The sequence below is a fragment of the Micrasema longulum genome, unplaced genomic scaffold (assembly GCF_059751315.1).
Source record: "Micrasema longulum isolate JH-2025_06_02 unplaced genomic scaffold, ASM5975131v1 h1tg000732l, whole genome shotgun sequence".
In the NCBI taxonomy this organism is placed as follows: Eukaryota; Metazoa; Arthropoda; class Insecta; order Trichoptera; family Brachycentridae; genus Micrasema; species Micrasema longulum.
The window spans coordinates 40,504-184,682 of NW_028277927.1; the positions used below are offsets into that span (position 1 = coordinate 40,504).

The following is a 144,179-nucleotide window of genomic DNA, read 5'->3' on the forward strand; positions in this document are numbered from 1 at the left end:
TTAATTTAAATTATTACATAATAATAGCCAGCACTTTTGGCTTTAATTGCGATTAATTTACATTTTAAATCGTTTTGAGGTAGCTACTTTTTATCACAGAAATTTAAAATACGAAAGAAAAATATTTGGATTGAGCGCGGATTGAAAATTGTCAGTTAAATCAGCAGTCTAGCGGTTAAGGTTTTAAAATTCGAAGCAGTACAGCGCATGCGTCGGATCATTTGACTATTGGGATAGTAATACACATGCGCCGCAAAGTGCAATATAAATAATTAAGAAAAAAAACTGCCACTACGAATAATAAATATTCCCATTTTTTTATTTTCATCGATAGTCAAAACCTTCGAAAAACACCTATCTATATGTCGGTAGAGCCAGCATCGTATTACCGAGGTAAATAGAGATAGTAGAGAAGTTAACCAAACTTTATCAATATAAACGTTTGCAATCGCCCTCTTGGAAATGGACATTAATATAATGTATTTTCTGTGTCTTTGAAAACAACAAATTGATATTAGATAAGGCTTAAAACGAAAATTTGAATAATGAACGTTTATGATTTGAATTAAATCAATACATACTTACCTACGAACAATTTGTACCTTTAAGTATTAACAATCAACATAAAATACACAAAAAACAGGTTTTATAAATAGTACAGATTTGTTTTTTTGCATTTAGGTAGGTAGTAGCAGCTAAGTTATTTAGTAGTCTTTGTTTAATTTTGAAAAACTTGACGATTTACTAAAAAAAGTTTATATCAATATCGTAGACTTTTAAATGTGATCGATACCAAATTTATGTATTTCAAAAATTATAACTTATCAAAAGATAATATAATTAAATAATTATACAGTTAATACTATTTTTAATTCCAATGTTTTCCTGGTCTGTCTGTTTATTTCCCGACATGTTATGTAAAACTAAATACTATACTTTTTTGTCCGCCCGAGTAACGGGCAGACACTCGACCTACAATGATCGAAGATACGTATTCTGAAACGACGTTTAAATTACCACGCCTACGCTAAATCAGAAATCCCTGCTAGAAGCTTAGAAGAATAAACGACCACGCGCCAGGGCAGCGCAGTCGGAATAAGCCAGCAGAACCGGTATAACTCGTCCCCGTTTCACCGTTTTTATCGCGTCTACAAACCGCGTTATCAGGGCATAAAAGGGGAGAAAACAAATGGTATTTATGGTTTTGGCATTTTTTATACGAGTTTGGTCTTTTTTACTTTGTCCTTCATGTTATGTACCTCGCGTATTGGAGACTATGGGGCGCGACCCGGGCGACGCGGGACCATCCCCGCCTACGGACTGCGGTCGCTCAGACAATATCAGTCTGCACTCGAGAGATGGTGTCAAATGTACTGGGAGTGCTCACACAACCAATTAAAAATACTGAGTTAAATACAGGAGTGAGACAAATTTTAATATACTGAAAAACAAAAAGCCGTGGTTTTAAATTTGGTTTTAATTTAGTTTTTTGGCTCTCCTGGATTTTCTCATTTTTTGAGGTACGACTCAATTTCATCGAATATGAGATATGTAAATATATTGTCAGCCTGGTGTAATGATTCGCATATTTGCCTACCATGTAAGAGGTCTCAGGTTCGATTCCCGACGTGGTTGAGATGAAATATTTATTTTAATTTAAAAAAAAGAAGAATGTTTATCTATCTGCAAAATCGTTAATTTATGTGTATTAATTATGTTAACGTTGCAGTTAACTAGTTTTTTTCGGCATTTTAGGCTAAAACAAAAAAAAACTGATTTATTAATTCATTATTCTACTTAAGCATCTAATGGTGCATATGGCACTGCAATGGTAGTTACACCAACCGCATCGTATCTAAATCATTATTACATAAAGGAAGGATTATCAATCCTACGCTTCAAGTGACAGTCCAGGGATAATAATTACTATGGTGTAAAAACACCTTTTCAAATAAATATTTCGTATTGAAAATGTCAGGAATCAAATCCGAGACCATTTGCATGGTAGGCAAACACGCTGACCATTACACCACGAGGCGGACAATATATTTCAAATACATTTAACTAAAACATATATCAGAATTTTCAAATTAGCAAACTGCCTTTATAAAATGAGGAAGTTCAGTGGTTTTTTGTGACTATCTAAGCCAAAAAAAATAATTTATTTTTATTTATCGTTTCATCATCCCTGCGATTTTTTAAAATTTTAAAATTTTTAAATTCATGATGAGTTTTGAGTTGTCCTGATTGGTTGGTTGGTTTCTCGGAAACCGGAAATCTATTATAACAATCTATTATTGGATATTAGTTGATTTAGAAGAACTTGTGACATCTAAATTATTTTTTTCATGCATTTTCAAGAAACTTCGCCGTACAATTGAATGCTTTCAGTTTTAACGCATCCAATAAATAATTTTCATATCCGCTTTCCCTTAGCACTGAACTTCTTCATCCACAATACCTAAATGTAATAACATTTCGTATTGTTTATCTTCCTTTTAAAAAGCCGCACGGGATTCGAATCAAGCATTTGATAAAACCTCGATAAAGCCATTTAATGGCATAATGGTTTTAAAATAACAATTTCCAGAGTACGTTATGTCTGCTGCTGACAAGCCATTTTGTGTATGATTTGCTAAATAAATAATGGTCTCAAAATACTCCAACCTCTGCAAATAGAAATCTCTCAGATCTGCAATTTTTGAGTGGGTAGAGATGTTTTCCCAAAGCGTGGAAAGAAAAATACATTACACTCCAAAATAGGAAGTTAATCATTTTAATGCATTAGAGCCATATCCACTATGATAACATTAGATATTAACTAAAATTACCTAAATTTTTTTGTTTACACACCGGGAATATGAAAATTATTTTGATTATTAGTAGAATTGAGATTTGTTGATAGTTACAAATATTTCTTTCTTGATTCTTGAACGTAAAACAACAACAACAACAACAACAACAAACTATCACGCCGTTTCCCCGTAGGGGTAGGCAGATAGTATAGAACGCCATGACACTCTATCTTGGCATACCGACCTCGCTTCCTCTACATTCATACATCTTCTCATGCACGCACGCCGATTATTCCTACTTTTGACATGTTCATCTTCAAGTATTTGATGAAATTGATCGTGCCATGTCTTTTTCGGTCTTCCTCGTTTTCTGCATCCATCAACATTTGCATCGTAGATCCTTTTAGCCGTTCTTTCGCTGTCCATTCGCTCTACATGTCCAAACCAACGCAGCACCCCTTTCTTGATTCTGTCAATAATGCATGTCTCAGCCTTACACATTTCACGGATCTCGACATTTGTGCACCTATCATACATCGTTTTACCACACATTCGCCTGAGGGATCGCATTTCGACAGCATTCAACCTACTTTCATCATTATTTTTCCAATTCCTTACTTCGCTCCCATAGAACTAGAACTCCGCTGTGAACTGCTAGTTTAGCCTCCTGCGATAAACATTTGTTTGCCAAAGTAGATTTTAGTGCACTGTTCACCCTGTTCCCGGCACTCACCCTCCTTTCAATATCTTTCCGTCCCTAGTAAACATACTTCCCAGGTACACAAATTCTTCTACCTGAATCAGAATATCTCCTTTCGTAAAACACATTTATTTATTTATCATACAGGGTGTTCGTTAAACCATGCACATCTGAAACCACAATGATCGGTATGAGAAAGATGACATATTGGCATATTTAAACAAATAATTTGGAAGCGTTTCATAATTTCATCAAAATGAATTTAAAACCAAATGGTTCGCTACTTCTGCTTACCTACTGCTGTAGGTACTCCCTACGCATTTTTATTTTCTCCTCTGCAGAAGTAAGCAACCACTTGGTTTTAAATTTTATTTTTGAACTGGAGAGTAGCCAAACAAACAAACAAACCATCACGCCGTTTCCCCGTAAGGGTAGGCAGAGAGGATAGAACGCCACAACACTCTATCTTTGCATACAGATCTCGCTTCCTCTACATTCATACATCTTCTCATGCACGCGCGCCGATTATTCCGACTTTTGACATGTCCATCTTTAAGTATTTGTTGGATTTGGTCATGCCATGTCTTTCTCGGTCTTCCTCTATTTCTGCATCCATCGCCGAGTCGAAAATACTCTTTCGGGGTTCTGGTTATATTTCTCAAAAGGGACTGTATTTTTCATCCGCCTAGACACAGAAGTTTTTTAAAACTGTAAAAAATGCCATTATAATACAATGTAGAAAATAAATTATGGAATATTTTTTTAGGTTTTGTTGTAATGTATGGACGTAGGTTTATCATTAACCGCCTGCTTCGAGGCAGATAGTTTATAACGTTTGGCGATCGAACATTTTTGAGAAGGGATATGGAAGTCTAGGCATTTACATGTTTTCCCTCTCTGTTGAAATAATTTTAAATATGAATAACTCCCTAGGGAAGAAATCCAGCCAGCCTGCAAGCATTTGGACATACTCAAACATTGTTGAATTAACGACCTGGTGAAAGGAATAGTATATAAATTGTAAAATTGTTTTCAAGCGTTGCCTAGTAGGAGATTTGGTTCACCCGGATGAATCTCACCCGCGTGATAAAGGTTTCAGCTCTTTTACTTCACAAAAGAAAACAGATGGAACAGTTGAGGAAATGTGGATGTTCAAACATGGGCAGAATGGTGATTGTTACACAGTTTGTAAAGTGGCAACTTAAACCAGCCAATGACATGTCATAAGCCTTGTAAATACCTAGACTTCCATATTCCCTACTCAATTTTTTTTTCCCTCTCTGTTGAAATAAATAAAAAAATATTCAAATTATAACGTTTTAGTCCATGGACTGGAACATAAGGCGTAAGCTTGATCATTTTGATTTCGTGTGACACAGAACAAATATATGAATGCAGTGCTTTACGCACAAATGGATACGAAATAGATTAGAAATTATTAGTTTTTAAAAGGTTTGTTATATTTCAGTGAGGCTTTGACGGAAATATGGCGTTAATTTGATACAATACTACGTCATTTGTATTTAAATTGGGGAAAACTAATACAGGGTGAAAGTCACTCGATCTAATTGCCCCTTATTTCTTTGGCCGGTCAACATAATAACAAACAGTATCGTAACTAACCGGTAGTACCTATGTAACTTTATCTTCGTGATTTGGGTTCCTAAACACAGGCAGTAGGTTGGTTTAGACTTACACCACAAGCTTTGATATAACAAGCACCCTGTTTCGGACATGGCTCGATAATTTAAGTACGAAAAACTTTGGCGAGTCGGTGAATTACTTCTGGGTAAATGGGTTGTGCGGTTGTGTACGTAACACAGACTTTACTGTCTGAATCAGCCTTTAGCCTATCGATAGTTAGTGCATTATTTAAAGTTGGCGAATATTTTAACAGAGAGAAAACTTCATCGATAACTTTAAACTTTCACGTCGGGGTCACCATCATTAGTATAAAAAATAATTTTAAGAAACATTTTCTAATGCATCTTAAACAATTTTAATATTTTTAATTATATACAATTGAAATGATTTCATTTTATCAAATTTAATTTTAAATGTTTTGTTTACTTTTAGTAGCTTTTCCAATAGGGGAAGCGATGTTTCAGATAAAACCCCTCTAATAATTATTTTATCGTCTTTTTTTTTTTTTTCTTAATTATTATTAATTTGGAGGATGGATATTGCGGACAATGCATACCCTTCTCTTACCTACATTATGCACACCTGCTGTACACGCATAACTTCTGATGTCTGGAGTCACATTCGGTTCAGTCAATAAAAAAAACCTGTACTAAACACACGCGTTTACGTTTATCCCTTACTTATTATTTCTTTTTTTCACATCAGCTTCTAAGTGTTCCATGTTGGCATTATCAGACGTCTCCAGGAGACCCTATCTCCATCCAGCACTCCTCTCACGCCTATCTCACGTTCCTAAGTTCCCCAAATACAGTCGACGCTCCTCGGGACGGCGATTTAGATTAAGGCTCTACTGAGTCAACCGCTGCACGTGACTGCCATGGCCGTTACTTAGGAGGCTGCAGCGTCCGTTCAAGGGTATCAATGTTGGTAACAAATGAAAACCACCCTTGACCTTATACCTATTATACTAAGGATGTAGTCTGATTAAAATAAAGAAAACCATACGATTTTGCAATTTTAAAACCCAGGTCTTTTAAAATCACGCCATTAAAAATATAAAGTAAATAAACATACTTCAAATTTTATGTTACTAAAATATAACCATATAATATAGGTACTTTTTGAATGGCAGATTACTCCTTTTGAAATATAACCGTATTTTTGGCAATGCATTAGGATAAAACATATCGTCGTGATCTTAGAACAATAACAGATGTGTGAAAATTGAGAAATTGACTTTCTTTTATATTTGATTTTGAAAAAGAATCAAATGATCAAAGCTCTATGTCCCAGGTTTAAAAAATATATATTAAACTTACGCTACTATCAAAGAATATTTACTTATTTATTTACATACAAAAGTTTATTGTACATTATTTGAGACATAAGTCCCAACTCCATAGAACTGAAAGTCCTGTGTTGAGATAGGACGAGCAATTAGTTGACACAGACACATGAGTAACGAGTACCTATATCACCAAAAATATAGGATCAGTAACACAAAAAAAATAGTTTTAAAAAAGCATGTATATGGCACATCAATATGGTAAACAGTAAACACAAACATTCGGAAAATCATCACGGAGTTTCTTATTCAAATCGTTTCCACTAAGGAAAATCCAGTCCTTAACTCATTTCGTGAAAATAGTTTTTGTCCTTGAGAGCTTAATACGCTCTTTCAAAATATTGAACACTCTTGGTGCGATAAACGAGAGAGGTCTTTGAGCAAAAGTCGTACGGGTTTTGGGTATGACATAATTCGTGCTCTGGGAAAACCTCGCATACTTTTTAAATAGTCTCAAAAAAAAAATTTAAGCCGTTCTCATGTCAAGTTATAGAAAATCACATGTCTCGTTGTTCCACGATCATGACAACATGATCTCATTTTTTCTCATGGGATACAGAAGAATTGCCACATCTCATTTTATGAATCATATTATTTGAATATACTGCAGGTATACCATTATTTTAGTGTCCTTGTCTGTCTTTGTTAAATGAATTTACGTTCTGTTGTGCAGTTGATAAGCTTAAAACGTAAATATGTGTATTAAATAAATTTGTTCCATCCGGTTTTAATTCTAAAGCTAATTTCGATATTTTAGATAATAATATGTAAGTGTGATTTAATACGTGTGATTTACGAATGTAAAGGGTAAAACTATTAAAATGACTTCTTATGGCACCTCTTAATGAGCAAAGGATATTTTATTGAGAAATAACAATTGCTTTGAACGATGCATTTATATTTACGCAAAACAGTTGCAAACTCATGGAAGCATATCACATCGAGATAAAAATTGTCCTAAAAAAAAATATGGCTACAGAAAAATGTAATATTCATGTTTAATCCATTAAAAGAACGAATGCGACGTTGCATTTTACATTTTATTCACTTTTAAGGCATACATAAAGTTGATTCTGCGCATGCGCCTCCTTCTTTGGAATACGCGTTTTCTCTTGGCAAATGCGGGAGAGCAGGATGCCAAATGCTCACCGTATCGAGTTAGACAAAGAAGAGCGATACGAAATAAAGCGGTCCCATAACTTGTGCTCTGACAGACATGCACCTCCTTTCGGAAATCAAGATGTCGGCCATGTGCACTAATAGTGGTACTAAACAAAAAAATACGATTTTGAAATATTTAAAGGTTATTTTTATTCGATTTCCGCAATATTGGCATTGTTATCGTGTATAAATAAGACATACAAAGAAACAGAAAGGTTTTAACCTTTCTTGTCGATTTTCGAAATTTTTCACTTACTTACGCCAGTGTTATTTAATATTTTCACTAAACACCCCGGTAACTCTTTCTGAGTTATCATATCACTCGTTTTCAACTAGACGCATAGTAGCTGTTGTTGTCACGCCATACAATATTATGAATGTTTTGGATTGCCCATGCTTGGTAAATGAAATAAATTTTAGAATTCATTTTAAAACCACCAGGCTTATATGTACTTACCATACTAAATCATTTCAAACAAATTATGCTCAGTTCTCTCCGTTAGTTCGAAATCATCTAAATGCCAATAAATGTAACCATCTTTTTGATGTATTTAATACTTCGCCTGCTTTAATTAAAACAAAAATTATGTTAAATACAATGCAATAAGTTATCAGTTAAATTAATGTTTAAATTAGTCATTTCCTTACTACTAAATTATTAAAGTGATATGCTTTTGATTTTTATTTTGTTTACTCTTTCAAATATATTAAATTACACGTTGTAACAAATAAATTATGAACTTTTGAATAACTTCTACTTTAACTTCTTAAACATGTTTTTATTAACTTAATTTTTTAACCTCCGTACTCGTTTAACTGCTACCTATTTTTGTTTATAATCTTTATTATGTATAATGTTTTATATAAAAAAAATTGTATGGTAAAAGCCCTATGGACGTTTAATGTACATAAATTTAAAAAAAGACAGAAACAACACTACCACATTACAAATGCAGGACATTTAAAAATACTATGCATTTGACTTAAATACTACAACGACTTACCTGACTACCTATAAAATTATATTCGAGACATATTTAAAGTCAACATTAAAAAGCACACTAACCAGACGAGACATACATGACTTCACCTTTTAATATGTTTATATAATATGTAACGGGTTTTTAAAAATTATAAATAAATACGTTAACAATTTTAAATCTTTTTGGAAGCTATCTTATTTCAATTGTTGACATTTTTCACACCGGATATTCCAGATTTTGACCTTCCACGCCAGAAACTTTACCAATTAACATTCCAATACTAAATAAAGTTTATAATAATTATGTTAACTCACCAACGTTACCGTGTTTGTCCTTTTATTGTTTATTTTAATTTGCATAACACTAAGCCATTTCACTATTGTATTCAATTAATTAACATCTGTGTTACAGAGAACCGGTTCATTAAATATAGGTGAACGTTATAATTATTTATGGAAGTTGGTTCTAATCTGTAATGTCCTGAGTTAAATTAACACAGAAATGTCTTATCCGTAATATAAAGTCCAGTTTGAACAACATTTTACAGCGGATGGGATACTGTAAATGTTTGTTGTTTGATCTTAAAGGTTGAAATATATTGTACAAGTTTCATTTTTGGAGACTCAATTATGGCGATGTATTAAGAATGGCGGCCTAGATAATTTAGTCCTTAAGATGCTTGATTTACGCATGGAAAGCTCTGGGTTCGATTACGAAAATTAAAAAGGTGATTTTTATCAAACCTGGGTGTTCTGTGCTGTAATTCAACACTGAAATTGGGCCTTTTGGCTGGTTGTAGTGTAAAAAAAGGTATATGTTTTTCATTTACAGTAAAATAGTATCAATTTATGTTATAAATACCTAAATAATAATAAAAAGGTTGTCGTAGGTGACGCAATTGGCAGTTCACAATATAGTCCTGATTATTTTTAGAAATAAAGTATGAAATCCGAAAATCAAGGATGAAAGCTATCGGAATGCGATTTCTCAGCACACACGGGTGTACAAAGGTCGAGATCCGTGCAGTACGAAAGTTTGGAGAAGTATTATCAACAAAATTAAGAAAGGGGTGTTTGAATATGTTGAGCAAATAGGTGATGTAAAAACGAGAAAAAAAGTTTATGATACTCGTACTTATTTTATTTATTTATATATACGCCCAGTGGACATTTTTATGGACACATTTATACATAGAAAATTATTATAAAAAAAATAGAAAGACTCAATGGTTTATAGTAGACTTTGTGGGAGTGGAAACGGGAGAGAGGTGTTTATAATTGAATTTGATTCAGTGATCGTTTGAAAGAAGACAACTTTTTATCAAAAAAATCAAGACTGTTACGTTTGTTGGCAGACCTAAGAATTCTGGGCATAGGGGAATGAAAACCATAGTTAGTTCTATGGTAACCGGTATGAAAGAGTAAGTTTTGTCTGAGGTTTCTAGTTGGGATATTTAATTTTATTGAGCTCAGTAGTTCAGGTGCATCAAAGAGTGAGTAAAAAATTTCAAATAGGACTTTGATCTTGAAGAGAAGATACATTCAAGGTAGTTTCTAACTCATTATAGGTATATAGGTCTCTGGATAAGAGCCCGAATACTGAAGCTAGCTACGAATGTTAATAGATATCAAACGAGGGAGAGAGAGATCAAGAAAGATATAACGAGATAAAAAAACCAAGGAAAATTTGAAGATGGACATCTTAAAAGTTAAAATTATCGGAATGCCAGCATGAGGAGAAGTCTGAATGCAGAGGAAAATTAAGTTTGTATGCAAATACCGATTATGGAATACGGCTTAATTATTTGTTTGTATAAATAATCGAGACACTTTATCAACCGTTAAACTGCCTATTATCTGACATGGCGCTGAAAGGATCTACGTACTTACTGCGCATGCATTTGCGCAATTTTCAATCCCAGAAACTGTTCCGTGTAAAACAGCAATCAAAACGTCCTATTTGTTACAAGAATTATCGTGTAAGAAACTGCACAAGATCTTGCGCAAGACCTTGTACCATTTTTAGATCCACGTAATACAGTATTTACGTTTTTTCGTCAGTCATTCAGTACAACATTTTTCATTTAATACTGAGTTTAGTAATTTTCAACGCAATAATGGCATTCAATAACAACACAAAAAATGGCCTTCTTCGTGTTTTTATGTTGGGATAAACGATTTAGTGGTTTATGGAATATTTGTCTACATAACGAACCATAGATAAAGATCGATACAGGAATGTATATAGTCATTTAGTTTTTAATTACGACAATAAACAATACGATTTATGTGATATTAAGCCGATGTTTATTATTGCTCCTAAGTCGCTGGCATTTACAAAAAAATACTTAGAATTCACTGAATTGGTAGCAGTTAAAGCCATTCATGTACGTAATTAGGAGATAATTCAGAATTTATTCCATCGACGACATAAAACCTCTGCCTGTTTATTTGACTCTAATGTATGCTAATCTGTTATTTTATAGGCGGTTATATTCCTAGGTATAATAATGTATTACCTGATACTAAATTAGTTTAGTGGGTAGGAATGCCTTTGTTCGCTATTTCCAGTCAATATCAGAAAAACTAAAACCATAATCAATATTTTCTGGTGAAGAAAGATAGAAAAAAAAACGTTTCCAGACAAGAGTTCTTAAAAAGCCTAAAAAATAAATCTTGAACAGATAATCCTATATAAAATGACTATCAACGGAGGCGTAAGACTGATAATTTCAATTTCGTGTTACACAAACGATGAACATACGCAGCGATTGGTGTATCAATGCAGTGTCTTATGCACCATTTGGAGCGGAAATGACGAAATAGAATATATCAGAAGTGCTAAGCAAACACATAACAAAAATTACAAAAAAATACACAGTACACACATACTACCATGATAGTAAATTACTTTTCGATACCCATTTTGACAGCATCATAAAAAGGGCTTCACGTGCCCTTGGCTTTGTGATGCGTAGCTCTACGTCGTTCCTATGGCAAAGACACTCGAAATCCTTTACTGCACACTGGTTCGAAGCAATTTGGAATATGCATCACAAATCTGGAGCTCTACGTCCTATGTACAATGCGCAGATATCACACATTGAAAATATGATAAAACATGGCTTCAAATCCGACCAATACATTGAAATATGTCAAAAACATCACCTCTGCAAAAACGTCGCGAAATTGCTGATATAATAAATTTGACTGTCCTGGATTAGTATCTACACTCTCTATTAATGTTTATCGAAAAGTTCTTAGGAATAACCTTCTTATTCATACTTCTCTTGTCTCATCTAATTTTAGGCAAAATTCACATTAATGGCGAACTTTTAAAAAATTTAATGTAATAACAAAATCATTTAACATAGATTTATTTGCAAATAATCATAATGACGTGTGGCGTTTGCTTTCGAAATAGTTTTGAAGTGTTTGTATCATTTTTTTCTTCTGAATTTCGATCATTGTTTATTTTATGTTTGAGAATATATTCTAACTTACTGTGTTGCAATTTGTAAAAACCTGTTATTGAATAAAAATATTTTAGCTGTTGGCTATACGAATAAAGAATAATAATTAATTTTTAAAACGTGAAACCCCCATTACCGTAATTTTAAATTGAGTTTAGTTTAAATTTAAATGTAGAAAGATAAACTCCATCGTGATTGTAAGAATGTGCTCTAAAATAATAATAATTATTGTTGTAATTTAACACTATACGGGAAACGTGCAAACTTGAAGATATATTTAGTACACTAGAACAGATCCCGTAGAAGAAGATTCTGAAGAGACTACAAACAGTATGAACGGCGATATACTGGTGCCCACAGCAGTCAAAGATTTGCTTTCTGGGCGGCAGCAGCGCCCACCTGGAAGACCCCCTGAGCGACGGAAAGATAGTTAGGCCTTATCGCCGGAGACTGAGTAGTATGAGAAAAACAGAACGTCAGATCTACAAAAACGGAGAAGAAAGTAGAAGTTGTAATATTGTCGTTAAATCTTCGTAAACTAGTATTGGATTTTTAATCCTCTTTTTCATTTTATACGAGTTCATAAGCCTTGCGAATGCCTGGATCATAGAATTAAGAATAGTCCAGAAGGAGCGTAGAATCATATTTGAATACATAAGACTGTGTCCAATAATTCCCCCACTATGCCCTACTTTCGCCGCGTGCATTCGTGAGGTCGCAGCTTAATGTTGCTTGATGTTGGGGAAAAAAAATCATAGCACAAATGTGAGGTAAAAAAAAGCAATCTGTTAATTTCTCTAAAATGTTATTGTGCACGTGGAAATATTGATTGACACAACATAGTAAATAAGTAAAGGGTCATTTAATAAAAGTAATTGAATCAATGAACTTTACACTTAAAATATAAAACTAATTTTATTTCCATAAAACGGATATTTTTATATCATGTGAAATAATATTTGAAGTTTTGAAGATAATGTCGGTCAAATATCTACTACAGAAACGTTTAATCCGAGATGCAATTTCTATTAATTCTCTCATTAGATGAGCAAAGTAGGGTAAAAATAAATACTACCCTGGCAACACAACACGAAATGATCATTTTGTTTCTTCGAAAATCTAACAGATGGAAAAAATATTCAATTTTTAGGTAATGGATTTGTTATATACACATTCATTTGTTTATTACACTTGAAATGTAATTGCATCCTGTTTCTTTAAGATCCTAGCAGTATTTTTACACTTTAAAAGGACATAAAACGGTATGGTTGAATTCAAATCAGGAGTTGCGTACTGAGCGACGTCTACAAAGAAACTAATGGGTCAAAACGTAAACCTACTCATTTATGAGTAGTTGAGTCGCCTTCTGTTTGATGTGCGTATGCGGTTTCTGGACTATTCTTAATTCTATGGCCTGGACGTTAATATTCAATTCCCTGATTTCGTCTACGTCCATTACAAATTAATTTTGAATGAAAACGTATAGTTTTATGTTGGTATCTGTAATCTATTGTAGATCATTAGCTAACATGGACAACTTTACTCAATAACGATTTTCTAATTTTTAAACCTATGATAATGATGGTGAACATATGAAGTTCATTATGAAAACATTATCTTTTTATGTTAAGTTCGAGGGAACACCGAATCTGCTGGATTCCTTCCAGAACGAGAAGGAAACTTTGGCAAACGTCGCCGTAATAATAATACTGTCATTCCACGAACTGGAATCGAAGAATTCCAGAGTTTACGCAATAAGACATATAGCGGGAAAACTTTCCGCACTTTTGTCTAGCGTCATAGAAAGATCGCGTGTCAAAGGAGAAAGGATGGAATCTAATAGACTCTATTGAAAGATCCTGAATGCCACGATCTATATCAAAGGTCCAGTTTGAACGAGAGGATCGGACGATATCGTTTTCAAGGAGATTTGCCGCCATTTTAGACTCACCCCGAGTCAGACGAAGGCCCAAACAATAAGAACTGAGCGCTACTTGAACATTAAGTATAAGGCAAAAATGGATTACATACATACATGTACGATTAAATGTATTTAAATTTACTCAGATATATAATTGAATAACTAGCTTTAAATTTGAAAACAATATCTTTGTTTTATTTAAGAACCTTTACGATTAACAATAGCGTTGCAATTATTCTTAATGTAATGAACCTAAGTTATTTTATTTAAACACTTGGTTTGGCTTATTTTATAACTGTTTTAAAAAATATAAAAGCCAATTATCTTTCTAAAAAACTTTTTTTTTAAAGTTGTAAATGATTTTTTTTCGGGCTTCGTACGTTAAGGGTCAGATATTAGAAACATAATTTCGCATCATTCCAGCAGAAGCAATATTACTGATGATTGAACTGTTCATTCTATACGGATAGTAAGGTACGAGTATCTAAGGTTTGAAAACTCAAATTAAAATTCTTAAAATAAATATAAAAAAATTAAAAAAAACTTAGGTAAAGACTCGTAAAAACGCCTTTCTTGTCCGTTCGCCTGTTACGGACATTTTATTTAAAATCATTTCACAATCCGAGATCAAATAAGTTTAAAATACTATGAATGCATCGATTCAAAGTAACTCATTTGTCACCGTAATTCAATCTAACTTTGTTCACATTTCAAAACGCTGTAACCGCCTGTTTCGATACAAATTTATTGAAGAGTATTCACGCCTGGCGTCAATAATAAATAGAACCAATATATTCATTTATTTGCACGGTTCAGAGGCAAAAGTCGAGGTGAGAGCACTCGGTTTGAATTGTAATTTTTTTGAAAAATATGAGACGGAATGTGGGAAGGTGTAAGTACAGAGAAGACCAAACGTCGGCAACCGTCTAGTTTGCGTTTTTGGCCGTTAAAATAACGAGATTTTTGTTTTATTACATTGTAAATATTTTTAGTTACCTGGTAAAAAATGTACTTTCCTAACAGCTTTAACATTAACTTTGATTATTTAAATAAATGTTTTACATTGTTAAAAAAAAAATTGGCCTGGATAAGACATTATACTATAATGAATACGTAAATAACAAAAAATATTTAAAGCACTTTATATTGATTATCCTATAATGAACATACATAGATACGTTCAAATCAAGGGTTAAAAAAAAATGTTTCATCGTAGACTGAACACATGATTGTACTCGTATAATAAACCAGTTTTACCATACAGCTCTTGCAAAGTAACAAAATAATATTACACGTGTTTTTATTATTACATTTAAAAATAAATTCACAGTGACCGGTTTGAACATAGACTACACTAATGTAATTGTAGACGAACTTGTAAAAAATTGTAGTCAACATGGACATAATACGAGAATATCAGACAAATGCCATATGCAACTTTCTAAAACAAGACAAGGACAATCAAGACTAATGAACCAGGGACTGAAATTATACAATAAACTACCAGACAAAACTAAACAAAAGACTCAGACAAACTTTTCAAAAGATGTAAAAAATATTATTTTGAACAACAGAGTATAAATGAAAAATGTATATTTAAATTCATTTCAACAGAGAGAGAAAAATTTTTGAGAAGGGAATATGGAAGTCTAGGCATTTATAGGGCTTATGACCTGTCATTGGCTGGTTTAAGTGGCCACTTTACACACTGCGTAACATTCACCATTCTGCCCATGTTTGAACATCCACATTTCCTCAACTCTTCCATCTGTTGACTTTTTTGAAGTAAAAGAGCTGAAACCTTTATCACATGGGTGAGATTCATCCGGCTGAACCAAATCACCTACTAGGCAACGCCTGAAAACAATTTTTCAATTTTTATACTTCTTCTTTTACCAGGTAGTAATTAAACAATGTTTGATTATGTCCAAATGCTTGCAGACTGGCTGGATTTCCTCCCTAGGGAGTTGTTCATATTTAAATTCATTTCAACAGAGAGGGAAAAAAATTTGAGAAGGGAATATGGAAGTCTAGGCATTTACAGGGCTTATGACCTGTCATTGGCTGGTTTAAGTGGCCACTTTGCACACTGTATGTAAAATGAATGTAATAATCCGTAAGGGTTTATAAATAAATTTTCAAATAAAAAAAAAAAAAAAAAAAAAACAACTAAGCCAACATCTAAATAACATTATAAAGGCGGAAGCTTAAACACGTATAAGTTAAACATGAAACGCCTCATATCGAGGCGTCATTCTGGCCAACAATCGTGTCGTTTATAATATTATTTGTGCTAAGGTTTCGATTTAATCTCAGCCGAGCTTGATACAAACCATGCGTGTTAAGTCGCTGTATTCGAGCGGTGTAAAGTCTGTTATTGAAACGAGTTTTTCTCTAATGATCACCCGTTGTGAAGTTCCACATGTCCATATATCAACAGTATCAATAAAAATTTCCAAATAATCCAATCAAGAAAAACACTAGACGTAAAATCTGGTTTATTTCACCCAAGTATTATGTTATTTCATCTACGTCAGTCGTTTAGTAGACGCTCAGAATTATGTAGAACATAGTAAAAAAAATTAAAATGTGCATTACTTGTATTGGAATGATCAATTTATCGTGTAACATGTCACAGAAACTAATAAAACTGCTTTTTGAGACTTATTATAACAATGTTTTTATTGTATTATTTTTGGTATAAATTTAAGTTGCTAGAATTTCACTCGTCTATGCACTTTGTAGCTGCAAGACGATTAGTAATCTAACTTCAATAGGTAAATGTTATCAACTATCAAATTTCAAAATTTAGTAAATAGGGTCTAGAATTCCAACCGTCCATGCGCTCAGTAGCTGCGAGACGTGTTGTAATCTAACTTCTATTTATATAAATTTGTTATTTATTATTTTTATTAAATATTACTAAAACTCTAAGCTTCATTGTCAAATAAAAAAATAAAAAAATGTAAATAGGGGCTAGATTTTTTATTGTCTATGAGCTCTGCAGCTGCTAGGCGTGATGTAATCCAGCTCCTGTAGATCATAATTGGAGACGAAGAACAAGAATTCCAACCGTCCGTGCGCTCTGTAGCTGTAAGACGTGCCGGGATATTTATTTGTTGTACAGCGCCCCTGAGGTGATTTTCACCAAAACGGCGCTATATAAAATATCCAAATGAATATATATATTTAGATGTCGAGACTTCTATATTCCCTTCTCAAAAAATTTTTTCTCTCTCTGTTACAACAAGTTTAAATTAGATATTATGCTCCCAGGAGTTATAAAAACTCAGTTGGGACCGTATATAAAAAGAAAGCATTTTTGTGACAAAACATAATATTATCATACACAGTCAATATATCCAAAATAGTAAGGAAACATAATATAAGAAACAAAAAAATCAATACTTTACATCATTTATATAAATTACATTAATAACTACCACTATCAAAAAGGTTTGAGTAATATTTTTTTTTGCTGCACTTTGAATTTGCTATTCGACGGTTCATATTTTAGCTCATTTAGGGCTAGAAAATATATCAAATGGACTGTAGAAGACTGTAAGAAGGTGCTGTTTTCAAATGAGACCCACTTTCTCGTGCAGGGATATCGCAAAAAAATTGCTAGGAAAAGTTGGAATGAAAAACTTACTGTGGCTTATATTGACCAAACGGTGAAATATCTTGTGAAGAAGATGTTTTGGGGCTGCTTTTTTGTATTTGGGGACCGGATCTTTGATACCAATAGAATAAATTATGAATATCCTAAAGCATAAAGCTCTATTGGAGCAGCACATGAGTACAGAACTGAGTAAATGTTGTCATACTGGTGGGGCTGTATTTAAACAGGGCTTGGCTCCTTGTCACGCATCGAAGTTTATGCTTAATTTTTTCAATGATAAAAAGAAAACTCTTTTGAATAGGCCTAGAAATTCACCTGACCTTAACCCTATAGAAAATTTGTGGGTGATTTGTATATCTAAGATACAAAAATTAGACTGCGCCACCAAGATAAAGATGATAGAAGCTGTTATTCAGATGTGGTTTCGAGATGACAGAATAAAAGAAAATTGCCGAAGTTTGATTGATTCCATGCCAAAACATGTTCAGGCTGTTATAAAAGCAAAAGAAGGACATGCATCCAATTATATAAAAAATATTTGATGATTGTACGTCACCTGTAACTCAAAATATTAATAAAAAGCGTGTTTTATGATTATAGGGAATTTTATTTCATTAATTCGCACAATACTGTACACGTAACCCGTTTTTTCCACCAAAATATTTAATTGCAATAAACTCACTATAGGGACTAAAGGCAATTAGTTTAAAACCATTGCTATTACTTTTACTCTTATGTAATTAGTTTTTCTAATACTACAGCAGTATTTTTGGTCGATTGAACTATATTAACAAAGAGCTTTTTCGGTTCTCCTACCAAAAAAATCAATTGATAGTTACGAGGTATTGCAGTATCACCGACGATATTTACATTATACTAAAAGTATAAATTATTACTAATTTTAACCGGTGTTTTTTAGTTGGCTGGAAGACATTTACTTTAGCAATGAGTTGGCCAAAAAGCATATATTTTTGCATTCAAAGTTTTTAAAAAGTAAATAATAAATACAGCGTTTTGTTACCATACTGTGATGTCTTTTTTCTAAGCATCGTTATTTTTTGTTCTAATCTTTCAAAACGTGAAGCATATTATCAATTTATCATCCAGTTAAACAAATTACATTTCTAAAAAGAACAGGCTTCCAACCAAATTCAATACGTCAGGCTTTAGTCGCCCCCAGCGACACTGACCAATGCAGCAAGAAAGTTGCGTATCAAATTATAAATATAAATAGAGTTATATTATATCGATTATGTTTTTAATGGCCGCAGTTTCTTAGCCATCTGCGATCGTGGCCTCGAAAAGTATTATTATATCTTACATAGAAAGTTTTTCAAGCGACGCGACATCGCATCGCTTCGATACTAAAGCGATATGGATGTATTTAGAATGATACTCCAATACTAATCTGGGCTAGTGGTGGAATAATTAGCATTAGCATTGTGTAAATTGAAACTGACGTTGCTAAATTAATACGAAACGCCAATTCATTTAAATTTGAATATAACACAAATAGTAGTGTTATTAAAATAGCAATTAGAGGATTGAACAAATAACATCTAACAATTAACATATTTAGCATACCGCAGTTAGCACGTCCCACACGTTGGTATTGTATTTAGTTTGTTTTTTTATTTTTATTATTTATTTATCAAAAATATTTTTAAAAATTAAAAACAAATTATCAAGACCTGCTGAACTGCATAAAATGCAGTTTGTCAGCAGGTGCTTATAGTTAAGTTCTAATCTTATCTCTTAAATTGTATAACATATAAAAACTCTTATTACTGTGGAAAAAAATAAAATATGTGTTCCCATGCGCATAGAAAATATGTTACACGTGGGAAAATTAAAATTTGTCGAAAAAAAAAAAGAAAAACACAAAGAAAATCTATATAAAAACCACATTTTAAAAGCCAGATTTTCAGCATACGTCTTTCTCTGGAGGCTTTTGTATTGTAAAGTTTATTTGTTTAACGATAAATAAATGAAGTTTCAAATAAATAAAAAGCTACCATTCAGAAATTTAAAAAATCTGTGCGGACCGAGGTCTACAAAAAATCTTCCATAAAATAACAATTAGGGGTAAACAGGACTGAAAATCGCTGACTACTAAAAAAAATACCGTTTTTAGGAAGGAAACCTTCCAGAAATACTATTAGACTTATGAATGCCACCTCCGTGGTGTAATGGCTAAGACTCTTTACTCACACACGGAAGGTTCGGAGTTCGATTCCCGGTAGAACGAAAAAACTGAAATGTAATTTTTCGTAAGCCTGGGTGTTTTGTGCCGTAATTCAATTCGGTAGCGATGTAGCTTAACAGACGAGCAAACAGATGAATTTTGTTTTGTTTAAAAAGAAAAAGCTGTAAATTTTTAATTAAAATTATGTAGGAATCACGCCAATGCAATAAGTTTGTATTATAAGAGTTGTTTATCAATAAAATTTAAAAAAAATCTAATTGGCTCTTCTGAAAAGGTGCTACATGTCACTTAGGAATTTTGCCTTTTCACAGTCGATAAATCAAAATAATAAAAACATAATAACACTATTTATTTCCTTAGTTAATACGCGCTTCTAAGGTTTCTAAGTACATTCTAAAATTATTAATGCCAAACCAACATCCTCTCAACTTTATTTTCGTAAATATGTGTTGCAGCCGTCTAAGTGATTCTTCCCTTTGCTTGTTCGCTGTTCTGTAAGCAAACCGAAACTTTTTGGTTAAGTTGCTACGTATGGAGTTCCCACGCGATTCCAGTATTACGGGCCGTCAGTAAGGGCTTTATATTGGCGGTAGGGAAAAAAAACAAGCTTGGAAGATAGATAAGACCAAATTTGTAAGGAGTACTGTATTTCACTTGCTGCTCACTGGTAGTGGGTAGGATTTTTATCCTACTGAAAAATTTCAGCAGTATTTTTAAAATAAACCTTCAATAAAGCACAGCGCAAAAATAGCGTGTAAAAATGCGAGGTAAAACAATAATCTAGAACTTCCACAAATATACATTTGTATTTCACAGTAGTAGCCACTCGATTGTGAAATAATCTACCCCCTAATGTTAGAGACGCCCCTTTTTTATTTACATTTAAGTCAAGATTGAAATGTCACTATCTAAATATTCAAATCCTTCCTTTATCCCTTTCTTTCGTTCCCATCCCCTCTCCTCTCTTCATAGTATAGTGTTTTTTTTTATATTCGTTGTATAATGTATTTTTTTTTAATATTTTTTATTTTGTTAATCTTTGTTTTTAATTTTTGTATAAAGTTGTAAGATTCAATTAATTCAAGTAATTTTCTCAAACTGAAAGGTTTGGGTAGGTAGGAATTAAGGCAATATGCCCGCTCTTATATGTATATATATTGTAAATGTATATAAAGTGTTAAATAAATAAATATACAAAAATTTAAAAAAAAAATACTTTTCGTATAATTAATACATGATTTTTAACCGACTCCCGAGAATCTTAAAATCCAGTATACGCTTACTATTCTTTGGATATAATCAAATTTTAGATCGTTTTAATCTATCGTTCAGTATATCCATCGAGGTTAGAACAATTATTAGTATATATATATTTTTTTTAGTGATTCCGTGTGAGTAGAATTCATTCTGACGTTTCGAGCTACCATTGCAGGAGCCATTTTCAGGGTAAGCTGTGGGTAAACTGAAGATGGCTTCTGCGTCGGAACAAATCTAACTTACACAGGATCACCCAAAATGATACATATTGATAACAGTGATCTAGGAAATCTACTACGCATCTGTTTAGAACAATTATTGTTTTTATATCAGATAATCAAAAAATAGATGTCTCTTCTGGCTCTATTTCGCAAATTCATCATCATCAGGTCCTTATCAGCTCTGCATTGGTATTTAAAACGGAGAGCATATTGAGCATATGTTACATGGAGGGCAGGGTGATCAGTCATACGCTTCAGGTGCTAGTCCAGGGACAGTGAAGTATTGTAGTGTAAAACTACCTTTTAAATCAATATTTTATGACTAACTTTCCGGAAACGAAGCCTTGGCCACTATTATGAGGTGGAATTATCTCCACTCGAATTTTTTTCCGGATTTTTTACGTAAGAGCAGCCATCGAGTCAAAAACGCTCGTTTAGGATTCTCGTTTGGTTACAAATACATAATTATATTCTTTTCCATAATAACTGCGTCGTAATTTTTGCTTTCCATCGTTTTATTTGGTATTATTAAACAATCAGTCAGTTTTTATTGTCCTGAAACCACGATTATCACAAAGAAAAAGGTCTGTACGATATTGCGAATGTTCGTAAAAAGTTAAAAATTAATATCTATTTTTGTAAGTGTTTGTTTGTGCTCAAGGCAATCAATACCAAATTGTCGTAATCACAAAACGCTTTCTAAGAAATATCAGACTGGGTATCGTGATGATAGCATTCCCAAGTTTCTCAGCTTTGAATAAAAAAATACCTGCAAATCCCGAACAGTCGTGTGGAATTGAAAACGTCGAACGCACGTGAATAGAATGCTTGGGAGAGTCGGTTTCTTGGGCTGGATTGGGGGAGGATTTCATTGGGGTGGGTAAGGATGATCCTTTAAACCGTGACACTGAATTACTTGTGAAATGTCTTGTCTAAAAGGTTTAAGTAATTCGGTTAACGCGGTGGTGACACCCTTGATGTGAAAGTTATATTACTCTGTTACCCTAATTTGCTTACTCGTTGTTAGCTAATAACGTTGTGTTACATACAACCTTACCAAGCCTAAAAGTGAAAGAAAGCCGCAACTTTCTGATGGGGGGGGGGGATAACCAGGAATGCTCCGGCTAAATTGCTATAAATACGACTTTAAAAAATAAAAATAAACTGCCATGACAATCATAAATGTCGTTATGATTGTCATGGCAGTGTTTATAAAATTGTGTCAAAATATTTCAAATTTTCTGTGAAATTCATATATTTTTCAAAAAAATACTGTCGCGAGAGGATGCAGTATGACATCGCGCTGCTTTCATTGTGACCCGTTGAACAGCACTGAACTAATGTCACGCCACCGTTATCGTGGTGGTACAACGGGGAGTTAGTAAGGGGAATGCATGTAAAACGTAAAGCATGAAATCCGTTTATTGTGGTTATGGCTGGAAATATACGCACAAATAGAAAAAAGCACAAGTGCGAACTGACCAACACACCAAGATTATTAAACTGTTAAGCGATGAAATGTAATATTTGCTGTTTGCACGGGGAGAAAACGGAGGTAAATGTGAATGATTATTGAATAAATTAGACAAAAAAGTACCTAAATAATTTTGATACATTCTCAACATTATACTATATTTTTCGGTCCATAAGACGCATTTTTTTTCCGAATAATCAACCGAAAATTGGGGTACGTCTTATGGTCCGATGTGTCTTATCGTCCGAAAAATACGGTACTTAATATATTTTTGGATATAACTTGTTTTCAACAATATTTTGAGTTTGTCCAAAATTCTGTAGACAAGGACTGGATTCAGGTTTCAGCTCTTTGACTTCACAAACATCAACAGATGAAAGAATTGAAGGAATATAGATGTTCAAATATAGGCAGAATGGTGAATGTTACACAGTGTGTAAAGTGGCCACTTAAACCAGCCATTGACAGGTCATAAGCCCTGTAGATGCCTGGACTTCTTTATTACCTTCTCTTAAATGTTCTTCGTCTCTGTTGTAAAATGTTAAAATAACTTGTTTTGATTTAGATTTTTTTGCCAGTGACCGGAATTCTTCGAACGACGCGCGTCGTTTCGGTCACGGCAAAACCTCGTCACTAGTGAACAATTTTTATTTAGTTGTGGTCAAACCTAAAAGGCGAACTTGACTTGTTTCTTGGTTGGTTTGAAAATTACTAGTTCTCAGCATTTTTGTTTAAAATATTTATAAATATAATCTACACAAGGGGTTATATTTGACGTGCGGGAGGGGGATGGGGCTTGAACTAAATCAATTATTTATAGTCTGGCTTGCTTTCGAACCCACACGTGATGAATATAAATGAAAAACATTTTTCACTATTTTTCCCGTGGGGAGCTACGGACATCATAAGGAATGGACGGGTGTTTTGCTATTTGATTTACGACCCGGTAAATTAATTTTTTCTTCGAAATGGTAAAGTTGACATAAGTAGAACGAAAAAAAAATCTTACCCCTTACAGGAAAGAAAAAAGAATTATGGCCATCCAAAAAGTTATTTTTGTGGGTTAAGGTAAAAATAAAATAGAATAAACACTCCTGTAGGGTGTGGGTTTATCAATATATTATTTTTGTTTTCAACTTTTTAAATAAGTAAGCGAATATAAACTAAAAGCAATTGAAAAAATAAAAAAACAGTTCAATTTAAACAAGTTTTTTTTAAACGTTTTCAATGGATGATGTATCCAGAAATGTAGACATTTTGACTGCTGACAATGCTCTGATAAGAAATACTTTTTATTTGTTCTATTAAATTTGTAATTATTTACGATTGTATTATTTTTTTATTTAGTATTAGTTATTTTGGTTCATTTTTGGCAATTACTTAATATTTCTAATAAAAATATGTCAAACGAAGCTAGACTGGCAGTGCACAGCGGGGATTTAGTCCTAACACTGATGTATGGAAGTAAAATCAACATTGAACTGGCAGAGAAAGGATGGAAGCAGAGTAAATACCGAAATACGGTCGCTAAGACGAATGAGTAGGAAATTAATTTATGACCATATTACGAATGATGAAATCGGGCGAGAGTGCAAATCTGAGATAGGTGTAATTGATAAGATTAAGAAAGGGTCCCTATGGTGGTTTGGTCATGTAGAACAAATGGATGGTAAAATAATGGAAATGGTAACGCAGGACGTGGACGATAAAAAACGACATGGCATGATCAGATAAATTAAAATCTCAAGTCTGGTCATGTCAAAGCGGGCACAACCGAAGGGCGTAAATGACAAAATGAAAGAAGCTAAGAACGTATGTCAGAATAGACGTGTGTGGCGGTCTATCCTCTCTGCTTACTCTTATAGAGAAATAACGTGTTGGCAGTCTTAGTAGTTGATGCATTATAAAAATACGTTCTTGCATTTCTTAAAACAAAGTAAATAAATAAAAACACGCGAAACACATGTATTCAAAGTAAAAGAAAAATCATTACCTTAATATGGTAGGAGTTCAGTTTATGCTTTGGTAGAAGATTAAAGGATGAAAAGTCGAGGCGTCTTGAGAAAATCCCATTGGCTCCCGATCCAGCTCTGAAACAATAAAATAGCAATGTTAGTAATCAAATTAATTTATACGGTACTCAGCACTGCGTAGTTTTATCTGCTGACAGTTTAAAGGAAAATTACCCGTAGGCATTTTGAGTAAATTTCACAGAATATCGAATACACTCGAAATATAACGAGTCAGTAGCGCAGAGTTTTATCTCAGCCATGCTTCAAAAAATATGAGCGGCCATGTATGAAACCGGCGGAAAATGCTGTGGCAAGTAGAACTCCGAACAAAGGGGAGGAAACGTCAGAATTCTGGAACTTTCTGGACGTTGACAAACATTTTTGACGTAGCCGAAGCCAAAATCCGGTTAAGTGTCGGGAACGAGATTAGGCGGGAAAGCCGAAAAACAATTGAAAATACCTCGCGTTTGTTTTTCGGGCTTTCATTTGTTGTTTGAATATTTTACTTCGGCCATTTTGGCATCAATTGACAGCATGTGCCGAGGCAAACAAACGGTAATTGTGAACTTATTTATAATTGACTAATAAAAACCAGCGAGTTCATGATATTAACAATAAAAAACCAATAATAAATTACTGCCAGTACAAAACACAGAGCATTTAGTACCGCCAGTGTTTATCCTTTACCAGTTTTTTATGATGTTAGTCATAATTTTTTTTTTGTGTAATTAATAAATAAACCCTAAAACCGCATATTAATTTATAAAGTAAATCAAATAATGCGTATCGGACTGCCATACACGAGGTCCCTAGTTACCGACCCGGTTACTCTGTACTTCTGTAGCGCAAAACCGATCACATTATCTTGATATTTTTTGTTTTCCTTAGAACAGCTGGAGAAAGAATTGTTATTTAATTAAATTATTAATTAAAGGATCGCTATAATAATTAGATAAAAGCGAGTAATATGCAAGACACGGAACCGCTGAAAATATGAAGCGGTTTTATTTTTTTACTCGACAGTATATACTCGTAATTCAATCATCTGTCGATGGCCAAATTTTCAATTAATCTTTCAAAGTTCTAATAAGATTAAGTTCATTAAGGTACCTACGTTTGAGACGTATGTGTTCGGTTAAATAAATAATTACGTTACCATTTGATATGCATTATAAATCAATCAAACGGTGTGTTTTTATTCCGTATACGAGCGACATGATGATGTAAATATTTTTTAATATCGTCCCGTAAAGATGCGACGAAATACTTATCACATGAAGGCTAAAACATCTGGTGAACTCATGATAAAGAACGTACAAAAGATATTTAACTTATAAAATATATTATTTGAAATATCTTTTTATTGAAAACAAATATCATTATTTAGTGTAATAGGTATTGCGAGGCTTTTTTGAAGATCTTGAACAATGAGAAATTATGTGTAGCCACGTACATGTTCAATTAAGTGGTTCACGCTATCAATTTGAATATTCACTTAATTCATTGACTCTTCTCTTGAAATTGATTAACTTCCATTTTAACGCAGAATCCTACAATTCGAATTGCTAAAAAAGCTGGAAAATAGATAAACGCAAATACGAAGAATAGGTACGCGAGAAAAAATATGGTAACTAGCTTATGGACAATTAAACAGTACAAAAACAAATTAATGAATTTACTTATATACATGAAAATTATTATTTATTCATTTTTTGCATTACATACCATTTCAAATATTGAAATTGTAACCCGTGTCGAGGACACTTAAAAATATACTTTTTGTTTTTTTTTTTACATTTACACGTAAAATATATAGTATAAAAGTACGGAGAAAAAAATTGAAAAAATCAAAACAGTATCTACAGTTTGAAAAACTATACATGAATTATTTTGTAGTTTGAAAATAAAACATGTTTTTGTAGCTATTAGAAATTCAATTTATAAGATAAATAATATATCATAGCATACCTAAAACGTAGTGGGAAAATTCAGTTTTTTTGTTTATCTTTGGATTTAAATGATATTTCTCAACTTCTTTTTCTTTCGAAATACTTTTTCAGATTTAACCCCTGATCAATGATACCGGATAAAATATTTCAATTTTTCAGTATAAAACCCAGATTTTGGCCTCTTCCGGTTTCATTTTCCTTTTCAAATTTTCTGTCATGTTTTCCGTAACATAAATCTATTCCGAGAAGCCCTACGATATTATTCCTTCAAGTTGGAAATCCCCCTTAGTCAAACAAGGGAAAGAGGATGATACTACTTCTATATATTATTTCATAATATATACCCTACTCAAATATATGTTGCAGAGGATAAACTTTGGTGATATTCCATCGAGTTTCATCTATAAACCGTCTTTTTTAAACCTATTCTTACAGAAATATAAATAAAGGTGCGGTAAAGTGGTGACCTAACTTTAGACCTCTGATGCGTAGTTTGCAGCACTACCACGGTTACCTATTTTTATATATTGATTCTGTTATGGCATAATACTACTACAACCTGACACATGTTTTAGCGATCAAGAGATTAAAATCACTTAAGTAACATGATGGGGTATTAGATAGAATGATGAAGAGAACAATAGATCATGATACTCGAAACCATAGCAAATAACAGACGTGCCAGTGAAGGAATTCAGTGACTTTTAATATTTTTTTTGTTTGTTTATAGACCATAAAACAAAGCCTTTTGTTTTTAAATATACATTTTCATGTATTGTAGTATCAGCACTATGATTTTTTTAAGTTTTGTAATTTTAAAATTCGCGTTTGACTTCATTAGTTCAATTCGGTGAGTTCTGCTGTTTGGTGAATTGGCTTTCCGTAAAGCGGAAATCTCTTAAAACACTCTATGATTGGTTGATTCCGAAGAATTTGTGACGTTCAAAATATAATAGTTCGTTTTTATTAAAATCATTTTTACTATTTTTTTAATACATTTTCAAGAATCTTCGCGGTACAATTTAATGCTCTAATTTTTAACGCGCGTAAAACATTGTTAATATGAAATTTCTTGTAGCACTGAACTTCCTCATCGAAGCAGCCATGTTTTAGTAAATTAAAAACTACTTATACTTAAATTTTAGAAAATTCCATAAAAGATGCCTACATTATTTTTTTATGAACAAATCGAAAGAGATGTGAACTACGCATCATTATCAAACCATGTTGGTCCACTGCAGAACATACGCCTCTTCCCATCGTCTCTATTGTCTCAAATCTGCGTCCTCATCCATTATCTCAATACAATCACAATAGTGACGTCCTTGGGGCCTCATGTTCCTTGGTTACCACCATTCCAGAACATGCTTTGTTTGCCCAGTTAAAAAGTGTTCGGTAAACCCAAGGATTAAAATCACTTGTAGATGATAGTAAAAAAAAAAACAACACTCGCTGAGCTGCATTCAAATCGAATAGATAAGGACAATAAAACACATTGTTGTTACGGTGTCTATACAGCAATAATGTTGTAGCAAACATCCGATATAAAAATATTTTTTGTAAATACGCTTAAAAACAAAACATTACCAATACATAAGTGTTCCCCCAATATGTCGTGTACATATTACTTACACAACGAACGTTTGTGTGGCACGGTTTTAAATTAAAACACAGCCATTAAATATAATTCTTGTTCATTGTCAAGGTCAACCAGTAAGACAGAGACACCCTGAGTAAGTTGTATGCATTTGTATTCTCCGTCTCTTGCTACATTAAATTTATATTTAGAACCTGCCGGTAAACAGACTCACACATGTATGGTAATACTTTCGAGTGAAAATAAACACGTTATGTGTGTGTTAGTTTGTTTATTTGAGGGTGATAAAAATGTGTTCACTTGTGCAATATGATTATACGGGGTATTCTTTTAAATAGTTTTTTTTTTATTCGTACATAACATTTTTTTGTAAGCCATAAAGAAAATATTCGTTTTAATTTAGGTACTGTTTTGTAAAAAAACATCTATGATTTTTTTAAAGAAAAATAAAATATTTGCGTTCTTATGACTAACCCAAATATTTCATTTTTTCATTTCCCCAAGGGGCCATTTTCAACGAGTTGTAAATAACTCACTATTAGAAAATAGGAATGAAGTTGGGGTAGAGTTGGATTCGAACCACGGACCTTTGAACCATGAGTCCGAGACACTAGTCACGGGACCACAACCAGATTATACAATTACATAATTTGCTTTAATAATGAGTCCCTAATTTGAAGATATGGGATGCCAGATTATTTTTATCAATAGGTTTTTGAATACAGTTTTTTTCACTCTCTTACATACGCTGTGTGAAAAATATGACTGCACGTCGGACTCATTATGCCTAACTAAAATCGACAAAACCGAGGTTTCGCTGTCTCGTTTTCCGTCCTCCAAATCTGAATAGTTTGTTTTTTTTTTGAGAAAGAATAAAATTTTCAGTATTGGTACCATTTCCATTTTCCAATTTTTTTTTTATATACCGTACCTCCGAAGACGGCAGATAAATCTGTGTTTTTTTGGGTTTTTGGATGATCCCAGCTCCAATAAGAAACAATTTATCAAAAAATAAAAAAAATACAGAGATACGCCAATCGTAAATAGATACGGTGTAATGCCATAATCCAGGGAGAAAATACGGGAATACAGCTGTATGAAGAAAGGTCAGACAGCGTTACCTCTTACAAACTTTAGAAACTTTTTTAAACATTACAATTTTATCATTAACGGGCTCAGTGGTGTAGTGATTAAGATGCTTGATTTAAACACGGAATATTCCGGTTGAGTTATTCAAAATGTTGATGTGATGATAACATAAATATAATTTAAGATACGTAAACTTATTACACACTGGCAAATGTTTCATTTTAGAGTGTTTCAAAAAGTTATTTTTTAAGTCACTAAATTTTGTATTAAAAATAAAAAATGATTACATAATACCTCAAAATACCTTTGACCGATAGTGCTGTAAGTTGTCTTTGTGTCGAGGTTATTGTGATTACATAATTCGTATTTAGAATCGCGATATAAAAATTATTAAAATAAAAAAATATTAATCTAGTGAAATTATTCGTATATGTCGTAAAAACACTTGATCGTTCTCAAGGTCCAGGGTTCGATTCTGTGAGTGGACGTGACTGCAATATTTCATTGTTCCTGGAGCGTAGGACAGATCACCTTTGTGTAACATATAATTGAAATACGCTGCATTTGGTTTATAAATGCAGTGCCATATTACCATGAGAAAAAAAAGAATATTGACTTTATTTTGTAAATAAATTTACACTTATAATGTGGCCAAGATAAATTTCACGATAAGATATTTAAAAATAAATATTTCCGACAGATTGACAATGTAAAAAAAAGAAGGATTAACATAATTTACACTTAAAAATGTGGGTGTGATAAGTTTGCCGATTAGATATTTAAAAATAAATATTTTCGATAGATACTCATGTACGTACTTACTTCTTGAAATATATTGCACTCAAGGCGTGTTTACGATTCCATTTATTTTGGTTACCTACATACACACACAGTTTTACACTTCTACCAACAAACAGTCATATCTCAAGTACGAGTATATGTGTGTGTATTCGTTATAATATGTATTGACATTAGGTGCACGTACACCGATAGCGTAAACAACCAAAATGGCCGCTTCAAATTTACAAGTGACTGTTTATAATATTTGAGAAGCGTGAATTTTTTTCTCGACTGCATAAAATCAAGTCGAATGGATTAAAAAAAATATCCAAAAGTCGTACAGTACTAAACTCAAACAAAGTAACAACTCATATCAATACAATTATGGGTTTCGGAGATTTGCGTAAGGATAATAATATATAATCGGGTTGTGGTCCCGTGGCTAATGTTGCGGACTCACGGGCCAGAGGTCTGAGGTTCAAACCCCACTCTACCCAAACTAAATTTCCATTTTCTAATAGTGAGTCATTTACAACTCGTTGAAAATGGCCACTAAAATTCAAATATTTGGGTAAATTAAAAGAACACTAATATTTCTTTAAAAAAAAATAAAGATATCGAGGCTTTACTGACAGAATGCAATAAATCATTAAAACAAGTGATAATCAGAGATAATCGCATTTAAAGCTTTTTTATTCTTTCAACGCATTATTTCTCCCTCAATTTAAAGTTACTAGTAAGTTACTAGTTGATAAATCCACCCGGTCCATGAAGAAGTATAAAAATTGAAAAAATAACATTTTCAGGCGTTGTTTAGTACGTAGGTGAAATAATTCAATTAGATGAATCTCACGCGCATAAATAAAGGTTTCAGCTCTTTAGCTTCACAAAAATCAACATATGAAAGAATTAAAGGAATATAGATGTTCAAATATGGGCAGAATGGTGAATGTTACACAGTGTGTAAAGTGGCCACTTAAACCAGCCAATGACAGGTCATAAGCTTTGTAGATGCCTAGACTTGTATAGTTAAAAAAAGATAAGATGAGCAATGAGGAAAAAACCTGAATCTCAAAGAAATAAAGGAAATAGAAAAAATCGAAATATTTCAAATTAATTTGAAAAAATAAGTAATTGAGAAATTTTTATAAAAAAATTTTTATATTATTAAAAGTTTAGATAAGTTCTTAAGATGTTATGACCTAACTTAATAAAACATAAGTAAATCAAATAAAAAAAAACATCGAAGTTTTTTTTGTGTCCAGTGCAAATTTTATTGCGAAAACCTACCTTTTTTTGTAATTCTGTGACTCGATTTAATTTTAGCGAAATAAATATGATTAGGTTTATCGTATGACATTTCTAAAAATACCCCAAACTACCAACTGCAACTAGTAAACAATGTTTTTTGCTCATTTAAAGCAAAGCCAATGTTGGCTTGGCTGACCTTGCACGAAACAATGGTAGATTTTTGAAGGATTGAGAAAAAATACCAGGAGCATCTAGGCCCATTTCGGACGAGCGAAAAAATCCACAAGGCACGATATAATATCATGATGGATTGACTTTTAATTATTGTATTAAAATAAGCGGACTTGAAATATAAATTTTTGAAGGTTTTTTGAACACCAATATTTCATTGTTCCTAGACTGGCACTTGAAGTATAAGACCAATATCCTTACCTTTATGTAACAGATGATTGAACTACGTTGTATTTGGTTTACCAATGCAGTATCCTATGCACCACTGGGTGCGGAAAGGGAGCGAATGATTTTATTTATTATTTATTTAATAGTAGGTAAACGCACTAACCAGTACATCATCAGGCCGACTAATCTTCACTCGATTTCATTTTACCTAAGAGCAGGCACTGAATAAATTTTAAATAAATAAATGATAAGACGTATCGCGTTGTGGTCTCGTGGCTAGTGTTGGAGACTCGCAGATCAAAGGTCCTAAGTTTGAACCCTACTCAACCTCAATTTGGTTTCCATTTTCTTATAGTGAGTTATTTACAACTCGTTGAAAATAGCCACCAAAAAATTTAAAATTTGGGTTAATTACAACGCTTATATTTCTTATTAAAAAAATATAAAATACAAAAAAACATAATATAAGAACTTATATTTAAATACAAGTTATAAATTTAAAATACATCCAATTATTTATTTGACCAATTAACGCTTTCACCCTCTAATTGGTATTTACATGCTGGTAAATATTATACAGTGTCAGGATCATTTATACAAAACGAACATTTATCTTAAGTATAGGTTGAACATTAAAAAAAAAAACAAGCCGAAAGACATACTATAATACTTCAATGAAACAAAAGGGGGAAAAGTTTTTGGATACGTGGCTGAGTTGGCGGGGTACACTAAGGGAGGATTCTATTATGTTGTATTAAAGCAGGGTTATTTTTAAAATATAAAACCCATAATTAAGTTATTATATTTACCAGTCTGAAAATGCCCATCAAACGGTGAAAGCGCGAATCGGTGAAATAAATAAGTGTAATCGAACAAAGAATTATTAATTTTTAACTTGTATTTACATATAATTTATTATCTTAGAGTAATAAATAACCTGATAGAGTCGAGTCGCCCATGCGGATAAAAAAACATATTACGATTTTTGACCACGAAGTTAGCTACCTTTTACAGCAATAGAACTGGCCGTGGATACTTGGGTTGAAAATTGCGAGCGCATACCGAAACCGTCCATTACACGTTTGTTGTTAAACTAAAAACCAAACCAAAAACTTAGAACGCTTTTGTTCTATGCAATAGAGCTTAAGGGCTTCTCTAGAGCATTATTACTCTGAGGCAATCATATAATAAAAATGGAAATCCATCAACAATAGGGAAATATCACATACTGCAAATACAGATAAAAATATATAAATGGATTTAGAAAAATTAATTGTATTTTCAAAATCAATATGGATATTGTGGAGAAATGTTTTCATACATAACTTTTTTTTTTATATGCCCCTAGAAAAACGCTACATGTTTAGCATTGATCGTTGTGATGCTAAGATTCGTGACGATGTTCTATACAATTTAAACGGTTTAAAAAAAAGTTAAAATTAACATGAATCGTGACGTATTAGGGGCGTGGCCAATGCAATGACCGTGTTCGCGGGAATTCCAAATTTAAAAATATTTTTCATTGTAAGTATCTACTAATAAGTAGTAAAATATTTTTTTTTACTCGATAGTATTTTATAGACTCTGTTACTGTGAAATTGTAAAAAAAATGTGATATTTCCCTATGGTCAACAACTAACTTAAATAGAAGAAAATAATAATATTTAATTCATGTCGTGTGGATTTAGACGACACATATGAAACAGGCCTGATAATGTATATCAGTGGGTTCGTGGGCAAAGTGGGTTAGCTCAATTCACGCATCGCCGAGCTAAAATAATGCCAGGCCATCATACGATACCAGAGCAATATAATAATGAGGCGAGGGAATCGTGACGTACTTTTGACGAAGGTACTAACTTGACCTTGATCATATTGTTATAGAATTGTGTTGTGTCTACATTTAATTTATAACGCGGACGTCAAGCAAAATATTGTAGTATTAAATAATACTTAAATACCCATGGTAGTAATACTGCGCAGGTCATGAACAAGACGTAACTTAAGGCCTTGTTTTGATGACGCAATATTTGTCAAAATTCTAAAGACGAGTAATCTTCGCAACATAAGCTTTGAGGACGTTTTGTCTTTTTGACGTCATTGGAAGAAGTATAAAGCAAAAATGCAATTTAATTTTTTTAACGTGTGTACAGCATTTTGATAAATAATGTATCTGAGTTTGGAAAGCAACATAATCGAATGTCAAATTATCGATAAATATTATCTAAAAAAATAAAAAAATACAGAAAATAAATGTTTTCCACGCTCACAATAATTCTTTGAAAACTAAAGGTCGTTCCAAGAATTACAAATTACTTTGGAGAACTAACATTAAATTGCGTTATTCCAAGATTTTTATTATTTTTTATTGATTAATATAATTGGCACATATTTTTTTTCATTACAATCTAGTTTTATAATTCTTTAATGTAAAAGGTGTAACATAAAAAAAAGACTAGCTCTAGTGCTTGGAGAGTGACTAACACTACTATATTTATTTAGTTATTTTAAGTTATTTAATTGAGAATAAACATGAGAAAAAAAATGAAATAAAAATAAAAACAGAAAATAATAATTCAGAAAAGCTAATTAAAATAAATACTAAATGTCAAAAGTAGGAATAATCGGCGTGCGTGAATGAGAAGATGTATGAATTTTGACGAAGCGAGGTCTGTATGCAAAGATATAGTGATATGGCGATCTGTTCTCTCTGCCTACCCCTACGGAGAAACGGCGTGATGGTTTGTTTGTTTTAATTGTAATTTAAATTCAATCATATTCTTATCAATATCAATATGGAAGACCTTCAAACGAAAAAAAAAATACGGAAAAAATATCATTTGAGGGTGTTACTTGCAAACCCGGCAAAATCCAAAATCTTAAAAAAGTGAGATATGAATTAAAACTTATTCAGAACACGGTTGTTTTTGCAATATTCAAAACATCGTCGGTTCATAATACGGCGTTATTTGTAAAAATCTGAATTTAAAATTATTGGGTTTTTTGCAAACATGGCAACGTCTACTTGAGAATTGGAACGTTGGCAATCTCCAAAATTAAATTAAATATATTACTACTGTTTCTGGAGATAATTAGTATTATATCTTCGCTAGTTAAATATAAAATATCAACTGGTCATGATAAAAAATTTAAATATAAAAAACAATTAAAGATTTTACATTGTATCAGTTTGTTGTGATATACTAAAAAAACACTTTGCCGGGTTCGCAAATAGTACCTACTTAGAGTAAATGCTATTAAATGGTGGAATGTGCGTTAGATAAAATTGTTTTTTTTATGTATCGAACCAAAAAGTTCTGCAGCAACGAAAGTAACGTAAAATGAATAAAACACTTCTTTTAAAAAATAAATTTAAAGTTATATACATATACATACAGGAAAAGCTCTTGAAGGAGATCATGGAATACAAACATTCACCTAAGCTTAAGCGATGAAAATAAGAAAAAAACAACAAATGCTCCGCGTTATATTTAGATGGACCCGAGTTTCGTTTGAACACTAAAACCAAATACCAACATTGAGGAAACTAATCCATGAGTCATAAGAGCCATTGCCAACATGAAAAACCAATTCCTTTGTTTTTATACTGCGAAAAACGAGGCGGGCTTCCGAGAAATGGAGTCGATTTTCGAAGAATACAAAGTTATGGTGGTTTTACATTATGGTCGGAAAAAAATGGTGACTTCACAACAGTCAAAATACGGCGCGACTCACGAACAAATTATGACTATCTCGGTGACCTTCAATTTGCTAAGATTTTTTGCTGTTGATAATATAGGTTGAATAATAATGTTGATTATTGTCCGTAAGGATGATATTCAACCGGTTTTTTTATCCTTGTTCAAGGTTTATTGTTTTTTTAGGTAGGTAAGCAGTGTAAGCACGTGGCTTGGCTATAAAGCGTAACGCTAGAACCAGATTAAAACGAGGTATTTTTTGTTTTCATCAAATATAGAATGAAGTTATTCTAAGCTTTGAAAACAGAATTTAGTTTTTTTTACGAACACTTGGTTTATGACACAGTTTTCTAAGCTTATTACTCAATTTGTTATTATATGGTATTGTAGGGTGGGGTGGTTCATACGCTAATATATTAAACCCTCTTAAAATAGTACAAAGATTAATTATTAAAGTAATTCTAAGGAAACCCTCAACATTCAATACGGAAAGTCTGTTTAAAATATTTATGGTTCATACAGTGGACACTCTTTATAAAATAAATTCTAGTATACAAATTTATAAAAATGAAAAAATAAAAGAATTTGAGATGAATAAGTCACTCGGATACCAAAATAATATTAAAATTCTTAAATTCCACACAAGTCATGGTCAAAATAGCTTTGTCTTTAAAGGTGTAAAAGATTATAATAATCTTCCCAATGAACTAAAAACTATTAAAAATAATGTATCAATAAATAAATTTAAAGTAAATGTAAAGAAATTTTTTGAACACGTGTAAAAACTACAATAAATTTTAATTAGTCTGAATGTTTTATTGTTTTCTGTTTTATCTTTATATATCCTATGTTTTAATTATTTTCTCATGTACTCGTATTTAAAATTATATGAACTCTTATAATAAACAATTAACAACTACGACAGTGTAAGTCACTCTCCAAGCATAAGAGTTAGTCTCTTTTTCGGAGAGTTACAGTGATAAAATTTACTAGATGTGTAAAAGTACATATGTATAGAATTTTTACAAAACATGTACCTTCTATGAAATTTATTAATAAAAAAAATTACTCGATGATCATCACAAGTTCAAAAAATTGTTTAGTTATTTTTCAATCACCAATTTTAAAATAACATTAGATCTACGGTAAACCTAGACTTGCAAAATATTAAATTCCGCCATTACGGAGATTGAAACTCAAACAAATCATGCACCACAGTCATTAATTATTAGCCGCCGTGACCATTATATTTTGTAATTACCTACGTTTTCAAAGGAATCAAACTCAATTTTTAGGAATCCGTGAATAATTAAACGTTTTTAATCCAAATAATCCCAATTCATTTACCTTAAAAAAACTAATGTAACTTATTGAGTTGATGAGACACACGACTATATATAGAAACGCCTCGATCTTATACTCGTATAGCTCAGAGCCATAAGTATTTTTTGTCCTAGAGAATTATATCATCTAAGAAGACACTTGGTTTTTTTCCTATAAAGCTATAAGAAACCTTCTTGCCTTTACAATCAAATCCACGGTTTTATTTTATAATGGCTCAAATCTGAATAATAAACTCGTCCGATTGCTGTAAATCTTTAATTACCAGGAGATAATATAAAGTTTAAATATGCAAAGTAGCAACTATCTCTTCTGTTTCTCGACTATAGACTCTATGACTGACAGTAATGGTAGGTTGCTTCATGAAGATTCGTGGATTGATACTAGGAATCAAGAGTCGCGGTAGTGTGCGTTAGGCTGCGTGTATATAATACTCTATGTTGTGGAAGTGTGCCACGAATGTGAGGGCGTGCCCTACAGGAATAGTATTAAGTCACGTAGGCCGGCATAGGGACCACTTTTGACTTCGGTAAAGATTTATAAGGACTGTTTAACAGCCAGGGATGCGATGCGATCCTATGACCTTTGATTATGATTTAATACCAGCTGGAGTCCATTTAAACCCATGAGCATTAGCAATTAAACAAAATTGTTTAAATCACTGTAAAATATGACTTTTTCACGATTCGAAGACATCATGTATGTGTTTTGTGGTACTATTTGCTTATTTGACTATTAAAATATGAGAAGAAAAATGCTTCTATCCATACGAAGAGTGCAGTATCAAGCATTTTTGACGGCATTTTGTTAAATACAGATTCGGAGTCTTCCTCGCGTGTAAAAATTTCTTTAAAAATCATAAAATCCAGGAAGGAATACTGAAGTAGCCAGATTTTAAGTTTTTAATTATTTTTGTTTTATTTAAGTTTAATGTATCTTTCAAATTTAAATATTAATCCTAATAAGAATATTTGATTAATTTCTCTTTTTTTTTCTTTTGAGACATAAACATACAGTGATGACGTGCATAATATTGAAACTACAAAAAAAAAACACATTACTTTTTTTAACCACGTTTTTTTTCAGAAACATGTCTAACTAAGATATTGCATATTGATTTGAAAGAATACTAAAGTTTGTGATATATTTCGCTCAAAAAAATTGTAGAGATGCGTGATTGTTATTCTAAGAGAAAAATAATTTGGTTAAAAACAGAACTCAAAACAGCCAAATTTAGACTAACGACAGAGTACTTTTGGGGGTGCGATATATATCTATATTTGTTTTTGATGATCTACATTATTTGTTCGCTTAAGCAAAACAATGTGATATCATTTTTTTATCTGGGTTTCATTCTACGAATTGAATAAATATAAATAATTATGTACATGAGTTGATTAATTATACGACAAAATTAAAAATCATCTCGTGCATATGCAAAGTTGAAACACCGACATAAATACAACGTACGACATGTTTATTTCATTTAACAAATTATTATTTTCACATTTACGTCGATGTCTTCTGTAAACGAGTTTATAAATAAGTTTAAAGAAAATATAACCATAACTAGTTTTAAGTGAGCTAAAGAAAAAACAGAAAATAATGATTAACGACAAATATAAATTATCAAACACGTGTTACTGATGATTCGACAAACAAAGCTCAATATAAAAAAAAAAACAAACACTGTAAAAATTGTAAATATTGCACAATGCGTAAAATATATTTCTTAAATCTTAAACAAGTCGATGACAGACGATATGTCCGGTAAATTAAATATCCCAAATAGAAACCTGATACAAAACTTACTATTTTATACCGATAACCTTAGAACTAACTATGGTTTTCATTCCCCTATGCCCAGAATTCTTAGATCTGCCAACAAACATACCAGTCTTGATTTCTTTGAAAACAAGTTGTCTTCTTTCATACGCTCATATAATCTATTCCAATTATAAAGACCTCTCTCCTGCATCCACTTCCACCAAGTCTACTATATACCATTGTGTCTTTCTACTTACTTTTATAATATTTTTTCTATGTTAACATATGTCCTTAAAGATGCCCATTGGGCGTATATATAAATAAATAAATACCTAGATCTCTATATTACCTACTTTTTCGAAGGGGTTCTGCACCTCGTGTAAATATCGGACAGCCAAAATGTTAAAATCAATTTTCTAAATACCATAACTACATATTTGGTTTGTGTAATTTCACAATTATTTAACATGGAAATTCCCAACGTTACTGCTCTCAAAATTGATTTTTACTTATATTACATCTAAGCAAGTGATACTTGCTTCACGAATTTGGAAGATACAATGACGGGTTTCATCGTTTTCATTTATCGAGATGAAACAAAAATAAATATATTTATACGAAATCATTGAAAAAAGTTTAATTTTTTGGAGAAGTTAATTTTAATTCATTAACAAAATTTGTAAATTCAATAGCACCTAAATGACATACAATCAAATTTGTCCTAATAACAATAATTAAAATCAAAATGTTTCGTTATAAAAATATTATTTCTTAAAACACATATAGAAAAACATCTTCAAGTACTTTTACAAAGCACGCCTCCGTCACAAACCACACACATTTACCAAACCAGGCTGACGATGTCGGGAGAGCAAAAAACCATATATTGGTCTGTCAAACTAAGTAGATTAAACAGAACATTGAACGGTGTCACTCTGTCATTAAGTAGAAACTTTTATGTATTATTATATACAATCGAAGGTTAATGTAAAATGAAAAAATAATAAATAGACAATGAATTTTATTATTTCTGTAATAAATACCAATTAACTACCAAGAATAATTTTCCCTAACAAACTTGAATTTTCTATCTAGGTCTTGAGACCAGTTATTGGCTGGTTTTAATGATCACTTTACACGCTGTGTAATATTCATAATTCTGTACAGCTATGCTGTAGATAAAATGCATTCAGTGGAGAAACTTGAAAGGTTTTGACCCTTTCCCGAGTAAAATTGAATCGTTATCGATAACTAATGAGCGTCCATTAAAGACATCTTAAAATGAATAGTTTATTTACAGACGCTTCAAAATAAACATTTCCTGCCAGAGAAAAAAGAGAAAAAACGTTATGCCGTGTGATTTGGGTGAAAGGTTGTATATTTACATTTGCTGGCATCCACTCGAGAAGTTTGTTTTAATAATATAATGAATTAATAGTGAAAGCGTTTATAAAGAAGATTCTGGAATGCTTATTATCAAAGTAAATAAACAAATGGAAAACGGGTATAATAAAATTTAATTTAAATAGACTTTTCATATCATTTCTGTAAATCGGTATAATTTATAGCAAAATATACATTTTAACTAGCTTACTTGATGAATGATTCAAAGCCAATAAACAACTTTTATTATTTATATTTAAATCATTAACTTTGCGGTCAACTATTTTAACTAACGTTTCGAGATAAACCCACATGTCTCTTCGGCAGGACACTCACAACACTCACAGGAGTAGTAGGCCAATCCTCTTTGACCGAAGGTTAGATAATTTTATTTTTTTTGCAGCATCAGTGTGGAGTATCTAATAGATTTTACATGAAGATTTTCGAATATACCGAGGGAGCTAGTTCTGATTGGGACTCTTAAGATAATTTTTATTAAAGCTTTTTGTATAATTATTATTTGTTTGATCAGTGTGTCATTTGCACATCCCCATCCAATTATTCCATACTCCAAAACTGATTGACTTATTGCGTAATATATTTTTACAAGTTCTTATAGTTTTGAAAAAGTAAATTTTATGTTGTGGAAAAGTAATATGTATAACATAATAACGAACTAAAAAGCGATAAAAATAAACAAATTTACTAGGGCCTGAATTAGGGCCTTTTTTCATTCCGTATTTTATTTGACGCTTATTTTAATGAACTCGTAAGGTTTAATCACAAAAATGCCTAAGTTTTGGCATTTTGGAGTGCATTTAACTTATTAAAACATTATTGTAATTTGTTAATCTAATGACTCCCGAGGGGGTGAAATCCAGTCTTTTGTCTACAAATATTTGGACAAACTCAAATATTGTAATGAAACCAACTGGTCCAAGAAGAAGTTTAAAAATTCGAAAATTGTTTTCAGGCGTTGCCTAGTATGAAGAATAATTCAGTCAGATGAATCTCTTCACAACGATAAAGGTTTCGGCTCTTTGACTTCATTAAAATCAACAGATGGAGGAATTGAAGAAATATGGATGGTCAAACAAAGGCAAATGGTGATTGTTACGCAGTGTGTAAGGTGGCCATTTAAACCAGCCAATGACAGGTCATAAGCCTTGTAAATGCCTAGACTTCCATATTCCCTTCTTTAAGGTATTCTCATCACTGTTGTGATTTGTTATTTAAATAAATTTCGTTTTCGATTTCGGTCACTACTAAAATGTATTATAAACATTTAAAAATGTATTATAAACATTTAAAAATGTATTATTAACATTTAAAAATGTATTATAAACATTTAAAAAATGCGAAGTTTTACATTTATAATCCACGAATATAATGCATATATTTATATATAATGTGACTTTTAAAATAATTTTCGCGGGACTAATTTTATTGCCGGCAGATGTTTGAACAGCTGAATGTTTCGTAACTTAAGGATACTCGGCTGATAGAAAGAATCCTTTATGTTAGAACTGGTCACGTATGTGGATACTGTATACTGTATGCGTATACCCTTTGCCAATAATTCCCGTCAGACATTGAGTGGTTTGCCTAACGTGGTTTTGACACGCTGAATACCTGTCGCAGTGGAGTATAGAACGTGTCAGCTTACGCTCAAACCATATATAGGTAACAAGCAACATGCCTAACGAAGATAATATAATATTCAACTTGGTACGTTGCATCGCCAAAGAAAAACTCACACACGTCTGAGAAAAGTCGAATAAATCCATTGATTTCTATCTGACTGATTGAGAAACGACCTTTTCCATATGTCTCTTATAATAAAAACTACGATATTATGCGTCAACATGTGTGCCATTATAACAACATAAATATGTTAGAAGCTAACTTGTCGAGAGGTCGGATTGTGAAACTCAAGCCTAGTGTATTGTATTAAAATTAATTAAATTCTGAGCTTCAAAGCGTAACAAATTCGCAACAGACAAAGCTTGTTCGGATCATAAATATGATTATAATATAAACAATATCATATATCATGAAGTGAGGAAATAGTTATTAATAATATGGAAAATAAAATTCCGATTAATTTTACAGAAAGCGGAGGATTGCATTTGTAGGACTTAGATTTATGTAGCTTAATGTATGGCCGCGAAACATGGTGCCTACCTAAATGAGGTAATCGAGTGTTTTTTTGTATTTTTTTTATTTGTTAACAGACTATTAAAAATAAGCGTTTTTTTTTTGTTTTACTCCACCTGTGATGTCACAAGTTCTCTACGGCGAGTTCTGCTGATTGGTGAATTGGCTTCCGTAAACCGGAAATCTATCACAAAACTCTATCATTGATTAATTTAGAAAAACTTCTGACGTCATTTCAAGAAGTTAACTTACATTTGACCTTTTTTACACCACAGCAAAAAAAAAAGGATCGTGTTTTTTCTAAGGCAGGTAAACGCATAAACCACTACATCATGAGTTCGATATATCTCCACTTGATTTTCTTTGTCAAAACTTTCACATGCGAATAGAAACTGAAGAAATAAAACGAAAAAAGTAAATAATAAATGAGTATCCACCCAACTTCATTTTACTGGGCCGGGTGAATTGGCACGATACACGTGGAATGGGCATTTAAGTGCACATTGAATAAAAATACCACCCATCAGAAACGTACCATAAATTCAGTTTTTCTATTAAAATAAATTTGCTCGTATAACGTATGCATTTTGTAGTAAATCTCAAATCGCCACAATATTATAATAGAACAAACCTCACTTGCTTAAGTACAAAGTGGGTTTATTGGATTTGGTATGGATGTCGCCGCAAAATAGCCACTCAATTGAGTGGCACCGCTGTTCATTAAATGCCAGCATTTAACGTAATGGCTTGGCCGTTCGTTGAATGAATTAGGACAACTCATCGTTCGACGTGCTGGCTAGTTAAAAGTTAGCCCTTTGGAACCGGTCAAACCAAAAGTTTAATTAAGGATTAAGTTAAGTAAAAAACGTTTGATTTATTTTTATCAATCCTAACCCAACATCCTGACCTTACCTAACTTCAAAAAAAAAAATTAAAAAAAAAAAAAACATTTATATTTTATTTATTTAGTTTCATGTTCTATATTTAAAAAATATATCCAACCTAACCTAACCTAAAATTGTTTTGTTAAAATTAAAAACTCTTTCGTTAAACGTTTATTCAACGAACGACCGAGCCATTTAGTTGAAAGCCAGCATTTAATTAACAATAGGCGACACACACGAGGCGAGGTTGTCAATTTTTTAAGTTTAAGATTAGCAATTAGCAAAAATGGACAAATCTGCTTTCCTTCCACACTTTTGCTTATATTTGTTTTTTAAGTATCTTTTTATTTTGATTTTTTTTCATTACGTATTTTTGTATTATTTAATTTGGTACTGACTCTTATTTGGCATATTATTTTTTACTCCTATTTCTAACTATAGTATATATAGTGAGTTTCTAGAAACCATATTTCAATTATCATTTCCTTTATGTTTTAATATAAAGATTTTTTTTTACTCGATTTCAATGATGCTATTATTTTATTGATTTCAATGAAACTATTATTTTGTATATTTGACTATGTATGAATCGAATTTTGGATATTTAAATTTATTTCAACAGAGAGGGAAAGCATTTTTGAGGAGGGAATATGTAAGTCTAGGCATTTACAGGGCTTATGACCTGTTATTGTCTGGTTTAAGTGGCAACTTTACACACTGTTTAACATTCACCATTCTACCCATGTTTGCACATCCACATTTCCTCAACTCTTCCATCTGTTGACTTTTGTGAAGTAAAAGAGCGGAAACCTTTATCACGTGGGTGAGATTCATCCGGCTGAACCAAATCGCCTACTAGGCAACGCCTGAAAACAATTTTCCAATTTTTATATTTTTTCTTGTACCTGGTAGTCAATTCAACAATGTTTGAGTATGTCCAAATGCTTGCAGACTGGCAGGATTTTCTCCCTAGGGGGTTGTTCATATTTAAATTTATTTCAACGGAGAGGGAAAACATTTTTGAGCAGGTTTGATATAAATTTAAATATGAATAACTCCCTAGGGCGGAAATCCATTTTTTACATTATATTCTTTAGAATTTTATTATTTATTATTTATGCCTTGTTTTTCTGGATTATTATTATTTTGCATCACATGTCATTATAATTAAATTTTAGTATTTTTTATTGTTAATTATATTGGCTTGCCGCGGGCATAGCCAAAAAGCCTTAATAAGTTCAATAATATTTAAACGAACGTTATTTTGAATGAATAAATAAATACATAGACGTCATATTCGCTCTATGCTGCGTAACGTTCACATACCTAACAAAAATGTTATAAATATACAGTATCGTAATAAACTTCAAGCTATTTAAGCTTAAATGCGAGAACTCAATAAAAATAAAAATGAACGACGACGAATAATCTGATCCTCGCAACCCAATTGAAATTGCGTGTCTTTGTAAGTGTTGTAAAAAATGAATATAAACAAAACAAATCGTTGTATGGACAGAAATGTGTTTTGATGCGGTTATTTCCAGAAACTCGTACACGTTATTATTTCAGTTGAGGAAATAGACTGTCAATGATAGTCTTAAGAGCTCTCCAAGAAAAATAAACGGAAAACAAATATAATTATGGAAATAAAAATGTAAAGAACATTAAGTATGTCGAATCATAACAAAACGTATAGGTTGATCTCCTTACTATCAAAAATATATCAATGCGTCCTTGAAAATGACACGATCAGGTACTTCAATAAATAGAATTAAGAATAGTCCAGAAACTGCATACGCGTATTAAACAGAAGGCGACTAAACTCCTCTTAAACGAGTATTTTTACGTTTTGACCTATTAGTTTCTTTGTAGACGTCGCTCATCGATGGGATCACATTTCATGTGTAAGTAGCAAATGCATGTGTAAGTAGCAAATGCATTACTTGAAAATTTAATTATTTTTTCATTTGTCAGATTATTACATTTTGTTATTGTTGCCAGGGGAGTCAAGTTTTTTACGCTACTTTTCCAATCTAATGAAAGAACTAATGAAAAATGAACCTCTTGGATTAAACAACGCCATGGTGGACATTTGACCGACATTATCTTTAAAACATAAAATATTATTTATCATAACATAAAAGTATTCGTTTTAAAACTTGTTTGATTTTTTAAGTTTAAAGTTCATTTATTCAATTATTCATATTAAATGACTCTTCCTTCAATTATCTACTTTGTTGATTCAATCATTTTTTTCCGCGAGTACAGTAGAATTTTTTTCAAATTTTAGAGAAATTAACAAATTGCTTTTTACAAGGTTGTATTTATTTTTTTATTTTTTTGCAGCATCAGGGTGGAGTATTTAGTAACTCTTGTATTCGTTACGGAAGGTGGAGAATAATGTTTACGTGCGTATAGTAACAAAGTTTTTACATGAAGTTGTTTTATAGATTATAGATAATACAAAAAGTTAAATAAAATTTTAAAAAAATAAAAAAGCGTCTGTAGTGGCAGTGAAACTGCGGCAGTATTATGTATCTACTTCATCGGATTATTGCATGGAGTTAAGTAATTACATCTACATTTTTATCTATACTATTGAATTGTATTGACTTTTCTTATCTACGGTTTTATCTATTCATAAACACCTAAAAGCATTCTTTTAAAATTGAAACGAAGTGTTTGCTATTTGGATTATACTGTGTGCCAATCTTATTATTGTACTTGCACACACTCACACACACACCCACACTAGAGCCACATATACGTATTATACAGATACAGACAGGTACAATAAAAACCGCGCCATCTGACTGCTGCACAAAAACTGTAAACAATTCTCAAGGCTACGGGGGCTAGGGGCCACGCTATATAGATTGCCGGCTGATACATATTGTTGATTAACCTTTATTATCGCATACAGACGCTTTTTCGTTTTTGCACCACGCATATAGTGGTGGATAGGGCACTGCTTTAATAACACCATTGGGGTATTTTCACAAGTCAGGAATAACGCTCAAAATTACATACGTATTTAGAGCGGATTTTTACGATTCTAATCATATAATACTCAATGTAATCAAAACAGCATTTTTTTTTCTTTATTCGGATAACCAACAGATATATTTATTTTATGTATGAAATAAAAAAAATACAAATAAGCAAATTACGGGTTTTTACACGTAGCAACACAGTAAGTAAAAAAATAATCTCAAACATAAAATGAACAGCAATCTAATGTAAATCCAGAAGAAAATAATAAAACAGCGAATTATTTCGAAAGCAAACGCCGCACGTCATTATGATTATTCGCAAATCTATGTTTCATGATGTTGTTATGAATTTTGCCGAATTTTGACTAATATTTTTTTTAAACTTTTTTAAATATTTTTTTTTATTAACATATAAATTATCAAGTACTACTGAACTGCATAAAATGCAGCTCGTCCAGTAGGTGCTTATAGTTGAGTTCTATTATTTAAACATAATCTACAACAACAACAACAACAAACCATCACGCCGTTTCCCCGTAGGGATAGGCAGAGAGGATAGAACGCCATAACACTCTATCTTGGCATACCGACCTCGCTTCCTCTACATTCATACATCTTCTTATGCACGCACGCCGATTATTCCTACTTTTGACATGTCCATCTTCAAGTATTTGATGGACTTGATCGTGCCATGTCTTTCTCGGTCTTCCTCGTTTTCTGCATCCATCAACATTTGCATCGTAGATCCTTTTAGCCGTTCTTTCGCTGTCCATTCGCTCTACATGTCCAAACCAACGCAGCACCCCTTTCTTAATTCTGTCAATAATGCATGTCTCAGCCTTACACACTTCACGGATCTCGACATTTGTGCACCTATCATACATCGTTTTACCACACATTCGCCTGAGGGATCGCATTTCGACAGCATTCAACCTACTTTCATCATTATTTTTCCAATTCCATACTTCGCTCCCATACATTAGAGTTGGAACTAGAACTCCGTTGTGAACTGCTAGTTTAGCCTCCTGCGATAAACATTTGTTTGCCAAAGTAGATTTTAGTGCACCGTTCACCCTGTTCCCGGCACTCACCCTCCTTTCAATATCTTTATCGGCCTTTCCGTCCCTAGTAAACATACTTCCCAGGTACACAAATTCTTCTACCTGATTCAGAATATCTCCGTTCACGCTGATCTCACATTTAGTTATATTTTCATCCCTTTCAAAAACCATCACTTTCGATTTATCAACATTCATAAGCAAATCGCTTTTCTTGCATCTTCTTATCTCTTAAATTCTATAAACATATAAAAGCTCTTATTACTATGGAAAAAAAAGGAAAATATGTACATCGAAAATAAACAAAATAGAAAATTGAATGACTAGGCCGTTCGTTGAATGAACGTTTAACGAAAGGGTTGAGAGTCGCTTAAGCTAGAGTTTCCTAGGACAGCGGTGCCCGTATTTTAACGGCCGTAGTGAACGGTGATGCGGTGGATAACCGTCGTAACGGTGACTAGAGTGTGGTTTCCTAGGAAAAAGGTGTTTTCAACACCATTTAACACCGTTTCAATAGGAAACCACTCTCTAGTCGACGTTACGACGGCTGTCTACCGCACCACCGTTCACTACGGCCGTTAAAATACGGGCACCGCTGTCCTAGGAAACCTTAGCTTTAGCCTTTTTAATTTTAACACAACAGTTATAATTGTCGTATTTTTTAATTTATTTTATTATGCGGATTTAGGTAAGGTTAGACTAGGTTGAGTAACATATAATAATAAATAAAAAAAAGTTTTTTTATCAAACTGGACTAAATAATTAATCCATAACTTAACTTAATAACTTTCGTAAAAAAACTTTTTTTAAATAATTAAACGTAACCTAACCTAACCCAGCGGATTTTGGTTCAGCCGTATCCAAAGGGCTTTTAACGTTGGCCATACCATTTATTTGAATGCCTACATTTAATGGACAGCCTAGCCGCTCAGTTGAGTGACTGACGAACTATTTGTAGCGATATTTATGTACTTTGTAATCGTGGTACCTTGATAATATTGCTAATAAACATTAAATTTGACAATGTTCAGATTAAGTGGATGATTACTTACCATTAAAACAATTAAGAAAATAATAAAAAATCTCTTTTGTGGCTATTATGTCACACGAGTCTTATAAAATACTGCCATAACGTAACTCTAATTTTAAATTTAAAAATAAACAATTACGTTTTATTTTGCGATAACAGACCTAAATTATTAATTATTTTTTTAAATTATGTTTTTTTTATTTTATTTAATACAATTTCATTTTGAATCTTGAAGTATCAATAAACATATTCTTATGTGTGCCTTTATAGTAACAATGTGTGTTTTTATACACATAGTTTTTAACATTAAGTTTGATTTTTGAATTATCATTATTTTTCTTCATAAAAGTTTTTTCCTACATCATAATGTTTTTATACTACCGTATATGATTAATTGCCTGAATTTTGTGATTAAGCTTTTTCTAAATAGGAGTCTGATACCCGTATGCAGAGAAAAAACTTCAGGTGAGGAAAGTACATTCTAATTTCAAATGCAATGAATAATCCGAAGGTAAAGACAATAGAATGTACTCTCCTCACCTTAAGGGTTGTCTCTGCATACGGGTATGAGTTTTAGACAGTATATCGCACCCCCAGGAGTATACTAAATTTGGCCATATTGAGTTATGTTATTTATAGTTTTAAAACGATTACGTGTCTTTCTTGTTTTTATTTAAACTCTTTATAAAAAAAATACTGGTACAAATTTGTAGTCAGGAAAAAGGTTAATATCACATACTATGAATACTTATAAAAATGTATGAAATGGATTAAGAAAAATTCATCGTACTTTCAAGATGAATATGGATATTGTGGAGAAATGTTTCCAAGCATAACTTCTAAAATAAAATTGTTCAAAATATGTTTCTACCAAAATGCGACATATTTGGTCTTGGTACCGTGACGTCAAGATTCTTGATGATGTTCTATTTAAATTTAAGCGGTCACAAACAAAGTTGAAAATTTAACCGAATCGCGACGAATTAAAGACGTGGCCATTACAATGTACTGTTTTTGCGGGAATTCAAAATTACAAATTTAAGAAAAAAAAAAATGATACTAATTAGTTTTTTTTCCCCGACAGTATTTCAAAGACCCTTATTAATTTAAAATTGTAAAAAAAAAAATTGAGATATTTCCATATTGCAATTAAAAAAGACGCTATTTTTGTAATTCGATGTATTTACTAAAACAAATTAAATACTCCCTATTACCTATAATAAAACATCAAAAAAATTTCATTTGAAAAATAAATAGAACTTACTTGCTTTACACAGCTGAACGGTTCACAGATCTACGTAAAAAAAAACCGTAGAAGGCCTCCGTGGTGAAGTGGTCAAGACGCTTAACTCACGCACGTAATGTTCCGGGTTCGACTCCCGGTGAGAACACAAAAATATAAAAATGTGATTCTGAAATTGGGCTTCCTAGCCTGTTGTAGAGAAAAAATATTTTTTCAAAGTCATTTTTTCAGACAAATTACTTTGAAATGGCCAAAAGAACTAAAAAATGTGTTAATATATCCCGACAGTGATAAGTTACATCAAATGCATTCTCATATAACTGATATATGAGTTATTTTATAGCTGGATTAATTTGTTCCATCAAGGTGCAAAGGGTTAATTTACGAGCATTAATACATTTTTAAGTGTTTGTTTTTGCTCTTCTGTAAAATGGCTGATCTCGACAAACCTGATGTTGATATAAATTTAAACATCGTTTTCTTTTGTTTTAAATACTTGTGTTTTCAAAATATTACGTATTTTGCTTAATTTGACGCCACAGCCCCGTTTGAAAAGGGATTTTTTGACGTATTTTATTTGTTAAAATAAAATTTAAATAATTAATTGGAGAAAAAATATACACACGCAACAAAAAACCATTTTATTTAACACCAAAATATTCGTTTGAAGTAAAAATATGTGTGAAAACTGTTAAAAGTACGTAATACGCGTTATTGTGTTAAACAAAAGGTTTTTAGTATATCTCTGAAAGGTGATTTTGTTTATGCAAATTTTAAAATACTAGCATCACGCGACGCATACTAATCCGAATCTATTCAGGAAATGAGGGCAAAACATTATTTGTTTATTTAGTAGTCAAATGGATAAAGTAAGTGACGTCATTGTTCCGAAACAAAGATACAAACTCAAGTTATCGGATGGGGAGCGTCAATTTACTACTTTGAATAAAATTAATACAAAAATTCAGCATTAAGTCCTTTTTATATGGATCAGAAAGCGATTGAAGTTTATTTTTTACTTGCTTTCTGGTTTAAAAAATTAATAGTAAAGCTTAAGAAGAAATAAGTAAGTACGTATGAATGTGTTATCAGAAATGAGGTGGATTTTTTTGAGAATATATCAATATTTTTTTATTTTTTTTAAGTATTGTAGCATCAACCCTTTTCCAATGTTTTTTTTTACGTAAACATGCCTAGAATCTAAGTGAATATGGAAATATCGCATACTATGAACACCGATTATTGTATTTTCAAAATCATATTGATATTGTAGAGAAATGTTATCATACATCGATGTAAATTAAAAAAAAATAAAAATACGTTGCTAGAAAAACGCAAAGTGTTTGGCCTTGGTTATTGTGACGTCAAGATTTTTGATCATGTTCTGAACTATTTTCAATGGCAAGGAACAAATAAACATGGACCGTGACGTATTAGGGGCGTGGCCAATGGAATGACCGTTTTTGCGGGAATCGATAACTAGCAGAAAAATGTTTTTTTACTGGACAGTATTTCATAGACCTTCATTATTTTTAAAATGTCAAAAAAAAGATATTTCTGTATTAAGACGTGTTCTCAATGATAGCTTTAAACCTTTGCATTACCAAGAATTTACGGCTTTTTAAATGCTAGTGATGTTTATTTTTCGTGGTTGGAGTGTGTTGTTTTACAGTCATCCCGGGTGGTTATTTTTACATGTTGGACCCTGCAATGCTGACTAGAAGGACAAACAATATAACCCCAAAAAAATCAGATTTTTACCAATTTACGTATGATACCAGTCAAAATCTGATTGATTTCTTGCTCACTTTTTGGACTCGTATAAAACGGACTTGACACAATCAAATTTACACCGAATGTTGTATATACGATCGTACAGTGTATGTAACTCGTTATTCTGTTTTAGCTATTGTTTGACTGTATATAAGAAGATAAGCCGGTGTTAGTATGCTCTAACAATGTGAGTATATAGTGTCTGTAACATGCAATTAAAAAACATACCAGATAAACCAATTAGTACATTTACACTTTTTGTTGTATTTTTTGTGGTTTGTTTTTTCACAACATTTTACAGGACTTTTAGTATCCATTGAACGCATAAATACAATAAAACCACGTAGTTACATTTGTTATCTTCTAAAATATGAAATAAATATAATTAATCTGATTGAACGTCAGATTTTATCATTGTTTATAGACAAAAAGTTACTAGACTTCGCACTTTTATACAGAACCAAGAAAAAAAAGCAAGTAATATATTAGTAAGTCATAAAATATTTTAAATGAAAATTCTTTAAAGCATTTACGAAGGTATTCTTAAATTATTGTAGATACATCTTTTGTTAGCTGTATTTATCTTTCTTGGATAGTCACCAGTTGGTGGGTCAAACCAACGTTATATCTATTTAGAAAAATAAAATAGCAAAAGTAGTTATGTTTTGGATGTTTATAGCACTAATTTGTAGATCATTGTAATGTATACATAAACATATGATATTTCAATGAAATAAAATAACTTTGTTTTATGAATCCCTTTATTCATTTTCACAACCGACTAGTTTCGGCAACACGTTGCCTTCTTCCTGATTATTTAAAAACGAAGTGGATTCATAAAACAAAGTTATCGTATTCCTAAAAAACATTACAAAGAAGTGATGGTTTTTTTACATCTAATCAAACCAGATTGTTTTATAAGTACGGTGGATCGCAGACCTATTTAATTGGGTTCAATTAACGTTTTTTGACTCAATTTCTTAATATTCATTTAACTAAAGGATAAGTACTTTGTTTAAAACCTTTATCATTTCAAACGTAAATAATAATAAAAAAAAACATTTATAAACAAACAAAATGAAGAATCAAAGAGACATCTTTGAAAGGACTCAAGAACAACTTTCATTTAATTATTTGTTGATGTTATGTTCTGAGTTTGTTTACCGATAATTAACAAAACTTGTACACCATTTGACGTCTGTAACATCCTTCAAAGCTCGACCTTAAGTCGTCTTTAGGATTGAGGATAATAGCAAAGAGAAAAGTTGGGTCTGAGATTTTAAGATATTATTTGTTAAATCTCCAAAGATAGAACCTCAACCCAGCGAACTTTGTATGGAATGATATGATATGAAAATTCGTTCATTAATTTAACAAAATTATACTTTAACAAATTAAATAAACACATTTTTCAAACATGAACTGTTCTGATCCTGTGATGGAATAGTAAATAAAAATAACATCAAAATTCATATTTAAATTTATTTCAACAGAGAGGGAAAACATTTTTGAGAAGGGAATAAATTTAAATGTGAACAATTCTCTAGGGATGAAATCCAGCCAGTCTGCAAGCATTTGGACATAATCAAACATTGTCAAAATTAAAACATCTACTTAAAAATGACACGTTTGAAATGCCTGGTTTTTTTTATAATTGGGTCATTTTAATTATCTTTGTTAATAAACTTTGATTATTATTATTATTATTAATTAAATAATAGTAAATAAAAATAACATCAAAATTAATATTTAAATTTATTTCAACAGAGAGGGAAAACATTTTTGAGAAGGGAATAAATTTAAATGTGAACAATTCCCTAGGGAGGAAATCCAGCCAGTCTGCAAGCATTTGGACATAATCAAACATTGTCAAAATTAAAACATCTACTTAAAAATGACACGTTTGAAGTGTCTGGTTATTTTTATAATTGGGTCATTTTAATTATCTTTGTTAATAAACTTTGATTATTATTATTATTATTAATTAAATGGAACAAGGCAACTATTATGTTTTAAAAATCACTTTGATTTTGGTCACTTTAAAATACAACCCGAAGGAAAATTATCGTAATTATATCGCTTTTAAGCGTAAAAAGGAATGTTTTTTTAAAAATGTTTATGAGTATAAAAACATGTGGGTGATATTATATTCCTTAAATGAGTACTATGACATTGACTTAGCCATGAATCTCAACTTGTTGAAGGACAAAAAACACTATGCAAATATGGAGTTGATTTATTCTAGTAGAAATCTTACATAGGTAATAAGAATACTTATCAAATGATTAATGCCGTTTCTCACATAACTTATGTAACACAATACACAAGTTATGTTTCTTTAATAATTTATCTGTTTATAATACAACACCCAGTTGTTTTGAATGACACAACAATCTTTTTAAAGAAGGTAAATAAATTTATACAATAAAATGAATGCAATGATAATAACGACTCCCGGGGCCAGTTGCAACAATAAAATTACGTTAAAAAGGTTTAAAGTTGAATCATTGCATAGTTGCGTTTTCGTCTGAATATAATGAATAATGGGTGGTCTTATTTTATTTTTTTACATACGAGTACAGCTGATTTTGTCCATTTCGATGAAACGAAACATTTTAAACCCTTTTTGTGCAACTTTAAATGTTAAATTTTTTTTTAACCACAGAATTTATAATTTAAGAAAAAGGTTCTTAAAAAAAATTCAAAAAAGGATTCTTCTAAAATATAATTGAAGTTTGCATTTTTTTGCTAAATAAATAACGGTTTTTTTTTTACTCTTGCCTTTAATTTTTTTTTCGAATTTGCTGTTAAAAGTAACACGAAATACATTAAATAGTGGTCGTTTTTTTTAAACCAAATAAAATAAATATTTTAGGTTCTAAAAAAAAATTTTTTTTGTTACTTAATATTATAATAAGTAAGCATATACAGGCAACGGGAGAATAAAAAGAAATAATTAAACTAAAATAAGAAATCAATAGTTTAAAAAGCCCTGTAAATATTTAGACTTTCATATTACATTAAAAAAAATGTTGTGCTGAAAAGGGACATGCACAGAAAATGTATTTATGAAACTTAATTAAGGTTAATACAATATTTTTAATATTATTTAAAAATAATTGATTTGATTTTTACCTATAATAATTAAAAATCACTGGTTTTTAATCAATTATTATTTATTTAATTACCTAACGTTATCAAGGTAAGATTGACAAAGTTTTTATATTTATTTTAATTAAATAATGAATAACCACAAAGTTAGTGTTCGAAACATAAATTTTATTTTCTAAAAAATCACGAACTTAATAAATTTCCACAAAATTAAATAATCTGTTTTCTATTATTAGTTCGCAATAAAAGTATATACAAATTATAAACAATATTCACATCGAGGAGAGATTTGATAACATTTACGATGCATGTATATATTTGGATACGTTATCTTTAAAACAGAGTAAACAAAATTTCACGAAAGTAAACGAGACATTTGACACGTTTATGTTGTTGTCATTATCGTAAATACAAATATTAAAAAAAAAAAAAAATGTTTCGTTAAAAGTGCAATGATTTAGACGAAGCATTAAAAATGATGATCGAAAATATCATAATGATTTAAAATCTGAAATAAACAATAGTTCTACAAATAGCTAAGGTCGTCTTTAATAATATGTAAATTCATTCCGTCAGTAATTGGATTTTCGCTAGTGTTAGTTAGTGGTACGCCTCTGAGGTCGTAAATCCATTAAATTTTATTTCCCTAAGTGGTCTGTTACGTCATATTCAACTTACACTAAGACCCAAGAAGTGAGAAGAACTTGAATATATTATTTTGCACGGTAGTAAAAAATACGCAAATGTCAACAGTAATCAGATGATGTTAAAATTCTGATAATTTATATACGGAAACCATGTTTGCAAAAAGTGCATCGACATAATATGATACCTGCACAATGCACATTGCCAAATTTGGCAGATTTCGTCCGCAGTTCATATTTGTCTGTACCTACATATTTATTTGTACTTATTTTATTTTGTCTTTCATAGTTTTAATACCCCAAGCATTGGCACAGCACTTATCATCACAATCAAATCATGTGTTCATTTTCACATCAAATAAAAAAATATTTTGTTACTAACCATCAATTTTAATGTTTTTTTTATTATTATTATTTAATTCCAGGTTGTTTTACTTGTCAACTTTCTTATGCAGAACGCAGAATACATTGTTTGAAAAAGAAATTCCGGTTATGGACTTTTTAAACATGTTTTTTTTTAAATATTATAGTTCGGTAGTCAGATGGCAGAAGGGACCATCTGTAATTTTCAAAAATGTTCAGGAGAGCTGAAATAAGACTCAATTTCAAGACTTCGATCCACAAACTAAAATATTTTAGTGTTATTTTGAAATAATAAATCACCATTTTAAATAATGCTGTTTTTATTTTTTTTTTCTATGTGTATTTACCGAAATATTTATTAAAACTTTTGAAAACTAAAACACAGAAAAAAATACAGATGGTCCCTTCTGCCATCTGACTACTGAGTTATTGTATATTTTCTTGTCTCTTACTAAGACAATTTCACTTTGCTTTCAACATCGTCGATTTCGTGTGTATTTGGGTTTGGCTTTATTGAAAATTAAGCGTCTATTTAAGTAATTGGAACAGTAGCGAGCTAACACAATAATTGCACGCACGAATTACCCAATATTCAATAGTATTATTATGCGTAATTAAGCAGCCCAGAAACTTGTAATAAGGGTGAGAAAATTATGGTTTAAAAAAGGGAAAAGTAAGTGCCAAGTGCCAACGGCCCTCATTATTAATACTAGTGTTAAGTGAATCGTTTAAGGGATTGCGTCTCCTCGCGCCTCGACAACAAATTTCAATTTGGTTAAGTGTTTCACACCTTACTTTGCCGGCGAAAGAGCATTATGACAAGGTGTGGACGTAATAAAAATCCAATATGATTACTTCAAAAATTTTCTTAAACTTAATTGTAGGAAACATAAATTACAACAGACTATAAGAAAATAATGCCAGACAGCAAAAAATTAGCATTCGCACGCTTCAATATGTTTTCTTTAAAAATCCTATAAACCTAATTCAATCTTTCCCCGTAAATTTTATTTCCTCTTTTGGCAATGCAGGTGTGTGTAATTTTTAGGAATTAATTTTCAATGGAAGCCAAAATAAATTACACATGTTATTTTACCATTTATTGTTTTATAATAAGTATTTTCGTTAAAATCACCTTTAAATTAGAATTGCTCACCGGTGACCGAATTTCATCATGACTGACATCGTCAGAATGTTTAATATGATGAATGCAATTCCATCGAGAAATGACAGAAAATAAAAGCAATTTTATAGAATGTAAGAAGATAACTATTTGGACAGGTTTACATGCATGTGCATGTGCCTATAATTGAAAATAAAATAAAAATCTGAAATTGCTGGTGTACCTAACTTTCAGAACATAATACAGTAATAGGTTGTCAAATAAAATAATGTTTACTATGAAAATGTAGTGACTATTTGGCGAAGCACTAATTCTCTCAGGATTAGAACTTGACATGCATACAAATGATCATAACAACAATATTATTTCCAAGGTTTTGAGCGATGCCGGTAAGGGTTATCTGTTCCTCGGGCAGTCTTCACTGTGGGAGTGGAATCCTCACATACAATATTTGTTTAAGGCAATGCGTTAATGGTTGGATAAAAAACGAGATAAAAAAATGTAAACAAGCAACTGCAAATGGCTCCCGTGACACATTTACACATAACACTTGTTTTGCAAAGGCTATTAATGGACAATAGCAACCACATCCTGTCTGAGAGATAAGTATGTGTGTACTCGTACGGTTGTGACATTCAAAGAATGAAAAATGCGGTTATGTTTACTTGAGAGGTATGCGCTTGGAAAGCTCCAATTGAAAATACAATCTATTATAAAAAAGGAGCGAGGAAAAACATACAGCAAAAATTAAACAATTCGTCAAACTCAACAATAGCAAGGGACCACCACACCGTGTCCCTGCAAGAATATGCAAAAAGAGTCCATTTTTAAAAATAAGTCAATCTACTTCACACGTTATTTCATTTTTTGTATTTTTAAATTTTCCCATCTTTAATATTTTTAGCAGTTTTATTACCACTGCTTTATATTTTCTTGTTTCAATCATGTATATATATTTTGTTTTCTTCCTTTATTTTTTAATGTAAAGAAAAATTGAATTGACGTTTGAATCTATAGACACATTACTCATCCTAAACTAACAATTTTAGTTGGAACTTGGCTTTTTGGCAAAAAAACTAAATGCATATCGTGGAAAAAAACGTGTTTCTAAAATTGCGTACTCATATATAATATTATAATAAACAGCAAATGTAGACACCTTAATGACCATTACAGTTATCTATTCATCATTTCTGATAATTATTATCGGGGCAGATGTTTATAAATAATAAATTCACTTGTCGCATATACAGTTACACCAATATCGATAAAATTCTTTTTTAATTTGATAGATTTATTTACAATAACAAACGATGCTCCGTAAAACAAAGCACCTTTCGAAAAGCAGATGTTTTTGTCACATTTTGAATACTAAAAAGGGTTAGATTGCTATTTATGAAATTAAAAACAAAACTACCGTTAGCCAAATGCAGGTGATAATTGCCAGGCCGGCTGTTCATTAGAAAAAATATCAAAACATGTTTACAAAATATTAGATTACACACAATCATACAGAATGATATGCAGTACGAAACTTTGTAACAAACTTATACAGTTACACATGTCTACTTACGTACTACTAACACGCGCAAAAAAATAACAATTTAAGTGAATTAGCAAATAACAATGTGTTCGGTAGCAGGAAATAATAAAATAAATGGGAAATGATTTCGTAAATAGAAGTATGTACCTAAATATTTGTATTTTAGCTTTTGGTTTAATTGATAGTTGTTTTTTGTATAAATAATTAAGCATTAATTTAACAATGTTTTGAGTATGTTCAAATGCTTGCAGACTGGCTGGATTTGCTCCCTAGGGAGTTGTTTATACTAAAATTTGTTGCGACAAAGAGGGAATATGGAAGAGTTGAGAAAATGTGGATGTTCAAACATAGGCAGAATGGTGAATGTTACACAGTGTGTAAAGTGGACCCTCAAACCAGCCAATGACAGGTCATAAGCCCTGTAAATGCCTAGACTCCCATATTTCCTTCTCAAAAATGTTTTCCCTCTATGTTGCAACAAATTTTAAGGATTAATTTATTTCATTATTTTCTATAATTTACGTCGCGTAGCTTAAAATACGATTGTTTAATCATGTGTAGGTATTGTATGATATAACAATGTATAAACAGTTTTTACTTCTCGAATTTTGAACAGTAATTTTGCACACATAAAACGAATTTAAAAGCATGTTTAATAATTTTATTAATTATTAAGGATAAAACAGCATCGTTCGAACGTAGTCATTATTTAATAATACAAATAATTGAGAAAATGTGACATTTTCTAGTTTTGTTAAAACAACTTTTTAATATTGTACCAATTTCTGAACACTTTTGTAAAGCTACGACCTACCATAAAAAATATTAAAAAAACTATTACTTAAATTTGATCAAAAGACTAATTGTTTATTGAGATAAATTTATATAAATATATTTAAAAACGAGCTTAGGAATGGACAAAAACAGAGTTTTGTCATGAAGGGGAGAAAACAAAAACATTAGTTTTTGGTATATTTAATAAATTTTAATAATATAATATAATTAATGTGGTTGAATATCAGGTTGATCTATCTGTATCAGTGATGGGTAACTAATGACACACAAGTGATTTTGGGTGACACGCATTGTTTACGCACGATCTTCGCCCAAGAACGAGCAATGCGCTTTTTCCTGTATGGGCTTATTTCGTTTCTCTTTCATTTCCTAGGCAGGAAAAAATATTATTATTCTAAGATGTGACACGGCACTCAAATCAAGCCAAATATATTTTTTTATAATTTCGCCACGCCGAGCAAAAAGGTTAGTCATCACTGATTTATTCTGTAAGAAAATTTTTGCGAGAGCAACTTAGATATTATTATTAGGTATATAAAAATGTTGGTATAGTTAAAAATAAATTCTCTAGGGAGATACACTTCCGACCCTCCCCTCCCTTCAAGTTTTGGGTAGGTACATCGATATGTAACAAGGAGAAGCGTATGTCACGGTACACAAATTTACGCACTAAACTAACATGGCTTCATTATGACGTCATAGTTGAAGACGAATTCTCCTGAGCGATTAAGAAGATACACTACCGATCCCCCCACCATCAAGTTTTGTGTAAGTACGTCGGTTTGCACTGACGGGTCCAGCACCCCTCGGTGGAACAAAAACTTTGTTCCACCGAGCAATTATTCGTTTGATTACGATTAACTAAAAGTTTAATCGTTCTGAGGTTGGCACTTTTTTTCTTAAGAGCACATTAAAAATATGAGAGTGAAACAAGTAAATTTTGAAGTAGAATTGAATTCTGGCATAACTGTCAGTTTTGAAAACTCACGCCTAGATGGACAGATAATGTGGCTAGATTCTGCCCTATTAACAAATAAGAGAATCTAGGCGTAACATTTTGCCATTATAACAAATACATTTAGTAACTATATTTCTCTATATGTTTTACGTACGTATCGACACGCTAAAGGAGCCGGCTTTGTAATCACTTGGTAGATAAATAACGAAGATCGTTTAGCATACCGTCTTGGGTATTGTCAAAAGTCATAAAAATCATATTCAAATGACAATTTTTTGCTTGAATTGGGTTTTATTGGAGTAAATAATCGCTTAGAAGTAAGCATTTTTTATCACAGAAGCTTATTTAAAATATAGAGAATTATTTTTAATTTTAATAAAATAAGGAACGCGTACTAAATTTTCGGGGTCATTCATTGGTTGGATTCGATCATATGATGTTGAAATGACAAGCTGGTAGAATATACCGAGGCAGATAGAAATAGTACAGAATACTAGATACCTACAAAATATAATTTCGCAGACGATATTTTTTATCGCCTATGGTTGGCGGTGTTGGCACACAAATACGTAACAGTCCACATAATAATAATAATGTTGTTTTACTTATGGAAATTTGTTTACTTCAGATAGTATTTTCTAGGCGTGGGAAGCAACTATTGCTATCTTCGCTAGGAGATAAGAACGCTTAGTGCTTAATACATAATAGGTTTAGAATGGTCAGTTACGTGCGATTTATGACATAAGAAATGTTTTAGAAAAAACAAGTAATTTAAAGTGGATGTAATTCAAATCCGTTCAGGTTTTACAGTTGGGAGGTTTGTTTTATTGATGTATGTTAGTGGTGCCTCTCGCTCGGGTGTATATTATGAAGACGGTGTCATTTTAACATCAAGACACGTTACGAGTAAGAAGAAAATGGAATTCGTGGGTAATTACCTTCCATGCCTTCATTGTGAAGTGGACTTTCATCACGAAATATGTTATCGTGTTATAAAAAAAACGCTTTAACTGTACAGCAACCATGATAAAAAGAATACATAACATATTTCAAATTATAAAGAATACTGATTTTTTTTCTTTTAATTATTCTGAGCATGTTTACATATTTTTTAAATATTTTAAATCACTTTTAGAATTGCTTTTTAAGTGTTTTTTTTTTAAATATATATATTTTAATTGTTGCTTCTTATCTGTTATTTTTAAATTCTTTAAAATACATTTATTATTCATTTTTGAAAATGTATTTTTGGATTTTTTTTTTTATTTTGGACGTTTTGTATGTTTTTTATTTTCATTTATTGAAACTCTTATTTTATAATAGCTTTTATAATATTTTTTCATTTCCCATACTTTCAGTTATGTACACAATGATAAAATAATTTTGTCATAACTTTTTTACCAGTCATTTTTGGGTGACTTTAAATAAAGATTTTTTTTGTAATTACTTAGAGCATGTTTTTAATGATTTAAAATTAATATTTACTTTTAAACTGCTTTAAGTTTTGTTTTTGTTTTTACACCTGTAATATAATTATTGTTATTGAAATATGTGGACTTATGACATATGTGGACTTCGGTATTTTATTTACATATAAAATAGCTTATTGTGATAAATACTGCTTTTTTTTCAAAACCACAAAAAGTGGACTTCTGTGTTTTATTTTCTAAGATACAGATACAATCTACATATATGGAAATAATAAAATCGAGCATATTTATTTGTTTCTGGCGATTTCATCAACATAAAATAAGGAGTAGTGAAGTCCATTAAAAAAATATTTTAAACTTTGGGCAAGCATTGTGAGTTAACAAAACGTTATTAATTGAAGAAGATATATATAATGAATAATAATAAAAATATATTATAAACTTTTGACAAACATTGTGAGTTAGCAAAATGTTTTAACTTAAAGAAGATATATCTAATATTATGTCTACCCACTTCCACAAATCCAAAGTTTGTTTCTTATTAAATAAGTTAAGCACCCTTTTATAGAGAGCTGTTAGTTATTTGAGTGTATGAGTTGTTTACGAAACTGTGGCAACAAGAATTAAACTGTATCCCCCGTGAACTTAAACTATAACATTGATATAATAAAACAAACTACGTTTGTTGACATTATGGTTTGGTTTTGGTTGTACGTAAATACTTAAATGTGAGGGGAGGATTGGCATTTAAATCTAGTTCTATCCACTGAAGAAACCTTAAAAAACAGTTGTTAAATATAATTTGAAACCACTTTAACTATGTAGTACCTAAATACAGAAATTGATTTTTTCACAACAAATTTCTAAGGTTTAAACAATATACATATTTGTGATTCTAAAATTGACGCTCTAATTTAGTATGGAAGGTGTAAAGGTTGAGATATGGCATTACCGAATCAAACGATTACTTTAACGCATAAAAAGTTGGAATAATTGGCTGCATGAAAAAATGTGGATTTTCCAAGATCTAAATAGGTCGTTTACTCATCTAATTAATAATTAGTTCGAATAAATTTAGCAATCGAATGCATTCGATTATTTTTATTCTAATAAATCATCTAGTTTGTAAGTTGAATAAAAATTAATTAATTTTCCTTAATTAACACCAATTTCAAAAGAGATAAAGAAATGTTTACGTATAAATATTCTTAAATATGTTTGAATATTCGTTGGCCTCGTGATGTAATGGTCAGCGCATTTGCCTACCATGCTAGTGGTCTCGTGTTCAATTCCAGACATTATTGATATGAAATATTTATTAAAAAGGGTCTTTTCACACTAGAATATTTCATAGTCCCTGGACTGGTGTCTGAAGCGTAAGACTGATCATCTTACCATGTGGCAAAAATGATCAATATTCGCTGCGATTGATGTACCAATGCAGTGCCCTATGCACCATTAGGTGCGAAACGAGAGTGATAATGATGTTGATGAAATATTTACAGAACCTATGAGTTGTCATTCAATAATTTTAATGATTATTTTACACAAAATGTAAAATTTACTATCATACCTAGGATTTAATTTTCTATATTTCCAATATTTCCATTCCCGATATGAAATATACTGACATCTCTGTTGTTTATGATTTATTGATAAACTTAAATATAAATGCGAATTATACTATAATTATTAAGATTATCAGAAATTTATGTTATGGCTTCAGGTGCACATTTAGTATTACAATCTAATTTCACTCATCTTTTTTTCAGAAAATTGTTTTCAAAAAACATAACAGTCAATAGAAAAATAAAAAAATCACGTGTTTGGTGTAATAAGTATTTTCCTGCTGGTACATAAAATACCTACTAGTTTTAAAAGTTAATATGCATACATAGCAGCCAAATCAAATCTTGATTTTTTTACCTTGAATATTCTATTCTGTGTTTTTTTGCTTTCCAGACTTCATCAGCAGATAAAAAAAATAAAGAAAAGCAAAGAATAATGATCCCGAAGGAGTGCATTAGTTTTATATTACAAAGGTATCCAGCTGAACGATTTTCCTTTAAAAATCGCGGTATAAGCGAGGTCTGCTAAAAAAGGAACGCAAGGTGGTAGCGGTAAATTTTACGTAAGACAGAGAAGGATTTTCTAGAAAAGTCTTGTCGATTTATGGACGATTATTTACATGGGTATCCAAAGTCTGGAAATTCCGCTATAAATTACGCTTTGTTCTTCAAGTGGCCAGACAAACTAAAATATTTGGTCATGTATAACCTAGGTATTGTATATCAATGAGCTTCAGCACATAAATATTTATTTAAACAAGGTATTTATCAATATTAGCTTTAACCCGCGGCTTCTATCGTGTGGTATTAAGGAGACACATTACTTACTTAATCAGTTTTGTTGCTTGGCATTAAGAATTTTCCCGATTGAATGATATATTTTACGGATAAAAAGTAGCCTTATCGATTGCCGGTCCGTCAACTATCTCTATGCAAAAAAACTATCAACTGTTAATTTTTGCGTCTTGTTTCTTTGTTAAGAAATTCAATGTATTTATACAAAACAGAGGAAAGGATAGAGAATTTAAAATTAAATGAGAGTAAATTAATTTTTTTTTGTCTCAAGGATCATTTGCAAAATGTTTCAGGTTAACTGATGAGTTGATATAATGATATTTCTAATAAGTTTAAGTATTGTTTGTTTATTATTTTTAATTGTCTCAACATAGAATTATTTAATGAACAGCTAGCACACGCGTATTCCCCATTACTATACCCATTGTAATAATTTTAGTAATGACTTTTTACCCTTTGTTTTTCAGAAATCGTAATTGACAGAAATCAGACTCACAAAGGATGGGACAATTAAAAATAATACATATATACATTACCTAAACCCATTTCAAATATCATTTTATCAACTCATTAGTTAACCTGAAACATTTTGTAAATGATTCTTAAGATAAAAATAGTTTAATTTAATTTACTCTCACATATTTTTGAATTCTCTATCCTTACCTCTGTTTTGTATAAATACATTAAATTTCTTAATAAAGATACAAGACTCGAAGATATGGCGAAAGCGATGAAACCGGTCACTGGATATTCTAAATTTGTGGATTAAAGTATCACTCGTCTTTTATTTTCTACAATAAATTGATTACAGGTAATGAAAGATAAGAAGATATTTCTATTTGATTTACTGTATCTGATCTCAATTTCAATGACTCTAAACCAAGTGAATTCAAAATAATATTTTTTTTATAAAATAAAATAAAATTTCAAGTTCCGTTAATAGTGCGATCTTATAACAAGTTATTAAAGTTAACCTCTCGAGCCTTATGGCAGGCATTGTCTTACACGGGTCAGATATTTGAACAGAAATATGGCAATACATTTTGTAGCTTATTTTGTAAATTCTTTTTCCCGATTTTCACAAAGTATTTGTATGCGCACGCAGAATCCGAGTAAAAAAATATATTTAAATTAGAACGGGTTCTAAAAACGTAAATGAGATATTGCTACCAATTGAATGAATTATCTTCTGAACCAGAATTATCTTCTTTTTTTTAAAAAAAAAGAGAGAAAACAATTCTATAAAAAAAGGTTTAAACTAAAATATTTCAATAAATATACTTTTTTTTTAAAGTATTACCGAAGGCATAATTTTACCAAGAAATAAAGAAAAATGTTAAAAAAATGTATGTGATTAAGAATGCTATTATTTCTTTCCAAAAACAAAAAAAAAAGTTTTTGCTTCGGCCACTTTCATGTTCAAATTATTATGTTCAAATTATAACGACAAATTTTAGTTTAATACTTACAATATGAGAACCCAGACACCTAAGTATAGTGTCAATATGAAATGGCGTAATCTGCCGGTCTAAATGTAATTATATTTTAGTTACATAAAACTTTTAAGTTTATGTTTTAAGTAAAAAAACTCCTTGGGAATATTGTATATAATTATGTATAATATGTTTTCAATATAATAAAAAAAATGTTTTGATAGAAATACCTTTAAAAAATATTGTTTTTATCTAATTAATGTTTTTTTATTATTATTATTGCGCAATTAAAAAAAAACATTTGTTTTAAAATGGTTAAATCGAATGATTTTCTCATTTTGCGTGCGTTTTACCAGACTACAGCCTTAAGGTTAAAAAGCCATTAACAACACAATAACTTCGGTCTAAGTCAAACTGATCAGATGAAGACAAAACTGTTGTCATGAGTGGGTGAGATGTTGGATTACCCTAGTTCGAGGTGCCCCACGATCACAATCCTAGTAAACAAAAAAGGTGTGTTAAATTCTTTAGAAACATTATTAACGAGCTGTGTAAAAATGGTGCTACGATCATATACTTCAATTTGTAACCAAAGAAGGCAACAAAAATATCTACAGGTCGTATTAGTAGTTTATATTTAGTTTTAAAGTTAATTTATTATATATAAACATTATTTTTATTTTATTAATAGACTTATCTAATGTGAACATAATATGATAATTGTTTTGCTCTTACTCTTTCACAGTAGTAGCTCCTCGATTACGGAATAACGTCTATGTCAAAGACGCCTCTTCTTTATTTGCATTCAAATGTAGATATACCTTCAATTAATGAAATTTTTATAAAAGCATCTATTTTACAAACTTTCGAAGAAAAAAACCCACTAATTTACAAAGTTCTCGAAACTCTAGATTTCCAAAAAATTAACTTTACACAGATGAAATACGATTGCATCTTTTACAAACTTAACAAACTTTTATTTTCTTCCAGAAATCTCAAAATCAATACAAAATATTAAACCATTTGAATCTAAATTTTTTTTAAACACATAAGATCCACCCTAGCCTGGACTCTTTATAGTGGAAAATTGTGTATATTTTAGAATAAAATATATAATTTAAAAAAATCTTTTTTAGATAGTAAAAATAAAATATAAAATAAATTTGTAAAGATACATTAATTTATAAAAATAAATTTAAAACAAACTCCCTCTCTCAACACGAGTTTTCACACTATTAGAGGTAGAAACGTACATTACGTTTTTTTAAAGGACGTTGACAATGGTTATAGCTTTAATCTTCAATCTGGCAGGACTGGCAATTTTAAAGTATTGTTATTTTAAAATTTTACATACATTTTGGTAATCTAAAATTTGTTCGTTTTATGCCGGGAAGCTGTCTTATTCTTCTTAGTATGAAAAATTATATATTTTCCATAAACTCAGGAAATACTGTACTCTTGAACTATTTACAAATTAACATAAAAATGTCTTTTTTTATTTAAATAAAGATATTACAGCCACTACACTACACCTAGTTATTAAATTGCTTTATTTTCTCTCTTTCACTATAGTTTAATCTAACCCAAGTTAAAATAATAGTGTTTCAGTATATCTAATATTCATGTCTACATATTTACATGGGTAAAGCACCTCTTATACGTTGTTTGAAATGTTTTCATAAGGATTATCTTCGCCAAAATCTACACTGTACCTTCGCATCTTCATTTCATACGATCTCACAAGTTGGCACTAATTGCTAAGTTGGTAGTTCGCTTATAAGTCGGATTATAACACTGTTTTAAGCCACCCTAAAGCTCTAGGGTTTATTGTTAAACGCAAGGGAGGTCTGATGAAGCGCGCAATTAAAGAGCAATAATTCTTAGTCAAAACATTTCATACTCGGATCTTATAATAGAAAACAACTGACTAACATCATGAAATCAAATTCAATTCAATATTTGTTGTATTTAAATCAGTTTATTTTAACAATCGCAACTAATTGTAATTAAACATAAGGAACTTATTGTAATTGATAGCAAAAATCTAACAAATAAAAAAGTTAAATATTTTTCTGCCTGAAGTCGTCGAAATTTCTATTTATGTATTTCAGAGTGTATAATGAATTTAATTAGTACTAACTATTATCGAAATAACGTTTAAAAGTTCATAACATGTACTTAAAACATTATTTTTAAGCGATTTGGAGAACTTCAACAATAACAATAATATAATACAAAGTAAACATTCAGTAGACACCCATCTGTTGGTTTTTAGACAAACATATTTACGTAGAGAGAATTCAATGTAAACACTCCTTTATAAATGCAAAAACCTTATTGTCACTTTTGTGGTTGAAATAAGGAACATTTAACTACGGAGATAGAGCAATATAGTTTTAATTAAAGTGTTGCAAGTAATACTGTATTTTATTTATTTGTATTTCTTTAAGTTTGTAAATTAACTTTCGTATCACATATTAATATAACCTAAAATAAATTGAACAAATATACCTAATCTAAATTTGTCTATAAATCTACAAAATATACAAATAACTTATCCCAATCCCTAATACACAATCTTCTCTTTTTTTATTTTTCTCTCTTTTTTATACTTTCATAATTAACCTTACATATAATTGCTTTATAATATGAAAACTTCACTGGTCCATTAGAGTTAAGTCTAATTATGTAAAATATTAAACTATGTAACTGTTCTATATGTTTCCTAAATAAAAGAAAATAAAAAATAAAAATAAAATAAAATAAAAACGATAGCATTTTGCTCGAAAAGCGCAGACGCTCCCCCTGCTACCCCGAGACTTTCGGGAAACTCATTAACCATTTTTAAACCTTTATAGTAAAGGTTGTTTTGAGTTGCAGACAATCTCATATTAAGGAGCCTTAAATTACCTCCACTTATCGTTCTTTAATATTTTTTGACGTGTACCCAGAAAGCAGTCCGTTTTACAACTTGTAAATATGAGTCTTCTAGAAGCATCTGATATTTTATTTCAATTGGATTGAATTCCGTAAAAAAGTAAATTCAAAAATACTATAGGAACCGCAACAATACTTATAAAATATCTATAATATGCTTTACATGTACATACATATATGTATTTTTAACCTGGCTCAACGTTTTTGGTTTTAAGGCAGTCTTGTCATTATACGTGTTTGTTTTTTTTTACATGGATATCACTTGCATATTGAAAATAGCAACGACCAACCGGTTTCAGCAGTTTAAAACAACTAATTAGATCAGTCACAGGTTGAAATAACCATACTATCGGAAGCTGTGATTGCACAGTGAAAATAACAATGCAATATTAATTAACTGCATTCCCCGTGCCTAATATTATGTAGGATCAAATGCCGTTGACCGCAATTGCACAAGATGCAACATTCATAGATTTTTTGTAATGACTTACGTTTTAAATGAGAAGTGAGAATATATTTTCCGCTTCACGCTCTCAATTAGGTAGTTGTTAATTATTTGTTACGTGAGCTTTGTTTTAATTATCAAGCGATGTACGATATTCGCGATGTGTTAAACATTTTCAATTTATATGCTTGCTGGAATATTTACTGACTGAGACCTTGATTTAGAAGTTATGTGATCACGTATTATGGACATATGACGCAGTTACGTTTGTGGGAGTTTGGAAGATGTTAAAAATGTATACAATCGTCTGCGAGACACTAATAGTAATAACTGCAGAACAACTTTAAGGATATCACGATATGACTATTAATATACGAACAAGAGATTATCTAATCTAGTAATCGAATTAATCACACATACTAATTAATAATATTAAATGATATCTAATAAAGCTACTATACTAACTTATAAAAACCATAATACCGTCGGCGTCGCGTCGGTGATACTGCAATACCGCGTAACCTGTTTTTTTTTATTAACAAAAACGTTTTACTGTTAAAAATTCGTTATAGGGACTAAGCGACGTTAGTTTTATATTATTTCTATTTTTACCTTCAATCATTATAGTTTTTTCTAATACTCCAGCGTTATTTTTCGTTGATTAAAATCGTAAGTAATAAATATATTAACTCTTAAGGCCCGCTGCCGCTGGCTTAAATAAAATACGTGCTTATTTTTTACGTCAATGTCGCTTTTTAGGCATTTTTGTGTTTTTTTTTCACAACAATATGCTCTGAATCACGAAGAGATGCTTGGTAAAGTTTTGTGTACAATTTTACATGATTTAGTTAAGTAAAATAATGCATAAAAAATCATTTTCACGTAATCGATCGTTTACAATAGCTCTAATCGAATCCATCTCCGGTGGGTATAAGTTAACAGAAAGTTCCCCAGCCGAAAAATTTAATTGATATTAACACGTTATTTTCGACGATACGTTACATCCCAAATTTCTGCGTAATTTATTTATGCTTTTTTTCTACACATCTCCATTTACCCACTATTCAATTTTGTTCATGTCCTCCGTTATTTTGTTTTGTATTCGCAAATAATATGGCATTAATGCAGTTTGACTTCCCCTGTTTTGTATTTTGTGCGTGCTCAAACTCGTGCGTCCGTGACGCGGTATTTGAGTGAGTACATTTGGCTGATATTTTTATTGAAAGTACTTTCAGTTCAAGCTCTTTGTATTTCTGTTCCCCGGATACATCGGTCACAGTTGGCAAAGCAGACCAGGCCGAAGTTAATCTGATGATGCTCACTGTGTCACAGTCATAATATATTACAATGACTGCAAAAATGTGCAACATACGCAATGCATCGCAAATTAATATACATACATTAAATTTTTTACTGAATGATCAAAGAAACAACAATAATATTCAAACAGTTTCTCATTCTGCCTGTTCGAGGACTACTGTGGCTTTGCATCATTTTGGAACAATTTCATAGTAATACATTCAAGTTTCCTCTCAAACATAACCATAATACATGCTTCATGTCTAATGATGGCTTGGTAGTACCAAAAGTATGTAATAAATATGGAAATAGAACTCTCAAATATTTAGTACCTAGAATTTTTAATTTATTACCAAAAGAACTTAAATTTAACTCAAATTGTAACAAGAGCAAAATAAGAGAGTGGCTACTCGATCAAGAGTTTATATATGAATAGTAGCTTAGGTGTAAATATTTTATTTTTTCATATATTTTTTTGTATTTAAAAAATAAATTTAAATATTATTATTTGTATAAACATGTTTATTCTGATCTTTCCGGCTGTTAACTTTTATATGTTATTCATTGTTTTTATAAATTTAAATAATATTAATAAGTCAGTATAAATATAATCTTCACCAACAAGCTACAAAAAGTGGCTTGGTGGGATTTTAGTTTTAGTAAAAATATAACAAGTGAAATTTTTTTAAATTGTAAAAATGTATAATTATGCTATTAAATCAAATAAATTAAAAAATTAAATTAAATTCAAAATGTAGTACCTATGGTGTGAAACATGGATGACTAATAAACAAAATATCTATTTTATATTGAGACACCTATTAAAGGCCCATTACACGTAATAACACGGACAATACAATATTGTTCGGTCCCAACATACGACCATTGTCAACGTGTAAACGGCAATTTGTAGGACAGGACATTGTTCCAAGATATCGTCACGGAGATAGACGGGCAGTCTATCTCCGCGGAACAATGATAACTCTTACCACCGCGCGCGGCCAAATTGTCATCATGTGAACGAGTGATTTGTTCGACGCTTGCGCGTCGCTCCCGCGTATTTTTATACAGAAAATGGTTACAGATTATTTTGTTGTTATTAAATCGATATATAACAATTCCAATACATCAGGGTATAAAGTAAATAATATTTTTCGTGAACTCACTCGTAATAAATGCCGCTGTGTATTTATTTTCGCAGCGCTCACGTGTGAACACACCCAAGAAAACTTTAAATTGCTATGAAAAATTTAAATAAAAAGCACAAAGAAGTCACCATTTGCACATTAGCTAAATTAAACTTACGAAGAACAAGTGCAAAAAACTTTTTGATTTAAATTTTATGGAACAATTTCGCCACGGTGGCGATTTTTAAAATATTCATGGTTTATGGTAAAAAGCAATATTTGTAGGTGTGCCCTAGATATACTAAATAAATACTGTGCTGATTTACGTGCGGTTTTCAGAAAAATGGTGAGCTTTACCATGAGCATATTTATAGCTTTTAAAATCTTCAATTTGTTAAGTAGAAAAAAAGTTTTGTGTACAATTTTGGAGTGTAAATGTTTTATTTTGTATGTTTTGACTACATTATTTTGTACATTCTGCGAGAATGCATTTATCCTTAATATGTGAAAAATAATTATACGAATGAAAGTGATGCCAATACCGCAATAAATCCGTTTCACTACATTAGAAAGAGCACGCGAATAGAACTTACAACAAGGAAGACAGATATGATGTGGCCAGTGTTTGTGTGAAAGAAACAAACATAAAATAATAAATTCGTTCAATCAGTGGTTATTGGCAGTATGCGGGAGTGCAAGCTAGTTATACGACCAGCGTATTTATGGTTTTAAATTTATTTTGCTATAGCAGACCTAAACTATGTTACGATTTTTATAAATTATGGAAATGGAATTATTTAGATGTCTGAACTTCAGAATATCCTGTTTTTTGCTTCACCGCTTGTACAGGAATTTTGTGGCATAGCCTTAAAAGATTTAAAAACTTAATAGAAAGCAAGCCACGTTTGTGACATAAAATCAATAATCGTATATCTTAGGTGCTTCCGTAAAATTATGATATTTCGTAATCGGATAAGAGTATCAGTCATTAACACTTGATAAAGAAAGCATGTTATTTTTTGTATGTAAAATCATCAAAGGTTATTTAAATTTCATTATTTAAACACTTCATATACATAAACAGTTTACATACATCTGCATAAGGGCGGGCATATTGCCTTAAGGCAATTTCTTCCTGCCTACCCAAACTACCTAGGCTTGTTTCTCGTAGGTAGTCAAGCAATCAAAGTAGATAGATATAATAGAGCAATCTTCACTGAATATACGGATCATTTGTTTTAATAATTATAATCTGCGCCATGCTTTGTTTGCCAAGAAGCTGATTGCCGTCCGCTTGGGTCGTGTCCGCCATTGTTCATTTAACCATCATCGGAGTATCGAAATCGAATCGGCGAATTCGGATTCCCGCCACAGATATTCCTGACTCTCCTTACTGTGCTGTTCCTCTCGCACTGGCGCTGCATCGCGTGGAGGAGAAAGGGACACAATTTGTAAATGTGGGCTTGACAGTAATGAGAGAATCGTGAGCCGGCGGGTTACGAAGATCATCCAAAGATGTCAATTAAGAGTCGAGGTAAATAATTTCATCCGTACAAAATATTGGTGTTTATTACATACATACATACTGCTCTGAAAGGTATATCAGTTAAGTTTTGATTTTAAAATAAGCAATGCATAGCTATCAAACATTTTATTCAATGGGATGTTCAGTGATTTTTTTTGTTTGTTGGTACCGGTAAGGGCCAGTATGAATGTAATAAAAACCTAAATAAGATATTGTTAGAAATTGAATATGACAACCAGAATTATCATCTTTTTAAAAAAAAAAGAATACATTTCTATAAAAAAAGGTTTCAACTATAATATTTCTATAACTTATTTTTTATTTAAGTATTACCGAAGGCATAATTTTACGTAGTAATAAAGGAAAATGTCACTGTAAATGTGATTTAAAATGCTTGTATTTCTTTTCCAAACAAAAAAAAAATTGCTTCCATTTTCAATTTATTATCTTTAGATCATTTTATTAAATTAAAGTTCAATACTTAGTCTTTATATGAGGATTGCGGCCCCAAAGTTTAGTCTAAATTTGAAATGGCGTAATCTGCCAGTCGAATAGTAAATATATGTTGGTTATCTAAAACTTTTAAGTATACTTTTTAATAGAAATACCTTTAAAAACTATTGTATTTATCTTATTTATGTTTATTTAACTTTTTTTATTATTCCGTGATTTTTAAAAAACATTCGTTTTAAAATGGCAAAATCATATGATTTTCTAATTTTTCGTGCGTTTTACCGGACTACAGCCTTAATAGACAGTTAAACTAAGCAAAAAAAAAATGTATCGTATTATTAGTATTATGATTTTCTAAAGTTTTTTAGTGTTATAATTACTCGGCACGTGACGTCAAAAGTTCTCGTCGAAGAGTTCTGCAAATTGGTGAGTTCATTTCCCGGAAACAGAGAATCGATCACAACACTGGTTAATCCGAAAAAACTTGTGACGTAGTTCGAATTGATTTATTTTTGTTATGTTTTTCATAAACTTTCGAGAAATGCTCTAATTTTTTCTGCGTGTAAGAAAATATAATTCACATTCTAATTTCCCGTAGCACTGAACTTCCATATTGTCACAATGATTGAGAGTTCTCATTAAAAAAAAAGAAGGACTAATAAATAAAAATGACTGACCACCTTACCTTCCTGTAACAGATAATCGTGATATTACTTAGCGTCAGAAGTCGATAAGACTTAAATACGGTGCCATATATAAATACATATATATTTTTTTGTATTTAACGTTATTAGTACATTGGCGGGCTTATAGCCAAATTGCAATTTCTTCCAACCAACCAATTAAATCATAAGTTTTTTTTTATAATTCAAATTACAAAACATATTTAATAGAAAATAAAGATTAAAAAGCTAAAGATATATAAAAATAGAAATAAACGTATTTGTTTATAAATGACCTTAAATCAAAACTATTACTCAATAGGAAAAAGGAAAAAAGAGGAAAGAAGAAAGGAGGAGAGACTAAGGAAGAGAAAGGAGATGTTTCTTCAGACGTGATTTAAACAGAGAAAATGTTGTAACATCTTTGATGGTGGATGGTGGATGGGAGATGATTCCACAGTCGAGCGGCATGGACACTATATGAGTAAGAGAAGAAAGAGGAATTGTGGGTGGGTATTAAGAGAGCGCTTTGAGAATTAGAACGAAGAGGTAAACCACGAACTGATGAGCGAAAACGAAATTTTTCACGCAGGTATATAGGGGCGTTAGGACTATGAAGTACATTGAACAGAAGTGAGAGGGAGTGATAGTTTCTCCACTGTCTAATTTTGAACCATTTCAGTTGCCTACGATAATACGATATACACCATTAGGCGCGGATAAAGGTATGGTGGTGATATATAATGTCAACGATTTACCATTTTTCTATTGGGCGAAGTCACCGTAAAAATGATTGCATTTATAATTTTATATTCAAGAAAGATATTTGTGTAAAAATATGCATAATTAGAACGAATTAATTTTGCAATCCGGTTTAGCATTAATTAAACCAGGCGCATAAGTCAACGGGGCTTGAAAAACATCATTATTCTTTTATTAAATTTGAAGAAACAGATAAGTTTTGTTACGAGCTACGTTCACCTTGAATTTATTGCCTTTATGTCAAACCGTAAATTATTTAATATATCATGATTGGGTTGTGGTTGTATGTATTATATCATACTGAATAAATTATTCATGTGCGCAATCAAGTTGGGCGGTAAATATCGTAAAATGCAAATGACAAAAGAACAAAAATGCATAATACGGCCATATTCGACGATTTAAAATTATATATTTTTTATGAATATTCATAAGTTATTAGGAAAAAAAACATTTATTTTGAATCGGTGACTAAATTGCATTTTCAATATCAATAGATTATTACGTATTTCGGGACTATTGCATCCAATCAAAGATTATAATCTAACAAAAAAAGCTTTTGTATTGTTTTGCTATCAGTTATAAAAAAATATACCGTGTGACGTCACAATTATGGCGATAGCTTATAATTTATTTTTTTTAAATGTTTTTAGTCTAATTTTTAAATGGCCTCGTGTGTACCGCGTTTGGCTGCCATGCATAAGGTTTTCATTCACTCACCCGTACCCGTAATGGTGCATAGAACACTGAATTGGTACTCCAATCGCAGCGTATCAGCGATCATTTATAATACTCATGAAGACAAAATGTTCAGTCTTACGCTTAGGTGCAAGTTTTGGAACTTATTGAAGTAAATAAATATAATTTAAAATATATGCAATATTCTAATAAATGTAAATACCTAAATAGCTGTACTTTAAAGGATAAACCACGAAAGTCACATTGAACAAATTGTTTATTGTGCGATTTTCAAAAAAATGAGACGATTTCAATCTTTAAAGAACTTTCAATGTAAAAAAGTTTTTGTTGATAATATTAGTACATATGTATATAAAATAGCGTATCTAGAACTTCTAATGTTTTTTTGCAAAACAAAGTGAACTTCAGATTTTTATTTCAACTAAAAAAAGCATTTGACAATGAAAGTAGACTTCGGTGTTTTATTCACGTATAAAATAGTTAATTATGATTATTTCTGCATTTTAAACTTTAAAACAGAAAAAAGTGAGTTCCCGTGTTTTATTCTCTAAGATACACATATTATTATGGTATCTACAATAAAGGTACCTAAAATACATTACGAATATATTATTAATTACATGACTCACCAAGACAATTTTTGTGGCTTATCGGTAAAGATCCTTTTAAAGTAAACATGTAATTATGCAATTTATCGAATACTAAAAAATACAGCTAAGTAAACTATAGGGAGACAAAATTAAATAAATAAATAAAAGGAACAAACTTTCAATTATATGAAAAATACTAAAGTAACATCAAAATTTTAATTAGAAGTACATACATACTAGTAGGAATAAATTGTTTACATTCATACATAAACTCATAAATAAAATTAATAATTTATTTTTTAAATCATTTCAAACGTTCCATTAATAAAGCATACATTTTGCCAATATACGCGATTACCAAAAATCGGTTGAAAAAATATTAAAAATCACCCACAAATAAATTACACTAAATGAGAGTAAACACGCTTATTATTTCATTTTCTTTAAACTTGAAATTTGGAGAAGTTTCACTAATGAATTTGTCGATTGATATTTAAAAATGTACTGTGCAACGGAAAGTTTGGGAAGGATCGATAAACAAAACTCAATTTAAACATTAGTCGCGTTTGCCCAAAAAAATGCCTTCACAAACCTGCGATCCTTCCTTCACAAAACCAGCCGCCACCGGCTAGGCCACAACATATTTATTTTTACTAACTTGGTAATTTTTTCAAGAATTATTATTTGAATAGTACAGGTTTTCAAATAACGTCTCGAATAATACGCTTCACAAAACGCAGCGGTGCCATTTATATTGCGAGCCGAGTGAAATGTTGCTGCATTGTTCCGTCCGGTATTTTCGGTCAGTAAGCCAGACGGGATTCGAACCACGGACCGTTGCGTGATTAAAGAGCCTCTTCGTCACGGAGCTTGCTCTGCGTCCGATACGTTTCAAGGACGAGGGATGGGGGCAACGACAAGCTCCAGTTGACTGTTCTCGGTCAAGGGAGATTACTAAGAAGCCACAAACTGAATAATTCGTTCTTTAAAAAATCCGAAAAAAATATTTTTTAAGCATTTCAAAAAAGCCGGAGAAACCCGCGAGGAGGGAATTCCTATGGAATTAAGTCTAACACTGTCTATATTTAAACAAACTATCTATTAAAGGTTTTATGAAAATAGGAAAGTGATTTTAAACATCTCCTCATGTAAAATCATTGAAAACAATTTAATCTACATTATCCAGTGACCGGTTTAATCGCTTTCGCGACATCTTCGAGACTGGTATCTTTATTAAGGAGTTCAATGAATCGCGAAAGCGATGAAACCGGTCACTTGATATTCGAAATTTGTGGATTAAAGTATTACTCGTCTTTTATTCATCTAAATTATGTCAATGATTTCATAAGCTCTTTTATTTCACGGAAATCAACAGACGGATCATTTAAAAGAAACTAACAGTCGACAATTACAAAATAACATTTTTTTTAAATACGGTTTAAAGACAGACCAGCGAAGTTTCTGAATAAGAATCATACATATTATTACATAAACACACCCTTTTGTTATACAAAAGGGTGTGTTTATGTGTATTTGTATGAGAATAAGTGTAGATGTGTATTTATGTGTATTAGTTTGGGAGTAAGCGTTCAGGTGTGAAGTGTGATCTGTGAGTATTAAGTAATTTTAAACCAGCTAATGACAGGTGACAGATCATAAGATCTGTAAATGAAGAGGCTTTAATTATCTGTAACATGAAGGGGAAGTAATCAGTCTTGTGCTTCAGGTGTCAGTCTAGGAACAATGATATATTGCAGTTTAAACAAACTATAAAATCAGTAATAAATTTACCTACCCCTCGACCCTGTCAGGAATCGAACCCATGACGTCAAGAATGGTGGAAAAACGCGTCAACCACTGCACAGCGAGGCGGCCGCATCTTCACTGGATTTGATTATTCAAGAAAGGTTCTGGGTTCAATTCCCGGTGAGAGTATAAAATTTATAAAAATGTTTTTTTTCTGAACCCTTGGTGTTTTGTTGTGTTAATTGACCCTTTAATATTAGTAGAAAAAATGACTTATTTTTAATTAATGAAACATTTTCAGAGTACCAATTCTATAAGATTATTTAAAACTATTCAAAATGACAGTTTTCATTGGTACAAAGACGTTGGATTTTCCACCGTAAAAATTATTAGAATTTATTGATCTTAAAGCAAAATAGTTTTCTTGGAAATTATAGCTCTGGTTATTTTGAATTGTTGTTCTTTAACTAATTAAAGTTTTAAGTTAGGCACTTCAAATTATACCCTGAAAATTGGAATCAACTTTTGAAATATGTATGTCAAAACATCAAGTAGGTAGTCATTAAAATGGGGGTATCTATCAATGGTACAAATTGATAGACGTTCACGAACCACTTATTTGTAATTAACTGAAAAGTAGAATACTCGTATACTTCAACTCATTAATATATCCAAAAGAAAACTTAGAACTATGAAAGAATTTTTATGTTAATTAAACAAGTTTTTTTTTAAAAACTTTAAATTAACAGGATATGTCTTTATCCCTTAAGACAAAATTGCATGTTGGGTAGTTTCACGATGGATTAGGATAAGTCGCAACTAAGCGATAATAGTGGGACAAAAATGTTCCACGCATTAAATGTTGTTGTCAAGGCTGGATTTTACTCATGTGGTTTATATTTCTTTACTTAAATTAAAGAAATCATGATGGCACAATCTTAGTTGTACCTTTATTTTTGCGAATAAATTCTAGTAACTGATAGGGCGGGCGAGTGTGTAACTGCTCTCCCGTAGTTTTTAAGTTATGCCACTATTATTCTCTCAAGGTGTAATATTTACCGTATTTTTTTAGTATTTAATTATGATTTGGTTATATGTTTGAAACGCTGTAAATTATTAAACATATGCATGGAGGTACAAAACTAGAGTAAGCATGAGCGTTCGAAATATGGTCCCCCAACCTGCGACCAATCGGCATACGTTTGATAGAAAAAACTTTTGTATGTTGCGAGCAGTCCCTGGCTACTTTTGAACGTTTATCTCCTCGCAATTACTAAAATGCCTTTTTGTAAGTAAGCTAGTATATTGCATAAATCGATCTGGAAAAGCGATGGTATAATCTTTCACCGGTTAGTAATGTTCTTATCTTAATCAATACTTGTTTAAAGTTGCTATTTTAATGTCGAAAAATCTCTTATTAATATGTTACTAATTCGTGAGTTATCTCCTGTCTCTGTCCTGCTCAGTTATTCGGGCATATAGTGAAACGACAAACAAATGTGACGCGTATGCAGAAGGGATTGACACACTGAATAGAACTTACAGTAGATCGATGTAAACAGTCCGTGCTTTTTACTGTACTACGTGTTTTGCTCGCCAAAATCAACGTGATATGACGCGATGATACTTGCTCCCTCCGCTGGTCATTCCTTTCCATAAGGGATAACTTTTTAGATCGGATTTGTGCTGAGTATCATTTCTATGTATTATATTATATCTCAACGTATATATGTATGTGTTAATTTGTTGTATATATTAAAGGTTATTATAACAAATGTAATAGTGAATTTAAAGCACAAAACAAGCAGGCTTGAAAAAAATTACTTTTTTTTTTTTATATTATCGGGAATAGAACACATAATTCTCACAAAACAAAGTGATGCGTTACCACTATTATAAAAATATGATGTTGCTAGAGACACATATTGTTTATCCATATCTACTGGTGTATAGGGTACAACATAAAAATACCAATCGCAGCGTATTTCGATTATTATTGTTTTAGGATTTTAAAATATTTAGATAATTTAGGATCATGTAGAGAAATTGAAATGGCAGTAGGCAGGACACTTGGCGAGGAAAAATGATGGCAGGTGAACGGACACCCAGAATGATAAATTGGAGACCATGGGCAAACAAAATAAACAGAAAATATGGGTCGACGACATCGCCTCTATTACCGGTAAAACGTGGATAATGAAAGCGGGTATAGGAAGGAATGCAGACGAGGAAGAGGCCTTTATCCAGCAGTGGATAGAATAAGGCTGAAAAAGACTGTGCTGGATCTGAAGCGTAATACTGATCATCTTGATTTCATTTAGGTATCAAATGATAAAGATAAGCTATAAGAGTACTAATGTGAGTACGTATGTACCCTGTGAGTTCAAAAAGGGAAATGATGATCGTAATAATAAATTCTAGAAAAATAGTAATGTCGAGAAGAAGTGCGTTCAAACATATAATAAGTGCCTGCCAGTGAAACAAATGAACAACTTTTGCTTCTGTAAAAACGCACATTTGAATCATTTATATGAAAAAAATTTACTACGCAACCATAAGCAAAAAAATATATAATATACCGATTTAAAAATGATAAAAAATAATTAAAAATGATTTTTTTACGATGTCATTCATATCCATAACACGTATTTATTATTACAAGTATTTTTTTGATTATTTGTGACAAAAATATACAAATCAAAGCCGGCATCTTGTTCATAACCTCAAATAATAAACTCGCACTTCGAATGCGGCATTCCACGCGGTGCGGTGTTGCCACGCTGCAACTAAATGCACGCCGGCCCACTGGCAACCCGGGCTATTAATAGACGGTTTATTATTGTAATTCTGGCAGCACTGCGCGACTCACTACTGCGCGCGCAATCTCGCAAGGGACAAAGCGACAGAAAAATATTTTTTACTGTTCCCGCGAAAATATAACTCAGCGTGCCTTTTTAAAATAAGAACCAGTTTCGTCCATGCGCACTTTGTAAACTGGAATTAGGCGTAAACAGTTAAGAATTTATTTGCACTATAAAGTACCTACACATGGTTAAATACAACAAATAATTATTTACATAATATGTATGTCTACGTTATCGACCTTAATTTAAAATGAACTGTTTTTAGTTTTTTTTTTAATATTTTATTTTACATAAACAGCATAATTTGCCTCTAACATAATTCAATGTACATGCACATTAAAAAAAATACGTAACCAAAATATTAATACTTTTATATTCTTTTCTCAAAAATGTTTTCCTCTGTTGCAACAAATTTAGATCTAAACAACTCCCTAGGGAGGAAATCCAGCCAGTCTGCAAACATTTGGACATACTCAAAACATTGTGGAATAACAATAATAGGCAAGCAAGGTGGCTTTCATGGTGTAATGGCTAAAATACTTGATTCGGGTTCGATTCCCAATAAGAACACAAAAAAATAATATGTTATTTTTCTTAAGCTTGGATATATTCTGTGATTTAATTCACCATTGTAATTTGGCCTTCTGGTCTGTTGTGGGACCGAAAATAATAATAAAAAACAGATATTCATAAATATTTTTTTAAACGCCATAAAGTTTTTTATATATATACCCACATTATCAAGCGTAGAGGAAAGTCTAGTAATTATATTGAGAATAAAATAAATAAAGATAATATAAAACCTCCTATATTTGAGCAAAAAAATTATATATTATTTATTTTCAAATCATTAACTTTGTGGTCAAATATTTCAATAAATGTTAGTAAATTAGTAATTAACCACTTACCGATTTTTTGTGTCTACCAAACGTATTCATCTCTTCGTCGGGACACTCATTACACCAACATGCCAATACTAAAATACACTTGCACCTTTACCATCACCAGTAGTATTTACGAAAAAATAATTTGGAAATGGTTGTGTTTACATCCCCTCTAACTCTGCATGTAATTTTTGTATTTTTTCGTAAATGTATATTACGGGGATGGTATATATATATATATTTATAGTTAAATAAATTTTATGGCGAAATTTTTGAGTAAATCACCTCAAGGGCGCTGAGTAAAGATGAAAGTGTGTTTTAGTATTTTCATGTAGGTGTAGTGAGTTTCCTGACGAAGAGACGGATACGTCTCGAAACCGGTAGACATAAAAGGTCGGTAAGTGATTAAATACTTAATATACTAACAATAATTAAAAAAATAAAAATAAACTGCCAGCATTAAAATAACTATTTATTTTCTTTCTACGCGAAAAATATGTGGACTGAAATACCGATATAGGTTTTGTATTTATTTCTGCGTCCGCGCAAATGACAAATACAATTATGTGTTTAAGCAAACTTAATTTCCAGACGATTGCTTTCGACTCGATGCTTGCTCTCTGGTAAAAACCACGAATAAATAAACCCAGTATAAAAAATTCCGCCTCGTTGTGTAGCAATTGGCGAGTTTGTCTACCGTGCTAGAGATCCTGGGCTTGATTCCTGGAGGTAAGGCCGTGAAACATTGATTTTGAAGGTTATTTAAAATGTAATATTTCATTATTCCTGGACTGGTACCTGAAGTATAGTAGTGATCACTTTTTCTTCATGTAATATATAATAGAGATGAGTTGCATTTGGTTTATAAATGCAATGCCCTATGCACCGCTGGGTGTGGAATGATGAATGATGATGATGGTTTGACTTCTAATTCGAATTCGACTGATTTCTAATTCGTCCGCATTTTTTATGCGAATTGATAAATATATTTGTTTATTTAATAATACGACGTAAATAATTGCTTGTCTGAAGTGATCAATTAGCCAATGCATCGATATTACAGTACATTGTGCGGCGATGTTCATGCCTCGTACAAAGTCGTTTCTCGTCTTGCCCATAAGGAAGCTAACGGTACCAATAAAAAGTCATTTGATTAACAAGTTACACACGTATTACGAACTCAAGAAAGGAGATTGCACAGTGGACCACATTCATTGAATACGGAGTGTTTTACTGTTCATTTTTAATTTTTCGTGTTTCGTACTTGTATCTATACATGGACAATTGTATACATGGACAACTGTATGAAAGAGATAGAATGTATGGGTATTGGAGCAAAAATAGATAATTTTTCAGTAAGTTGCTTATTGTATGCTGATGATGCAGTTCTGTTAGCAAAGCAGCAAGGCTGATTTGCAGCAAATAGTCTCTAGAATGTATGATGTATGCCTGGAGAGTGAATTGGCGATGAACGAAAGTAAGTCAAAAGTGATGGTATTTGAGAGGGATAGTGAGGTTACTGACTGCATAATAAATGTAAACAACGAATGTCTCGAGCAAGTAGAAGAATTTGTGTATCTGGGAAGCATGTTTTCAAGAGATGGAAGAGTAGAAAAAGATGTTGAAAGAAGAGTAAATGCGGGCAACAAAATGAACGGAGCACTAAGCACAGTAATTTCTAATAAAAATATGTCAATCGAAGCTAAACTGGCAGTGCACAACGGAGTTTTAGTCCCAACACTTGTGTATGGAAGTGAAACATGGAACTGGCAGAGGAAGGATGAAAGCCGAGTGAACGCGGTTGAAATGCGATCTCTTAAACGTATGGCAGGGTTATGAATGATGAAATCAGGCGAGAGTGTAAATCTGAGTCAAGTATAATTGATAAAATTAAGAAGGGGTCTCTGAGATGGTTTGGTCACGTAGAACGAACGGACGACGAAAGAATGGTAAAACAAGTATATATGGCAAGAATGAACGGCAACGTGAGACAAGGACGACCAAGGAAGACGTGGCATGATCAGATAAACCAAAATCTTAAGTCTGGTCATGTCAAAAGCAGACAGAACTGAAGGGCATGTATGACAAGATGTATGAATGTGGAGGAGGCTAGGATTGTATTCTCTCTGCCTACCCCTATGGGAAATGGCGTGATGGTAGTAGTAGTACTCTTAATCTTACTATTATATATGTATATATATCTGTGTGGATTTAAATGTAAATATGTAATATTTCATATGTATTTTATATATATTTTTTAGACACTATAAGTATCATATATTAAATCATGTAAATGAATGCCTCGACACGGGTTTTGCCCAGTGAGGTATTTATTTATTTTTTTAAAAGTTTTATGTAAATCGTGAAATAATAAATCAATAAATAAATTAGGAAATTTATAAGTCTTTTCGGATTTTGGGATTCAAAAATTAATGTAATTCATCATCATTTCCGATCCCTATGATACGGCACTGTTTTAGTGCTCAAATGAGGATTTTTTTGTTTTTTTTTTTTTATTTGTAAAAAGTCTACCAAACTAAGCGAAACAATAATATGTGTCGTATTGTGTTTTTGAAATTACTCTGCCTGTGATGTCTTAAGTTTTCTACGGTAAGCTGTTTTTATTGCCGGGTTGCCTTTCCAGTAATCGGAAATGTATCATAACACGCTGTCATTGGTGGATTTCAGAAAACTAGTGACGACGTTTAAAGTAGTTAAACGTCTTTGACAAAAAAAAAATCATACATTTTTGAGAAACTACGCGGTGCAATTTAATGTTCTCATTTGTACCGCGCTTAAGAAAACATTTTTTATATCTAATTTCCCGTTGCACTGAACTTCCTCATTGCAGTATATTAATTTTACTTAAAGTAATATGATCCAGGTGCTAATCTAGGGACAAAGTAGTATTTCATCATAAACAACTTTTAAAACCAATATTTTATGTCGACCCTGTCAGAATTTTAATTTGGAAGCTCAAGTATGGTAGAAGAATACGCCAACAACTACTTTACAATGCAGACTTACCTCTACTCGATTTACTTGAAAATGAAGACTAGCCCTAAAGTCAAAAACACTCGTCCATGCTTCTGGCTCACTTTCCGACTGAGAACTGTATTCTTAATCCGCCAAGATACAGAATAAATGTGACGCTAAAAAACAAACGTGGCTACATCCGGTGTAAGTAAAACTGAGTAAATCAACTTTTTGTCTTTGAGGGATTTATATAACCATAATTGATTTCTATAGCTTTTAGATTGTTTTCTTAGCTGAAATAAAAGGGGTGGCTATGTTCAAACAGAATAATATTATGTTAAACAACATAAACAGTTCTATTAACCAAAAATCTTTTTAAAAAATACTGTGGCTGGAGATGGCCGCTTTTGTTTTTAAGGGTCACAATATCAATATCAGTAAAAACGCAAAATTGTTCTAGAGTCATTACACAAACTATTAATTTATTTTTGGTGTATAACATTATACAAACAAGTTTTATATTTTGATTAAACATAATTAGATAATGATTGAATACAATTATTAAATCGCATACAAAAGTGGAGGTAAAAAAAAGATATTTCAAGGCAGACGCGATTAAATCAATTTGAAAAAAAACAAATATTTTGCCATCTTGACATTTGGAAATTTCAATAAAAAATAATTTACTAAAGCATAATGCATTTTCAATTAAATTAAGTTTCGGCTATTCTAAAATTTATTTTAAATTGTACCACTGTGTTAATCCATTGGAACAGAGATTAAATTACATGTTGCAAAAGTAATTCAAACCATTTTTTTAAAACCATTTCTTCATGTGTTACATATCATGCTCTGGCCCACTCGTCTAGTGAGCTTACGGTTACAGATATTGATGGATATATAAAACATACAATTATTCATTTCAATGTTTATAATGATTGATTTATGATAGTTAAAGATACACAAGAATAAGACTGATACAAGTCAAATAAATAATCATAAAATACTACACTAAGACTTGTGAATGTAGATAATGGTAAATTCAGACTTTTTTTAACGATTGACATATAATAAACAGTAATTTGAGTACATAAAATTATTGTTAATGTTTTCCATCTGTTGTAACATGACATATATTGTTAACTTTTGGTGGTAGTACATTGTAATTTATTTTAGAAATAAATTAAAGTGATACTTAAATCCACAAATAAAAAGTCCTTCAGACAAAAACAATTCAATCAAATTACTTTTATATGATTTGAAATTCTTAAACCTTACCAGCAGATTTCGTGAGATGGATTAACTTTTACGATAGTCTCAAGATGTCGCAAAAGCGACGAAACCAGTGGTTTTTTATTCCAAATTTGCGGATTTAAGTGGGTATTATTTTTCGTTTTTTATATTGACTTAATTGAGAAAATAATTAGATGTTTTTGATTAAAATGTTATCATTCAATAAAATAATAGATTACATACACGCATTGCTACAATACCAAACTACCTACAATATTAAAAAATGTACATTCTAATTATATTGTGTGTAATAGTGAACTAAAGCACTTAAGTACTATTATTTATAAAATTAATACTATTTTGTCACTCCGGAACTTGTTTATGGGCCAGTGGAGTGTCTATATTCACAAAGAAAGAAATAAAATGCAATGCAATGCGATTTGTATAATTTTTTTGCAAACCTTGTAAATATTTATATTTATTTTGTTGGATAAATGAAGTAAAAAAATATATATATTTACTTTTAAATTTTAAATAATTATGTAAACTCTATTTATTAAATAACATTTTAATTATTATTAATATTATAATCTCACACCGATAACAATAGGTTGTTTATCTTTTGGTGTGGTATTTTGATAAGTTTTTCCATATTTTGTACTTTTTGCCTTATTTTAAAAATGTATCTGTTAATAAAAAATCTTCAACAAATACCATTAATGTATTTCATATAAATCGAAAAGTTATATTTATTTTGTACAAATATTACTATTAAATCTAAAGAAATTGACGTTAAAATATAGTTAAATACATATTTAAACAAGGAAAATTACAAACAATAAAATAGAAATCAATATTGACGTACGTGACTAAAAATTTATATAAGAAAACTAATGAAGCACAATAGTGACTCACTTGGAAAGCAAAACAAAAAGAAATGTATTGCAGATTACTTTAAACTATGATGTTATGAGCAATACAGTGACAGCGTTTTACTTCCCTTATCCTTTTAAAGTTCAATCAATATTACGAGGTATCAAAAAAAAATGTTTCAATGCGCGCAAATATTTTTTGTGGATGACATTTTTTTAAATAAAATTTGAATAATCAAAAATGAACTCCACTGTTGATGAAAACAATGAATTAATTGATGATTATTGTCTTATTATCAATATTATTATTTTAAAATACCAGCACTAAAAAAATAATGAACAGTACGTTAAATTATTAAATTATTAATCATTAAGGTTTATGTCAGTAGTACAATATCTAAAGGCCGGTAGAATGAAATAATACTTCATTACTATCGATTTTATAAGCATAACGTTATTCTATACGTAAACATTTCGAACAGAAGTTAAATAACTAGATAATAAATCATTTTGAGTTATGTCTGTATAGAATAAGTAGCAGAAATGGGGAGCAAGTTCCTATATATATCGGATATACATAATAATAGTATGAGTTCATCACGAGTCATGCTTGTACCTGTAGTGGAGTTGGGTGAGTAGGTATGTGACTTGTAACTACTAGTAGGGCACGTAGATGACTATCCACACCCACACCCACTCAGAACTCAAAACCACACAGGCTCAGAAATCAAACCGTCAAAACAAACAATGTTTTCTTTGCAAATGTGGCGCTGTACCGCGCCGCTGGACTCATGATATTTTGCATTTTCTAAGTCAATTTTCAAAAAATCTAACCATAAAAAAAGCAGCAATGCGACGATACTATTTGAACGCTCTCTTACATTTTTGGGAATTAAACCCTGAACCTCAACTCAATAGTGTGTGCTAAACACGCCAACCGCGAAGCGAAAACGTTACATGCTTGTTTTTTTAAATTTTATATATTTATGATATTACCCAGAATAATAAAGTGAAAATCATGGGCAAACAAAAGAAGTGTTGGAAGGCCACAGAAAAAATGGGTCGACGACATTGCCTCTATTGCCAGTAAAATGTGGATGATGAAAGCGGTGATAGGAAGGAATGGAAACGTTTGGAAGAGGCCTTTATCCAGCAGTGGAGAGAATAAGGCTGAAGAAGAAAAAGATGATATTTTTATTTCGATGGAATCTAAATAACACAAGACAATTTTCATGCATAAAATCGATGTAGTCTCTGGTTAGATTAGTGTCCAATACATATAGCTAATAGTACGTGCTAGTCCATTTCTATGTAATAAACTTGCATAATTCATGAATTAAGTTGGCATATACGTATACTTCTCTTTTAACCAAAATAAACCTAAATCGGTATTTTACCAATGGTTGATTTGTCTATATCCATACGTATTATTTATATTGTTTATCATTATTATTGATTTGTTTTAAAATAAAACAATAAAAAAAATATAAAAAACATGAAATGACATTCGATAGCCTCCTATTAAGTAACAATGTCGACAAAGGTGAATCTGAAATTAATACGTAATACAGGGTGCGTTTAATGTTCCAGGCCGGTGTTTTTAAAAAAATCTCTTTTAATGAAATACGGTTTTTAATTGGTTCTTACTAAAACTAAAAAAATGCTATGACGGTCAAGTGGTCGCCTCTTTCCTTGAGCAAATACTATCTCTTTAAACCATATTTATCTTGCCATGTTTGCAGACTACTGGTATTATTTCAGCAATTAATTTTCGAATGTTGTCCTTAAAGATCGGGATTGTCATTGGTTCATGGTGTATACGTTTCACTCATAAAAAAAAAAAAACAGGGGTGGTCAAATCAGGGAATTGTGGGGTCAGTCGATATCACCACCATTTGACAGTATGCGGCAGAGAAAAGTATCTGACAAATTTCGCATCGGAGCTGTGTGTAACTTGGTACAATTCTGTCAGAACCACAAATGCTATGTGCCCAATTAATCCAATTTGGGTACAATTAAGATTTACAACATGTCATGATAGTTTTCCAACATCCTAATTCCTGTACATGACATCGATGAGAGGTGCCCGGACGTTCACAAACACTCTGTCTCACGGCATCAATATTTTCTGGTGTAAGTTGGCAATATTTTATGCATATTTTTTTTTTATCTTCCAGTAGAAAAAAAAAATATAGTTGATTTTCTAGGCACACAAAATTAACACAGAAAAAATCACGCAAATTTTTTCGAGTATCAAAATTTTAATGATTTATTTATTTGATCATTCAAAATTACACTCGTTTAAATATTAATGAACTTATAAAGGCTTTTTAAGCTGTGCCCGTGTCAAGCCGTAATAATTAACAATAAAAAATTCAAGGTCAAATTCAAAATTAGATTAAATTATAATGACATGTGATGCAATTCAACGGAATATAATTTAAAGATAAATGTATTCGATAAAACCTTGCACATAACAAAAGCAAGGTACAAATAATTTGCAACTACAAAATATATTAACAATCCAGAAAACCAAGGTATAAATAGTAAAATTCCAATGAATACAATGGAAAAAAATCATATTTAAACATAAAGATTAAAATTTTACAAATTCAGATTCTTACATAATCAAATAAACAAAATAATAGTATCCTAGAAAAAAAACGAAATAACAGTATCATTTAAATCAACAGAAAAAGAACAATAATATAAAAACATTAACTATAATTAAGATATGGTTTCTAGAAACTCACTCCAAACTATAGTAAAAATAGGAGTTATAAATAATTTGCCAAAGAAATACTTTATTAGTTAATACAGAAATACAAGGAGAAAAAACATATGAATATCAAGATATATAAAAAGCAAATAAAAATAAAAGTATGAAAGAAAATCAGATCTGTCAATTTTTGCTAATCTTGAACTTTAAAAAGATTGACAACCTCGTCTCTATCGATGTGCAGCAACCAATAGCAAACATTTTGCTTAAATACATTGGTACTTGTGGAGTTTATGGCTGCCGGAAGTTGATTAAAAATATTTGGTGCCAGGAAGGTAAAGTTTCTTTGAGCTAGCTTTGAGTGAGTGGTAGGGCCAAGGTAATCAATCCTTTCCGCTGATCGCGTCTGCATATTTTGCTGTGTCCTGACTTTATCTACAGATTTCCAGATTATTTAAATACGTTTTTTTTAAATAATTTCAACGCGTTGTTGCAGCGGTATATGATTAATAATAATCTTTTATCGATTTTTGTTCGCAACTGTAAAAAATGACAACCCAAAATAGCGGCCAGACAAAATCAGCCCAGAACTAAAACGCACCCTGTGCGTATCCACTTATCCGCCCACAGAAGGAAATCTTATTTACATATTTTTTGTTTTATTTAAGTTTATTTAATATTACAACTGAAAACATAATTTTCCTACTTTATAGTCGGAGGTAGTAATTAAATTAGGACCAAAACGTCACATTACTTTGAAAGAATGCGGCTTAGGAAGATCATTAATGTGCCTATTTTCTATTAACTTCATATCTCAATTAAACGTCGTAAGAATAAAGGTTTCAGCTTTTTAACTTCACAAACATCAACAGATGGAAAAATCGAAGGAGTAGATGATAAATAAAGGCAGAATGGTGAATGTTACACAGTGTGTAAAGTGGCCACATAAACCCACCCAACGATAGGTCGTAAGCCTTGTATATGTCTAGATTTCTATATTCTCTTCTCTAAAATGTTAGTCGTGAGAATATTAAATTATTCGAATCGACTTACATAATAAAACACGAAGGTACCAATCATTAATATTACCTGGTGGTAAATGTAAAAACATGCACTTCATGGAAAAAATGAATAGCTACAAATGTTATTAAATATGCCATTTTTAATTCAATATCTAAATAAAGTTTTCCCCCATAAAAAATAGAATCCGAAAATCTTATAAGGAGCTTATAAGTAGCTGCTCCAAATTTAATTTACTTAGCCCCCATTTATATATTTTTAATACAAAATTTTGTGACATCAAAAAAAACTTTTTGAAACACTGTAAAATAAAACATTTGTCAGTGTGTAATAAGTTTATGTTCCTTTAATTATGTTTATTTTATTATAATATCAAAATTTTGAATTGGTCAACTATATTATGAAAATCCCTCTCCTCCACTCTATTCCCTCATCCCTTAACCTTCTTACGAGCTCTTTTTTTTCTCATGTCTTGTGTAATATATTATTTTTCTCTATACTGTGTGGCATCACTATATTTGTGAAAAACTTTAACTGGATGTATGTACTATTTTTTATATTTTGTATTCTTATGTAACAACTGTTGTTTTTCTTTAATAAATAAAAAATAAAATAAAATAAATTATTCGTTTTTAAAAAATACGTATATGATGTTTCTTTCGTTTGTATCCCATATGATATACCGTTCTTACTCTACTACTATGCCTAGGCGTGATTTTATACCAGGTTAATAATAAATAAGACCCGTTTTATTACGTAATTAATCTTGTTTCAGATTACAGATACAAATGTAACAATAATATGCCGAATTTTTAATGCACGTAACGACAATAAAAAACATATTCCGATAACCCAGAGATAACACATAATAAGTGTTATTTTTCATTCGGTCTTATCAACAGAAACTTGAGAAAGGTAAACAAAAGCTTTTTAGGTGATAAGATTATTTCATAATAGTTAAAAGAATGTAAGTATACTACATACTCGAGAAAAAAATAGTTAAGAAAAGCAGGTAAGATTTTTATGTTAAAAATTAATTGTGTAAATTTTAGAGTTCCAGATTTACAATAAAGAATTTTAAATTTTTCAAAGAACAACTCAGAATTTTCGTATTATTTGAATTCTTAAAACTAAATTCAAATTCTAAAATTCCTAAATTATCGCGGTATGCATTATTCAAATTTGTATTTAAAATGCAGTGTTCTTCGGAAATTTTGAAAAACCAAGATAATTTAATAGTTAAAAATAATATTTGGATACCTACTTACTAATTTTTTTTTTTTTTTGTAATTTTAAACTTAAATTTTGTACCTTTTATTATTATTTAAAGCATCGACTTTGTAGTAAAACATTTAACTTAATATTTTTGAATATTTGAATGTATCTAACCACTTACTGACTTTTCTGGTTGTATTGGTGTTCTGACATGAAAGCTTGGTACGTCTCGAAACCGGTAGACGTAGAAAAGTCGGTAAGTGGTTATTTATACATATTTTATAACATTTCGTTCATTTAAAATTTTTTAAATATCATTAAAAAAACAAGTTTCTTTGTTTTCTTTTAACGACTTTTACTGTTTGTAAAAAAGGAAAACACGGTAAGAAAATAATTAATAAACAAAACATATTACAACAGAGATGAAGAACATTTAAGAAAAAGGAGAAGAGACCATTGCAGGAGACTGCTGCGAGACATTGTATAGATTTATGTACTACTACGCTTGTTGTTCAGATGTTTATTGAAATTCATATTTACCTACGAAATATTTTTATTTTATTTTTGGCATTCTTTAATAATATGCATGCTTTCACTTTTTATTATGTTGTATAACAACTCAATACAGGGTTTTTGGCTTTATTGAGTTGGAGATATTTTTTTTGCTATATAAATAAATAAAAATAAATAAATAATAAATAAAAGAAATATTTTAAAAATTATGCTGAATTCAAGACACCATACTTACCGGGTAATTAAGTAAAGAAAAAATACTGATTACCGAATAAAGGACTCTTTTAACCTACTCTCCAAAATTGATCTTAATGTCCCCTTTCGCGTGACAAGAAATAAGTATTTGTTCCATCTGCCAGTCTGTAGCACTAAGTATGCACAACACTCTTTCCATTATCGTTCTTGCTCGTTAGAGCAGTTATGTAATGCTTTTTTTCATCTATTGATATATTTTACATGCCCCTTAATTTATTGAAAAATAAATTAAGACTCATTATTTCTGGCTGCGATACGATCCCAATTACTATTTATTGATGCTCACATTTACACACACCTGAACACTTACTCCTGCACTAATACGCATAAATACACATCTACACTTACTCTCATACAAATACACATAAACATACGCTTTTGTTGTAACACAATTTAATTTTATGTATGATTCTTAATTAGAAACTTTGCTGGTCTGTCTTTAAACTGTATTTTTTTAATGTTACTATATCATTGTAGACTGTTTGTTTCTTTAAAATAAATAAATTAAGGTAATATGTATAAATGATATCTAAACAACCAACTTTTGACCTTTCTCGATGAACAAAAATGTAATTAAATCATAATTTATTACGGCGAATTGATCAAACAGTTAAAAATAAACGTTTGAATGAATATTATCTAAAAAGAATATTTGTTTTGACCCCACGAGATAAAAAGCAAAAATACTAAATAAATCTGCTTAAGAATTTGAGGTATCTATTACCTACTGTATTCCAGATAGCAACGACATTCAATGCGACTCAAGGGCAAAAAATAGACACGCCTTGCTTACAATCGTACTTGGCAGATTTCAAATAAGGAATATCAGCAAACAACCATAACTTGTGTTATATTTACACCATAATAGCTAATAACTACTCAGTAAATGGTCTCAATTTTTAAAATTGAATACAATCAAGCAAGGCCCCGAATCGGCAAATGCATGCCTTTTCAAGGGGCCGCTTAATTCGTAAAGTTCGCCATCAACCTTTCCAGGCTAAGGCTGGAAAAGAAATCAAAAGCAATGTCCCAGAACTGCCTTATGTACAAGGGAATACAATTATTTGAGGAAATGCCAGAAAGCATAAAAAATTAAATAAATGTAAATATATTTAAAATTAAATGTAAAAAGTATTTATGTGAAAAATATTAGGTAATATATAGTGTAAATAGTGAATATAATTAATGAAAATGTACATATGAAACAGTGAACATAATAAATTAGGATATTAAGTGTATAATAGTGATAAATAATGTTAGAATAAGTTTAGATGTAAATATTGTGTTGTAAATATATATTAGACTATGTTAATAATAGAACTAAATAAAATAAATAATAAAAAAAAGACCCAACCCATAGAGCATGCATTAATAAACCAAAGATAGCGTATTTTCGATCATCTGTTGCATGAAGGCAATCTGATCAGTCCTACACTTCATGTGGTAGTTCAGGAACAATAAAATAACAATCTTCGAAATCAATATTCAACGTCTACCCTGCCTGAAGTTGAACCCGGGACCTCCAGAAAGGTAGGCCAATGTGCCCTCTTTAACACAACGAGACGGATTTAGCTCTGGTCGATTTCCTTATTCGAGACATTTACTGGAGAGCAGCCAAAACACTCGTCCAGGGTTATGGTTCTATTAAACACAACAGTATAAAGAATTACGACAGGGATGAAGAATACTTTAAATAAGGGATTATGGAAATTATGGCATTCACAGGACTTATGACCTGTCATTGGCTGGTTTAAGTGGCCACTTTACACAATGTGTAATATTCACCATTAAGCCTATGTTTGAGCATCCATATTTATTAATTTTTTCCGTTTGTTGATTTTAGTGAAGTTCATGATCTGAAACCTTTACTGTTGTGAAGAGATTCATCTGACTGAATTATTTTACATACTAGGCAACGCCTGAAAACAGTTTTCCAATTCTTAAACTTCCTTTTAAACCAATTGGTTTTATTACAATATTTGACTTTGTTCAAATGCTGTAGACAAAATACTGGATTTCAACCCCTCGGGAGTCATTACGATTAAGAAATTACAACAGTATTCTTCATCCGCCTGGACACAGAGTTTAAAAAGTATAAAAGTTTTTATCTTATAGTTAGAAACGATGTAATTTCTTTTTTTATTTTCCTTTCCTCGTGTCAATCACTCGGATCTAATAATAAGGGGTGCAATGGGTAGATACTACTTTAAAAAAAACTGCTCGCGTCATTAACTTATTATTTAAGTTTCAAAAAAACCTCTGAAACTTTTTAAAAAACAGTCTAAAATCGAAACAAAAAATTAAATGAAAACCAAAATATTTCAGTCATACAAAGAATCAAACCCACGATCTCAAACAACGAAGCTTCCACTACATCACGAGACGAAGACCTCTAATATTACGTCATATGAATTATTTGGGTATATTACACAATATTATACAGATGTGATATTAAAATCAGTAGTGTATAGCGGCTTCATTATAAAAAACGTCTCCCACGTTAATAAATGAAAAACAAGAATTAAAAGCCACTTAGACAGGCGCTTGTTGCTGCATTCGATGTTCATTTTATTTTTTAGCATTCGAGAAGCGAGAGCGCCATTTTACTGTTTGTATTAATCGTGATAAAAATAAACGAGACGCATACTTATCGACTTCTACGCGCTGGTAGTTGTATTTGTATGGTGACATTGGTGACTGGTGACAGTGTCAGATATCAAATGATGAAGGATGTGTAATCATTTAATTAATGATAAAAGTTTTGGCAATTTTACTCTAATAAAAATGCACTATATGCAGATTTTACATAAATCAGAGAGACGCAATAAAGACAATTTTTTAACCTATACTTTATTTACTGTTGTTGCAACTGGAGCACTAAAAACACATAACAAAATATCTACTAGATCCATATCAGATTTAGTAAATATTGCGTTGCCTTCAACGATTGAAAAAAAGGCATTACAAATCACAGTAAAAATGCAAGATTTCGTCTAAGAAATAAATACCTATGCAGTTCCTTTAAAGGAACAATACAGGCAAAGAATTAATAATAGTCCAGAAGGAGCGTAGAATCACATTTGAATACATAGGACTATGTCTAATAATTCCCCCACTATGTCCTACTTTCGCCGCGCGCATTTGTGAGGTCGCAGCGTAATGTTGCTTGATGGGAAAAAAAATCATAACACAAATGTAAGGTAAAAAAAAGCAATTTATTAATTTCTCTAAAATTTTATTGTGCACGTGGAAATACTGATTGACACAACACAGTAGATAAGTAAAGGGTCATTCAATAAGAGTAATAAAATTAATGAACTAAAAACTTAATATGTAAAACAAATTTTATTTTACATAAAACGGATATTTTTATATCTATCTATAATATTTGATGTTTTGAAGACAATGTCGGTCAAATGTCCACCACGGAGTTGTTTAATCCAAAATCCAATTTTCAATTATTCTCTTATTAGATGAGCAAAAAAGGGTAAAAAAAATTACTACCCTGGTAACACTAACGAAATTTCCATTTTGCTTCTTCGACAATCTAACAGATGGAAAAAAAAAACAATTTTTAAGTAATGTATTTGTTATATGGACATTCATTTGCTAATTACACATGAAATGTGATTGCATCCTGTTTCTTTAAGATCCTAGCAGTATTTTTACACTTTAAAAGAACACAACACGGCATAGTAGAATATAAATCAGGAGTTGCGTACTGAGCGACGTCTACAAAGAAACTAATGGGTCAAAACGTAGACCTACTCATTTATAAGTAGTTGAGTCGCCTTCTGTTTGATGTGCGTATGCGGTTTCTGGACTATTCTCAATTCTATGGATACAGGTTATCATTGTATTATAATATTTATTTACAAAAAAAAATTTAGAAAATAACAAATTATCTACGAATTCAATAGATTGGATTGAACGGGTAAAATAAGAAACTGCTAAATGTATTTTTTGTTTTTTACACTTGCATTGTAATTATGGCAATGTTTTATCACACACGACGATATATTTATGCGTATCGTAAATATTAACATATTTTTACAATCTTTCGTTCGAGTATTGTTTGTGTTTTTTTTTTTTTTTTTTTTTTTTATTTAAAAAAAAAGAAATATTTGCGTTCTTATGATTTACCCAAATATTTAATTTTGAGGGCCATTTTCAACGAGTTGTAAATAACTCACTATTAGAAAATGGAATCGAGTTGGGGTAGAGTGGGATTCGAACCACGGACCTTTGGTCCGTGAGTCTGAGACACTAGCCACAGGACCACAACCCGACCACAACCCGTGTTATTTTATAATAATGTTGCGAATGAGGAATATTAACGATGGGAAGAGTGCTTTCTCAAAACTATAGTTGAGTTCTTGTAAAATAATAAAATTGTGTAACACTAATAACAAAGTTTTATTTTCATTATAATTTTAAAAAGTTTAAATTAAATATTTATCTTTATAGGTATTATATTACGAAAATGGCGCTATATAAGTTATCCATAATCCATAATAATAAAGATAATCAGTATACCTAAGTGCAGTTCGAGAATTCTGTTTTCAATAAATATGGTCAGCACATGGTTGAATATTGGTGCGTACTTAAGTTCCTAATATTGTGTTTTTTCAGGCGTGTGGTAACAATTTTGGTACCAAACCGTGTGAAAATGTCACACTTCGAGAATATTCGGTCTCATAGCTTTGTAAATTGTATGTAAGATGTGGGTAGGTACATGAGGATATTTCGTCGTTATACTTTTAAAACTCTTTAAATGACAAAAATTGAGAAAACAAGTTAAAAATGCAGTTATATCTCATTTTGCTAGCTTTGTAGACCAATAAAACTCTTTAAATCCTCCGAGATTTCGTTTCAAAGTTAGCATGCATAAAAACCCACTAAAAGTCTGTTTTTTTTCAAAAGTGTATTTAGGGGAAAACCAATTATAATAATTATAGTTTAAAAACAAAACATCAATTTCCTTATCTACTTTTTTAAAATGGTAATAGGGAAAACAACAGCTTTACTAAAAACACAACATTATGAAAATATCAGCGTAAAATACAGCCAGTAAAGTGTAACACAGAAATACAATTTCTAAAATCCAGTTAAGTTACGAAAAGAAAATATATAAATATACTGAAAATAAACGTGTGCGAGAGCGCGGTGGAATTTGGTTTTAAATCTTTAATACCTACCTACAAACAAAAATAAAATTTGCAATACCAAATAACCAAAGCTCAAGGTTTAAATAAAAAAATAAACTCATTAAAATATACTTTTTTTTTAATTTTGGTTTATTTGTAAAATATAAAGGAAGTTCCATATTACTTTTTTTAAAACATAGATTTGTTGAGTATTGTTTTTAAATCTCTTTTATCTATTTTTAAATACGGCCAGAGTAGCTTTTCTATCGTACAAGGTTTTATATTACAATTTGCAGTTGTTGAATACAGGCGGATAGTTTTAATAGCCGTGCATTAGAAAATAAAAAGTTGGGGGTAGAAATTTGGTACAACATAAGTTTGAATGTGTCGTTAGAGGCAGTACGACAGGTTTGGTTATCGTTAGGAAGCTGTAACTTTTCTGTTATATTCGATACTGTAAAAGGAACCCCAATTTACGGCGAAATAAATAAGAGTGTTTGTTTAGAAATGCAGACAGTTTTATCTAGAAAAGAAACAAACTCTAAAAATGTACACATCCCCGAATGCTTAACTCGTTAGGAAAATACTGTTATGAGAGCGCTTAACTTTAAATAAATATCATATAATATATTACGTCACACGTTTAATTATAAATGTTCAGACGTATTATTATATAATGGAGAAAAAAAATGGATGTAAACATTTTATAAGTACACTTATTTGTTTATAAATTTGTATAAACCACTTTAATTTATTTTTTTTATTACACTTCGACCGGTTTCGAGGTTACTACCTCATCGTCAGGAATTTAACTAACTTATAATTACACGATTTAACCAACTTATATTACTTTTAAAACTATTCCCGTTATGATTTATTTTATCTTCTTTCTCTCTCTTTCTTTCAATTTTCTGTCTCTTTCATACAATATTTTATTATATAAATAGCAACGAGTGTAATTATAAGTTAGTTAAATTCCTGACGATGAGGTAGTAACCTCGAAACCGGTCGAAGTGTAATAAATAAAATAAAATAAAGTGGTTTACACAAATTTATAAACAAATAAGTGTAAAATGTCATACCACAAAGTGAAAAATGTTTTTGATAACAATAATATTTTATAAGTATTTAATCGTATGGTAAAGTTTCTCGAAAATGTATTTAAAAAATCATTAAAATAAACTGCTTTGAACTACGTCGCAAGAGTCGCAAACGAATCAACCGATAATAATGTTGTCTTGGATTTTCAATTTACGGGGAGCCAACTCACCAATCAGCAGAACTCAATGAAGAGAACTTGTGACGTTACAGGCGGAGTAATTTCAAAATTACAAAACTTTAAATAACCATATCGCTGATACACGATACACAAAGATATGTAGGAATGAACAAAAAATATTTTGTTTGATAGTCAGTTGACAAATATTTTTTGACGAAAACGGCCGAACTTCCTCCGAATTCCCTTATGAGCACCAAAAACTTTTTTTCTCGTCAACATTTTCTTTAAAGATCTGCTTAGGAATCTTATTGAAAATTTTAGTAATTATAAAATGAAGTGTTCTTTGGCCATACTCGTTTACAAACCTCGGTACTGACAAGCCTTCACTTTGTGCTATGCTTGTATTTTGTGTATGTTTAAAACTTTTCTGATAGTTACTATCAAATCGATATCTAGTAACAAATTTGAGCTATAGAATAGCATTTACGAACAGGTACTCTTGCTTATTTAAAAAGTTCGGGTACCTCTTCCTTATTGATTCTAGCTGATTTGTTCATTAATATAAGAGCCGAGTTTTGTAAATATTGAATTTTTCAATGCTGGTTTTACAAGAAAGGCCCTAACTGGTAATAGCATACCTAATAGTTGATTCCGCTAATGATTGATAAATAATTATTTATGTTTTTATTGGTACAAAATATTTTATTCTATACATACTGCCTATAACCGTCCTTAATCTATTACATAATTGATTTAAATGGCTTATTGCGATAATTTCTGCATTTTTAACTTCAAAACGGCAAAAACTGGACTCCCGTGTTTTATCCTCTAAGGTACACAATAAAATCAGCAAAGCGAGGAAACAGTTTAGGAGTTTTGGAAACCAGGTTTGTGTATTTTGTCTAAAAAAACAAAGACATTAGAGCACGATGTTGAAGAAAAAAGTCATTTCCGCGAGCAATAACAATATTTTCTCCTAACTTCAACGAAACTAATTGACCGGGAATACAAAGATTCAAAAAATCCAGGTCTCTTTATTTCCTTTCCATAAAATTTATCGACATTGCAATAATTTATGAGTAAAATGACCCCCAACGACCTAAATTACAATTTCATTACAATTATAATCAAATTACTACCTGATGAACTCGGCACGAAAGAATTACTAAAAGATTGGCACCGAATTTCATCCCTCGACACTTTAGTGGCAATCTTATTTCCTCTTCGAGTTTTAGGGAAAACTCACCCCGGGGTAAATGAGGTGTTGAAAAATTATCAAACTGTAGAATTGGAGAGGAAATGGCATTAATTGAAAGATTTCTTCATAACGAGATTTCTTTTTCATTCTTGCAAATTAAAATCATGTTAATTTTTATCAGCCGAATAAAAAGGGAATGAAAAATAATATTTTGTCATTGAAATATCTTTATTTTGTAACAAAAAATATTTTGTTCACTGAAAAACAGAGATTAATAAAAGTTCTAGAGTCGAATTTGATAAAAAAATATGGTTGGTATATCGCAGCGTAAGTCTTCCTTTAATTAGTAAAGATTTCAAAACAAAATGAAACGGTGGGTTCATATATGTTTTGAAAATAAAAATCATCTATTTAGTGGGTTTGATACCAATGGTCAATACTGAAATAGCAGATAGATTTTTTAAATCAGTACATATCATATTGCAATTGTTGGTGTCAAATGCATTTTAAAAAGTTATTAATTATGTGTTTTAGTGAGGTTATATTGCAATATTATTATATTTTAATCAAATAATAAATACGTTTTTATAATAACAGTAAGAATTTTGTTTCGGCTACAGATAATTTTTGGCTTTCTTAAATTAATTAATGTGCTTGGATAGTTTTTATGTATTATGGTTGTCATTTCAATATCTACCGAGAGAGTTTTTAATGAAAACAAAAAAGAAAAATACTTTAAAAAAATGTTTTATTTTTTTATTTTTTTAAAACTGCTTTTAGCCATAATTGTAATTTGTTACTGCAGAGTAAGAAAGACAGTTATGAGTTTTTTAGGGAAAATATTTTAGAGTAGGGAGCAAAACGGAGCAGACAAAAAGTAGAGGGAAATCAAGTTTTGTTGAGAAGGGAGAAGAATTATTTGACGTTAAGTACATCTGCCTGTCAGAGGGTTCTCCCAGCCTAAAAGTAGATAAAATAACCCACCCCAATAAGAATTTGTGACCTATTTGCTTATAAAATGGATTAAACCGTTCTCGTAATGGGAATATCCATTCTTAGAAGATTATAATAAATGGCCGACAACGAGGTGAGTCCAAATAAAAAATATTTCTATGCCCGGTCAAACAGTTCAACCAGAAACAATAGTACGGTTTGGAAATCTAATCAAAGTTTCAAACAAAGGAACCTTTAATGTTCGAACCAAAAACAAAAAGTAATTTTAAGAAAAAGTTAGTCCCAATTGAAAAACATCACAATTAACCGAATAATCGAATTAGAAAAGTTAGAGAGAATCTTTGTAAAAGAAACATGATTGTATGTAAATTCTTAAAAGCACTTTCCCATCCACTCTAGGTCTAAAAATATTTAAAAAAATATTAAATATATATATATTTTTAATGAGGAATACTTGAGTTCTCATTATTAACTCAAATGTTTAAATTTTCATCCCATTTCCTAAAAGTAGTAAATAACTTGTGCTGGAAAAATGGAAATCGAGTTGGGGTAGAGTGGGATTCGAACCTGGGACCTTTGATCCGTGAGTCCACAATACTACCACGGGACCACAACCCGGTTCGACACGATGTTTTACTAAATTTAATTTGCGTTTAGTAAAATGCTAACATTCTTTTTTAAACCATTTAAAGAAAATAATAAATTACTATCAGAAATAAGAGATAAAATATACGAGAAATACAGAACTAGCAAATTTATATCTGTACCTACTGTAATAATTTAAGTGCGGGATTTTTTAAAACTATATTATATGAATACAAATTAAAATATAAGAAAATACATATTCAAACAAGATAATATATTTTTATGCCTACCATGCCACGGTTATAAATATTTAGATAATATTAAGATAATATTATGCGAGCGTATTTTTAAAATATATTTCTCTACCTATTTTGAAAAAAAATGTTGACGAACTTCTACAATAGTATTATTTAAAGTGTACAGTTCAAGCGTAATACGATTGTATTCGGTGTGTAGGTATGTACAAAATCAACATAATTTATTGTTTATTCGTATGTCAGTCGCCGGTATCAACTACGATAAAATATCAACTCAGCTACCACATCATCAACGGGAATATTACATCAAAACTGACTTCAATTTGACGAGGACGACGCGGAATACATTTCCGACTATGTGTCCGAATCTTGCATCGCGTGGAACCGGCTAATACGCCCATATCGATTGCATAATGTGCCGGCATATCGTCTAGAACCGGCACAAACACGATTCCTTTCCAAATAATATTATGTTATCTTATACAGGTAAACAGATATAGCCGGAGAGAAGGAGCCGAACCAGAAATAACGCGGCTCTTGTATGTGAGTAAGCCGTTTAATGGGCAAAAAAGGAAACGAAATATTTCTTTTCATAAGTTCGACACAAAATTGCGAGTAGCTAAAACTTCGGTATAAATAGAAATAACTTACCTAACGGCTAACTTTTGTTATTGTTGCAGATTCTCGGATAGTGGCAGTACCGATAGGTGCCAAACGGGTTTCTAGTTGGAACGAAAAGTTATTTTTTGTTTACTAAATTTACGTCGTAGTAAAAACTAATCGGCCGAATTAAAATACACGCTACATCCTCAATTATATGCGTAACACGTGGTGCGAGTGTAAAATTATCGTTTTATGTGCTGCGCCTATCTTATGTCCGCGGACATGTTCAAATTTAGTATTATTATAATAGTTGTGATTGTGAATTAGACGTAAATAATAAAAAGGTGTTTGGAAATATAACATAACGATGCGGGACTAACCTGATCCGGTCGGAGAAGAACTCGATCTTTCCATTCTTCTTGTTCTGCGGGTGAGTCGGGCTCCCGGCGGACGAGGGGCTGCAGGAGTCGCTGGACGACAGGCTCTCGGCGCGGGGGCGCTGGTCGGCTGCGGGCGCCGGCTTGGCGCTCCCCTGGCGCGCCCGGCGCCGCCGCCGCTTGTCCTGCTCCTGCGGGGCCCAGTCCGGATCCTTCTTCAGGTGCCCCCTCCCGCACAGGCATCCGCAAGCCTTGAAGGCCAGGTCGTAGCCCTTCTTGGTCCACAGGTTCTGGTGGCGCTGGCGCTCGGACCACGAGCGCGCGCGGCCGCAGGACTTGAGGTACGTCAGCACCCCCTGCTCCCACGCCTCGAAGCACTCGCGGTGCATGTAGCGGCTGATGGTGCAGCCCTCGTTGGTGCACGTCACGCGCACGGAGTCGCGCGGCTCCTCGCCCGAGATGGGCTCCAGCGGCCGCAGGCAGTCCGCCGTGGGCACGCAGCAGCGGGAGCCGCCGCCCTCGAGCGGCTCGCCCCCCGCCCCCGGCTGCTGGCGGCGCGGGGCCATGGTCACTTCTCCGCGCCCGAAGAAGCCCGGCAGTCCGCTCAGAGGACCGTAGCTTCGGATTACTTCCGTCGTTTTGAAGGCCGGAAGGACGCGGGCGACGGGACTTCCTCCGCGGAAGTCGGACGGACGAGATTGAAAAAAAACACCGAAATTACCGAGAGAAGCTTCGAGTCGAGAAGCCCTCGCCGGCTGGGAAGACGAGATCGCGGAGCGGCCACCGGTGCCGGTAATCGCCGAAGAAAGTCTTTGCGGAAAGTTTATAAAGTTTTAAAACAAACACCGAGAAACAGTTGTTGACGTTTTAGGCGGCCGTCAGACGTGAATATAATCTCCTGACAGGAAGGCGTGCAGGGAACGACGACAATAATAATAAGAAGCGCGAGCGTGAGGCGACACGGGGGAAGTACGCATAACACACATGCTAGCCGCACCGCTCGCGGCCGACTAATGACCGCACGAACGAAAGCGAAATTTCAAGATCGCACCGTCGGCGCTGCGGCGCGGAGCGGAGCGGCGCGGGGAGGATGCACGGCGGGGGGTGCAGCGCGGGGGATGGAGCGGAGCGGGGAGGGATGGGCGTCGCGGCGGAGTATTTCACTTTCGGCGCGTTTCACTGTCGTTGGCAGTGAACCCGGGATGTGCGCGCGCACTGCCGCGCCGCGACCACCCCTGAACTTGCAGCTTGCAGCCGCCCTCCCGCCCCCCCGCGCCGCCTCTCGCACCTCCCGCCCGCTATGTGGGAGGCTCAGACGGTGTACCTACTAATAATAATAATAATGCGCTTTGACTTAGGTATATAACGTAGGTACCTACGAGTACATGCATTTCTACAATTTCTTTGGTATATTGGTAGGTACTGTAGATACCAACATACGTAATAAAAAATATAGATTTATTTTGTTTTTATCTTCATTTTTTTATTTACATACCGGTTGCGCTAGCAATATCTGTTAAGTCAACTTCATTTTTTAAAGTATTTTGAATTTCTCTTGAAGATAAACAATTTTGTATTAAAAAAATATACAAAAATATTTTTTCACAATAAAATTAAACTAATTGAATTTTTCATTATGAATAAAAAAATATGTAAAATAAAATTTTATTATCAAAATCTTCACCGATTTCTATATCAATGTTAATTACAAGACTCTTTAAGCCATTTTAAAATTGGCTAAGTGAGTCTTGTTATTAACAATATATTTGTCATGAACTTTCAACTAAATTTTTTTTCTAAATACTTTGAATAATAAATAATCAGGTAAATTGTTTAATTATTTTTTCTTAACATTTTATTTAAATGTTATCAGATGTTGCTGGCTCAACGACGATTAGTAACAAAATTATGATATTTTGTAATGTTTAGGAGTAAATTTTATAAATATTTGTCTAAGTAGGTCATTTATTTATTTTGATACTTAAAAAATAAATAATACAAAAATATTCAGAAGTTAATAAAATGTTCATCATGTGAACAAAACATGAAAAATATTTTTTTAAAGAACAAACTAAATCCAATGTTATCAATTCATTAATAAAGGTTGAGCTGTAAGTATGCCATCGAGTTAAAAACACTCTTTCAGGGTTTTGTTTCTATTTTGCACTTACAACTTTTTCCTTCATTCGCCTGGACATAGAGACAACTTTAATATTTACCGAAACTATTATTTTTAAGTGAAAATATTTCATTTAACTTTTTGTTTATTTTTGTTTATTGTTGTACACATAATGCTACGTTGGTATAATACAGTGATATTTTAATAAAAAAACATAAACCCAACACAGCACCAATTACGCACACAACACAATATATAATACAACTAGTGGACCCAACAGACGCTATTCTGCCCGAAAGTTGGCTTGCCTGCTTGGAGAAAGACTTTTCATTGATTAATTAACTGAAATTATTAATATTCAAATATTTAATTTAAGTAGGTACCTAGGTACTTGTTTATGGTTGAATTCCAAAACATATGATAACTAATTTTCATGTATAGAATACTTTTTGTAAATTTCAAACTCGGCTCTTCTCATCAATAAGGGTGCGCTTTTTTAATGAATGCGATTTTCGAAAACGTATTGAATGTCAGTTAATATTATTTTTGTAGTTCCGAAAATTCAGTAAAAAAAAATAAATGGGAAGAATTTTTAAGGAATGTAAGGAAAGAATCTGATTGGGATCCATAAAAATCAAAACAAACTTTTTCACACACAAAAAAACAACATCCTTCCATTTTTTTGTACATGCATTCTGTTCGAATGCAATCCAGGTAGGTCAATGAAATAAAGATTTATGTTTCTAACTTCTATATTACAGATTTTTACAGTTAAAAATTTTAACATTTACGAACACGCGCAGCGCAAATATCTACATTTCGCTGAAAACCGGACGTAAATCGGTTCAGCGGTTTAGGAAGAGTTCAATGACATCACACGTACAAAAGAATTATACATCTAAAGATTTCTGAACAGGACAACAAAATGTGACGAGAATATGTATAACACGTGACTCTATTTGTATTGGTATCTCCATTGTTGTGAATAAGTATATGTGTGGCCTATGTAGTGATGTTTGTAAAATGGGGTGTTTGTTTTACACGTATATGAAATTAAATATTTTTAATCTTTGTTCTTATTTTTTTTTTTTCTAAAATAGGCTAAATATTATTAATAGAGGCTAAATATGAAAGGTAAAATATTATTATTGTCAATGAGACTCAATGAATATTCCAATAATAAAAACAAACCATCACGCTGTTTCCCTGTTAAGATGTCCATCTTCAAGTATTTGTTGAATTTGGTCATTCTGTCTCTTTCGGTCTTCATCGTTTTCTGCATCCATCAATATTCGCAACGTAAATCTATTTAGTCGTTATTTCGCTGTCCATTCGCTCTCTCTCGCTCTCAGGCCACTCCTAACTGAAGAAGTGTCTCAATCGTACATAAAATAAGTCTTTAAATGCTCTTTTCGATGCTCGGCAACCGCAATGAGAATCATACCGTTCTGGGAGGGTTATCTTTCTTTTTTTTCCCTTCAATCCGTCAGCGCTTAAAATCTTCTAAGGCCATCCCCGAGCATTGTGTTACGCAGTTTAAATCAGGTCATTGTAAATTTAATAACAAGTTATTTGTTTTTAATATAGTTGATTCTTTTTCATGCTGCTGCGGATATCCTAATCAATCTTTTAAACACATCCAGTGGTCTTGTCCCTTTCTTCCTCTCTGTGATAACTGAATGGAGCTTCTCGCTACTATCCGTGGCCCTGTTTATTAGTCCTGTCGGATATACAGATCTGGTGGCTTCCAAAAATAATTTCAAGGCTTGTAAAAGGTTTAGTCATCATTTTGGCGAAATGATCATGTTCAATCAATTTAATCCCCGTCAATGGAGAATCCGCTTTCTTCATTTCTCAATCCAATAAAGTGCATATTATGTACTTTCGGACGACCTTCTTTCAGCACAAAGATGCTAAGGCTACCAGATTACAGAGAGCTCTTTCAGGCAGCTTTTCTCGTTTGGCAACGAGCAACTTTTCCGTGTATGTGAGGACCAGAGACTTGAGAACGTGAGACTTATGTCCTCAGATGCGGTGATCGGTATGTGGTAGGCAAGCGGTCCATTCTCAGCATCTCAGCCTTCTTAAATGTATGGACCTTGATTTTTGTTCACCTATCGTACATACTTTTATGACACATTCGCCTTAGAGGTCGCATTTCGACAGTATTAAGCCTACTTAATAATTCAATAATAACAATCAAAAGCATAATATATTTTTCAAAATTTATTCAAGTAAACAGCACTTAGTGCCTTTTACATGTATGGTGAAAAGTGCATTATTCAATATGCATACAAGTTAACAGAGTTACGTTAAACGTAAAAAAATATCAATAATTACAGCAAAACCAATAATTATTTTAAAATATTCTAAAAGTGTGAAAGAGTAGTTTAAATAATACATTGATTTATTTATTTCAAAGTTTTAAAATGTACAGAGGTTCTTTTTTTCAGGTCTTGACTAGCTTGGACTAACTAACTAACTAACCATCACGCCATTTCCCCGGAGGAGTAGGCAGAGAGGATAGAACGCCACACCACTCTGTCCTGGCACACTTTCTTTGCTTCCTTCACATTCATACATCTTCTCATGCACGCACGTCGATTATTCCGACTTTTCACATGACCACTTTTAAGAATTTGTTGTACTTGATCATACCATGTCTTTCTCGGCCTTCCTCGACTTCTACAACCAGACACATTCGCATCATAAATCTTTTTAGCCGTTCTTTCATCATTCATTCGCTCCACATGACCGAACCATCGCAAAAGACCTTTCTTAATTTTGTCGATAATGCTTAACTCAGCCTTGCATTCTGCTCTAATTTCGACTTAATTAAGGCAGGACCTTCTTTTTTACATGTAATTAAATGATGCTTTAAAAATTCAAATAATAATAATAGTATAAAAAAATGAAAAATAAATATAAATTGCAAAACATACCGATAATAAAAGAAATCAAAGCGTAAATATGAATGAAAAAATATACCAACAATAATTAGAAAATGAGAAAACATGCCAATACATATTAATGATATGATAGCACATTTTATTATTTTACGATAATCATAATTTTGACACATTCTTTTATTTGTTGAATTTCACATTTTCTGCGTCATTTAAGGGTTGGTGTTCGAAAAAATAACTATGAATTGTAATATACCTAACATTTACATTTTTTAATAAACTAGTACTTAAGAAACGAATAAAACAAAAACGTATTTAAATAGAAAATTGACCTCTAAACGCCAACAGGTGTTGCTATTCAGACATTCTTAAAGGCCTCATAATTTCAGCTTTTCCACGAATAATTCAATTTTCTAGTCGGTTCGATAACCCTAATGAAAAGTTCTCAGAAAACGTTCGGCATCATAATTCATGTAACAGCTAGTACACTTGCGTTTATGGGGGTTAATCATACATTAAACTTGGAGTTCATATTAAATACTCATTGTATAGAAAAAAATAAAAACAGTCTCGAAATGCTGGTAGTAAATAGACAGTTGAAGGCAAGCATACAAGAGAACGGTCTTCTACAAAATAGACTGACCAAATATAAAAACCAATGGGGTAGTATTGAATACTGCCCTCAACTTGGCACAAGATAGAAACATATCGGAGTCTCTTACACCTGGGGCCTGTAACTCAATCACAGATGTTTATCACGCCTATAAAAGCCCCTAACCAACTTGACCGATAACAATGAACGTGGATTAGTTATCGCGGTAACGTGGTCGAACGTCAAAGTCAACGAGAGTCTAGTTTCGTATGATCTGTGCAAATTCAGTTCGCAGCTTTTTTTTCTAAAATAGCTTAATTACAACTAAATTAATAAGTTTTTAATTTAATTATGAAAATGTTTAGTTTATTTATCATGTATTGATTAATTAATTTACAATCATGTAATACACGACATTGTCGACATAATATTACGTGCCGTTTTCAATTACTATTTCATTTTATTACCATTTAAAATTGAGTTAAATGTTTGTTACCTGAAAAATTGTGCAAAGTTACTCCCATTCTTTAAGTATTATAATAATTAAACGTTTTTAAAAATCATTATTTGGAAAACATAATTTTTTTGAGTCATGACATTTAATATAAGTGTTGCCGCGCATGAGGTTGAAGTGTGGAAATATTAAACAATATGATTATCCTCGAACGAAATATTTTAGTCGTTTTTTCGTTGGAATCGCTAAAACGATAAACAATCACGGTGAGAAACTATTATCGCGTCAGTTTTAACCGACAAGTACGGCCATTGTAATTGAAGACCTGACGGTCAAGATTGAGGAAGACAATAATGAAGAAGAATATTGAATAATTGAGATTAGTTTATGCCTGAAGTTAAGTTAAGCTTCTACAAAGATTTAAGCTTTTTAAAAAATGCATAAATCTTACTGTTCTATTGTGTATCATGTAATTATATGAAACTAATTAAAAACGCTTCTACTTTCAAACTCTCTTTAAAGAATGAGGAAGTTTAGTGGTTGCTTACATTTTTTTTATTTTACATAAATTTGATCTCTTAAGTTAATTGTCCTGATTGGTGAGTTGGCTTATTCAGTAGAACTTTTAACGTTATTAAAAGGAGTAAGTTTTATTGAAATTAAACAATTATATAGACATTTCACCGTACAATGAAATGCTTCAATTTTTACCACGTGTACGAAAATATTTAAATATCCAATTTTCTGTAGCACTGAACTTCCTCGTTAAATGGTAGACCTTATTTTGTAATATTTTTATTTCTATGATGTAAGCATTTTGATATGTATATAGATTTGTATTTCAAATAAAATAAAACCAAATTAAATTAAAGTATCGCTTACATTACAATGAATATCCTACTATTTTTTTTCTAACGAACTTTGATATTCTAAAATAAAATGTGTAATTATGTATAATATCAAATTAGTTTGTCAATAGTACTTCACATTTTTCCAGATCAACATACAACATTGATCGATGCTTACGCAAAGAAATGGCGTCTCCTTGCATCACAAATCGATGTGTAAGTTAAATTTATCGCACTGAGGAATGAATGGTGAACGTGCGGAATTATTTTTGCACGATGTGTTGTGTGTTGCAGAGTGTTGCGAGTTAGTTTAAATTTATATTTTCTTCAAACTTACAGTAATTTGTGCTCCGCGTCACGTATACAACATGTCTGCAAATTTGCGCAGAACGTTTTTAGGAAATTTCATATAAATTATAAAGTGGGCAAGCTAAGGTTTTTATTTTATTTTATTGCATGGAATAATTTTAAAAAGACGTGCCATTAAAAACAAAACTTATAATTAGCTTCTTCTTCTTCTGAAATTATGTTCTATCTTGAAATTATGCTCCGAAAAATAAGCTTTGTCGCGTAAACGTTGCCGGGCAAATCGCGTACTAGAGTAAAAAAGACTAACTGCCTTTGTCAGTTTACTGTGAATTCAAAGCTGGATGTCGCGTCTTTTTACGCTGCTTTACGTTTACTGACTACAAGTTAGGTACCGGAACTTAGGTTGAATAGAACACAAAACGGATGCTTATGTTGCATCTTCTTCTTCTTCTTCTTCAGCCTTATTCTCTTCACTGCTTCTTTTTAAAAAGACCATGAAACTAATTTTAAAAAAATAGATCTAAATTTGTTGCAACAAAGGAAAATATTTTTGAGAAAGGAATATGGAAGTCTAGGCTGTCTGTATATACAGAGCTTATTACTTGTCATTGGCTGGTTTGATTGGCCACTTTACACACAGGGTAACATTCACCATTCTCAACATATTACAACAGAGATGAAGAAAATTTTAGAGAAGGAAATATAGAAGTCTAGGCTTTTACAGGGCTTATGAATTGTTATTGGCTGATTTAAGTGACCACTTGAATAATCAGAGTTTTAGTTTGTTTTAGTTTGTTTTAGTAATTTGTCTAAAAAAAGGAAATAATATCATAATATTTAGCCATCGTTCAACCTCAATGAAACATTTTTGCTTTATTCATTAATTTGTTATTGAGTCACAATTATATTTTCAATTTTCACATCGTACGAATTTATTTTTGTTACGCAATCCTGAGTTACCTTTTGATCAAAGTTTTAAATAAAAAAAATAATGCTGCATGAGGGAGAAAAATTTATGCATGGCACATTCTATCTACACTCGAAAATTTAGACGGCATATGTGATTTTTCTGTTATTCCATTATACATGAAAAAAAACAACAACTAAAACATTTGTTCGGACCAATTCTCAACCTTATCTATACCTACCTACCCGTATTTCCCATTTTCTAGCGCTCTCCATGTAACAAAAATTCTACGTGTGAGTGCCGGAATAAAAATTATACTATCAGTACTAATCTAACATCAAACAAGTGAAGTGCTCAACTAATCTTTTCTCAAGCAAGCTGTGCCTGCGTCCTTTAGACCGCCAGATCCATACAAGCTGTGCCAGAGTCTTACGACCGCCAGCTTCACCATGGTTCCAGCACACGTCACGCATCATCATCAGCAAGTTAACCTTCCTTCCCCAACAATACAGTCAACTTACAAATTTTCCTACTCCTAGGACGAGGTATTCCTCACACCTCGTCCACTCCTCAACAACATTTTTGGGCCATAAAGGATAAACCACGGGAGTCACATTGAACGAAATATTCAGGAAACAAGATTCTGTGATTTTTTTGGAGTTTTGAACCAAATTAGATAATTTCAATATATAAATAAAATTTTACATTAAAAAAAAACGATGTATAAAAATAATTGAATTACAAAATTAAGAGTTTATTTATTTATATATTTTTTCACAATAAACCTTTATTTTAGTGTTTTATTCACGTACAATATATCTTATTGCGATAGTAAATGCGTTTTTAACTTTATAACGGCAAAAGGTGGCTCGAAAACTGAAAATTTTTACTGGCGTGATATTTATGTATTCTTGTAAGTCAGCAGGCATATCAGCCCTTAGAAGGAACATTGGTTTTTGGGACACCTGTATTTTCTTAAATAGATAAATATAAAAATAACTAATCGTCTTCTTGCTTTTTTATGCCTTTGCAGTGAGAGTTGAGACTAGCCAGTCTAAATTTAAGGTCCTTTTTTAGTATTTTTTTATTTACCGAGGTACTTATTGGTCAAATACACTTGGTTTTATTGGCAGCGTCATCAAGTCCACACAGATCGCTGAATACTGTCAATACAAGGAACGTATTTATGACACCGAATGTACGTGACTTGTAAACTATTTACACATTACGTTGGCTCCCCAGGGATTCACAAATTTGCTATTTTTAAAATTAATATTTAGTACTTAAAAAAAGTTAAATTCACTTTTTAAGACTAACCTAAATATTTAAATTTCAGGTGCTACTTATTTAAAATAACTCACCGTTATAAAATGGGAGGTAAGTTGTGGAAGATTGGGGTGTGTACAGCAAACCTCTGATTCTCGGATCCAATTAAGCAAATGCAGACATGTTTATACAATGGTCCACAACCGAAATACCGTTTATTTTTCAAAACAACTCAGGTAAAGGTAGCCAGTAATCAAAACCTACTTGTGAAATATAAACTTTATAGATTTTGAGCAATGTAAATACTGCAACTCCCAAATGAAGAACATACTTTTTTATTTAAAGCTACGGGACTACAATACAATTCTGGAGTTAAAAATAACAGAAGACATATAAGCATTTAAATGAATTAATGTAATTGATTGGAGAAGAGACAGATTAACACTTTAATTATCTTGGCTTGATGAACCAACTAATGGCGGCCTCCGTGGTGTAGTGGTCAAGACGCTTGACTCACGCACGGAAGGTTCCGGGTTCGATTCCCGGTGAGAACACAAAAATTAAAATGTTATTTTTCTCAAGCTTGGTTGTTCTGTAATGTAATTCACCACTGTAATTGGGCATCCTGGCCTGTTGTGGTGCAAAAAAATGAAATGAAATGAAATGAAATGAAAAATGAAATGGTTTTATTGCTCTTACGACATTGCCAAATTCGTATGATGTTAACATTAGTTGTGTCCGTTTTTTTTCCAAATGAAGAGAACAAAAAAAAATGCAACAGTCAAAAATGTATTCTCCTTCATATTTTTCACAAAATAATTCTTAGCACTTTCCATTCAAGGCTTTTTATAAAATAAAATAATGTATTTAACAATGTCTAGCAATTTCTCCTAGAAACAAAAATTTGGCCCCAAAATATTGCGAATAATTTTTAGTGTGCCTAATTATCAATATTTTGAAGATTTTGAAATGTTTCTAGTTTTCACCCCTTAGTGATTTATCAAGATTTACATAATACAACAGAGATGATAAAAAAATATGAGAAAGAGAATATGGAAGTCCAGGAATCAATTTTTTTAGAGCCCTGTAAACGTTTGTAAATTAAAGTGTAACTAACAAATTACAACAGGGATGGAGAATACCTTAAATAAGGGAATATGGAATTCTAGGCATTTACAGGGCTTATAAGCTGTCATTGTCACTTTAACTTCACTAAAATCAACAAATAGAAGAATTGAAGAAATATGGATGTTCAAACATGGGCAAAATTTTGAATGTTACACAGTGTGTAAAGTGGCCACTCAAACCAGCCAATGACAGGTCATAAGCCCTGTAAATGCCTAGAGTTCCATATTCCCTTATTCAAGGTATTCTCCATCCCTGTTGTTATTTGTTAATTTTAATGACTCCCGAGGGGGTGAAATCCAGTCTTTTGTCTACGAACATTTGGACAAACTCAAATATTGTAAAGTGTAATTGTTATTTTTGCTAACGAGTAGGTATTTTGAGTAATTTATTTATTTATCCATTTATTTATTTATTCACACTCTTTATCAAAATACAATTCCATGTTCACTTTGCTAAGCTAACAAGGGTACATACCCCGTTCCAAGCTAGGCAATTACATTTTAATATATTATAATAGTTAACAAATTAATATAGAGCACAGACAAACAAAATATAAACTTATCCGTTTACACATTTAATTACTGTTTGATTTTCACAACATGCTTTTCTTCTTAATTAAAAAATACATTCTTGAGAAACTTTGTCATCTGTTTACTCTGTCTAGTCAAAATAAGAAAGAAATGATCACATTGATCCGTTTCTATTGCACGGTTTTGTTTTACAATTAAAAAATGTACTGTAAAATATGAACGTGACTTTATATAAATTAAAGACATAAAGTATAGAACGGAAAAACAAGGATGAAAGTAGGCTGAATGCTGTAGAAACGCTATATCTCAGGCGAATGTGTGGTAAAACTATGTACGGTAGGTGCACAAATGTCTTAATACGTGTTCTATGTAAACAGGAGCTGAATATTATCAACAAAATCAAAAATTAAGTTCTGCGTTGGTTTGGACATGCAGAGGGAATGGACGGTGTAGTAATTAGGAATGGTTAAAAAAAATACGATGAGAACGTATATTGATGCAGAAATAACCAAATCCAACAAATGCTTGAAGATGGACACGTCAAAAGTAGGAATACTCTTTTTAATTTTTTTCAAATTTAAGTACTTAAATTCCTTAAAATTTTAAGTACTTAAATTCCTTAAATTTCTTTTATCTTTTGAGTTAACTTTTCTCCTTACTGGTAATTTGATCTTTTTTTATCCCTTGTTTCATGTGTATAACATTGTTGGTTAAATTTTGATATTTTTTTCATTTTATGCAAAGTCACATTATTATAGCGTTCTATTTTCTCTGCCTGCCTACTGGAGAAACGGCGTGATAGTTTGCTTGTCTTTGATTGACAGAAACAATAACAAATGAATGTTTTTCTAACAATGTTTTGGGTTTATCCAAATGTTTTCAGACACGCTGGATTTCCTTCCTCCCTTGGGAGTTTTTTAGATCTAAATTTGTTGCAACGGAGAGGGAAAACATCTTGAGAAGGGATTTCGATATTGAAGTCTAGGCATTTGCAGGGCTTATGATCTTTCATTGGCTAGTTTAAGTGGCCACTTTACATACTGTGTAACATACACCGTTCTGCCTACGTTTAAACATACACATTTCCTCAACTCTTCCATCTGTTGACTTTTGTGAAACAAAAGAGCTGAAACTTTTATCGTGTGCGTGAGATTTATCCGGTTGAACCAATTCACCTACTAGGCAACGCCTGAAAACGATTTTACAATTTTTATACATCTTATATCAGTTTGTTTAATCAACAATTTTTTGAGTGTGCCTAAATGTTTGCAGACAGGCTGGATTTTCTTCTTAAGGAGTTATTTAGATCTAAATATGTTGCAACCGATAGAGAAACTATGTCATAAGCCCTGTAAATGCCTAGACTTAGAATGGTGATAATTACAGTTTTTTGTATGAAAGCGGTCTGGCTGTTTTTAGCACAACGCAGAATTGACGTTACTGCAACCGATAATAAAAATATTTATTATTTTTAAAATTGTGGACTGGCTGCTTCTGTATAACTACGTTCAGTTCTCTCAAGGGATTACGAAGAGATACTACCGATCCCTCACCTTCAAGTTTTAGGTAGTTACATCGATATATAAGAAGGGGATGTGTACATTATGGTTCACATATCTACGCACTAAAGTTACAAGCATGACGTCATAGTTTAAGGGAAACTTTTCTGAGCGATTACGAAGATACAATACCAACCCCCCACATTCAAGTTTTTATGTAATACATCGGTTTATACCGATGGGTCTAGTACCCCTCAATACGCATATCTACCCATTAAAAGTGACGACAAATTCGTTCCACCAAGCAATTTTTCCAATATTTACGATTTATTCAATTTTTTAGTTGTTCTGAGGTTGTCACTTTTTTTTTTAAAGTCTTTTAAAAACATGAAACAAGTAAATTTTGAAATCGAATAAAATTCCGACGTAACTGTCAGTTTTGAAAACAAACACCTAGATGCACCTGGAATCTTCTAGATTCTGCCCTTTAACAAATAAGAGCATCTAGGTGTCAAAATTTTCCGACTATAAGAAAACTAATTGAGTTATTATATTTTTTCCATCAATTTTACTATCTTCCTGAGTGTAGGTATCGAGACGTCAAAGGAGTAGGCTTTGTAATCGCTCAATAGATAAATACAAACAATTGTTAAGCATATTGTCTTTGTAATTGTCAAAGGTCACATAAAAATCATATTCAAGTGAGCGTTTTATGCTCGAATTTAGATTGATTGGAGTTAATAAATAATAATAACTATTTTAAATTTCAATGAAGTAAGGAACGCGGAGTAAATTTTTGGGGACATTTATTGGTTGGATTCGTTAATATGACGTCGAGACAACAAGTCAGTAGAATTAACGAGGTAGATAGAGATAGTACAGAAATTAAATGAACTGTCTCGACATGGACGGATGAAGATAGCGTTTATAATCGCGGCACTGGTTCAGCAAACTTTTTTTCGGTGTTAGAATTTTCGATAAACGGTGTTCTAAGTGATATTTGACATTAAGTTTGCCATTTTAATTTTTCAGATCGCAGCGCCACCTACCGGGTCTAATTTCAACTCAAACACGCAAAAAAAACATTGAATTCAGTCCAGCCGTTTAGGAGGAGTTTAATAATATACATACGTACAGAAGAATTACACATATAAAGATTAACATTGAAACACTTCTTCAATGGGAAAAAGAGTATTTTAAGAGAGGATAAACGGATATATTATAGAAGATAAAGTAGGCGTTTTTTTAAGCGTGATTTAAAATTTAAACCGATCTACTAAAGAAACATATTTGATTGAGGATGAGTAATCCTTCATTCCTCACAAAGTCAAACTACCGCTCACCCAAGATCCTTCTGAGCCATTTAATCTCAAAACTCATAAGTTTGCTTTTTTTAGCTCTAGTGAGGTGACACGATTCGCATATCAAAACATCACTGATTGATTATCCAATTTCCTTACGTATTGGCGATTATTATTCGATCAATTTGTCGAAACCGGTCATGAATTATTTGGTGATAGACAACAATAATTGGTTATGGACATCTCAATTACTTTACTCAATCCATTGTACATTGTTCATTACAGTCTTTAATTTCTAAACTTCGTCAATATCAGTGGTTTTTATGAAGTTTGAGCATTGTAAAATGAAATATTGCGTTATTAAAATTCGGACATTTATGACAGCATAGAAAAGATATGATCATTTCCCATCGAAATAAGTGAAATTTATATGAATCCGGAACTAATTCACTGTTTATGTTAAAAACACATTTGTTTGCTTTTTCTATTATTATAAAACTATCAAAACAAGCATTAAAACCAAGTACATATTAAAATTTTGTAGTTTACCTTTTTGATAGTAAAAATAAAAAAATAAATGCAACCTTCGGTCAAAGAGGATTGACCTACTACTCGGTTAAAGTGTACAATCTACTTCCATTATCCATAAGGACAATAAATAAGTTCTCAAAATATAAAATTGCTATTAAAAAATGGATAGTGGAGGTGGGTTGCGCACGGATCGATGAATGGATCAAGCCAAATATGTCAAATGTATGCACTGTTTATGAATTTTATTAATTATACTATACAAATTGGTTATGTTTTTTATGAATACTTTTGTTTTTTATTTTGTTTAATATGTTAATTATAATTAGGTGAATTGGCTTATTACATTTTTTTAATGCTCTTATTTTGTTTTTTTTTTTAACTTGGTTAAATACATTTCATAACTTTGTTAAATATTGTTAAAGTTTCTAAAGTAAATATGTTGAAATTAAACTATTTTTTCTCAATTTAGGGGATAAATTTGTGAATTAAAGTATGTTTACTGTTGATAATGACAGTTGATTACGGGCAATATGTTGGAGCCGCACTAGGCATACATATAAAGTTTGAGTCTTTATTGAGTAGAAATCGATTCTTATTTTACTCTAAAATAGCAACGTTAACCTTAAAATCGCATTTAAAATGACATGTCCAAATTTCAGGTCGCTACAACTCGCCATTTTGGAGATGTGACGGACAAACAAACAAACTCAACACAAGACTTTGGTTCCATGGAGTTGAGATTTATGCCTCAATAAATGTAACATAAGTAAATTGTGAATACAATGAATAAATAAATAAAAAAATAAACACACAAATGTATTTTCAATTTTATAAAATAAATAAAGGCGAATTATAGAAAAATAAATTGGAAAAACCCTGCAATAATAAATACACAGGTACATATTTAAGAGTATTTACAATGCAAATTGATACCCATCTGGCAAATTTCGACCTGAGTATGGCCCAATGTTTTGCTGCGAACCATTGGCGTAGCTAACTTAATACCCAATAGTCATAGAATGGTTTTCCTACATTTAGGCTCATCTATAGCTTAGCGCATTATTACTCTGAGGTGAGACATACAAATTATCTATTAACAACTGGACTAAAAAGCATGTAACACCGCTTTAAGATGCTTGGCGTATTGTTGCGAATGAAGATCGATTTGTGGTTAATATGATAACAAGATTGAAAAAATGTGTTCACCGAGCGAAAGACTCTCTAGAATGGCCGACATGTTTCGTTTATTACAAACGGCCGCTAACTTTTTGTAATTTGGGGATTCATATAACTAGTTAATCCCGAGATATTGTAAATGTCTGGTTTAGAACAGGAAGCTTTTATTTCAATTTTATTCATTTTTTACTAAAAAATAATTTGACACATTAAACTATATCCTTTTGATAATTTTACACCTGAAAAAAGTTAAGAATTGTACATTTGATATGTTTTATTTTTAGGAAGAACGTTCATTAAATCATTTTTACGTTAAAGGTTCTTCTTAAGGTATTCCGTAAAAATGTGTTTTCACAATTTAAAAAAAAAAAGATTTAATAAAAAAAAATATATTTGAAATTTCATCACGTATGCTTGTTTTATTAAGTTTTTTTTTAATAAATTGAACTTGAGAGCTAAGCCAAGTTTTTAATAATATTTATGGAAAATGCATCTGATTTTAAACATCAATTATTATGGTTTGAGGTTGGTGTGGCTAACGGATTTTTGCATAACACCACCCAACGGAACAAAAATCAATAAAGCTCGTATGACATCGGTAAGAAAATGGTACATGATTTTATCAAAAGCTGGTGGAATTTCATGTACAATAATTGTTTTACCAAAAATAATTAGCCGTTTTATTTGCTTTTTACACAAGATAACTTTTGAGACTGAAAATTGTGCGTAAGTACACGCGGCACGTAAATTTTTTCGACCCATACACAAACAAACAAGTTGACAAAACAAGCTACCTATCTTTTGATGACATGACTACCAACAACTAACAGTACATTTTTCTGCAATAAATAACCAAAATCAAGCTTTTTAAACTATATGGATCGTGAACCTTATTGGAAATCAGTATTTCCAGAAAAGAAAGAAAAGCATGATATGAAAAAGACCGTTTTGTTGGCTTCGTGGTGTAATAGTCAGCGCGTTTTCTCTCCATGCAAAAAGTCTCGGATTCGATTCCCGACATGGTTGATACGACATATTTAAAAAAAAATGTGTTTCACACTACAATATTTCAAAGTCCCTGGACCTGAACCTTCATGTAACAAAAATGATCATGGTACACTGCCACAAGTGTACCAATGCAGTGCCCTATGAACCATTAGGTGCAGAAAGGGAACAATGATGATGATGGGAAAAACAGAGTACAAATAAAACAGACCGAGGAATAAATGAACATTATTAAAGTTGTCAGATTTTGTTTCAAATGTATGTTGAAATACTGGACACGTTTTAATTTTTTGAATTTGACCACAGATTTTATAAAATTTTCGTTTATTTATTTAATTTTATTTACTATTATGTATTGTATATTAAGCCCAAAAAGCTTTTACATGAAATGTATAAAATTAACATTGAATCGAAAATTTGCGGATCGTTGCTGGATCTCCAGTTCCAGCGAGGACAAGCCCTATAGAACCGGAAGTGCATCCGTTGAGCATGTCCTATATGCTCTAGCAAGAGCCTGAAGATGATGCCTTTGTCCACTTAAATTAATTCACATAAAATATTGCAACTCACATCGGTGTGCCCAACAGCAAAGCTGCTTAGTACACAATGCCGCAGAAAATAGATTTATAGTAGACCGTTGAGTTTCAAAAGACAATATCCAGCTGGCTTTGGCCAAGCATGTGCACTTTGTAGAAAGCCATCTTTCCCAAATTCACAAATTTTCTAGCATGGGAAGTATAAGACACATTTTTTACAAGAATTACACCGAGGTTTGAAACTCAAATAGAAGTTCCAGAAATTTAATAGAAGGAGGACATACAAAATTGTCTTGTAATAGTGCATATCGGGTTTTTGTGGAGCAAAACTTAATTTTTTTCGAATACCCTAATCGGCTACTTTATTTTATGCATTAACTGCGTCACCTTCCAAGGGCTGGTGGCTATTGCCCTCAATCAAAATAAATCCATCAACTGCAAAATTCTAAAGGTTGGTGGCCATTGCCCTCAATCAAAATAATTCCATCATCTGCAAAATCCTAAACCATACATTATATGAAGGAAGGAGAAGTTTGACAAAACCATCAAACAATACATTCCACAGAAGCAGTTCCAAAAATCTTAGGGACAGCCACATGAAATCTCACGTGATAAAAGTGTGCTACCACCGGAATACACAACGTTTCGATTTGAAAAATAATTTATCATTTGGATAGAATCATTTGCCACCAAGCACGATAGAAAACACCTGAGATATCAAGTAATATAACGAAGACACAAATATGTATGTTTTTAACAAAATTGCTTATTGAAATGATAGCCTAATTGGTAGATAAATCTGAACCCAAATTGCTTAGCTCTTATTTGTTTAGTTGCATTTAAGTCTGTTGCATATAAGTCGATCCAGTATTTTTCCAAGAATAGGCAGAAGAGTGATTGGTCTTTATGCGTTAGGATCAGTACTTGGCCGATCACAGCGGTTTAGAATAATTTTCATCAATCCCGTTTTCTAGCAATCTAGGAAGATATCTTCAAAAAAGCAAATATTAAATGAGGCTAAAGACCAAGAGGTAAGCAAAATACAAAGATACAATATTCACCGGGTCAAAATTCGCACAAGATCTTGTACCATTTTCTGACCAATATAATACTAATTTTAATGTGATGCCTACTAGGTGGACAACATATTTTCTCGACAGAAACACGTAATTATTGTTCTTTAGCCAAAATGTTTGAGAATTAATATCCACACGACTTTATCAGTATGTGGTGCTTAAAAATTGTTACTCGTAGTTATCAAGTTATAATTTATTTTCTTCGGTTAGAAAACTGACACGATAGATTAAAATATTATGTTTGTCAGTGTTTTGCTGCATAGTCGAACACTAAAAAAAAATTTCGCGATTTATTTCAGAACTTTAGATGTAAATTGTATGCATTACGTTTATTAAAATCTGATCACACTTGAATTTTCTTAACATCACGCCCCATAACTCTTAATAAACGTAATAGCTCACGTGATTTCTCTATGAATAAACTGACTTCTATATCGGCAAATGATTTACGGAGCGATTTCTCATTGGAAATTGTCGGGAGTGAAATCTATCTACCCTCTGCCACCTTCTGCCACCCTGGTTACTCGTATTTCGTCTTCCACTTGTTTTTATTTACATGCCTGATTTGCTTAAGTTATTCGCTGCCATATAAATCACCCTCCCAAATAGGGACACTGATATTCAAAATAGTGCTTGATAAATTACCTCGCATAAGAGGATATCTTCGGAAAACGCATTTATTTCGATATGCTTTAGAGATATTTTGATTCGACGATAAAGCCATGGATTTGGTTATATTGTATCTCTTTATTTTTCAAGCAACTTTTTAACTTAATATTTCTTCCATAAAAAAAACATGTTTTAAAATGCATTCAGAAAATTTAGGTTTTTCATAACGTTACAAGTTCCTTACTTTATTTTATTTTTCGAAAACGTTTACACGGGTCAGATTAGAAATGAGACGATAAGGTCTTTATTTGGTGTTAAAGTTCATCACCCAGGACATCCCACCGTCACAAACAGGTCATATGACCCAGAAATTTATTTTTATTTATTAATAACACCGTTTAAAAAGATTTAAACCCATGCCTGTGAATTTGCACCGACTTTCTAGAAAATCTGTTTTGAATCGGGGCACTTAAATGTTCTGGGATTCATATTAAATTTAACTTCGATTCCCTCTGGGGTCCCCCAAGGTTCTCATCTGGGCCCATTGTTGTTTCTGATATACGTCAATGATATTAATATTTATCTCCAAAAAAAATTTCTTATGTTTGCAGATGATACCAAGTTGTTAGTAAAAATCAAGTTTTTAGACGATTGTTCGAAATTGCGAAATGATCTCGATATTCTTGTAACATACTGTAATCGTAATCATGTTGTACCTGAATGTAATCAAATGTTTTTCAATATCGTTCACTAAAAAAACTAATAAAATTTTCTTAGTCTGCAAAATCAACAATACAGTCTCATGAAAAAAAAGAGTAGAGGGATTTCGTGATCATGGATGAAAAACTATCATTTTCATTCCACATTCAGGTATCTGTTAGCAAGGCTTACAGAAACTTAGGCTTGATCACGCGTAACACGGTCATTTAAAACTACAGCTTCCTTTAAAACGTTTTATAACTCCTACGTTCAAAACCACCTTGAATTTGGTTGTTTTTTCGTCTAGAATCTCTTATTTCTTACCTACATAAATCAATTAGATTGAATCCAAAATGAATTCTTGAAAGTTCTCAACCGTAAAGCACCAGTAACGTTAGATTCGTATGATGACTCTTCCTCTTTCCATAATCTGACTTCTCTCACAAAACGAATAACTGTTTCTGACACGTGCTTTTTATTCAAGATCTTGAATAATATAATTGAAAGTACTTATCTCTTAGAAAACATCAATCTAAACTACCCTACCAGTTTTACCCGGCAAATCCATTTTTTTTACAATCCTGTACCATGTAAAAACTTCGCTCAAAATGCCTTTATTAACCGTAGCTACACATAAACTCCCTTGATATATTTGATTCAAAACTTTCGCATTTAAAAAAAAATATTTAGAAATACTTTAATTAAATATGTTGCACCATCGCGTTTTTATCCTGTCTCTATTCTTTATAGACACGTTGAGGGTAATCTCTGCAACACAATCCCTCATTTTTCCTATTTTATTCTAATCTTTTATCCTAATCTTTTCTTACTCTTTTCATACCTCTTAACGCTTTGAGAACGAAATGATTATTATTTAACCACTAATTTTTTACTATTATTTTTTTTTTACATCGACCGGTTTCAAAGCAAATAAGCTTATTCGTCAAGGTTTAGGTAACTTATGAAATAATTCCTATTTTATTTTTATCATGTTCACTAAATACTACACGTGGACCCAATAAATCTAGTATTTTTTTTTATATCAATATTTTCGAAGCTAGACGGGAGAAAATAAGAAATATTGATTATTTGGTTATTAATTACTTTTACCGATTTTTTTTATTTTGGTTTTTATTATAGAAATTGATTCATTAGTTATGTAAACCTTGACGAAGAAGCTTGTTTGCTTTGAAACCGGTCGGTAGAAAAAAAAATTTAGTGGTTAAAAACAAAGTTGTTTTATTAATTATTATTTAATTAAACTGTGATAATTAAAAAATATTTTTATAAGCTCGTACATATTTTAAATCTGTTCATTAGTATGTCTACAAACAGTATTATATAGTAGTGAAAAATTTTAATAGGTCTTCATACATTATATAATAATATGAATCGTTTTTAAATTTTTTATTGTTTTTCCAAATAAAAAAATCAATAAAAAATTAACCTACATACACAGTATACACACATATGCACATGTATATTCGGATATACATATTCATATTATATTTTATACAAACAGATAAAGTTTAAACATATCAAATTACATATCATTAAAAAACTAACTTGTTGATTGATCCACCTGGTCCATGAAAAAGAATAGAAATTGAAAAAATATCATTTTTAGGCGTTGCCTAGTATGTAGGTGAAATAATTCAATTAGATGAATCTCACCCGCATAAATAAAAGTTGCAGCTCTTAAACTTCTAACATCAACATATGAAAGAATTGAAGGAATGTAGATGTTTAAATATGGGCAGAATGGTGAATGTTACACAGTGTGTAAAGTGGCCACTTAAACCAGCCATTGACAGGTCATAAGCCCTGTAGATGCCTAGACTTCTAAATTCCCTTCTCTTAAAATGTTCTTCATCTCTGTTGTAATATTTCAATTAATATACTACATATTTTATTACCTTTTACATTTTTTTTTGACTAAAAAAATAAATAAGATTAACCTTATACAGATGGATGATTAAATTGGGTTGTGGTCTCGTAGCTAGAGCTGCAGACTCACGGATCAGAGGTCTGAGGTTCGAACCCCACTCTACATCAACTATATTCCCATTTTTTTATATTGACTTATTTGTAAATCGTTGAAAATGGCCCCAAAGTAGAAATATTTGGATTCAGAACGGAAATATTTCTTTAAAAAAAAAGTTTTTATCTAAATAAAAATAAAGCTTTTGGTCGCATAACATGGAACGACACATGCCTGTGAGCTTGTCCTGACTTGCTAAAAAAACCGCGATGTGTTAGGGCATTAAAACATGGTATGTACGTTTCACTTTTAATAATATTTAAATAAAATAAGTTATGGTATCTCATTTCTGTTCAAAAAAATATGCAAGTAAAACCCTCTAATGAAAAAAATTCCCCATAAAATTTCAGTTTTCAACTTTAAAAATATTCGTTTTTGGAAAAATTACTTTCCTAATACCTTTTAAATCGCTTCCATTCAAGTTTCAGACCTTAGTTCTGCACTACAATATTTCACTGTCCATGGACTGGCACTTAAGAGTGAAACCGATCACTTTACCTTCTGTGAAACACTACAACTAGAGTGCTAATGTCATGCCCTATGTACCACTAGGTGTTGATAGGAAAATTAAGATAATGACAAAGTATACTATGTTGTACAGTTTTCTTTTTTTTTTCAAAATGTTCATTGTCTTGTGGGACTTATTTGGTAGGTACGAGCATGTCGTATGTACAAGTATTACTTTGATTGTGTTATACATTTTGTTTAAAAATATACAAAATATCATGTTATTCAATTTGGTTAAATCTAACTGCACAGAACGTATTTTCATATTTTCATGGAGCTTAGTGGCATGCTAATTAACTAATTTATGTGCTAAATTTATGTGAGCACAATATTCTGCAATCGAAATTTGCATTTTCGAGCAAAGCAGCGCTATTTTCCTCAATTTATTAGACATTTTTATGCCAAATCTAAGCCATAACTTTTTGACTTTATTTCCAATTATTTTTATTGCGGAACATTTAGTTTTTCAACTGCAGCAAAACCCGCACAGAAATACGTTTATTGTAATGTTTACAAAAATAAACATCAGCGTCAGCATTTTTAATAAAATTCGGATGATATAAAATGTTAAATTATAAACATGAGTTAAGTAAAGATAAGCTTAAAATTTGTTGCGACAGAAAGAAAAAACATTTTTGAGAGGGAAATATGGAAGCCTACCGTTAAGAATATGGTTTCAGTGGGCACACACTTTGTAACATTCACTATCCTGCCTATCTTTAACATCCACATTTTCTCAACTCTTCCACCTGTTGACTTTTGTTCAAAGAGGTGAAACCTTTATCATGTGGGTGAGATTCATCCAGCTGAACCATTTTACCTACTAGGCAACGTCTGACAACAATTTTTCAATTTTTATGCTTCTTTTTGCACCAGTTGGTTTAATCAACAATGTTCTGTGTATGTTAAAATGTTTGTAGACATGCTGAACTTCTTCCCGAGGGAGCCATTTAGATCCAAATTAGTTGCAACAGAGATGGAAAACATTTGTGAGAAGGGAATATAGAAGTCTAGGCATTTAGAGGGCGTACAATCTGTCATTGGCTGGTTAAAGTGGCCGTGTGTAATGTATATACTTAAATTAATTAATTATTTTTCTTTTAAGTCCTTTTTTTTTTATAATAAGTATTTTAAATTGTTTGTTTTTATAGACTTATATTAAAATCATTTATACGTAAAAGTCTAACGGGAAAGATTGTTCCTAAAAAAATGGAGTATAAACTAGTGCCCTAAGCACGATAAATTAAGATAATTTGTCTTAAGAGATGTTAACCGGTTTTTTAATAAATAGAAAATATACGTGTCCTTAACAATAAGCTAAACTGTCAGGGCACAACGGAATTTTCGTCCCAACACTTATCTTTGCAGGTAAAACTTCAATTAAAGTTTAATTTCAGATATTCCGAAATCTGAGACGCCAGGAGAACAGATTCTCATATGATCGCGACTATAAAGTGCGATTCTGGGGGTATTGGTGGGGACCACGGGTTTTGCCCACAATGCCCTTAACTGTTATTTTAGAACAGTTTCGTTACGAGCAACAGTTTATTTTAACTGCTGCTCATCTTGAATAACCGAAACGCTATCGCTAAAACATTAATTAATATTAATTAGGTATTGTAAGCTAAATAAATGCACTTATTATTAAGCCATTATTTTACATTGTAATTATAATTGTAAAATGGAAAAAAGTATTTTTCTTATCGCAGTTAATAAGTTCAATTGGATAACCCCAATGTATTTTCGTCGGTTAATTCTTTATCTTTGGTATTATGTTTTATCTTCAATGCAAATGTATTCTTTACACATAATATTCGCAACAAGAAGAAATGTTTTCGTTATTCCTTATTTTGATTTTAGAGTTCCTATACTCGTACAAGTGAGCTAAGTTTGAGTTGACCTGTGAACTGTAGTTATATTGTTGCGGATTTACGATACTACAATAAAATATGTTTGAAATACCAGTCTAGAAACAATGAAATATTCCAGTTTATAAAATAATTAAATCAATATTTTATTTGAATCGAGTTGTGGTTCCATTGCTAGTGTTGTGGACTCACGAATCGGAGGTCCGAGAATCGAACTCCACTCTACCCCAACTTGATTTCCTTTTTTGATAGCGAGTTATTTACAATTCCTTTAAAATGGTTAGCAAAATTAAAATTTATGCGTAAATTATGAAAAAAAAAAACAAATGTATACTGCCGGTGACTACATATGCATTAGATACCATGGCCCCTACAAAAAGAAATGTAGAAAAACTCAAATGCACACAGCGATCCATGGAAAGATCCATGCTTGGTATAAGTCCAAGAGAAAAATTAGGAACAGGATAAGAATAACCGATATCATGGATCGCATAGCAGAACTGAAGTGACAATGGGCAGACACGTTGTGAAACAAGACCTCACAAGATGGACCCCTAAAATTTTAAGATGTAGACATTGGGAAAAATAAGAGAGGCGCCAGAACACCTCAAAAAAGATGGTCCGACGACATAGCTGCTTTAGGCGGTAAAAATTGGCTGCAAGTAGCAACCGACCAAGAAAAATGGAATGATATGGAAAAAGTCTATATACAGCAGTGGAGGACAGAAGGTTGAAGAAAAAAAAGATGAAAAAATAGGATTTTCAAGATTCATTTCATGTGTGTTGGAAGATATGTGGATTTTTTTGAAATTGAAGAGCGTAAGCTCTAGCAAACCATTATTGATGCTGGTGAGATTCATGTGACTAAATTAAATCACCTTCATACTAGGCTACACCTGAATTTGTATTATTTGTGCTTCTTCTTGGATTAGTTGGTAATATTAACAACATTTTGAGTTTTGTGATGTTTATATATAGGCAGAATAGGCAATGCTCTAAAGTGTATAAAAACCCCACTTAAACTAGCCAATGTTAAAGCCTATATTTCTCTATTCTCTTCTCTAAAGTGTTCTCCATCTCTGTTTTAGTATGTTAATCTTAAGGGGTGAAATCCTTTTCTTTTCTGCAAACATTTGGACAGATTCGTAATAAAAATATTTTACAGTACAATATATGTGTGAATAAAATTATAAAAAAAAAAAAAAGAATTTTGGAAAAAGATTGATCAAAGCCAACTTGAACATGATCATAATATCAGACAAAAGCTAAAAATCCACTCTATTTTTTTAAAAATGCCTGGTGACGCGAAATAAAATTCAATACAAGGCAGTATAAAATATTATGTTTTGGGAAAAAATGTTTATGAAGAAAGAGAAATATAGAATTTTTAACGTAAAATTTAGAAATGTGTTAAAACTAAATATTTTTGAATTAACTGTAAACATGTCACCACCAAACAGTTACATAAGCCACTCCACTGAGCGGCTAGGCAGCTCATTAAATACCGGCATTCAACTGAATGGCTAGGCCGTTCGTTGAATCAATGTTTAACGAAAGGGTTGAACGTTGCGAATTTTTATTTTTATGTGAAGTTAGGTTAGGTTAGTATAGATTGATTTAAGTTTAACAATAAATCATTTTTTTCACTTGACTTAATCCTTAACTAAATAAGTTAAGTAAAAATAACACGTTTTAATTATAAAACCTAACCTAACATATCCTAACCTAACCCGGTGGCTTTTTATTCGGCCGTTTCCAAAGACCTAGCACTTAACTAGACATGACGTTGGACCATGAGTTGAACAAATGCCCTAGCCATTCAGGTGAATGACAGCATTTAATGAACAGCCAAGTCACTCTGTTGAGTGCCTGATTTAACAATTTGACAGTGACATATATACTCGTATATTATATAATGAGTTATTTTAAGAGCACGCATATGGATATGTTCAAATGAGCCCTTCATCAAGATTAAAATTAAAAATATAAAAAAGATATTTGAAAAATCAATCCACACTAAATTAACCGTGTCGTATGAATTTGTACGACCGCACCACAACTTGTGTGAAATCGTCCTAGTGCGTCATTATACTTGTTATTCAAAATCGCATAATGCAAGATTGTTTTATATGCTGCATATTTAAGAAGTAAATGTTATATTATTAATATATTTCTTATCTAACGTTTTATAGGTTATATTTATAACAAACGCATTGTCGTCCGTGTTTCGAACGACTCGCCAACATGTGGACAGTTAAGCGGTTTTGTTGTTGGTCAATGTAATGGCCAGCGTGTAGAGCCGCCTTTACAGGGCGTCGAACTAAGATTACTTACGTTATCAATATTAATGACAAGAAGAAATTACTTAGCGTAACAAAACGTTTGTTTTAAAAGCGATTAAATATTAACAAACGATATTTCGATGGAGATGAAGAACCAGTCGTATTATGAAATATGGTAGTCTAAGCATTTACAGAGCTTAACTTTATCATCATTATTCATTCACATCACATCATTATTTGGATCATCCACAAAAATTCTCCAGGCGTCTCTGTCAGCTGCTGGCTCTTGCTCATATTTCCGAGTGAGACAAATAGTCAGAAGTGGACATCTTGGATGTCAAAAACCTAATTGTAAAGTAGACTTTAAAAAAAAAAAATTCAAACTTTTCAACGGTGAATCTTAGCGACGTGAAAATTAAAATCAACATTCCTTTATGAACCATGCTTGTTTTCAATGAATTTTTTTTATGCTTCTCCGGTATAAAATAGTGACGTAAAATTGAGAAATAACATTAAAAATGCCATTTATGGATCAATCGTTCTCGTATTGTAAAGTATTTTTCCGGGCTTATTCAGTATAAAATAAGGCACACCAACGGCAGTTTAAGCACCGTGAATTTTTAAAATCCACTTTGATTTTAAGATGAAATACCATAGCAATCAAAAATTAAAATAACGGAACAATATTTTTTTATAACAAATGAAACTAAATTTATAAGTCGATCCCGAGCAAAACCGGGTAAAATTTCTAGAATTACACAGGTTTAAAATTAAATATATAATTTCTTAATTTTAAGCAAGTGCCCAATAAGGAAGTTTAGTGCTATGGGAAATAAAAAACTTTTTCTTTCACGCGGTAAAAAAAAGAGCGTTCAATTTTTGTGTGAAGTATCTTGAAAAAAATACTTGGAACCACGCTTACGTCACAAGTTCTACCATATTAACCAATGAAAAAGGGTTGTGATAGATTAACGTTTATCGGCAAGCCAATTAACAAACAAAATTATTGTTGGTTTGATAGTCTATTAATGAAAAAAAAAAAATTAAAATAACCACTGAACAATGAACATCCTCATGATCATAAATTTTTTCGTACAGTTCTAAAAACTCTGATGAAAACATTAAATATTTTTTCAGAGAAGCGTTCAATATTACTTATTTATACAACTGAAATATACTCGTAAAACAAATTCATAACAGAATTTTCACAATTCATAATTGCAGATAAATAAACATACATTAACATTTGCTTAAATACAGTTTGTATAAAGCTATTGTTTATTTATCAAACAATATTACAAAACCCTTTGAAAAGCTGTTTTGCATAATTTTTCAGAAATCGTTTGCATAATAATAAGAACAAAATCAAAATAAACGACTAATGATAATTACGAGTAAATGCAGGTTGATATATTACAACAGAGACAGAGAACATTTCGCACCCTGATTGTAAAACCGAGGTAAGTGCTAATTTCTTATTTTTGAGGATTTAATGCAAAACAATCCCTTTTGTCACAAACATCAATGTGTAATTTTAATGAAAAATATTACGGCCTAAAAAGAAAAAAAATGTTGTTAAAAAAACCTAGTTTTTTAAGCTAAGTGAAATCTTCAAACGCCAGTACCTCTAAATTACAGTATTTGAGCATACTTAGGTTTTACACTCAGGCTGCGATTTTATAGAACGGAATATAAAAATCTGGGCATTTACAGGTGTTATGACCTGTCATTGGCTGGTTTAAGTGGCCACTTTACACACTGTGTAACATTCACCATTCTGATAATGTTTGAACATTTATGTTTATCTTTGATAGACATATGAAGTAATAGAACGAATACATATTTGCCACCCTCTTTAATTTGACCATTTTTTTCCTTTTGCTCTGATATAAATCAATAAAATTTTTTGGTATTGAATCACAACAGAGACGGAAAATATTTTTGAGAAGAAAATTGAAGTCATGGCATTTATAGGATTTATGAACTGTTATTGGCTGGTTTATATGGCCACTTTACACGATGTTTATTATTCACCATCACAACATACGCAGAATGGTGAATCTTACACATTGTGTACAGTGGGAAACATAAACTAGTCAATGACAGGTCATAAGCCATGTAAATGCCTAGACTTATTTATTCTCTTCAAAAAAATGTTCTCCATCTCTGTTGTAACATATAAGTATTAATAACTCCCAAGGGGGTTAAATTCCGTTCTTGGATAAAAAAAATTAACTTTAACGTTGAAAAACTATCAAAATGAAAAATGTTTTATGCAAGTAAATGATATTCATGACAAAAATAACTTTAAAAATACATAATTTACTGCCTTAGAACGGGGAAGCTTTCTCTAGTTAGGCATTAGGCAGTTTAGATGACTCACCAGCAAAAATAAAAAATAAATATACTTTTACTACTAAATGAACTTATTTCATAAAAAAATTAAAGGTAAATTTCTGTAATAAATATGTAAAAATGTAACAATGAAAAAAATAATATATATAAATAGTGAGAGAGAAAGAGTCTAAAACTGTCTAACCTAAAACATGGAAAACATCCACCTCTCTCGGTAGGCTGTTAAACAGACCAACATGCATCGACAATGGTTAGTTAGTCCTGCATTCAGGAAGAACACACAGTCTGCGTTGCCTAGCTCTTCTTAAATAGTTGCTCGGTAAATATAATTTTATGCGCTTCAAATTGTTGGGATTATAAATTAACATGTTCAGAAGTTAGGCCATCATAAGCGAGACAATGCTTCTTCTGGCCCGCAAACTTGTGAAACCGAGCAAACATAAAGGGAACAATGATGGGTACTGCAATGGGTAGTATCCATACTCTGTCATGTTCAGCTAACAAATAAACGTCTTCTGTATTTTCTCCATCATGAGTGAATAAATGGCTTCTTCAGGCCCCCACACCACCAACACTGTATTTGATTGTAGATAATGTTATAATTATAAAGTAGAATAATATAAATTACTAAATTAAACCTTAAAAAAAAGCGAGTGTAGCTTCAAAACCAGTAATATAAAGGATTTAAAGTGTTTTAAGTTGAATTTAATTGTATACTTAAACTACTATTTGTTTTTCAAGAGTGACCATCAAGCGCCTAACTAATCATCGAGATGGATTAAAAAAATTGCGATTGATAATATTGCAATGGCTATATTAAAGCAGTGACCTTGGCACTTTTATGTTCAAATAGGGGAAGGAAGGATATATTTAGCATCACCACTTTTTTATACTATTGGTTAATTTGCCATTTCAAAGTTATATTTTTATGAAACCAGGTATCAAAATTTTATTTTCTTCAAAAGTGTATTTTGTGATAATGCTTTTATGATTCATATACAATGATTATGATAAAATTATAAATAAACTTATCAATGAAACTTCTTGGTTTAGTTTTACTTTTTATTATTTTGACCAACGAGCGCTTTCGCCTAAGTAGGGATGTTCTTGCACTAGTCTTGAAGATGCCTACTTAGGCGAAAGCGCTCGTTGATCAAAATTATAAAAAGTAAAACTAAATCAAGAAGTTTCATTGATTAGTTTATTTATTATTTTATCATAATCATTAACGAGTTTTATCAAGAATTATCAACAAAAAACATCAAAATGGTTCATATACATTTTTAGTATGTTTTTTTTCTACCACCATTTTTCTTTCCGCGTCAAGCAAATCAAGTCAAGGCGCACCAAATGCGGCATATTTTAATCATCTATTACATAAAGGTAAGGTGGTCAATCTTATGATTCAGGTGCCAGTCGGGGAACAGTGAAATATCGCAGTGAACCTTAAGAGTAAATGTTTCACGTTGACCCTGCCAGGTATCAAACCTGGAACCTCAAGCATGAATGGCGAACGAGCCAACTAGTTCACTACGAGGCGGACGTATCTATCAAGTCAAAAATGCTCGTCTAGGGTTCAGGTTTTATTTCACACACCAAACTGTATTAATCACAAAATAATTATCCATGAGTAAAATAAGAAACAGTTTCAAATTCCAATATTTACGATATATTAACAGTGTTTGTTGAAGGAGTAGCCATTGTCTGTTTAAATACGCCATTAGATGATGATGATCGGTATATAAAAAATGTTCATAATATTAGTAAGTATCAGGATTACAGCAGAGCAAAGGAGGAATGGTGTTATGCAATAATTGTGCATAGGGAATGCTTCCGAGAACCGACCTCTACCTGTTATAAGAGTATCAGGTTTGGTATCAGGAAATATCAATTTTGTTTACGCAAAAACCCGTCTTGCAGAAAGCCAAAAAGATCACGACTGCTGTGGCATAATAAACAACACAATTTCAAATTCATCCGGCGGCCGCCATGTTTAAGCGTCGCATGCAACCAGTCAGTGCCAGTGGGTGAAAACTGTTGAAAACGAGAGTCAAAAAATAAATAAAGATACGCTCTGCTTATTTTTTTTCTATTAATAAAACATACAATACACGAACAAGATATTATAATCCCAGGAGTAAAAAGGATGAAAAACCTTATTTGGGACGGCACGTAACAAGAAATCATTGTTATGACAATACATAATATTATAAACATAAGACAAAGTATTATATGACAATAATTTGAGTTTGTCCAAATGTTTGTAGACAAAATACTGTGTTTTACCTTTTAGGGAGTCATTAAGATTAACAAATTACAACAGAGATAGAGAACATTTTAGAGAAGGGAATATGGAAAATAAATTTCTTCATAACAATAAGGTTTTTAGTAATTTAACTTTACTGAAATCAACAGATGGAATAATTAAAGAATTATGGATGTTCAAACATAGGCAAAATGGTGAATGTTACACAGTGTTTAAAGTGGCTACTTTACATACTGTTTAGAATAGCCCTGTAAATGCCATAACTTCTATATCACCTTCTTTAAAATGTTCTCCGCCTCTTTTGTAATTTGTTGAAGTATTATACTATTTATAGAAATATTATTTATAACTATCACTATCAAATAGATTCAAGAAATTTTTTCGAAATTTATTTATTTTTAAAGATTACATTCATTTAACCATTTTTAATTTTTTTTTTATTTATATTCTATTGTTTTTGATTATATTTTCAACATATTTTCTAAAGGTTGTCTGAGTCTTTTGTTTAGTTTTGTCTGGTAGTTTAATGTACAATTTCAGTACCTGGTTTATTAGTCTAGACTGTCCTCGTTTTAGAATGTTGTATATGATAATTACGTATTGTGTCTAGTGTCTATGTTAACTACAATTTTTTTCAAGTTTTAGTTCTTCTTTAGCTTTAGTTATTGGTGATTCGTTAAAAATAGCTCGAAAATTGTAATATTTGTGGAAGTTAGATAAAAAAAATTTTAGAATGCTGCATTTTAAGTTTCAATTTTCTCTTTCAATTTTAACTTTTTATTTTAACAATCAATTCAAAATTTTAATATTAATTTTATCTTTTGATCTCGACTCTTAATTTTTACTTATTCATATGTACATATTCTACCCGCATCTAATTTATTATTTTTGCTTGTGAATTTTTACTAAAAAATATAAATATTCATGGAAACAGAGAGAGAGGGGAGGAAAGTAAAGTTGGAGCTATACAATGTCTTCTCCATTTTATGTACTTTTTATTTTATATATATATTTTTAGATCTTAATCATTTTTTCTCCTCTCCTCCTGCATTCATAATAAATTAATGTGAAATCTGTAATTGGTTTTACTTTTTTAAATTGTTCTTTTGTTCCTTGTATGAAGACTGTATGATTTCCTTAATATTAAATAAATAAATAGTGTGTTCTAATGCATTCCAAAAACTGGCAAAAAATATAATTATTTAACGTATTCCAAATATTTTTTTTAATAAATCGAATCTCATTTTACAAAAATTAAATGGTTTTTACCATCTCATGAAAAAGGTTGCAGACTTCGGAAATCGTGCCGAAAATATTTCAAGGGCACAAAAATAGTGCAAAACAAAAGTTTTCGCAAAAAGCATCTAAATTCAGACCGACAAGGTGAGCCATAATGACTGCTATGCGGCATGACTATACGGATCATTTTTCTTAATACCGAGGCCCCTCCATTTGATTCACGTGTATCGTGACCATACTATGTATGTTGTTGGAAATATAAATTTACTATGCGACGTTTGTAAAAAAAGGTAACACAGTTCCGTCCATCTTGCAAATGGCGGCTGTTTTTTATTTTATTCTTTTATGTTTGTGCGAGTGAGGGTTCCTCGGAAGAGTGTGGCTCGAATGCTTATAAATAATTTGGCGGCACACCATCGCAACGCCATAACTCTTAATAATTATGTATTCAAAATAGTTTTACTGCCAATTGGTTAATCTTTTATATCATTTGGTCAATTTTACGTGTAACATAATGTAATCATTTGTGATCATGTATATTTAATGAAACAATGAAAATTAAATAGGTGATGCATTTTTTAACCCTTAGCCAATAACGACAAAAAAATTTAATAAAAAAAAAACAATTGAACATCGAAAAAGTGTTTGCTATTTAATATGTTTCTTCAAATGGTTTGTTTTAAAATGTTCACTTTCTTAATTGTATCATATACGTAAGGTACTTCAAATTATCAATATTATCGACGGTTCATTAATTAACTTGACCGTTGATTAAAATTAAATTAATCAACCATTAGAATTTTAAAAAAATGTTTCCATTGTTATGATTAACCCAAATATTTCAAGTAAGGGGCTTTTTTCAAAAGTCGTAAATGGGAATTATGTTGTGGTAGAGAAAAACAAAAACTTCGGACCTCTTATCCCTGAGTCCGTGTTGAAATCTTAGTTGAACATATACGTGTGTCGTAAATAAGTTCCATAAAATTGTTAAGTGAATGATATTTATGTGTTTACCCACAATTCACTGTACCGATATTGATATTTTATATATTTTATTTATTTGCTCATATAAAGATGTATATTAAAAATAAAAAAAATAACGTATTCCTTAATCTATGAGGCCAAGATCCCTGTGATGAGTTGGAATACAACGTAATGGAAAGTGGAAGCATGCATATTATTAAAGAATATTAAAAAATAAAAATTATTGCACAAACGTAAATTTTAATAAACATTTGGATAACACGCTTAAAAGTAAATAAATCTATCCAATGTCTCGCAGCAGTTTCTTGCAATTGTCTCTTTCTTTATACAAAGTCCAAACTTCTGCTATTCTTCTGAAAATGGATTTCGTTTTGCAGAACTTAATATTTTCGTTCCGGACATTTAACACTCTTAGGGCCACAAAAGTGAAATTTCTCTGAACGAAAGCCGTACATGTTTTTAGTATTAAATAATATGAATATAGGAAAACCTCGTACAAGTATTTGGCTAAGATCTTCTCTTGTAACTACATAACCAGAATTTTTTATATTTATTTTATTAGGTAAACAAACAGTATGTACACATATATTGCCAATTTCTTTGTATATTAGTGTAAGAAACTCATGCACACACCAAAAGAATTGTTTACACTTAATACAATAATTTAAATTATGTTCAATATAATAAATGTAAAAGAAACGAAATGAAAAAATATTTATAAAATAATAATGTTAAATGTCTGCTTCTCTCAAAATTTCTATAATTTTTGACCTAAATTTACATACATTGTCAGAAAAAATATCAGCCTCGGTAAATATATTGTTATATTGGTCGCATATTCTAGGTATTGTACATTGTTTAAAATAGTTTGTTGACGCGTTTTCAGTGTAATACAAAAGATTTTGTCTTGTCGGTCTAGATGGCACACGGAATGGAAGTCTTTCTAGTAGGTTAGGAGAATCAATTTTTTTATTTATTAATTTGAATAAAAATAACTGGTCCAACATTATTCTTAGATTTTTAAGAGAGTTTATTCCATGGTACTGCATACTTTCAGCATGATTAGAAAAGTTAATGTTTAACCGGTAGTCGACCTGCTTAAAAAAGAAATGTGTCAATGGCTATTTAAAAAAAAAGTTGTCTAATGTCCAGTACCTTCATAAATTGAAACAATGTCTCAGAAGGGAATGTTGAAAATATAGTTAACTATTGTACAGATTCAAGTTAATATAGGGACATTCATAACAGGACAGTTATAAGGACATTCCAAGGTTCAACTGCTCTACTACCACATATTTTACAGTTTCTTCCACTTTTTTTCAATTGAAATAAATTTCCCTAAATTCGAATATTTCGGTAAATCATAAGAAGTTAAATATTAAAAAAAAGTAATTTCAGGCATTATCCAGTAAAACAAATCATAAAAAATTCCGTTTATTTCTTAAACACACCAATAAAGGTTTTATTTCACTTTTTAATAATCAACAGAGATAAACACTGAGTACTTAAAAGTAATGAGTTGTTGGATTTTCCTCTGAGGGATGATTTTGTTGTTTGGCCTTGGACTCCATATGCCCTCAGGAACTGTGCCATGTTGAGATGCATTGGGTTCTTTGTTCTTCGTTTTTCATTGTTTTTCTTATTAGGGCTCGCATAACCTTCTAACATACGCAGGCAATTCGTAAAGGTACAAAACCACATGCCAATATCGAGAGTTCCAAAGATCGTAAAATATTTTCAGAAACCTTTTTCCGTTCATTTAAAAGATTTGCTTCACTACGGCACCGACAAAGAATATATTTTTACACGAAAATAGAACATTTTTATGATGATCATAGAAATTTCTCTATTTTTCGATAATGATGATTTTGTAGCAAAAGTGATGCTTTCAAATATTTTGATTTAATTCCCTACGTATTTTATATTTACGATATTTTTGACTTAACTGAATAGATAGACATACTTCTATTTGATATAAACATTTTTTTTTTAAATTAGCGTTAAATACGTCTTTAAAAAAATGAAGTATGGTTGTACCAAAAAAAAATAATTTTAATAACTTCTTTGGATTAAGTTGTCTATTTGTCAAAAACCGCTTTATTCTTAATATTTATATAATTACTGTAAAAAAAACTATTTTTCGAAACATACATATGTACTAGATATACTAGCTCATATCCTGGCAAACTGAAAAATACAATTATATATGTGACATAGAACCAGAATATTGGAAATGTGTTATATCTTGATCAGGGGAATCGAGTGAAGATAAGGCCTACTCGCAGTATGGTTGGCTTATGTCTAAGATCTTCGATCAATCTGATCGAATGATCAATAATGTATACAATCAGAATTGAAATACGCTACTGGGTGCAAATAGAAGGTATTACAATATCAAAATGCCCCGACAAACTAGTGGTTTGATAAACTTAATTGACACTTATTGACAGATTAGGCAAAATACTGATTAATTATCTGGATGTTTTGACATTCAGAATTAGCGGGTGTGGCTACAATAATATAGATACACCATGCCCGCCGTAGGTACCCGAATCCAATGAAATATTACTCGACAATTAACGAGAAGGGCTGCACGAAGGAGTTCTCTGTAATCTGGTAGCCTTGGCATCTTTATGCCGGAAGAGTGTATTTTAGAAATATATTAAATGCAGCGGATATTCTTATCAATATTTTAAACACATCTTGTGGTCTTGTCTTTTTTTTATTTTGCCATGATCAGAGATAATACATGTTGGGTTATCCTTGATTACTAGACTACCAAATTAGAGAGTTCTTTCACGCAGCTTATTTTGCTCGGCAAATAGCAATTTATCTCTATATGTGGGCATAGCTGAGGAAACTTAAGTCCTCAGATGCGGAGTGCGGTATATGGAGGACAGGTTGTCTCTTTCCCTGTCTCGTGAATACCGAATGTCACTAATATTCGGAGCCCTTTTATAGGTTCTGCCGTATAAACCTAGAGATCTAGTGGTTTTCAAATAGAATTGCAAGGCCAAGATTTTTTAATCATTTCAGTGAATTGCTCATGTCCAATTAATTAAATCCAAGTCACTGGAGAAATCACTTCTTCCTTGACTTGTGTTTTTTATTAAGATTTGTCAAAATTGTTGATTTGGCAAACAATATTGTTTATTTAGTTTACAAAATATCCTCCATTAGGTAAATTATGATAACTTTAAATATTATGAAATATCGCGTTAAAAAAATTAAAATCTAGTTGTTGATGGAAATACTGATGTTGAATTGAATCTAATAAACATTGTTTCGTGGGTAATTCAGCAAGTTCTTTTTTTAATTTTTAATTTTAATTTTGTTTATACAGATAAATCTTCATTTACAGATGTTACGCGGGTGGACTGCAACAGCGCGTATATGACCATGTTGGAAGTGAGAAACTGGAGGGGAAGGGCAGCAGACCAGCAAACGTGGAGGAGACTCCTGGATTCGGCCAAGGCCCACTCAGGGCTGACGAGCTTATGATGATGATGATGAAAAAAAAAAATATATCCATAAATATAAAAAATAAATGTTGTATTAGATATAACCTCAAAATTTCATGTGACCTAAAGCCTAGTGTCAATTTAGGATAACATAAATAACAAATCTGAATTTGAAACGACACGCAGCACTATGTGTGCACAATATTTTTGTCAATAATAAACAACAAAAAAAAATGCAATGTTTTGCAGCAGTCTCCTGCATTGGTCTCTTTCCCTAGACAAAATCCAATCTGAAACATTCGTTTTGAAGACGGCCACTGTTTTGGAAAACTAAAAATTTATTTTCATCCAGGATATTAAAAAAATGTGGGCCAACAAAATAAAAAAATGTTTGCGCAAAAGTCGTATGTTTGATATTATTTTGTATGTTTATTATATTATTTTAATTTTATTATGAGTAACATCTGCCCAATCATGCTTTCAGTTCGTCCCTGAATCTGCCCCTTTATTTTAATCCATAGCGTAAGTTCCTTTTATGATGTCCTTGGTCCTTATATAATCACTTACACGTGTAGGGTGGGTGCTTTTGCGCGCCAATTTTTCTTTTTTTCTGGATGGCTCGAATCTCTCGACGGGATGGAGGAGATTATTTATATAACCGGTTCTCATTTCAAAATACTCTAACCGGTTACTTGAATTATTTTAAGGACGGACGATGACAGTTTATTTATGTATTTGAAATGAAGAGACGCAATATTTTGATACCAGTTATACTTGTGATGGTTTTTTAATACTGAAGTCAAATCAACCACCTTGAAACTTTTTTTTAATGATTCATAAGTTCTGGAACTTTGGCGAACGATTCAATAGTTTTATTTATTAATAAAGTTCATAAAAGGTACATGTATTTTTAAAATTCTATACAGATCTACTTTTATACATCTAGTAAATGTTATCACTGTAACTCTCCAAAAAAAGAAACTAACTCTTGTGCTTGGAGAGTGACTTACACTTTTGTAGTTGTTTATTTATAAGAGTTTATACAATTTTGAATATACAAGTATATGAAAAAAAAAAAAAAAGAAAATATAAAAAAAAACCTAAAATAATAAAACATTCATAATAATTAAGATTTAATGTAGTTTTTAAACGTGTTCAAAAAAATTCTTTAGATTTATTTTAAATTTATTTATTGATTTATTATTTTTAATTGTTTTTAGTTAATTGGGGAGATTATTATAATTTTTAACACCTTTAAAGACAAAGCTATTCTGACCATGCCTTGTGTGGAGTTTAGGAATTTTGGTATTATTTTGGTATTTGAGTGACTTTTTCATCTCCAATTCTTTTATTTTTTCTTCTTTATAAATTTGTATGAAGGAATTTATTTTATAAAGATTGAAATATATACTGTATGAACCTTAAATATGTAATATAGACTTTCCGTATTGAATGTTGAGGGTTTCTTAAAAATTACTTTAATAATAAATCTAATCAAATTAATTAATTTATTGCCCTTTATTATTATTTTATAATTAGTCACACTGGAAGAATTGAGGAAAAAAAATGTTTAAAAAAATGCAGAATGCTAAATGTTACACCGAAGTGATCAAATAATCGAGTACTTCAATTTTTTTTCCCCATTTTGTATTTATTTGAAGATAACAAATACAAAGAACAATTGAGAATAAATTTCTTATATTTAATGAAAGCAATAATTTTTCGCACGTCGGTTACTGTGCCGTAAAGAACGCAGTCCTGTGTGTGAAATAGGACTAGAAACCTGGACGACTGAAACAGATGTCTATTCTCAGGTAAAAAACGTGAAAATTAAAACAAAAAGGTAAAACGTCTGCTTCGTAGTATAGTGGTTGCCGCGTGCGCTCACCTTACTTGACCCGAGTTCGACTCATGTGAGAAAGTCGAGATGAAATATTGATTTAAAAGGTAATTTTAGCTGAAACATTTAATTTGTTTTAGTTTACTCATGAATCATTATTTGTTTACAGTTGTTTTGTTTTCTATATTATAAAGATGTCTCCCTTTTCTTGATGCATTGCCCGTTTTTTAGTTTACAAAGAATGTAACTGGAGGCGTGACGCAGAAGTCTAAATGAGGACTTACACGATGTTAATATTGTGACTTGTCAAGAGAGGTAACATCGGGTTGTAGTCCCGTGGCTAGTGTCTTGGACTCGCGGCTCAAATATCCGTGGTACGAATCCCACTCTACCCCAACTTGGTTCCCATTTTTTAACAGTGATTTATTTACAACTCGTTGAAAATGGCCCTCAAAATTAAATATTTCGGTAAATCATAAGAACGCAAATATTTCTTGAAAAAAATAAAATATATCAATTGTTTGTAAATTATTTTTGAATAATAAAAAAGTTGGATCATAATGAAACATTTCATTCCTGGACTGGTACTTAAAGCGTATAACCGATCATTTCACCTTCATATGATGATCCTCCACCTGGTGCAGATAGGGACATAATCATCACCATTCCTTTCCCACATCTCATGTTGCATATGTCACTGATTTGGTTCACCAACCGCAACGTATTTTTTTTACGTATCTTGTTTTTAGTATCTCTTTTTAATTACTGTTTAAAATAAAAACAACAAAAACAACGGTATTCGTAAATACTACTTATTTTCTCAAATCGAACGGTTTGGGTAAGTAGGAAGAAATTAATTTAAAACAATTTGCCCGCTATTATATGTAAACTGTAAATGTACCTAAACAGCGTGTTTAAATATATTAATATTTTGTTCATTTTTGTAACGAAAAGTAAGATGTTTAGTCTTACAATTCAGATGCCATTTGAGGACTATGAAATATTATATTGTAAAACATGTTTTTGAATAAATATTTCATGTTAACCATGTCGAGAATCGAACCCAAAACATCTTGTTTGGTAGGCAGACGCGCTGACCTTTTGACCACAACGCGGATGACGATGATAACTCACATAAAATTTTTAAACATTGCAAACTTCTCTCTGAATAAAAATTGTATATTGTAAGTTGTCTCCCATCTGTTAATGCCATGCCTGTTTTTTATTTTAAAGATGTAATTGGAGGCGCGATGCAGAAGTCTAAATGGGGATTTACATGATGTTCATACAGTGATTAGTCATAAGAACTTGTCAATAAAGGTAACATTATATTTGATAGATATAGCAAAGGCAATAAAAGGTGTCAATGATAGCAGGACGCCAAATGCCAAACATTATTCAAGTGGATCGGAAGATCTGTTGGTGAATGACAACAGTCAGTCTTCTCCTGACGAGTTTCCTGTGGTTTCATTGTCACCAGAGCAAATGCGGAAAAGCGCCTAAAGATCCTCACATATTATAAACATAATATATCATAAACAAAGTTTTTCTTTGAAGTAAATTAAATATCTCTTTGAAGTAAACATAAACTTCGTACATTATAAGCAAAGTAAAAAATAATTCAACTCCCATAACAAAAAGATTTTGAAAAATCAGCCTTACTTTTAATATAATGTAGGTACTCGAGTGATCAATTTTCGTATTATATCTCGCTAAAAGGAAACAAATTAAAATGAAATAAATCTAATCGGTATTTGATAAAAACATGTATCTACCTAAATTTAATTGTAAATAAGGTGATTTAAATTCTTTGATGTATCAACTTAGCGAACTTGATTCTTGCAATCAAAACAAGCAGATGTTTTTATTATTATTCCGTAATTAAAACAACAGCTTGCCATTACAATTTTGATCAACAGGATTAGATAACTACTTCTAATATTTGATTTTGTAGAAAACTTAAATTGAAATGAACTGTCCAGTGATGTACGTAAATAAAAATTTGCAAAAAATCCATAATTTAGTTTAGCATATTGCTCAAACCCCCTTTCGGCGTCCATTCGCTCTACATGTCCTTATTAACGCCAAACTCCTTCTTTGATTATGTCGATGATGCTAATATCAGCCATACATTACAGATATTTAATTTTATTTTATATATTTATTTATTCATACAAATACATACATATTACAAAAAAATACAATGAAAACGTATCCCAAACTCTATGAGGCCAAGGACCTGTTTTAGGTTACAACATAATGGGAAGTGGAAGCACGTACATAATTAAATAATAGATAAATAAAAATGGAATATTTATTATTTTGAACACACATAATATTTCAAAGGATAACACGCTTAATAGTATATACACTTATACAATGTCTCGCAGCAGTTTTCTACAGTGGTCTTTTTCCTTAGACAAACTTGACACTTTTACACTCTTCCTGAAAATGGCTTTCGTTTTGGAGAATTTAACATGTTCATCCAAGACATTAAGCACTCTTGAGGCCACAAAAGAGAAATTCCCCTGAGCAAACGTCGTACCTGTTTTTGAAATTAAATAATTCAAATTAGAGGAAAACCACGTCCGAGAATTCTGCTGGGATCTCCTCTTGTAGCCGCACGACCAGGAATGAGTCAATGACTCTTCTAAAAAAAATTATTTAATGTCCAGTACCTTCATGAATTGGAACAGTGTTTTAGATGGAAAAGTGGGGAGACCACGCAACATCACTCTTAGTACATATCAGTTTCAGTGCTGCAGAGCAGCGTTTATTTTATAATTAAAAAAAAAAAAGAAGAATTTGTTACCCACTAAGGCTAAAGACTTTTCGGTGGGAAACATTTTTTTAATTATTTTTTTTATGACAGGTTTAAATTACATTTATTTTATTTGTATTTTACAGATTTATTTATAAACAGGCACTATAAAGTATCTAGAAGATATTTCTTCAGTACTTTTTTTATTTGAAGATTTTTCATGTTGATGGTGGTTTGTGGGAGATCATTGAACAATCTTGGAACAACGCAATTTAATGTTCGCTCTCCAAAGTAATTTGTAATTCGGGGAACAGACAGGGAGCCCTTAGTTTTTAATATAAAACGACATCTTTAGTGTCGGCTCAAGTTTTATGTGGATTTATGCCAATTGATCTGAGTTACAATTACTCACTTTGCAGGATCTGCCAAACCAAAGATCTTCGCTTCAGTTCATTTTTGTCCAACAGACCAAAACAAAAATCTACACAAACATATCTTTTTTTTTACAAAATAGGCATAAATAATGACCACAACTTAAGACAAAATTCGTTATATAACCCATTAAACAATTTAAAAAACAACATTTTTATTTTATTAATAGAAGCTTTCTCAGAACATCTGTACACTCAACTCGATTCCATTAAAAGTGGTGTGTTGGACGAAAACAAACTAAAGCGACGAGATATTACCGAGGCATCAAAAACTTTTGAGTTTAACCGCATCCTGCTGACCGCAACCGAATTGACACTGACTAAAATGGAAAATGAAAAACATTGCCGGAGACGGTGAAAGAAGAGTTAAGAATATTTAATGACGGCAGTCTCTTAAACGGTAAGGTAGGTGCATCGTTTGTAACCTTTGACGGTATGAGCGAGTTGCTGAGAAGAAAGCTGAAATTTGATGATTTCGGCTTAGTGTTTCGGGCGGAAATATTTGCAGTCAGTGAACCTCTAGTTTATGTATTAAAGAAACCACCAAAC

At 31.5% G+C, this 144,179-nt stretch overlaps 1 protein-coding gene across 1 annotated transcript; it reads right to left on the reverse strand.

The window, feature by feature from the left end:
- Positions 1 to 12,463: 12,463 nt before the first annotated feature.
- On the reverse strand, positions 12,464 to 102,817 carry LOC148279305 (uncharacterized). The gene is made up of 4 exons (XM_088230132.1): positions 102,108 to 102,817; positions 24,795 to 24,891; positions 22,097 to 22,259; positions 12,464 to 12,582 (listed from the first exon to the last, which is right to left on the reverse strand). Exons 1-4 carry the CDS (start codon positions 102,668 to 102,670, stop codon positions 12,464 to 12,466), a joined length of 942 nt encoding a protein of 313 aa, XP_088086258.1. The 5' UTR covers positions 102,671 to 102,817.
- Positions 102,818 to 144,179: the final 41,362 nt, after the last annotated feature.

Excerpts from the sequence above, each read along its gene's own strand:
- LOC148279305 (XM_088230132.1), bottom strand. The coding sequence starts at position 102,670 with ATGGCCCCGCGCCGCCAGCAGCCGGGGGCGGGGGGCGAGCCGCTCGAG. Across the intron at positions 22,260-24,794 it reads TGAACTCCTACCATATTAAG|ACAAGACATTTCACAAGTAA; the intron begins GTAATGATTTTT and ends TAAACCTTTTAG. Across the intron at positions 12,583-22,096 it reads CGACTGTTCGGGATTTGCAG|ATCTGACGTTCTGTTTTTCT; the intron begins GTATTTTTTTAT and ends CCGTTTTTGTAG.